This window comes from Pantherophis guttatus, chromosome 2 (assembly GCF_059756535.1).
Source record: "Pantherophis guttatus breed Tessera chromosome 2, ASM5975653v1, whole genome shotgun sequence".
NCBI classification, from domain to species: Eukaryota; Metazoa; Chordata; class Lepidosauria; order Squamata; family Colubridae; genus Pantherophis; species Pantherophis guttatus.
Window position 1 is genome coordinate 150,541,059 of NC_142064.1, and position 144,179 is coordinate 150,685,237.

General features: G+C 40.9%; 1 protein-coding gene across 2 annotated transcripts; it reads left to right on the plus strand.

Annotated features, from left to right (window-relative positions):
• The first annotated feature begins 326 nt into the window (after positions 1 to 326).
• MAP2K6 (mitogen-activated protein kinase kinase 6) lies at positions 327 to 104,663 on the plus strand. Of its 2 annotated transcripts, none has more exons than XM_034412708.3 (12): positions 327 to 566; positions 63,608 to 63,674; positions 70,067 to 70,115; positions 71,799 to 71,912; positions 75,233 to 75,352; positions 76,764 to 76,880; positions 78,781 to 78,832; positions 81,838 to 81,965; positions 88,275 to 88,352; positions 90,534 to 90,673; positions 102,370 to 102,415; positions 103,839 to 104,663. In XM_034412708.3, the coding sequence occupies exons 1-12, from the start codon at positions 554 to 556 to the stop codon at positions 103,914 to 103,916; spliced, it is 1,002 nt and encodes a 333-aa protein (XP_034268599.1). In that variant the 5' UTR covers positions 327 to 553; the 3' UTR covers positions 103,917 to 104,663. The 2 variants fall into 2 exon arrangements, with proteins under 2 accessions (XP_034268599.1, XP_034268598.1); XM_034412707.3 differs by lacking the exon at positions 327 to 566 and adding an exon at positions 789 to 1,282.
• The last annotated feature ends 39,516 nt before the right edge of the window (positions 104,664 to 144,179 follow it).

Consider the following 144,179-nt stretch of genomic DNA (forward strand, 5'->3'; position numbering starts at 1 on the left):
GTCTGCTCTCCATGCCGCCTCTTTAGCCGCCGATGGATTAGAGAACAGAAGACAGTGAGCCGCCGTTTCCCTTTTGCAATGATAGTGAAGATCAAAGCATTCAACCGAATCTATCGATTGCCTCCAGGTAGATGCCTCCTCTTGCACACCTCGTCGACTATGAAGCCGATAGTCTTTTTAAGGGACACCCTCGCGTGAATATTCGGAAGAACTACATTACCCAGAAATCAACGCGCTAGTCGTGCAAAGGACGACTGCGCACTAAGACACTCGGATCCAAGTTTGGAGCTTTTAGCTGCCAGTCCTGGCCCATCATGTAGGTGCAGCACAGCTTTCCTTCCCATTGCAATAGCGGGAGAAACCCCACTTTGCAATCTGTTTTGCAAGGCGTGCAATTGCAGCTCCTTCCTCTGCAAGGAAATCTGCTGTGAGAAGTCAGAAAAACTCCAGTTGCATGAAGATTGAGCGCTTGCAGTTTGCATCTTTGTTGCAAAACTAGCTACAGAAGGCAAAGTCTTTTGTGTTCCCCTCCCCCATCAAAGCAGAGGGGAAAATGTCTCAGAGAGGTAAGGCTCGGACTTGCGTTATTTGCAGATATGCAAAAAGTCGTTCATGCATTTTGGAATTGCATGCATGCAATTTGCGGGATACCATTGCATTTTGAAGTTTGAGGCGCTGAATAGCTCTCAGTTGCATTTCCTGTTTAGTATCTGTGTGCTTTTTGCAGGCACACAAGCACACACACACACGCGCGCACATACTCGGGCGCGCGGCGTGCACGCACACACAGAGTTCCTGTAAGGCAGGCTTGCAGTTTAGTTGTGCATTGACGTTATTTGCATTCTTTTGCTGGGATTCCTGAGCTTGTGCTCCCCCCCCCTCCGCCTTTTGCAGTCTAGATTGATAAAGGGTTTTGTAAAGCTTATGCATGAGCAGCTGTACCAATTCCCCCCGCCCCCCCTTAAGGCCAATGCAGATAAATCTGCAGACAGTTTTCAATGCAGATTTAAATCCTTGCGTGCGTTTTAAATCTCCGGAGGAAGTGGAAGGTGAAACTTGAGTGGAGTTAACCAAGAATTAAATATAAGTCTCGGTTTCTATGGGAAAGTATTGTTCTGATGCCCAGTGTTGAGCTCATTTTCCATAGACTTGGCTCCCTTCCCCTCGTCGCAAGTAGTATGCGTATTGCAAAGACTAGATTTGAGAAAGTTACGCAGGGGGCTCGCCTGATCTTACTTCGGAACGCGGTTTTTGAAGATGAAGACAGAGCAGAGAGGCTTCTGCGAGTCTTACGTGAGACTACGGTTAAAGGTTGGGAGAAATGGAAAGCTTGCATTTGAGACGAATGCGGGAAGAAGTGCGACTTGCCGTGGCTCATTCAAACTTTAGGGAGAATTCGCTGAACGTAGGAGGAGCAGTTCTTTGAATCGGGGGCCCCTCTCGTTTCGGGGGTGGTATGTTCTTGGAGTTTTCTTGGCTGCATCTTGGGGGAAGAGTGGATCCGGGACAGAGGCTGCGGGATGAGCTCCGAAAGGCCACTTGTAAGAGTTGCTCGGTGAGTAAACAGCGCCTAAACAAGACAAGGACAGAGACAGGCGTCGCGGTTGGTGTTTGGAAAGGAAAAAGCTGGTGGCCAGCCCTCTATTTTCCCTCTCTCACGCGCACACACACACGGCAGGCACACAAACGTTGCTGCTTTTCGGGGCGGCCGAATTGCATAATTGATTCCCCGTTTGCTGCAGTGATCTCTCCCAGCCAAATGGAGGTTTTGGTCCTATAAAAGCTCTCGGGTCAAGTCCTTATGGCCAGGCTGTCTACACAGGCTTTTTCATCCAACGGGCTAATTTATTGAATAGTGAGAAAGGAATCCGTCCTTTGATACGTGGAGGAAGGAAAAGTGGTGTAACTTTTTTTTTAACGCCTCTCTCCAAAGCCTTGGAAAAACCGATGGAGGGCTGAAGTAAAGATAAGGTGATTTCTCACATTTTATCCCTCCCCCCGTCTTCATTTACCGCCAAGCACAAAGCTAGTCTTTTGCCTGCCTCTAGATTTCTGGGAAAAAAAGATTGCTTTGGCCACTCTGGTCTTTCTTTGACTGCTTTCCAGCACCATCCAATCTCAGCTTCCTCATATATTTAAATGTACAATATAGCATTTTCAAAGAGAGAGAATGGCAGCTATTTGGACATTGTAATATGGAAATGGACATCCTTACCTATGATCTCCTCCCCCCTTTTGAAGAAATGTGCAACTTTAGTAGTAGGTACTGAGAACCGGAAATATGTCACTATAAAAGTATCTCACTGTTTTCTGGGCCTTGATTGAGTGTGGTATCTGGTCTTAACAGTTTAATATTTGTTATATTCCGTATTTGAGAACTAGTGTTAAGCAGTTTTGAGGATGTTCCAGATCTTATTGGCATCTGAACTGCCCCCCCCCCCCTTTCTCTGGCTATATTGGCATCTATGATGATGACATTTTTCCTTGACTGCCATATTTAGTTACTTTTCTATTGTGTAGTAATTGTTTTTAATTGCTTTATGATTGCTCACAGCCCAAAGTCACTTGTTTGAGATGCGTAGTTATAGGAATTGAATAAATAATTTAAATAAATAAATAAATAAAAACGTGCTTATGAGCTGATTTGCTATGTGGTTTAGTTAGCACATGCATGGAACTTTACAGAATAACATGAGCTACAGACAAATTCCTTTCCCAAAGATCTTACAATCAGCACTTAGCTAGAGAGTGTTGAGGCCTCTTAATAAAGTAAAAAACAATGGAATTTTCTCTGGCCTCACAGTATTTTTCTGAACGGAAAGACTAGGATTTTGTAAAAATGCAAACTGTTGATTGTCCTGAGGAATATATTTTAAAAAAGAAGCTTGGTAAGCTGAACTGTAAGTTTCTAACAGTGGTTGATTAAAAACATAAAAAAGAAAATAAACCTTGCTACCCAAAAATAATATATAGTCAGACTTGCATAAAATGCAGTGGGTGTCACACTTCCCAAGAATATCTACGATATTAGTGAAGTTGTGGTTATATTTTGAGGTCAGTATTGTGGAATTTACTTTAGTCCACAACTCTATTTTCATCTGCAGAAATGGTTTGCCTAGATCTATATGGGAAAAAATTAATTACAGTACTAGTAACTCTAATTGTGGCTTGATCTTTGTTTATTCCATGTCCTGTCATCATTCCAGTGCTTAATTACCTGATGTTCCAATACCTCTGTTCTGAGAGTCATTTTTGCTCTCATAATGCAGAGTTGTTTTAGAAAATCTATGGCTTGTTTCATTTAATAAATACTTAAGGTATGCCAGCTGGACATCCAGCTTGGCTCCTTCCTTATAATGGATTTCTGTGCCATCTTGTTCTCATTTCAAGAAGATTTGGCAGGAGGTTGGAGACAGATTACAGAATGAGAATTTATCCATGTGGCATGCCATGTGTGGACTTGGCATGACAAAGCAGTTCTGGGTGGCCTCCAACTACCAGTATTGACTTCAGTGGTACTATTTTCCATCAATCATTTGAATAGTTTTCAATTGTGTCAATGATTGATTGATTGGTTGCCTAAGTGTCATTGTTGAATGTTAGTAATCACATTCTGTGGACCTCATCAACCCCTTCATGAAATTTCAGATTGTTCGTTGATCCCCCAAACATTATTATATGAAAACAATTTACTAAACACTACTTAGAGTAATAATATTTTTGTTAATAGGTTCCTTGGGTGCAATACCAAAATCATTGGAGTGCCACTTGAACACTATTGGCATTGACAAATTCATCATCAGTCAATTGCAGAAGGTAATTGGAACAATTTAGATTCTGCAATAATATCTTGTAACATCATCAGACTTCCACATCTGCCTAACCCTTGGGAAGGACTCAATAGGCAGATAAAAATGTCAAATCCAGTCTGAATATATGGATGACTGTGTGACAAACCATAATAAGATTGACCCCTTGGATATTCTCATTGACCCTTGAGTGTCAATATTGACTCCTTTGGAGAATGCTGACATAGACAGATTTTCTCCAGGTGGATCTGATCTGCCTCCAACCTGATTCTTCAGGTTTTCTAATGGTGCATCCATCATTGCAATTATTTATTTAAAACATTTTTGTAGCCGCCTATTTTATATTGAACTCTGGGTAGCTCCCAATTAACAATTAAACCTCCATCAATAAAACAACATAATACATATACCTATTAAAACTATAAACTTAAAAAAAAAAACTTCGGCACTGAAACTAAACTTTAGTGCTGTCCCTCATTAAATTCTTTCATCCACCTCACTCTATCCCAAGTGCTCAGGGAAAAGATTTAAGTGCTTTTTGGAAGGCAAGGAGAGCAGAGACCTACCATACCTCAAGGAAAAGGGTATTCCACAGGAGAGGGACTGCCATGGAAAAAGCAGGCTTCCTAGATTCCATAATATAGCAAAGGGAAGGGACTAGGAATGTGCCCAATGCATCTGATCTGAGAGGACAGGTAGATGTCCTTTGGAAGAGATGATCCTGCAGATAACCTAGCTTTGTGCTATATAATAAAAGTAATAACCAGCATCTTGAACTGCACCTGGAAGGAGACTGGGAGCCAGTGTTTTGAAGGGTTCTGAAGACCTGTTCAAATTACTGCAATGTGCTCTACATGAGGCTGTTCTAGAAGATCACCCAGAAGCTACAACTGGTTCAGAATGTGGTGACGTGTACAGTGATGGCTACTCCTAGGTTTACCTATGTAATGTGATTTCATATTCATCCTTAACAACATTATTTAAATTCCACAGTTCCTCTCGTTCCAGAACAATAAGGTTCAAGCAAAGTGATTCCTGATGTTCTTCATGAAGATGGTGGGAATAAGCTCAACTTCACATTGTGACAACTGGTTGGCTTTCTGCTTTCACTTAACGATAGCTTAACTTGAAAGTTTGTGATTTGTTCCTCAATCAGCAGCTGACCGTGTATTTGCTGTTACAATAAAACTGAGCCTTTCTACTTCTTTCTACTAGTAATACAGTTAATTTGATTTGGTGATATTCATCTGTATGCGTATGTAGACACAATTCTTTTAGTTATTTGAAGATTGTGTTGGCAGTGAAGAAATCATTGGATTCCCAAAAGTTTGTAAGAGAGTTCTGAACAGAATATGAATTCACTGCCTTACAGCAGTTGCGTCTTCTGATAGACTTGCATACCTGCTTTGCAGTTTGTGCTTTATTTTGCCTGTGACCTCAGTAGTAATGCTGTCTGCATGTAGATGTCTGTGTAGAAAACCAAAGACAACTTTGAAGCAACAGAGCTTTATGAGTGCAGATGTTTTAATGTTTCAAAAATAGAAGTTTTGTTTCAATTGATGTGCTTCCATAACTCTCATTCGTTCATTGTTGGACATTGGAAAACTTGATGTTATTTCAGGATTCTGGGAACTGCAGTGTAATGCATCTGGGAGGTGCTTGATTGCGACAGGTTGCTATAGATACAACTTTCATGTCTTTTCAGGATCAGCTCAAGTAATTTTCTCCGTGATGCAGGTTCAATGAAGAGTGATGTAGATAAATATTTGAACTAATATTAGGTGTGTTTTGAATTAGTTGACACTTGTTTAAACTGTGTGTATGCATCTGTAATTGTGAACTGCTATGATTCTTGACTGAGCCTGAATACAGCATTGCATGGGGAAGAATGTTAAATAATTGGGTTATACTAATAACTAGAATATATTCTATGTATCCCATCTGGAGGCTTTGCAATCCCTTAAATCACAAGGAAATTAATTTATGAGGTATCACTTTACTCAATAGCTGAGGAACATATAAACTATTAAGTTTACTAAGGTCTATTGGTAAACCACATTTGCTGCTTTTCCTCTACATACTAAGCTGTATAAATCATGATTTTACACATTGCAGTGGCTAGGTTTACCCCAAATCAACCAACCTACTTTATGTCTTATTATGTTGTGAACCCAGTTAGTATTTATCTTACTGTTATTTTGACCTTTGGATAGCCTCTATGCTATCTGCAGCTATCTGAATGTGAGAATTTACCTGTACTCTTTCGTTCTGTTTAAAAAGGCTTATTTGAAATAATCTCCATGGTGTTAATTCCAAAGAAAACCTCATGAGAAATAGCATGCATGACTTCTGCTAAGTGACTGTGCAAGTCCTGTGCCCTATCTTGCAACTAAGGTATTAGTTGAATGCCACTCAAGAATTAAAGTGAATATTTGAGCTTGTATTTTGTGAGCGGGTGAATTCAATCTTTTTAATGAACAGTCCTTTTAAGTATATCACTGTAGAGCAATTTACAAAAATCTCACTTTTTTTTGAAAGCTTATTGAATATGGACCTCTTCAGAATGGAATTCCACAGGTATTTGATCACTTCTGTACCACAGGGCCTGGGAATGAAACAACACTTAATAAAATTTCTACCCAAAGATGTCAGGCAGTAACCATATTTGCTCTGCTTTTTGTGTTATCTCAGTCATGTTCCTGGTGTAATGCAAGGCAAATGACTTTTTACAGACCCGTTAAAAAGGATATATACTGAAATAACACCAATTCTGTTTTTCACCAAAGGATAATTAGTTCTGAGTGCTTGCAAATTAGTACTTGGTTGAAATAAGTCACTGATAGTTATATTCAGTTAATGAGCATAACCAAGGCCAAGAACTGGAATTCTCTCTGCTGCAGTGGAAAATGTAACAGCACTTTGATGTTCAAGTGAAGAGTTCTTTTCCAATTCTGGTTTACGTAGAGCAGGGGTGTCAAACTGGCGGCCTGCAGGCTGGATGTGTCACATGCAGGCCATGCCTACTCCAGCTCTGCGAATGGGAAAAAAGTCATGAAACTTCACTTGATAGCAATGTAATGCTGCAAGTTTGACACCATGATTTAAAGTCTCTTCCCAGAGCATCCACTTGTTTTCACAAATAGCATTTTATTTATTTGTTTGCTTGTTTGTTTGTTAAATTTATTTGCTGCCCATCTCAATATGGGTCTACTGTGGGCTACCTGCAACAATCAAATGTGGTGGTGGTGGGGAAATGATTAAAAATGTAAACAATAACAAAGGAATAAAACAGTAAAAATAAACAGTGGAACATGAAATTAAACATTTAGAGACAGTGGAGCTTGGGCGATTAAAAGTTTTCCCTGTGCATACCAGGTAGATAAAAAGTCTTGACTTAACCTACACGGTAAATAAAGTTTTTTGACTAACTAAAAAAAGTATTTCTTCTCCTTTGACAACCCTAAATACACAGAAGGGCCTGCCTCTTTGATTATGGCTGTGACTTCATTCTGGAAACTGACTTTCAGATTTCCAAAGCAAAGCAGAAATCTATAAGCTTAAATATAGAGGCTATATAAATCCTTCCACTTGTCCAATGAACATAGACTTTTTGTACATTGCTGAACTGTATGTTGCCTCCATGGTAAGCGATACTTTCTTAGTATCATGGCTAGTTGTCTTCATGCTGCTGTATATTTTGATTATATGGCCACCTGATTGTGATGGAAGATTTTCAGTTTGTGTGATGTGGTCAAGAAATTTTGTGGCCATATTTCAGCTAATTGTATACTTCATCTCTGTCCTTTTTTGGTAGATTAAGTCTTAGTTGAATGGGTGAGGAAAGTCTCTTAAAGGAACACATGGCAGCCATAGTAAATTACCTACTAAAAACACTATTGGAATTAAACTGTGAGATCTAGCTTTTCATTTCCCATTTTATAGAATAAACTACAACTGTATGTATTTTACTACATTTTCTTTCTTGTCTTTCCCTTTAGATGTTGTTGGTATGTCAGTCGTTCCATTCTCCAGTTTTTATATAGCTGCCATATGCTTTGCCTGCTGCTGACTTTGAAGGCCACTCAGCCTGTAGTTGGTGCAGAACATAGTCCCTAACTCCTTACAGCTGAGAGCCAAATATTCTGTACAAGTAGTCCTTGAGATATGACCATAATAGAGCTTGCCCATTACAGTTGCAGTTGTGGCAGTTATTAGGTGAAACGTGTCACCTAATGCCACACCCCATCCTCCCTGCTATCTCCAGTGAAACATAAAATGAATGTATGGGTCATTAAGCAGAGTATGGGTGCCTCCTGGGTGGGAGAGATTGTTGGAGGCCTAACACAAGCCCAGGCCCACTTGCCCTGGGATTCACAAGATCTCCTCCACCCCCGAGAGACGACATGCTCCACTTCCCATGCCTTGGGACCCCTGTAGGCCTTTTTCCACTCCCACCAAATTCCCCAGTCCTTAGGCCTGATTCCTACCAGGGGTGAAATGCTCCTGGTTCAAACCGGATCGGGCAATCTGGTAGCGATTGTGGCAGGTGGTTTGGAGAACCGGTACCCTCTGTGCATGCACAGGTTTTGCACATGTGCAGAGGGTCTGTGTGTGTGGGGTGTGTGCACTTCTGAGCCTGTTACAATTGAAAATACCTAACCTGCTCTCTGTAAATATGTGTGCTTGTATATATGTCATTGTGTGATGTCATCGTGTCCCTTGCCATTGGTTACTACTTACCATTCGCCCCGCCTCCTTTGTATATAAGCCTTTACTCCTCTCAGATTGCTAGCTGTCTAAAAGTGTTCCTGATGAACAAGAGAAATAAACATTATTAATACAAGAAAGTCTACAGTCTCTTATATTGGGCCTAACCAGAATAATCAAACTAGCAACAGAGCCGGTAAGTGGAATGTAAGTGGATTTCATCCCTGATTCCTACCCCAAACTCCCTCCTCCTCCCTTATCTTTTAAAGAGCTCTGAGACCTTCCAGGGCACTGGAATGATTTCCTTCTGTGTACAACCTCTTGGCACAGTTCTGAAAGCGGCCATCATTTTGTCCCACTGCAAAATGGCGGTTGCATTTGGGTCGCCCCTACACAGTTCGGGACAAACTGCTTTATTTTTCTGTCTTTCCAAGATCTGCAGTGTTGGAAAACCTTTCTGCAGTGTATAGAAGCTTCCTATATGTGCAGACCACTTTAAGGCAGCAAATTGATGCAGTTTTGCTGGCGGCCACCATTTTGGCCCACCCACAAATGAGCAGGACAAAATGATAGCCACATTTAGACTGTGCAGCCTGGGTACATACGGCCTTCCCTTCTTCCACAATATGATGTCCAGAGAGCTTCAAAAGGTAAGTGTGGGGCATGATGGGCATTTGGAGAGGAGGCCCAAGTCCTCCAGAGTTCCAGTGGGATGGAATGGGAGAGAGGCAGGAGAGTGCTGTAGCGACCCTGTGGTGAGTCAGAAGAGTGAATAGTTGCAGGACCACTGCAGATATTGTAACCTTGAAATGGGGTTATATTTAGCTTTGGGGGGGGGGGGTTGTATCTCGACGATTACGTGTAATAGATGTTTCATTAGCTCCTAGTAGGCCTCTTGATCTTTTAAAAGGTCAGAAGGGGGGGGGGATTTTACTTCCTTCAGGCAGAACCAATAAATCCATTGGGATTGATGCATTATTTGAACTTGTCTTGAGGAAGTCAGTGGTGTCTAGGACAGGGGTCAGCAACCTGCGGCTCTGGAACCGCATGTGGCTCTTTCATCTCTCTCCTGCGATTCCCTGTCACTCAAAATATGCATCATAACTGCCAATGTGCGACACCCGCCGGCACGCTATTAATTGAGCTTTTCAACCCCCGGTAGGCCAACCATGGATAAATCCAAGAAAAGAAAAGTTTCAGAAGAAAACAGAACATTTCATTCAACTACATATGCTAGTTTTGTGGCTGCTCAAGAAATAGTCAGGCACGATGTGGCTCCCTGAACCACGATGTGGTTCTCCCATGGAGAACCCATGCCTTAAATACATCACTTTTGGCTTACGGTACCAGAGTGCATTTTCATGGGATTATGAATGTAGCAATAAGATTGTAGTTCAGAATGCAGTAGTTCAGGTTAAGATTTTAGTTTTTCAAATGTAAAACGGCTTGGATATCTGAGAATTATCTCCTTCCTCGCATCCTCCCTTTCTTCTGGGATTCTTGTTTTTTACTTCCTAATTTAGCCCATTGGCTTGGAGGTCTCCCATCAAAGTATTAACCAGACCCAGGTCTGCTTTTTTTTTTTCTCTAACTGGGACAAGGCTAGCCAGAGGTTTACTGCCTGTCACTGAACATTGATGTGCCTTCTCAGATTTTCTTCTGGCAGGTTTTGGTTGGTTTAGTCTGATTGATCTGTGATCTCTGTTTTGATTGGAGTTTTATTACTGTGTTTTACCTGCAGTTTATTCTTGTAAGCTCTCCCGATTAGTCATAGACCCTGCAAAGCCTACTTGATAAAACACTTAATACAGTATAAATAAACAGATGCCATGGTGAGGAAGATATGTCCCTAGATACACACACAAATCCCAGTGTATTTATTAGCATGATCCTTTAGAATCCCTAATTTTCCTGCCGTTTTGAAAGGGAGGGGTGTAAGGGACAAGGAAAAGATAGCTTAAAATTAAATCGCCTCCCTTTTTCTCTTTCCAGCCTAATACAGTATTGTGTGTCTTCTAAGGTAGTACTCTTTCAGATCTCGATATCTGAATCATATGTTTCCAATGTGGAATTAACCTGAGAATTGGAATGCTATGAAATCTAGTACAAAATATCCACTCAACCCTAGTTGGGCATTTGTTGCACTGAAGAAGGTATAATGATTTATATCTATTGCATGGGTTTTATCTGGTTGGGAACAAGAACCTCCCTTTTGTTCAGTATCTGGGAGAAGTGGTAATATGACAAAGGGGGCTAGTGGTTTTTATTGTTATTTGGGCCATGAAGATAGTATATTTACGTTAGAGATACGAACAATCTATTCACAAAATAGGTATGTAAAGGTGGAGGGGAAAAAAAACCTAATATAATTTCCGTATTGCTGATATTGTGTACAAGAGTTATGTAGACTGCCATTTAGGTTTTTGATTGCTGTATTGCTAGGACTGCTCTTTCCTATGGCTCAGGTTGCTGCTGATTCAGGTGATGTTTAGCAGACCGCGATGTCAAAAGTACATCCAGTTAAGATTTCTGCATTCTTTATCATTAGAATGAACAAATGTTACATTTCTATTTTATCTTCTGTTTCATAAATACAGAATTTGTTAAAAGTCCACAATGTTAGTCATATTTTAAATAGTATATCATGTACAGGTAGTCCTCAACTTACAGCCATTCATATAGCAATTGTTTGAAGTTATAACAGCACTAAAAAAAAAAGTAAACTTGCAATTACGGCCATTGCAGCATCCCCATAATCACATGATCAGAATTTGGGGGCTTGGCAACTGGCATGTGTTCATGATGGTTGCAATATCCTATTTGCAACCTTCCCAGCTGGTTTCTGACAGGCAAAGTCAATGAGAGAAGCCAGATTTAGTTAAGGACAACTTACTTAACAACTGCAAAGGAAATTCTGGTCCCAATTGAGATCGTAAGTCAAGGACTATCTATGTAGCTTCTGTCTTCAGTGTTTTTAGTTAGCAACTTAAGCTAATACTACAGTCAGCAGAACTTGACCTACATGATATTACGATATGTACACCATTACACAGAATAACACTTGATTTATTATAGGCATTCCAACAAGACAAGATATTATAACTATTCAGGGCTTTAACCCTATGGTTTTACATTTAGCTGTGCTTTCATTAGTTTGAGGATTTCTAAAATACATAAAGTGGGATTGTATACTATTTATCCAATATCTTTTTAGTTGAAAAAGTTCTGATGGCTTACAAAAATTTGAATAATAATAATAACAACCTTAAATTTATAATCTGAAACACAACACGCATGAGGAAAAGACATGTGGGAGGGATGAGGAAAACCACCCAACAAATGTAAAAAACTGTTTCTATGATACAAGTAATCCTTGATTAATGACTACAGGTAGTCCTCGACTAACAACCACAATTGAGCCCAAAATTTATGTTGCTAAGTGAGTTTTGTCCTATTGTATGACCCTTCTTGCCACAGTTGTTAAGTGAATCACTGCAGTTGTTAAGTAACAAACACAGTTGTTAAGTGAATCTGACTACCCCATTGACTTTGTTGTCAGAAGATTGCGAAAAGTAATCACATGACCCCAGGACACAGCAACCGTCATAAATATGAGCCAGTTGCCAAGTGTCTGGATTTTGTATTACCTCACTCCTTTTGCAGATCCTGATTTGATAATAGACGATTTTTGTCCAAAACTGTGCTCAATACATTACAGGCTACTTCCCATAAGTCCCCTAATATCGGATGTTAATAATCCTTGCAGTATGCTGTGGTGACTGATCAGTTGTAATTGAATTAATATAGATGTTCACTAAAAGGGTAGGTTTGGCTCAAGGATGTGTGAGCTGCTGAACTTTTGTTTCTTTTTGTGACATTAATATTAATATAATATAGTAGGTAGAACAATCCTGTGGGGGTGACTCTTTGTGCCAGCTTGCTGTGGGCTGTAGATGGTAGAACAAGCAGAAGGGACCAATTCAACTCCATTGGGCATGAAGGATGGTTGGCTGTCATTGCCAACACTTCGGTTTGGGGCAGGAGACCAATTAACAAAGCCACTCAGACTTCATCCCAGACAAATATTGCCCTCCAAGAGGATATAGTTAATTTACAGATTTTTAAAACGGCAATATTACATCTCTTATCAACAGTAGAGAGACATCTTGTCCAGGAGTTCAAAACTAAATCTAAATCTGAACATTAAGGACTTTTCCCTTCCGTTAGCTATTTATTACTTTTTCTGGGCTGCCTAGACTCTTCTAAGCCTTTTAACTTCTCTGTGATGTTTTCCATGGATCAAGTTGTGGATGTGTATTGTTATCTATTGTTGGGATCACAATTCTGTAAGTGGAATCATTAATTAAAAAAAGAGTTCTTTTGTTTCCCCTCACCCCAAAATGCATTATGCATATATGATCCCTCATGTGCATAGTATTTATGTGCATAGTATTTATGTGCATAGCTTTTGTATCTAACAAGTCTTTTTTTAAATAGCCATCATACAAATAGTTTTCACAGCTTGTTATCCCTTAAATTTTATTTTCCGCTAATGTCTCCTTTTACTATTCTTTCCTTTTTTTATCTTCTCCTTCAACAGTTGATGGATATATAATACGTGTCCTGGAAGAATTCATCTCCATGCATCTGATGAAGCTGATTATTGCCACAGAAATCAAAGTAATTTTTTTTTAGACTAAAGAGCCAAAAGACACCTTATTTAAATAACAAAAGAAGTGCATCTGTTCTCTTGTTATTTTTTTAGTGAAAAGTGCTGAAATTTCTATAGGCAATGCTTTTGTTTTTTTAATATGGATAGGCTCTCTATGCTAGAAATGTTGAACATACTGCATTTTATATTGCAGCCTACAATTTGCTTTTTATCTCTCAATGATGTTACTCAAAGATTACCACTTAGGTGTTCAAAGAGATTTGAAAATATCGGTTGTTCATTTTAGACCATCCCAATACTAGCCTTCTCCAACTGGGCATTGGAGTTTCCCCAAAAGTGTTCAAATTGAAAGAATAAATGTATGGGAGTGTGGGTGAAATCAATAGAAAATGCACTTAGTGAATAAATCTTACAGTTCTTTGTTCTAATCTTTCTCCTTGATAGACTGAGAGATATTTGTTTTGGTCTTCTTAGAAACTCATGCTCCTTCACATTTGTGGAGGTTGAAATGAGGGCAGATTGGATGGGCTTTAAATTCAAAGCTTCCAGACTTTTCACAGTCTTCAGTCACATTGCCGATCCAGAGGAAAACGTATGTCACCAGCATAAATGTCTTTATTTGTTCTATTGGAAGAGGGGTTTTTTTGTTTTTTTTTTAAAGTCAGAAGGTAAATTTGTCTTTGTAAGTAAGCCCCTGCAGGGGCTAAGATAGCAGAAGTGGCTTTCTCTAGCTGTTTAAGAAAATTGCTTTGCATAGTTGCAAGAACTGTCAAGAGTTAGAAAGTGGTGGAGAATCTGCAGTTTCTTTAACAGCCATTTAACCAGGGGTGAAATGCTCCCAGTTCGAGCCAGATCGCCTGATCCGGTAGCGGTGATGGTGAGTGGTTTGGAGAACTGGTAGCAAAAATCTCTGCCCACCTCCCATGCCCAGCTGAGCCGCGCGATCATCAGAGGCTTTTTTTTTCTTTTAAAAGCAATTTTCTTCGGCTGAAAAAATGCTTTTAAAAGTAAAAAAAAAAAAAAGCCTCTGATGATCGTGCGGCTCAGCTGGGATCGTCAGAGCCTTTTAAAAGCATTTTTTTACAACTTCGGCCAAAGAGGTTGTAGGAAAAATGCTTTTAAAAGTAAAAAAAAAAAAAGCCTCTGATGATCGTGCGGTTCAGCTGGGATGGTCAGAGCCTTTTAAAAGCATTTTTTCTACAACCTCTTCGGCTTAATCGTCAGAGCCTTTTAAAAGCATTTTTTTACAACTTCGGCCGAAGAGGTTGTAGAAAAAATGCTTTTAAAAGTTTTTTAAAAAAAAGTTGGCCACGCCCACCCAGTCACATAACCCTCCCCCCACCAAGCCACGCCCACAGAACCGGTAGTAACAAATTTTACATTTCACCACTGCATTTAACTATTCAGAATAAATCAAATGCATAACTTGGAAATCATTTAAGACTACACACACACACACCAGTCATGATGGTTGTAAAGTGGTTCACCATATGGCTGGATCCAGTTTTATTACCTTTATTGTGGTGCTAGTAAAGCATACACTGGTGATTAAGCAAAGGCTGCTGTTGTTAAGTGAACCCAATATTTGCTATGGGTATTTTTTTTTTTTTTTGCTGGAAACAAGATGTAAATGCCTATTTCTGGCAAAACAGTCGTAAAAGATGGTCATGTAATTGTAGATGAGTTGCTTAGTGCCCAAATATGGTCACATCAGGCCCGACATCTGAACTTTGAAATTGAGTCATAAGTAGCTTTTTGTGGGTCCGTCCTAACTTCGAATGGTCACTAAGCCACTGGTTATAAATCAAGGATTAGCTGTATACATACACATAAACAGCAACCTAGGGAAAGTATTTGGGAACTCAGAAAGACATTTTTGAATCAGGCCTATTTTACTATATATAATATAACATAACTGAGGAAAGTTCACTATTTTTCCCCCCCAGGTAGCCTAGAGTTAACTAGCTTAACGTCAGTTCCTTATGTGAAAGAGAACTATTTTCTCTACCGGCTTGCTGTAACTGACAACACCATGCTCCAAACGTAATATTCTTATGACAGAGCTGTCTTTTACTTTTCCCTTAATAGCTCTTGCATATCTTTATCAAAAGGGGCTCAGTGGCTAAGATGCTGAGCTTGTCGATCAGAAGGTTGGCAGTTCAGCGGTTTGAATCCCTAGCGCTGTGTGACAGAGTGAGCTCCCGTTATTTGTCCCAGCTTCTGCCAACCTAGCAGTTTGAAAGCACGTAAAAATGCAAGTAGAAAAATAGGGACCATCTTTGGTGGGAAGGTAACAGCGTTCCGTGCGCCTTTGGCGTTTAGTCATGCCGGCCACATGACCATGGAGATGTCTTTGGACAGCGCTGGAGATTAGCACCATCCCGTAGAGCCGAAAACGACTAGCACGCATGTGCAGGGGAACTTTTACCTTTATCGTTATCAAGGTTATTATCTCCATATTATTCTACAGCAGTTTATGTACATTCCTTTTTAGAATAAAAGGGTTAAGATGCAAAAATATATACAGGTAGTTCTTGACCTACATCCACAAATTTCTGTTGCTAAGCAAGATCGTTGTTAAGTAAGTTTTGTCCAATTTTAAAACCTTTTTTTGCCACAGTTGTTAAGTGAATTACTGCATTTGGTAAATTAGCAACATGGTTGTTAAGCAAATCAGGCTTCCCCATTGACTTTGCTTGTCAGAAGGTCACAAAAGGTCATCACATGACCCTGGGACATTGCAACCATCATAAATTTGAGTCAATTGCCAAGCAGCTGAATTAAGATCACAAGACCAAGGGGATGTTGCAATAGTTGTAAGTGTGAAAAATGGTCATAAGTCACTTTTTTCAGTGCTCTTGTAACTTTGAATGGTCACTAAATGAACTGTTGTAAGTCGAGAACTACCTGTACCGCATTCTAACCACTGAGCTTCCACAGTCATCTACGTTTTGACTCCCTGGTCTCTGTGATACATTAAATCTTTTTGTAAAAAGTGACTGCTATGGAGGATACAGGGATTATGATAAAGACAAGAAAAATAGATTTGGTTTACTCAGCCTTAGCACCTTTAAGATGTGTGGATTTCAACTCCTAGAATTCCCCAGCCAACAATGCTGGCTGGGGAATTCTGGGAATTGAAGTCCACACTTTTTAAAGTTGCTAAGATTGAGATACACTGGGTCAGGGCTTCTGTAATTGACTATTTTGGCACACCTTTGCATGTATAATGTTTCTGGTACAGCCACTTCCTTTTATACTCCAGCTTTTATGGTTGAGATGGGGTGAGGCGTTATAGATTGTCATGTGTATTACTTTAGCTGTAAAGCAAACAACTCATTTAGAATTGGGAATTGGCACTGTTCTGTTCCAGGAAAGGATAATTTGTTCTTACAGAAAAATAAGAAAAAAAAAATCAGCTTGTGGAACTAGGCAATAAAACATTATGAAAAAGAAAGAAGAAAGGATGTTACAGCAGCGAGTGCAACCCTAGTCCAGGTGTTGATGCAAAAGGTTCTTGCAGGACCACTATTGTCTTTTAGCTTTTTGGAGCTTTTTAGGTTGATGGATTCTGAATCTCCTCCATGGGTGCCCTATTATTTGCAGGAATACAATTTTCAACAAGGTAATTCATTGCAATACTGTTCATCCTTATTAGAGGATCAGGCAAACACACAGCATGGATCCTGGGTCTTGCTAAATTTCTGGCATTTCTTTTAGAACAAAAATCAGTTACCTGCTTCGTCCAGTTCCAAGTGGCTCTCAGTAAGCAAGCAGTTCAGACTTCAGGGAAGGTAACCTGCTGGCTGTGTTGGGGAAGAAAGATTAGTGGAGGGAGATACAGGTAATATTTGAGTGGAGCCTTCCCACCATGATCACTGTGGTCATAAAATGGGTCGGCCACATGACCAACCCAATTTTACAACTTCTTTGTGGTGTTCATGTGAATCCATAGTTGTTAAGCGAAGATCATGGTTGTTAAGGTTACCTTACAAGTGCAGTTTTGCTAAAAATGAGAAGTAAATGCCAAGTTTTGGCAAAACTTGTGAAATATAGTTACGTCACCATGGGAACAGTTAATTTAGTGACCATTCAAAGCCCTGAAAAAAGTGACTTATGACCATTTTTTACACTTATGACCATTGCAGCATCCCCATGGTCACGTGCAGTGGTGAAATCCTCTGAAGTCTGCTACCAGTTCTGTGAGTCTGCTACCGAGCGTGCGCTTTGTACACGCATGTGCGCCTGAGGCGCGCACAGCGCTAAAAAAGGAACATTTTGAAGCCTTCCGAGTCTGCAAAGGTAAGTAGAACAGTGAGGGGGAGAATCCGCTGTGCCATTAGATTTAGATTAGCTAGAAAGCAGGAAATCTGACGATTCTAGCTAATATAAATCACGCGTCACAGCTGATCGTTGCCCAGCTGATAGTTGGAAATATAGGTTCGCCTGAATCGGTAGCATTTTTTACTACCGATTCGGGAGAACTGGTCCGAACTAGTAGCATTTCACCCCTAGTCATGTGGTTTACATTCACATACTTGACAACTGACTCATATTGATGACTGTTGCAGGATCCTGGAGTCATGTGATCCCCTTTTGTGATCTTCTGACAAGCAAAGTCAATGGGGAAGCCAGATTCACTTAACAACTGTGTTACTAATTTAAGAACTGCAGTGATTCACTTAACAAATGTGAGAAAAGTCATAAAATGGGGCAAAACTCACTTAACACATTTCTCACTTAACAACATAGATTTTGGGCTCAATTGTGTTTGTAAGTGGAGGACTACCTGTATATATATAAAAAAGTGTCAGAAAAGAAGGTTGCCAGAAAATGAGCAGGGAGCTGCATTCATTTATATCTCATAAATCCTTAACCCTGATTCCCCAACAGATAAATATTCCAAAGAGTATGTAGACCCTTAATGAAAAATGTTTCCCTAATTCTGTGTTAGGCTGAAGTGATACTTCCTACTCCAGCCATTCTCCAGCGCGCTGCCTGGAGAATCCAAATAATGGGTAGTTCCTCAGCTTCATTGCTGGACTGGGTGACTGTTTCTTTAAGAAACATCCTTGGCCACTCCTCCTTTGCCTGGCTAATCCCCAGTTCATTCACTCAGTCAAGCGAGAGACTGGGTTTTTGCCTTGGCTCTAGCAATTTGGCTGGTGAAATACTTCATTATTTGGAATTTCCATCAAAATTCTTTGGATAACTTCTTCAGAGCGGTGTGGATTCAATATCACATTCAACGGCCCTCTTGTTACTGCGGCGGGTGAGTTAGCCTGGGGTTCTATCCAGGGGACTCCTCTCCGCTAATTTCCTAAGTGTAACAGACTCCTCGGAGCTCTACCTGAGGGCAACTCCGAGTGATTGGCCTGCCGCCGGGGCGCTGCGTGGGGGTCTGGATAGCCGGATTCCCCCCCCCCCTTCTGCCTTCCATACCGCTCCAACGATCTGTGGCGGCCGGGGGTCCCTACATCGCCCCGCAAACCCCCTTGATCAATCCCTTGAGGTCTGTAGCGGTCGCGATTTTAAAGAGCAAGCCGATCCCCTAATTTGTCTGCTGGCAGCGCTCGGCGGCTAAACGGAGCTGAGCGCGCCGTTTGGCTTTCATTGACGGCTTCGGCTCTCGACCGTTATGGCGTTGGCGGCAAAAATTCTAGCCGCGCGCCATTTTTAAACTGCCTCAGCGCTCCTCAGGCTCATGGTGATCTCGGCAACGGATTCCCTTGCAAACCGTGCGCGCCTGTTTGTTTGGGGGGAGCCTAGCAGCTTCCCTTTCCTGTCCTTTCTTCGGCGCTTGGCAGCGGAGGCGCTTGAGGGCTGATTTCAGCCTAGCGCCCGCCTTTTGTCAGCCCTGCAGTTTCCCGCCATTACTGTTGCTGGGCGGGTCGACTTTGCCACAGACTGAGATCTAGATGGGCTGGTCCAATGTGGTTTCCCATTTAGAGCTGAAGCCACTCCAGCCTCCCTTCTCCTAGGCAACCCTGGCTTTACCTTTGGGGCCAATGGTCTTTGGGTTTGTCACAACTAATTACCCTGATTAATTGGTTCCTTTTTTCCGGAGTTTGCTCTTCCCTCCTGACTGGTTTAAAAAAAAAAAAAAAAAAAAAAAAGAAAAGAAAATTAGGGTGAACTAAAAATATTAAATAATAGGAGAAGGGGAGCGCTCTAATAATAATACCTAAAAAAATAAATAAATAAATAAATAAATAAATAAATAAATAAATAAATAAAAATGGAGGATTAATTATTTTGCATCTTTGACTTGTTTCAGCTACTTACCTGGTCTGTGTCGTCGTTATGGCAGATTCGGACATGTCTTCCGACATTGAACAGGCCTACAGCCCCCCTGAGGCCAGGAAGAGAGCTAAAACCTCCTCCAGGGGCTCTAAAAGTCGTGAGGTCAGGGCTAGGTCTGCTAGCCCTCATACTTCCAAACGCTCCTCTGCTGCTGACAGAGCTGAGGAAAGGAAGCGTAAGGCCTTTGAAAGACAATATCTTCTTGCCCAACAAAGGGCTCAACCTTGTCATCGCCAACTTTCTCCAGCCGGGTCACTCCCTGTGCCTCAAGCTGCATCTGGGTCGGCGCAAGGCTCTTCTGATGTTCAACTTCTGAGAGCTGCGGCCTTCCCGCCTGTGGACCCAGGACCTAGTGCTCCTGCTGCCCGACCTCTGGAAAAGGCCCCTCCTGAGGCTACTTTTACACCAACTGCAGCCGGTCTTCGTACCTCTGAGGGCCTACAGCCAGCGCTTTCTAGGGATATCCAGGATCTTGTGTCTCAGACCGTGTCTTGCATCCTGTCTTCTGATCCCCACCAAGTGCCTCACGCCCCGGCCAGGGCTCAGCCTCCCTTGGTTCATGTCTGTGATGATCCTCGGCTTGCCTATTCTTATCAGCCGGATTCCCTTATCATGGAGGACTCTCCTTGGGAGGAAGAGGAGCGCGAGGAGGGAGAATTATCCGAGGATGAGGATCTAACTCCGGAAAGGCCTGCTTTTACGGGACTTTTCCGACCTTCCATGTTTAAGTCCTTGCTCCACAAGGCCAAGGTTACAACTAACATGGGGATTTCTCCATCTCAATCATCTCAGACCTCGGATCCCAATCCCCATGGTGACCTTTTTCTCCTGCACAAACCGGACCAGGATTTTATCCCTTGTCCGGAATTATTCACGGATGTGGTTCAAAGGTCCTGGTCTCAGCCGGCCTATATCTCGGCTCCCACCGGTCTTGACAAACGATTGTATTGCTCTGATCCTTCCTTCCAGGACCTAATCCAGTTGCCGGCTGTGGACCCCCCTGTGGCCCACCTTACGTCTTCCTCGGTGATATCTAACGACGTCCTTGATGGGCTTAAGGCCGAGGACAGGAAGTCTGAGCTGTCTCTCCGTAAGACACACCAAGCCGCTGCTTGGGCCATCAGGTCTTCTACTGCGACTTCCTTCTTTGCCCGCGCATCACTCATCTGGATGCGCCAATTACAGGAGAGGCTCCCACCCGAGGACAGCAGGCTGCATCACGACATTAATAAAATCATTGCAGCCACTGAGTACTGTGCGGACGCCTCTTTAAATTCTGCGAAATTTTCGTCCCGGGCCCTTGTCTCCAATGTCACCACCCGGCGTCTTCTTTGGCTCCGCCATTGGAAGGCGGACCTCAAATCAAAGTGGAAGCTGGCATCTGCTCCCTACAAGGGTTCCCTCCTCTTTGGTGACGCTTTAGACCCTATCCTTGTGGAGGACAAGGATAAGCGTAAAATCATGCCATCCTCCTACAGGCGCCATGATAGGCGGTTTCCCACTTATGGTCAGCGTCAGCCCTTTCGGACTGATTCCGGGCCCAGGGGGTCCTACTTTCCGAGACAACATTACTCCTACGGAGCAGATCGGGCCTTTGATCGGCCTGCCTACCGCGATCGAGGCAGAGGCCAACCCTCCTCCAGACGTCAGTACCGCGGAGCATCCAACCGACCTTTCAGGAGGGGCAAGTGACTATTCCGCAGAGCTTCCTATCGGTGGTCGTCTTCTCCATTTTTTGCCCCAATGGCTCTCTTCCACAACGGATGCTTGGGTCCTTCAGACTGTGCGCTTCGGTCTCACCTTGGACTTCCTCTCCAGCCCTCCGGGCCGCTTCCTGCGGTGCCCTCTTCCGAGCAATCCAGCAAGGAGGGCGTTAATGGATGCAGAGGTTCGGCACCTACTCGACATCTGCGCTATCGAACCAGTGCCAGTAGAACAACGGGGCTCCGGGTTCTACTCACGCCTGTTTCTCGTCCCCAAGTCCTCCGGGGACTGGAGAGGGATCTTGGACCTGAAAGCATTGAACAAGTTCGTCAAATACCACTATTTCAAGATGCACTCGCTCAAATCGATCCTGCAGGGTGTCCGACGAGGCGACTTTATGACATCAATCGATCTCAAAGAGGCTTATTTACATGTCCCGATCCGTCCCTGTCATCGACGGTTTCTTCGTTTTGCCTATGCCAACAGGCACTTCCAGTATCGGGCCATGCCGTTCGGCCTCTCGTCCGCCCCTCGGACCTTCACCAAACTGCTAGCTACATTAGCTGCATCTCTGCGGCAAGTCCCCATCAGGATCATGTGCTATCTAGACGACATCATTATCCTTTCTACCTCTCGTCATCAGGCTGTCCTCGATCTGGAGGTCGTTTCTTGCGTCTTGCGACAACACGGGTTCTCCCTGAACCTCAACAAAAGTCAACTCTCACCTACCACTCGCATCCTCCATCTGGGTGCTCTCATAGACTCTATCAGCTGCCGGGTTTTCCTGTCCCCCGACAGGATTATCAGCATTCAGTCATCCGTGACCAAGGTTCTTTCCCGCAAGTCGGTGCCCCTGCTCACCCTGTCCCAATTGCTCGGCAAGCTAATTTCGTGCATCTCCATTGTCCCGTGGGCTCGTCTACACACTCGCCCCCTCCAATGGTTCCTCCTGCCCTATCAGAGATCTCACCGGGCCTGCTCCAACATCACCGTTGTCCTTCCAGTTACGGTGCGGCTGTCTCTAAGGTGGTGGATCTCCCCGTCAATACGGAAGGGCTCCTTCTTTCTGGAACCCAGTCGCTTAACCCTGACGACGGATGCGAGTCAATTCGGCTGGGGCGCCCATCTGCAGTCTTCAGTTGTCCAGGGCCGCTGGTCCAATCGGGACCTACGGCACGACATAAATTGGCTAGAACTGCGAGCTGTCCACCTCGCTCTCCGTCATTTCAAAACATCTGTGAAAGGACATCATGTTCTAGTCCTAACGGACAATACAACAACGAAAGCCCACATCAACAGAGAGGGGGGAACTCGTTCCAGACAACTGATGGAGGAGGCGAGGGGGATGCTTCTTTGGGCCGAGAAAAACATTCTCTCATTAACAGCGGAACACATCTCCGGGGTCGAAAACATCACGGCGGATTGGCTCAGCCGGACTCCCATAGATCAGGTGGAGTGGCGTCTAGCTCCGGCTCTGTTCGGGGAGCTGGCAAAGCGGTTCGGCCTTCCAACGGTCGACTTGTTCGCAACCCAGCTGAACACTCATCTCCCCCGGTTCTTCTCCAGGTTCCCCTGTCCAGGAGCAGAAGGGTGCGACGCTCTTCGGAGCAGATGGCCTCAAGGCCTTCTCTACGCTTTCCCCCCGCTGCCTCTCATTCCCCGAGTGATTCGCAAGTTGTTGGAGGAGAAAGCGGAAATCATCCTGGTCGCCCCCAATTGGCCGCGTCGCCCTTGGTACGCGGACCTTCGGAACCTCTCGGTGGAACGTCCTTGGCACATTCCCAACGACCGGATATCCCTCAGCCAGGGGGTCGTACTGCACCCAGATCCTCAGTGGTTGCAGTTGACCGTCTGGCGTTTGAGAGGATCAGATTGAGGAAGGACAACATCCCGGCCTGTGTGATCCACACCATGCAATCTGCCAGACGTGCATCCACTAACCGTATATACGACGCCACCTGGCGTGCCTTTTGCACTTGGTGCTCCAAGTCTCATCAGGACCCTACTAATGCTTCTCCTTCCGACGTGCTTGTCTTTCTACAGGACGGCTTGGACCGCGGCCTTGCTCCTAACACCCTGAGGCGACAGGTGGCCGCCCTTAGCACGGTTCTCTCATCTGGGACCGATCGTCCTTTGACCCAGAATTCCAGTATACGGACATTTTTACGGGGCGCATCCAATCTCCGTCCTCCTACTATTCATAGATACCCGACTTGGGACTTGCCACTGGTTCTATCAGCTCTCATGTCACCTTCCTTTGAGCCTTTGGCTTCCATATCTCTACGATATCTCACTCTCAAGGTTGCCTTCTTAGTGGCGATTACTTCGGCAAGGCGAGTGTCTGAGTTGGCGGCGCTTTCGGTACGACCGGACCTCTGCGTGTTCCATCCCAACAAGGTGGTTCTTTGTACAGATCCTTCCTTCCTGCCGAAAATTAATTCTCTATACCACCGTGCCCAGGAGTTAATTCTACCGGACTTTTGTCCGGCTCCTAACCATCATCTTGAACAACAATGGCATACCCTGGACGTCAAACGGGCTCTCCGCCGCTATATCAAACGGACTGCGGCTTTCCGTAAATCTGAAGCCTTGTTCCTGTCTTTCAACCCTGCTACCTTAGGCATGAAGGTTTCTTCATCCACGATAGGCCGTTGGATCAGGGCCTGCATCGTCATGGCGTATCGCTCCAAACGGACTCCTTTGCCAGGGAAGATACTTCCACACTCCACTAGGAGCGCAGCCACCTCAGCGGCTTGGGCTACCCAGGCTTCCGTCCTTGATGTCTGTAGGGCTGCCACGTGGACTACCTTGACTCCCTTTGTTAGACATTACAAAATTGACTCCTTTGCCTCGGCTGAAGCTTCCTTTGGACGTCGAGTACTGCAGTCTGTCCTGGCTGTTCCTCCTCGGGGTGACGCAGCCTCCCACCCTTCTTCTAACTAGCTTGGGTATATCCCATTATTTGGATTCTCCAGGCAGCGCGCTGGAGAACGAACGTTGTCTTACCTGAACGTTCCTTCTCTGCGCGCTGATGGAGAATCCAACCCATCCCTGGGCTGCTTCGGGCCAGGACTGCCTTGTTTCTCTTTCCTTCTGTTGTTTCAGGACTATACCATCCTCTGTTGACTTCGCGAATGAACTGGGGATTAGCCAGGCAAAGGAGGAGTGGCCAAGGATGTTTCTTAAAGAAACAGTCACCCAGTCCAGCAATGAAGCTGAGGAACTACCCATTATTTGGATTCTCCATCAGCGCGCAGAGAAGGAACGTTCAGGTAAGACAACGTTCGTTTTTTTCAGTTGTTGCTTTGCATATTCTGAACTTCAGATACGTTGCTCATAAATTAAGTACTTTGTTGGAATTGCTTGAACATAGTAGAATTTGTTTCCTAGCCCTCTGTCCAAATATACACTACTCAAAAAAATAAAAGGAACACAAGCAGACATCCGAGATCTGAATGAATGAAATAGCCTTATTAAATACTTTGTTCATTACATACAGTAGTTTTGTGTTTCCTTTAGTTGTTTGAGCAGTGTATAAACTACTGTATGTAAAGAACAAAGTATTTAATAAGGCTATTTCATTCATTCAGATCTCAGATGTCTTCTGCTTGTGTTCCCTTTATTTTTTTGAGCAGTATATTTATTAATGGAGGGTGGGGCAGGGAATGGGGTTTTATCTTATGCAAGGAAGAAGCAAGCTTTTTTTCTTAAACTAAATAGGGAAAAGGCAGTCTAGGGTGCTTTTCCTTCTAGCGAGGGCCTAAATTGAATTTTCGGTGCAAACCATGTGAATATGATTATAGAGTTTTTCTTACATAAATGGAAGTTGTAAGAGGACTTGAGTGACTTTTGAATGGTGTACGGGGAAATAATATTTTCGTTTCATGGAATTTTCAAGAAAAGGCAGAAGAAGGAGAAATGAAACCCATTTTCACTTCATTGATTTTTCACTGTCTTCTTTTCTCTTTTTGGGGGGCTTTTCTGCATTGCCAGCAGAGGGAGCAAATAATAGAAGAATAGAATAACAAGAGTTGGAAGGGACTTCTAGTCCATCTTGTTTTTTGTTGATGACCCTGATTGATCATAGCTAACACTGAAGAACAACAATATCAAAGAGTTTTACGAGAAAGGCGTAATGGTGACCAGCATCTGGCATGATTTACATCCCACCTCTATTTTGCTTAACTACCTATGCTGGAGTTCAGTCCTGCAAATATTGTACGGTCACTGGATATTCTTATGGTTTTTATCCGGGTTAGTCCAACTCCTTTAGTATCCAAATGGAACTTTTTCTATCCTCAGAAAATTTCCACTTCCATTAGATCCTTTCAGTTCACACATCTTAAAGTGGCCGAGGCTGAGATTGTAGAAGGAGAGGTAAACAGACCAAAAGATGAGTTCAAGTCCTGCCTTAGGAACATAAAAGCAAACTGGCCAACTTTGGGCCACTCTCTCAGCCCAACCCACCTCATAGGGTTGCTTTTGTGGGAAAAATAGGAGGAAGACAGTGTGTTGGATATGATATGTTCGCCTCCTTGAGTTATTTGTAAAAATGATAAAGGTGGGATAGAAATCTATAAAAATAAAAATGTAAATGTCCGTTTGTACATAACCGGACATCTCCGAAAGTTCTTAACTGATTGCTTTCAAATTTTGACACAATGTTCCATTTGACTACGGGCGTGTTTTTATATACCTATATTATATATATGTCGCACCTGTGACAGGTAAAAACATGAAAAACATTGGAAAACATTGAAAGACATTGACAAACACTGAAAAACATTGAAAAACTGCGCCACCTGCTGGACGTAAAACCAACACACCAACATTTTACCACATGAGTTTTGAAAATTAAATCACAAATTTTTCACTAGATATAATTCCAAAACATATCAACAAAAAATATCAGCAGTCCAGATACAGAAGATTCAGGTAGCACATACATTTACATGTTTAAAAATGCTATAAAAATTGTTGCTCTGTTCTCTGAGGAAACATACTACACCACAGCTGCAGTTGTGTTTTTACTGAATGAAATGTCTAAAAATGGGCATTTGCACATATTTACCTGAATACTTATAGGAAGCATAAATGAAGGGAATTTTGGGGAAAAGCAGACTGGTTATGAAATGTCACTCCATCAATAATTTCCAGGATAGATAAATCACTTAGTAACAAATCTTGGCAATGCCATGAAAAAAAATGAACATTTTACCACATGAATTTTGAAAATTAAATCACAAATTTTTCACTAGATATAATTCCAAAATATATCAACAAAAAAATATCAGCGGTCCAGATACAGAAGACTCAGGTAGTCCTCGACTTGCAACAATTCACTTACTGACCATTCGAAGTTACAACAGTACTGAAAAAAGTGACTTATTACAATTTTTCATGCTTATGACCATTGCAGCATCCCCATGGTTATGTGATTTACATTCAGCTGCTTGACAGCTGACTTACATTTATGACGGTTGCCCTGTTCCTGGGTCGTGTGATCACTTTTTGCAACCTTCTGACAAGCAAAGTCAATGGAGAAACCAGATTCACTTAACAACAGGGTTACTAATTTAACAACTGCTGTGATTCACTTAACAAATGTGGCAACAAAAAAAAGTGGTAAAATGGGGCAAAACTCACTTAAGAAATTTCTCACTTAGCAACGTAGATTTTGGTTTCAGTTGTGGTTGTAAATTAAGGACTACCTGTATTAAAGATTGATTGGATTCGATTGGAAAGATTTAAAGAGCTCAAAACCAGATAAGAAAAATATAGTGCTACAAACATAGCAGTAGAAACTTAGATATAGAAATTCATAATTCTATAAAATATAAATAGTTGTAAATTAAAATAATGGAGAGAGACACATACAGAGATACAGAGAGAGAGGGTGGGAGAGAGAGAGAGAGATACAGAGAGGGGGAAGAGAGACAGATACAGAGAGGGGGAGAGAGACGGGGGAGAGACATAGAGAGATACAGAGGGGGGGAGAGAGACATAGATACAGAGGGGGGGAGAGAGACAGATACAGAGGGGGCGAGAGAAATAGATACGGGGAGAGATAGATACGGGGGGGAGAGAGTTACAGAGGGGGGAAGAGAGACAGATACAGAGAGGGGGAGAGAGAGATACAGAGGGGGGAGAGAGAGACATAGGATACAGATGGAGAGAGAGAGACAGAGAGATACAAAGAGAGGGGGAGACGGAGGATTTTGTGGTTCCCATTGTTTTTTAGCAACCGGTTCTCTGCCCTAATCACCAGCTGCGTAGGCGTGGCTCAGGGGCTGTCATATGACCGATGAAAGTGAGTGACGTCGAGTTGGCCACGCCCACCAAATGTTCGTGGAGAGTTTGGAACTTCAGCCTCGCTCTTTTAGCCCAGCGGAAGCACCAGACTGGGCCACAGCAATGCGTGGCCGGGTACAGCTAGTACATAATAAAATAAATAAAAGCTCTGGAGATCTTTCCCTTCTTTCCTGCCCTTCAAATGAAAAGTGTCCCCACAAGGCAGGTTCGTGAAAAACTGCCTTCCTAAATTGTTATTACAAAATATGTGAAGTGGAAATAGCTGGCGTTTCTTTAAAGAGAATCCTTTTGAACTGGAAAACTGAGTCTCCAACTTCTTACTCACTTACTTGGAAGAAGCCGCCTTAAATACAGCAATTCAGGCTAGATGTGGGCAGGATTACATCAGTATTTATTTTCTACTTATCCACAGAACCCTTAAGATTATAGTTTGACATTTTAATGCATTGACATCTTCAATGGATTTTGGTGAGGCTGGAGATACTCTGGTGAAATGAATTGGCCGACCTGGGCTCAGGCTACCTCGTTCTCCCTTTAGGGGAGAATTATAATTTTTTTTACTCCCGTTCATGTCAAAAAATAATAAAGATAATTTGTGTAAAATTAAATGTCAGTTCATTTTTAGTGTAATAAAAAATATATATAAAAAATAGTTGAATAGACTATAAGCAGCTTCCAAACACTTTAGGTATTTATTCTTTGTTGGTCTTCCTGTTTTGTCCTGGCAAACAATACTCCAAAATAGCCATAATTTGATGACAGTGTTTGCAAAATGTTTGCATAATATATTAAGTGTGGTTTTAGGTTGACCACAGTTAAGACCAATAAATGCATACCACACAACCCAGCTTACCATCGGCAGTGATGCAATAGCACTTCTCCATCTTTGTTCTGACTATCACTTCCTGGTTTATTTATAGGCAGTCCTTGACTTAAAAACATTCATTTTAATGACTATTCAAAGCTACAATGGCACTAAAAAAAAGTGATTTACAACTAGTCCTTGCACTTAACGCTTGTCCCAGCATCTCCAGTCATGTGATCAAAATTCAGGTATTTGACAACTGGTATGTATTTATGACAGTTGCAGTATCCTGGGGTCTTGTGATCGCCATTTGCAAGTTTCCCAGGGGCTTCTGACAAGCAAAGTCAATGAGAGAAGCCCTGAGCACTGGTGGCGCAGTAGTTAGAATGCAGTATTGCAAGCTAATTCTGCCAATTGTCTTCAATTCGATTCTCACTAGCTCAAGGTTGACTCAGCCTTCCATCCCTCTGACGTTGGTAAAATGAGGACCCGGATTGTTGGGGGCAAAACACTGACTCTGTAAACAACTTAAGAAAAAGGGCTGTAAAGCACTGAGAAATGGTATATAAGTCTAAGTGCCATTGCTATTCACTTAACTGTGCAATTCATTAATAACTGCAGTGATTCACATAAAAGCCACTGCAAAAAGGGACATGAAATTGTGTGCAACTCACGTAACAACCCTTTGCTTAATAGTGGAAGTTCTGGTCTAAATTGTGGTAGTAAGTTGAGGACTAGATTTCCTGCAGAATTGGAACATTGAAGCTGTAGTGGTTTCATTCTTGACAAAGCCAACATGTGTAGGACAGAGAAAGCTTAATTTCCCCAACCTCCTTGTTTCAAAAGAAAGTTCTCATGAACCCACAGGGGATGAAGAACAAAGCAGGAGAAGTTTTATTTTATGGTGGCTTCATTTTGTAAATATTTCTGCACTGTGAACTGTTTTCATGGAATTCCAATAAATTGCTGGTTAACCATTAATAAAACTAGTCATTAATCTGAGTTTGGACAACACTAAATTAGTATTTGGGTAAGTAACCTATAACAAGGTTTGGTTACAGATTGTAGCTAAGGAGAAAGGCTTCATTGACAATGTGGCTTCATTTGGATAATGCATAGTATATTGCTTTAGGTTTTGTAGATGGCATCTGTTCACTTGAATGAAAAAAATGATAGACAACTAGTTTAACAACTAGGACCGAATGCTACATTTACAAGAAGTAGCCAGGACTGTCTGTTTAATTCATTTGTACTCCAGAAAGATGAGCTGCTAACAGCATGAGAGAAACTCAAGGCTTTTACATATTTGTTTTTGATATTTGTGGCTCAGGGTTGAAATGAGAGGTTTTTGATGCTCTCTGAACTTGGTTGTATTTTTGCAGACATCTCATTATCCAAACTAGGTAACCTCATCAGTGCTAGTAGGAATGGAATTTATATTTTAGTAACTCAGTTTGTATTCTAGTGGCTTGCCTTATCAGTCGTGGTGGGCTGAAAGGTTCTTTGGTTGGGCTGTTTAAGTGGAGCAAGATCACTCTGGGTTACCAAGAGCCCGAATCACCATGTGACCATGGGGATTTATTTATTTATTGATTGATTGATTGATTGATTGGATTTGTATGCCGCCCTTCTCCCAAAGGACTCAGGGCGGCTCACAACAATAAGAAACAGAAAATACAAAAGTTAAAAGACAAATTAAAGCAGAATATCCAATAAATAAGATTAAATGTGGGAATGCAAATTCAAATTTAAGATTTAAGAATTTAAAAAGCTACAAAATCAGAGTCAACCCAGGCCTGCCCGTTGGAAGAGCCAGGTCTTCAAGGCTCGGTGGAAGGTTTGTAGGTCGGGGATTATCCGGAGCTCCAGGGGTAACATATTCCAGAGGGTAGGAGCTCCCACAGAGAAGGCTCTCCCCCTAGGCGTCACCAATCGACGTTGTCTAGCCGAAGGTACCCTGAGGAGGCCAATTCTGTGGGAGTGAACTGGGCGATGGAAGGCTACCGGTGGCAGGAGGTGGTCTCGCAAGTACTCTAGTCCTAGGCCACGTAGGGCTTTAAATGTGATCACCAGCACCTTGAATTGCACTCAGAAGACAACCGGGAGCCAATGCAGACTGCGAAGGAGTGGTGTGACATGGGAGTACCGAGGTACCCCCATGACAACCCGCGCGGCCGCATTCTGCACCAGTTGAAGTCTCCAAGTGCTCCTCAAGGGCAGCCCCATGTAAAGTGCATTGCAGTAGTCCAAACAAGAGGTGATGAATGCATGAGCAACTGTGAGTAAGGCATCTTGGTCCAGAAAGGGGCGCAATTGGCGAACCAGATGCACCTGGACAAAGGTCCCCCTGGCTACGGCAGTCAAATGATCTTGCAAGCTAAGCTGTGGGTCTAGGAGGACTCCCAAATTGCGTACCTTCTCTGAGGGGGTCAACACCTCCCCGCCTAGGTATAGCAATGGAACATAGTGGACAAAACGGGGTGCCGGTAACCACAGCCACTCGGTCTTGTCGTGGTTGAGTCTAAGTCTGTTTGTCCCCATCCAGACCCATACGGCCTCCAAGCACCGGGACATTACATCAAGGGCATCGTTGGGATGTGCGGGGTGAAGATGAAAAGTTGGGTATCATCAGCATATTGATGATACCGCACCCCGAATCCCCGGATGATCTCACCCAGTGGCTTCATGTATACGTTGAACAGGAGAGGTGAGGGATGCTGCAACAGTCATAAGAACTACTCATAATTCAGTTTTTTCAGTGCCATTGTGATTTTGATTAGTCATAAATCAAAGATTACCTGTATTTTACTCTTATCTTTTGTAAACTATTCAAAGTTTTAAGTAAGTAAGTAAATATAGCTGCCTTTTTGCATAAAAAAACCCTAAAGATAACTGCATCAGCCACCTAGTCTATTAATAAACTAAAATATTAGTAATTTTGGCAGTATTTATTAATTTTATTTATTAATTAAATTTGTACTGTCTAAATGGTTCTGAGCGGTTTACTAGAAAAAGAAAACAACAACCATAAAATTGTTACAAAATTAAGAAGACAGAGAGAGAGAGAGAGAGAGGGAAGGGGGGTGGGAGGGAGGGAGGGAGAGAGAGATTGAGAGGGATTGAGATTGAGATTCTTGGATCTCTCATGCCAGTTGACACATTCTGGTCTTAATGCTTTTCCAAAATGCCATCAGAATGGGCCAACGTTACCTTGGGGCAAAATGTTCTACTACAGGGTGGGGCAATGGCAGAGAAGGCTCTCCTAGACACCACCAGTTGACATTCTTTAACCGACAGGGTCTATAACAGTGGTGAAATGTAAAATTTGTTACTACCAGTTCTGTGGGCGTGGCTTGGTGTGGGGGGTAATATGACTGAGTGGGCGTGGCCAACTTTTTTTTTTTTTTACTTTTAAAACCATTTTTTCTACAACCTCTTTGGCTGAAGAGGTTGTAAAAAAAATGCTTTTAAAGCCTCTGACGATCCCAGCTGACTTGCCTGATCGGCAGAGACTTTTTTTCCTTTTAAAAACATTTTTTCTATAACCTCTTCAGCCGAAGAGGTTGTAGAAAAAAATGCTTTTAAAAGCCTCTGATGATCCCAGCTGAGTCGCACTATCATCAGAGGCTTTTTTTTTTTTTTTAACTTTTAAAAGTCATTTTTTTGGCCAAAGAGGTTGTAGAAAAAAAATGCTTTTAAAAATAAAAAAAAGCCTCTGATGTTTGCGCGGCTCAACTGGGCAATCGGGGGTGGGCAGGGATTTTTGCTACCGGTTCTCCGAACCACCCGCCTCTATCGCTACCAGATCGAGCGATCCAGTCCGAACCGGGAGCATTTCACCCCTGGTCTATAACATGTCCTTCCTGCTTGACTGGGTGGGATGGCTCAATAGAACTGGGATGAGACGGTCCCTCAGGTCTTGCCAATAAACATAATTGCAGTATATTGGCAAAATTACTAATATGGTCCTTTTGAAATCTAAAGCCCTTATCACTGATAATTGTAAGGACCAGCAGCTCTGATTGGAGAATTGCAGAATGCTTTACTATTTGCATTTTTTTCTAAGGCGACTTTTTGTCCTGGAAATAGAATTTGGGATGGAGGCCTTGTGAATGGAGACCAGAGGAAATGTACTGATGCTTGCTTGCTGGGGTGCAAAGCCAGGGGTCATTTTCCTAACTAACCAGATTACTAATGTAAAGTCACCAATGTCACAGACAACAAGAGATCTGTTTCGTAGAACTTCAAAGACAGTTTTGGGGGAAACATAGCTTCTTCTTTTTCATCCGTGCCCAGGCCGCTGCCCTAACCCTGAAAGCATACCAGATGGCATTGCATTTCTTTCTAAAATTAGACAGCTTTGTGACTTAGTAATTATTGGAATGCTTAAAAAGTGCACTCATTTTTAGAAATCAGCATTAAAACATCAACTAAAAAGTAATCAAGAGTGTAATTAAAACTACTACCAAATACTGCAAGCCACTTTTCATTTCATCTTCAACTTCTTTCTATTTTTTTTTTCTCCAAGCCTGCAGATGTTTGTGGAAATGAAATTTGTAGTCAAGTCCTGCACTTATTTATGGTAATCATAAAATTTCCTTTAAGTTTCTGCTGAGGTAAACACTCAGATATGTTTATTTTATACTTTAGAAAAAAGGAAGGGATGAGGATTTGTGTGTGTGTGTGACAGTGCACGAATATAAATTATTTTTAACATGAATATATGTTTGTGTAGCTAAAAGCCTTGTATAGAAACATTTTAGAAATGTAATGCAGTATCAGAATACCAAATTATAAAAGAAATATATGTTATTGGTAATTTTTCCTCCAGATAAAAGTTTAATCAGCCGAGGTCTAGTTAGATCCTTTATTCTTGCAAGTAATGAAATACTATTCCCATTATATTCAAGTGAAAATTTTTCTCAGTGTAATCAAGGCAAGCCAGGATATAGAAATTGGGTTCTAAAGCAGTGGTCAAGTTTGCTTGGAAGCTATTAATATTGTTATTCTTGTGTGCGTGTGCATGTGTGTTTGTAGAAGATTAAGTTGTTGGAGTAAAATTAGGAAAAATTAGGTTTGAACCTCCACTCAATTCTGAAGTTGACTGATTGATTGGAGGCCAGTTGCTATTTACCCTTCAACCCATCACACAGATTTACTGCTATGAGGACAAAATGAGTGGAGATCCATGTGTGTTACTCTGAGCTCCGAAGGCAATAAACAATACAGTTGATAAAGCTGTGCTTAATTATACTTTATTGCAAGAAGTGATTGCTGGATCTTTGTTTACTAAACTGAGTTTTGATAGCAACAGCCAGAATGTGTTCTGAGTCTGCAAATTCTCTTTAACTTCTGTAGATTAAGCATTGCTGTAGGCAAAAGGAGGGCTGGGCTGAATCCATCAACCACAGCTGTATAAGTTGTTCTTCGTAGAACACTGTGGTAGAAACTGTGTAGGCAGTAGCAATCAAATGAGGTAGAGGTATAGTGCAATGCTGCAATTGCTTGGTGATTAGGGCATTCAGAACTCATTCAGAGTCCAACAGTGGAATTTGGGGGACATTTACCTCCTAGAACAATGTTTCTCAACCATGGCAACTTTTAGATTCAGAAGGCTCCTGATAGAATTCAGCTTTGGGCTGTATCCAACAAGATTCAGTTCTGTGATGAGAAAAGTAAAGTACTGCACTTAGGCAAGAGAAAACAAATGTGCAGGTATAGAATAGAAACAGTACCTGGCTCAGTAGTGCCTGGGAGAGGGATTTAGGTGTTCTGGTGAACCACCGCTTAAATATGAGCCAGGAGTATGCTGCAGCTTTGGAAAAAGCCAATGCAGTCCTAGGCTACGTCAACAGAAGCAAAGCATTAAGATCAAGGGAAGTGATAGTTCTGCTTATACTCACTAGTGAGGCCAGATTTGGAAGACTGCAACCAGTTCTGATCGTGATACAAAAAAGATGCCACAGCCCTAGAAAGAATGCAGAGAAGAGCAACAAACATAATAAAGAATCTGGAGGCTAAATTGCATGATGAATGACTAAGGGAACTAGATATGTCTAGTCTGACAAAGAGAAGTCCTAGGTGAGACCTGATAGCAATCTTCCAGTACTTGAAAGGATATCATAGAAAAGAGGGTGTCAATTTATTTTCCAAAGCACCCAAAGGCAGGACAATATACAATTGGGAGAAGCTCATCAGAGGGAGATCCAGTTGGAAATGAGGACTTGCCTGACAGTGAGAACAATTATCAGTGAAACAGTTTGCCTCCTGGAGTTGTGGGTGCTCCATCACTGCATGTTTCCAAGAAAAGATTGGACAATCATTTGGTCCGGGATGATCTAAGGCTGTGATGACGAACCTATGGCAGGTATGCCACAGGTGGCACGTGGAGCCATACCTGTGGGCACGCGAGCATTGCCCTAGCTCAGCTCCAGCCTGCATGTGCGCGCTGACCAGCTGATTTTCAGGCCTTCCAGTCCCACCGGAAGTTGGGAAGCAGGCCGTTTCCGGCCTCTGGAAGGCCCTCCCCAGGCTCCTAGAAAGCCTCTGGAAACTGGGGAGGGCAAAAAATGGGCCTACTGGGCCCACTGTGCCATCGCGTGCCAAAAGCGGGGGTCATGCACGGGGGCCATACACGCATGTGCGGGAGGGCAGGGCACATTGAATTATGGGTGTGGGCATGCACGCACGCGATCCCCCCACACTCCCCTCCCCCCTTTTAGCACGTGATGGCAAAAAGGTTAGCCATCACTGATCTAAGGTCTCTAAGGGAATTCTGGGATTTGAACTTCTCATCATAAAGTTTCTGAGAATCAAATCTAGACTTGATTTACAATCACGTAACTATGAATTGGACTTCAGCCTAGTCCTGATTTATATTGTATCAGAGCACATGTCCATCTGGGTCCTAAAAGGAAACATAATATGCAAACAGCAAAAATGTTCACAGCTATAGAGGTAGTCCTCGACTTATGAGCACAATTGGGACCAGAATTTCCATTTCTAAGCAAGGCAGGTGGTAAGTGAGTTACTTTGCTAAAATGTCCAGCTAGAGTGGGGAAGGAGTAAAGGAATTGGCGAATTTAGAGTCCCTGCAGAACAGGAAGTGATACAGACAGTCCTCGAAGCCCATATCTAGCTGTTCCCAAGAGAATGTAGTCAGTATGGCAAGATTCTTGTAAATCGGTTTGCAGTGATAAAGATGCAATTCTGATCAGCTCATCCAGGTTTTATTCTGGTTTCTTGCATCTGACAGTTATCCCCTGATTTTGTTATCTTTTTTTTTTTTGCCATAGTTGTTAAGCAGTAGGTAAGGAAATACAGCTTTTCCCATTGACTTTGCTTGTTGGAAGCCAGCTGGGAAGTTCGCAAATGGTGATCACATGATCCCAGGACCCTGCAACCATTTTAAATACATGCTAGTTGCCAAGGCCAGGATTTTGATCATGCGACTTTTAGGATACTGTAGAGGTCATGTGAGAATTGATTGTAAGTCACTTTTTCGGTGGTGTTGTAACCTCAGATAGTTGTTAAACAAATGGTTGTAAGTTGAGGACCACGTGTAAAGCATAGTATATAATAGAAACGAAATTGCCTGGACTTCTTTTGGTATACAAGCAGCAGATAATTTTATCCCTTGCTTATTTAAGGAGTGAAATTGGTGATAATTTCTTTCTAACTGAAATAGGTATTAAACTGAAGTTGATTATTTACTTGATTTATATGCTTCTATTCTGCTCAAAATGAGCATTAAAGGTGGCTTTCAGTTAAAATAATGAAAAGATGGAATAAGTGAAATAGAAGGATTGAAATTAAAACATGAATAATGAAATAAACTAAAAATAGAATTGAGTTTCAGAATTTCATGCCGAACTTAATTCTTGACCTCTCCATGTTCATGAAAGAAACATTGCTAAATATGATTAAAATACAAGGTAGCAATCAGTAATTGAAATCAAAAGTGTAATTGTTACCATTCAGAGGAATCCCTGGGACTGGAAGTTTTTAGCAAAAGACAAAATGAGCAAGTTCCACCAATGATCTTTGTAGTTGCAATGTCACAACATGCTTACAAAAGGGACACAACACTTTTTTGTCATTTGCCTTCCTGCATTTCTTGTTCCCCACCTACCCACAACACTTGTGGCAGAATTCATGGGTTCACTTGCCTACAGTTTATATTTGGCACCTTTCTGATGCATTTTTTTTTTAAAAATAAAGTTTGCCTGCATGCAATTAACTTCTATCAACATTATTCAGTTTTTAAAAACATGTAATTTTATGTAATAAAATTGTATGTAATAATATGTAGGCAGAAATTTGAAAACGAGAGAATGCTCGGTTGTAAATTAAAAATAATATATATTTTTTCTGTTTGATTTTGTTTTCGAGAAAAACATGGATCTATGGGAAAAATGAAATATATGCAGTAATCATTTCTATACATCCTTTATTATCTCATTGTGATACCTTACGTATGATTAATTTACTCTACAATCCTCAATTTTTTTAATTATATGCAAAAGTACACTTAAGTGAGACAACAGCAACATTTTCTAATTAAATTCATTTCAATTTATTTAAAATGTTTTAAATTCTTTCTTCTGCTGTTTCTTCGGGCCTCTTCTCCCCTTTGAGACCTATTGAAGAATAGAGCCCTAATCTCTAAATTAAAAAAAAATCCACAATAGGCAGACTTACAAGTGTGAAATTGAATCTTCCTTCTTTTGATGAACATGTCAGTGCCCCAGGGTGTGTATATGTGTGTACATGTGTGACAGAAATGCATATTGATCTTGCATTGGGCAGTTTTTCTATACTATTTGCCCTCTGTATATAAGAATTGCAGTGCTTCGATGCAGTAGAAAATATGTGGGATAGCAATTTATGAACCTTGCATGTTGTGTCACCCATTAGGTTAAAAGGAAATCTACTGTTGGGATTTATTATTTTTCAAATGTTTTTCAGTTTCTTCAATTTCTTGGGGGGAAAATGGAAGGGAAAACGGTATTTCCTCTCATTATTCTCTCTCTGTCCCTCCACCCCCCCCTTTATATCTAACCACAAAGGTTAAAAAATGTAAACAACCACTAAATTAGACAAGATGATTTCCAGTGAAACTGAAAGTTTCAGAAAGTTTCCCATAAATTTTACAGTGGAATTCTTGTGGGTTTCCTTGTTCCAGATAAGCAGTTAGGGAAACCATATTTGTGGGATGAGAAATAATTGTTTGCCTTTGGGCTGCGCTGGAAGGGAAATGCAAGTGTGATTTATGCTCCACTGGGGAATACTCTTGAGTCCTGTCCCAGCTTACTCTTACGGCTGATTTTTATAGGCATTGATGCAAGAGACGACCCATGGCAGAGGTTATTGTACATGCTTTGTGATGCCCAGAAGACCCTGGATGTTGTCTTTAGATATAGAGGGGAAAAATGTGTGGGTATGTTTTGGGAGTAGAATAGTAGTAGTAGTTGATGAAAAAAACTTGATATAGTCTTTGATTGATGGCCACAATTGAGCCCAATTTTTTTGTTGTTAAGCTAGACAGTTGTTAAAGGAATTTTTGCTCATTTCATGACTTTTCCTGCCACAGTTGTTAAAAAAATTGCTGTAATTATTAAATTAGTAACAAGCTTGTTAAGTGAATCTGGCTTTCCCATTAAATTTGCTTGTCAGAAGGTTGCAAAAGGTGAATACCGGAATACCATCCTAAATACATGTCAGTTGCCAAGTGTCTCAATTTTGGTTACGTGACCACGGGGAAGATGGAAGGGTTATAAGTAAGAAAAACTGTCAAAAAGTCACTGTTTTCAGAGCTCTTTGTAACTTCAAACAGTCACTAAATAAATGGTTGTATGTCAAGAACTACCTGTATTCCAAACCAATTGTGTTTCCACCTGATAGCGTGCCTGTTGACTGCTAGTCACTTGCTGAGTGCCTCTGTTGCTGAAGCAAAACTGCTTGCCGGCAGCCATACCATTCTGCGTGATTATATCTTTACAGGTAGTCCTTGATTTATGACCACAATATGACAGTTTTGGTCATAAGGTGTTGCGGTTGTAAGTCAAGTCATGGCAGATTTGATTTTTATGACAGTTTTTATGATGGACGTAAAGCGAGCCATCATGGTCCTTAAATGAATCACATGGTTGTTAATTGAATCACGAGGTCATAGGTCCAAATCCAATTTACCTGGAAAATGTCAAAAAAAAATGTTGGAAAACATGACCACATGACTGCAAAACACTGCAGCAGGTCATTAATATGAATGGGTTGCCAAGTATCTGAAATGTGATCATGTGACTATAGGGATGAAGCAACAATCATAATTACGAGGACAGGTGGTAACTTTGTTTCTGATCCCATTATAACTTTGAACTATAGTTGTAAGTCAAGAACGACCCATATGCCCTTTCTGTGCTCATCCCTCCTGTAATGGCCAGTAGCATGTTAAGATCAGAAGAAGTAGCAGCTGCACTGTGTTGTTGATGTTATACTAATTAACCCATCCGTGACCCAAGTCCCTGGTCTGAACATATACTGTACGCTAATTTTCACAGTCGTCGTCAACATCATCATCATCATCTGAAGGGGAAGAAAGTTTTGTGATATTTTGTTTGGAGATACTGTTTCAATGTAACATTTGAAATGAGTGAAAAGATTTGCTTTTGCCCTATGTGTTGACTTAGTGCATCTGCTACTTTTCTATGATGCCTTTGGTGTTCATCTAGATCAGTGGCCTCCAACCTTTTGGGCACCAGGGACCGGTTCCATAGAGAGAGGCTTTTCTGTGGACCAGAGGGGGTGTGATTTTGCATGCTGCTTGCATCCCGTGGATGGGCTTGTTGTCGCAGACGGTTGCTGGCATGCCACAGAATGGTGCTGGTCCATAGACCGGGGGTTGGAACCCCTGATCTAGATGATGATTCTTTTTGCAAAACTGAGTACCGTAAGTAGAAATATCCGATAACACGACATGTGGTGATGGAGCTTCTTATGCAATTATGTCACCCTCATACTACTTACAGCAAATATAAGCGTAGTTTTCCAGTGCGCTGCTCCCACAATCCATGGCTGGGTTTATTCTCCAAACTTCTGACTATCCCTCCTTACCTGGGCAAAGGTAAAGGTTTCCCCTGTCCAGTCATGTCCGACTCTAAGGGGTGGTGCTCATCTCCGTTTTTTAGCTGAGGGAGACAACATTGTCTGAAGATGCTTCCATGGTCATGTGATTTTACACCAAGGCATATGGAATGCTGATTTCCTACCGAAATGGTTTCTATTTATTTACTTGCATTTGTATGCTTTCAAACTGCTAGGTAGGCAGGAGCTGGGCAAGAACAGGAGCTCACCCCATCATGCGGTACTTGGGTCTTAAACTGCCAACCTTCCGGTCAACAGCCTAGCATTTTAACCGCTAGGCCACCATGCCACCTTACCTGCTTTAAAATTTTAAGCTTTAAAAATTTAAAGTTCTTGAAGTGCGATGAATTTTGATATTTAAGGATTCCCTAGTTTTCTAAAAACATTTGGTAGTAGAGATTCTGTGAGTATCCTTATGAAATGGCTATTGTTTAAATAACTCTAGGATAAATAAGCTTTCAATTCCTAGAGAGTACATAACTTACCTGCCTCTGTATTTTGAATGATATGGCTATGATTCAGGAGTTTAGGGAGCTGCAGTTGAAAACATTTGGAGGGCACCAGATTGTCTATGGTTTCAGGACAATAAAGTTTATTGTCTCTTGTTTGACATCATGAACACCGCTGAGTAGATATATTTAGTGCCTTCTCGTTCTTCCAAACAATTTCAATCTGAATCATAATATATTCCCCAACCCCCATTTAATTAAAGTTTGTTTCTGATTGAAACAGTCTGCAAGGTTTATCTTCTGTAAAGATGTCCCTGCACCACGTCTGTGAGTAACACCTCATTCTTGGCACGGGAAGAGGGTTGTGTGTGGAAGCTGCCTGTCTACAGTCCTCTGTTTGGCCATTAGGTTGTTTTCCCATTTATTCCTTACTGTCCAGGGACTGATGGGACCAGGCTTGTACTCCACCATTCAGATAACTTTTTCTGGAGGAGGAGACATTTTTTATCAGAACAATCAGTCTTGTTTTTGCAGTTCCACACAGCCCCAACTCTATGCAACAATTTGGAAGCTCATAATGTGGTGACAGTTTCTTTTTCTCACAGTACTCAATTTTTTTTCAGAGGCACCAGGGTGAGAAGTCAAGCACTGCATAATTTGTCAGTGGAATATATAGAAGAAATGTCTGGAAATGTCAAGACTGGTTTTGTAACACCCAGGGATTTCTAGAACCAATTAATTTGAATTTCTGATGCTACTGATAGTTGTTCTGTGATTTTCCGAGTATGAAACTCACTGAACTGTATTACTGACAATTGGCTCTGAGACAAGCATTTAAAATGTTGAGTTCTTTTCAGTCTCAGGTCTGTCTGTCTGTCTGTCTGTCTGTCTATTTATTCTATCTATCCTATCTATCTATCTATCTATCTATCTATCTATCTATCTATCTATCTATCTATCTCATACTTAACAGCCCCTCTGAGAGGTGGTGTACAATTTAATTGGGAAAGAGGGACCCTGGCTTAGTGGCAGAAGAGATGACTTCAGGTTCCACCTTGCCTCTCCTTAAAATAAAACAGAGAATCTAGATGCTTCTGTGAAACTCATAGAGGGAATCTAGAAGAACTTTCTCCTTAGACCTCACTAGAAAAACATATCTGAAAATTGATAGGCATGGAAATGTTTCTTTGGTTTAGTCAGTAAAGGCAATAAGAAAAATGGAATTTTCTGCAACAGGGCTAGGAAAGGAAGTAGATAATTTCATCTTCCTCTCTACTTCTCAAGAGGTTCTGGGCAGCCAACTCAGATGCCCCTGTGCGGTTACAGCACCATTGTAATTTTGGAAGATCCTTGCCTATAGCTTTCTCCGTTCAAAGCATCTGCTTTTCCCTCCGTGTGATCATCCATTGGCATTTGCCAGCTTCTGTAGTTGAATGGAGTGTGTTCATTTATTTGAAGGATGTACTTAAAGAAACTTCTGAGCAACTTCTCTGTTGTACAGTATAGTACCTGATGAATCAGTATGTATTGCTTTCTTGCTGTTTGAAGATTATTATTATTTTTGTGAACTTTGCCTATTCCATGAAATGCATGCCATTTCTTTCTCTCTCTCTCTTTTTTACAAATGCACTCCTTTCTTTATGCCAAAGAAATGAAAGGTCCTCCCACGTTCTCTTGACTGCATATGTAAGTGGTGGGTGTGGAAATGCGTCCAGTATTTAGTCATTCATGCCTCTGGCAGTTTCTTCAAGGCCCGATTTTCATTCAAAGGTGAAGTGAAAATATTAAATGCAACCGTGTTTGCAGAGTGACTTAAGACAAACCAGAAGAGCTAAGCCTTCCCTAGTAACACGGGTATTATGTTTTAGTAGAATTTGGGACTGTTGTCAGACATGCTGTTAGAATTAAACATAGCCACTGTTCAACATGACAGGAAGAACAACTATTTTGGAAATGCTTCAGTCATTTCGCTTGGCGCTGTTGACCCCACCGTGCTTTAGAGGTAATACAACTCATTTGCTTCTCTGGAATCTGGACGGCTCTGAAAATGGTGAGACAAACAGGCAAGTCATGACACACAATGGAAATTATGTTTGGAAGGAAGTCTCTAAATAAGTACATTTAGATCCATTTGTTGGATTGGATCCATTCACTGAACTCTGGGGAAGAGATCACAAAGCCAATTGATTTCAGTGGAACTTAAAAATCATGCTGTGTTGAAGCAGATATTTTACTGTTGGAAAGTTTTTTTTTTTTTTTAATAAACCATTCATTTATATACAGGTTGTCTCCAGCTTACAACTATTTGTTTAGCAACTGTTTGAAATTACCACAGCACTGAAAAAAGTGACTTACTACAGTCTTTGCACTTATAACCATAGGCATCTCCATAGCCATATGATCAAAAATCTGGGTGCTTGGCAACTGGCATGTAAATACACTGTTGTTACAACATCCTGGAATCACTTCTCAGTCAGCTTCTGGCAAATTGGGGGGGGGGGGGAGAGCCAGATTTGCTTAACAACCGTATGATTCACTTAACAGCTGCAGTGATTCACTTAACAACAATGGCAAAAATGGATTTGCACAGTACTGGAAAAATACGGAAACACCTACAGAGGATGATGTAATAAAATAATTTTTAGATTACGCAGAAATAGATAAATTGACATTCAAAATAAAAGAAAAAAAAATACAGAGTATTTTCAAACATGGGACTTGTTTTATAAATGGTTGGACAGTAGAGGTAGAAATTGGGAGTGGGAAAAGTATTATTGTATATAAATAAATTGATCCAGATAATAGGCAGTTCACTAAGCACTTATGTATGTAATGTGAAAATATATAAATAAACTGTTAAAAAAAATGACAAAAAGCCATAACATTGGGTACGATTCACTTAATAACTGCCTTGCTTACCCTGTGGAAATTCGGGTCCCAATCGCAGTCGTAAGTCAAGAACTACTTGTACGTGTACCTGTCACTTGTTCATCTATAAGCGTCTATCACACTCTGTGCTTCTTTTCAGTATTATTTTTTGAGCTGATCTTTTGATTTTGCCAAAAGGGATTTAAAAGTTCTGATGCTCAGCTTCACACAGAAAGAAAAGATAATAGGAGGAAAAAAGCCAGGAAGGGCTAAACGAATGAGGTACCCCAGCCATGGTTTGTTTAGCTTTATTTGTTTAACCCTGATTAGCTCCCTTCCTAGGTACTCTCATAAACTCAAACTGAATCATGCTTCCTTATTTGTTTATCAGCATCGTCCAGTGAAGAAAAAAAACAAGCGTTTTTTATCAGCATTTATTTATTTATTAAGCAAATTTATATGGCCACCCAACTCCCACACGGTTGATTCTGCATGGCTTAGTAGCATACTTGTTGCCAAACAATGTTGCTCAGGAATGAGATTTCTTCCTAAGGATATTTGCTGATCCTTTCAACATCTTCAGCCACTTCTGTTTGACAGCCAGATAGCCTTGAGCAAACCGCTCTCTGCTGTAGATGCAAAACTACACTTGTTGCTAACTCTGTGCCAGAAATACTAGGGGGAAGGTTTCCTTCCACTGTCAAGGCAGTGATAAACACGTCTTCAAGTTGGACTTGCCTCTTGATCATTACATTGCAGCTTTTTTGATATTAATATAGAAATGACTCACTGCTGCCTTCTTTTTTTCTTTTGACTTCCCAGTATAACCTACAGCTCTAGTGCTGTTTCCTAATGTTTTTTTATTCACATATTGTCCTAACCAGAACCGACACTTCTTAGCTTCTGCGTCGTGAGGCATTTGTCTGGGCAGATAAGAAAGCTAAATGGGGCCCAATAATTAAGGCCACCATAGACATATCTAATGAGAACCAGTTTAGTGTAGTGAGTAAAGGCAGTGGGCTAGAAACAAGACCATGAACTCTAGTCCTCCCTTAGGCATGAAGCCAGCTGGGAATCAAGAATGGTTTGAAGGGAAACACCCTCACCTTCCCCCAAAAGGCCACCTTTGTTTAATGTCATTATGTGTATTCAATAGATACACCACCCTGTGCCATCTTCATTCCAGGTATGAATATGCCTTTATCCGTAGCATTTCCCAGACAAAGAAAGTTTTGAGAAATTAGTTTCTCCCCTTCACCCCTTAAATTTTGGGTTCTCTCTTAGTTTCTCACTGTGCGTGGCAGTGGGAATTGCTTTAAAGGTATTTGGTTCTTCATTTTCCTCATTGCAAATCGCATGATTTGCTTTGAGATGTGTGTGTGTGTGTAAGGAGACTTGCTGCTGTGGTTTAGAAAGCACTGATTAAATGCAGGAATCATTGAGTCAATGGGCACACCAATGTGTTCCCAAGTGCCTCTCTTTGTGTCTACTAGCCCCTCTGACTCATTTGACATTTTAAAAACATTGTTTTAATAAAAAGAAATTAGTGGAACAGCAAACCAAAGCAAGAGCGCAACATTTGGTATCTCTCTCTCTCTCTCTCTCTCTCTTTTTTTTTTTTTTTTGCAATAATGTCTCTTATTCCCATAGTGGATCCACTGAGGGGCTGAAGCATCCTGGAAGCTAGTTCACCTTCTGACTAATACGAATTTTATGACTAGTTGTGTCTACCATGGCAGATCCTTTGGGAATACGTCCACCATAAGCTCTCAAAATTTCAGATATGTCTCTCCTCTTACACTTCTGACTCTGGCTGTTTTCTAGAGAAGAGCCATATAACTTCATTGGAGAAGTTGAATATTCATATTCAGGGGCAATAAAATAAGTTTCTCTCTTTCCTAATCTGACATTAATTAAAAAAAAAAACAGTCTAACTTCAACTGATTTGATGATGGCGAAGTTCCTACTTCCAACGGACCGATGTATAAGCACGCTATCATGCTTGTCTTTTTACACTATACAAAACATAGTGTTTTCTTTTACTTTGAATCTGCTTACATTTCTATTTTTCCCATAGTTGTCGATTACTAAGATTATATATTTAAGTTTAAATATTAGATATTTTAACATTTAAAATTTAAATATTTAGATATTAAAGTCTTTGGATGTGTCTTGCTGTGCCTGGTTACTGTCTAGAAAATTGTGGGCTTTATTAGACCAACACTGACCTGAGCCAGTATTAAAAACTTTCTTTTTAACACATTAAGAAAAAGGGAAGGAATTCAAACAAGGTGAAATAAGTGACTTAGGATGGTAGGCAAAGTAACGAGCTTACCTTAAACAGTTAAGCACTTCTACATTTTCTCCCAGACACATTCACACATCCTTGTATATTTTTTCTCTCTTCGAGGAAATAGGAAAAGAAAGGTCACATTTTATGTTTTTCATGTGAGCTTAAAAGATCTCATTCAGGTATGTGGAGCATCAGATGACTGAACCTGGGCTAGTAAGAATGGTGCAGCCACCCGAAAAATAGCCTATTTGAATCAGGAAATGGAATTCTTGATTGGAATTACCACAATATGACATCTGTTGAAGTGGGAGGAAAATGTGCAGTAGTAATTACACTATTTGGTGATAGCCATTCCCTTCTGGGACTGAATGATTAATGGAACAAGTCACCTCTGCAGGATTTCCTGGCTTGCATTGAAGGAGTGGAGTTTTTGTATAGCTGGTTTACGCTTGTGGATTTTTAAAAGACACTGGAGGCTATTCTGCAACATATGTTGGGGTGAGATTAGTTGAATGTCAGGAAGTAGCAATTGTGACTTGCAACCGGTGCTCAGGTGAAGGGGATGGATTAGGGGAAACATCCATTGACCTCTTTCTTGACATACACATTCTTTGGCATTAGAACAGTTTTGTGATTGGACTTTCAGCAAATCAGAACATTGATTAAAATGATAGCAGAGGATAGAAAATGTTCTTTCTCTTAGAGCTGATGAATGGGCAAGTGGATGGAAAGAAGACCAAATTCCTTAACGATAGTACCGCTAGTTGCAAATGAATCACAATAACAATATTTACACCAAGAGTGGGCAAAGTTAACTTTTCAGATACTACACTCAAGTCCCAGTATCATTAGCAGAATAATAGTTGTGAAGAAAAATAGAAACTTGAGACCAGCCTCTTCTCCATCTCTACCTCACATAGTAAAATGGGATAAAGGGGTGGTAGAATCAGGGAGTAATTCCAGTTGAATGCCATTGATTGCTAATTTTCCTTGCTATGTGATACTGTTGGTTCAACAATGCAACCTGTGTCAAATCCCTGGTCTGTATATTGTAAAACAGAAAGCCACCATAACCCATTTGTTCTACTAGCTGAATATGATCTGCGCTGGCTAGATGCCATGTTCCAGACTTTGAGAGAGCTGCTCCCCTGCCTACATAAACACACATGTCAAGGATTTAATCTGGAACTCAAGCCATCTGCTTTTTGCTGAGCTATTCTTCTGTTTAAACCATTTCTGTCCAAGAGCCTAAGGGCATCACCTTGTGGTATAAATTTCTCCAAAGAAGAGAAGGGTACCTTCCCATGTCTCATAGTACCTGGAGCAGTCTATGAAGATAATGTTCAGTCCCAAAGAACATGATTATGAGTTTTATCTTACTTGGTTAGGAATTATTTAGCAAGGTAAATTAGGTGATTTCACACATAACTCTTACATTTTTACTGTGGCATTTTCAAGCACGTCGAATATCAAACAGTGGATTTTACCTAAGTGGTCATTTTTTCACAGCACACAGTAAGAACAACTCAGGAGATTGAAGGTTAATATGGATAATGTAAGAAAACAGATGGTTCTCCATTGCAAATTTAGATTATTATTAAAGCAGTGGATGGAGATTTGTGATTGCTACTAAAATTACAATTTCTCCAGCGCGCTGCTTGGAGAATCCAAATTACGGGTAGTTTCTCAGTCTGATTGCTTGACTGGGTGAATGTTTCTTTAAGAAACGTCCTTGGCCACTCCTCCCCTGCTTGGCTAAGCTCCAGTTCATTCACTCAGTCAATGCAAGCGGCTGGGTTTTTCCTTGGTCCTAGCGATTAGCTGAAGAACTTCCTATATTTTGGATTTTCCAATTACTCTACTTGATTCTGAGCGGTGTGGATTAGTTGACCTGCAGTTTGCCGGACTGTCTGCTATTTGTATTGAGGCGGAGGGTGAGTTGCACCTGGGTCTCCTTCCAGGGGGCTCCCCTCCGTTTTCTTGCTAGACTTGCCTTATTCCTCGGAGCACTACCAGCCAGGCAACTCCGAGTGATTGAAATCGCCGCCGGCACTGCGTTGGGCTCCGGATTGCTGGTTTTTTCCCACCTCCGCCTCCACACCGCTCCAGCTTTGAAGTGGCAGCACAGGGGTCCCTACATTGCTTCCGCAAACCCCTAGGGCATTGCCTCGCCCCCTTTCTCGGCAAAATCAACAGACTGGGAGGCTGGTTTGGGCGATCAGACTCCTCGCCTTCAGTTCTGTCATCGGCCTCTAGTGAACGGCGCTCGGCGGCTAATCCGAGCCGCGCGCCTTTTTGCCTTGAATGACAGCTCCCTTCAGTTGTAATTTCAACGGCGCTCGGCGGTTGCATTCGGGCCGCGCGCCATTTTGAATTGACGATTGATTCCCGCCATTAAGCGCTCCGGAGGTCTCGGCTTTAGCGGCGATCCTGTCGGCCCTTGTCAGAGTGATTGATCCTCAAGGACTGTGATCGTTTAGAAGGCTAACTTAAAAAACACGCCATTTGCCCTTGAGGCACTGCCCGTACTTTTCATCTAGGGCAACGTTTCTGCATAACTACAGCAGCCCTCCCTTTCTGAGCTAATCTGAGGCGGCATTGGGTGTTTTGACACCTTCTAGGCCAGTCGTATTACTGATCCCATTCTTGCTTGTTGTCGTTGTTCCTGTTTAAAAAAAAAAATAAATTTCAAATTATTCATTCAACTTCATCAAAGTTACTTCATAAAATTTTTTCAATCACTTACCTGGCTGCATCTTCGAGATGGCTGACTCTGACATTTCATCAGAAGTAGATCAGGCCTACAGCCCACCTGAGGCCAGAAAGAGGTCAAAAGCTCCAGCCAAAACTACCAAGCACCGTGATGTCAGGGCTAGATCCGCCAGTCCTCGCCCCGCCACCCGTTCTTCTGCAGCTGATAAGGCAGAGGAATGCAAACGTAAGGCCTTTGAAAAATAATACCTTTTCGCACAGCAAAGGGCCCGGTCTACTCATAGACAGATGTCTCCTGACAGGTCTGTTCCGTTGACTCAGGACCATCCTCTGGTCGTGCAAGGGGCTGCTGATGTCCATCATCTCAGGGAAGCCGCCTTTCCTCCTGTGGTTCCAGGCCCACGCGCTCAAGTCAACAAGCCTCCGAGCCGGCCTGCACCTGAGGCTACATATACACCTACGGCTGCTGGCCTTCGCCCTTCAGAATCTCTCCAGCCTGCTCTGTCTCGTGACATCCAGGACCTCGTATCCCAAACCATGTCTCGTATTCTGGCTTCGGCTCCTATCCAGGGGTCTCAAGCCTCTACCTTTGCTCCTCATGCCGGGGATCCACTGTATGGTGACCTTCATCGTTCCCATGTCCACTGTCCTGAATCCTTTCTGACTGAGGATTCTCCATGGGAGGAAGAGGAGCTTGAAGAGGGGGAGTTATCTGAGGACGAGGAACCGTTACCGGAAAAACCTTCCTTCACAGGACTTTTCCGCCCCTCCATGTTTAAGTCCTTGCTCCACAAGGCTAAGATTACCACCAACATGGGATTATCTTCTTCTCAGCCTTCTCAACAGTCTGACCATAATCCTCACAGTGATCTCTTCCAATCGCAAAAGCCGGATGAGGATTTCATACCGTGTCCGGAGTTATTCTCGGACGTGGTACAGAGATCATGGTCCCAACCAGCTTACATTGCTGCTCCTACTGGACTTGACAAGAGACTGTACTGCTCTGATCCCGCCTTGCAAAATCTTATTCAACTGCCATCTGTGGATGCACCTGTGGCCCAGTTGACGTCTTCGTCCCTGATCTCCAATGATGTCCTGGATGGCCTCAAGGCTGAGGATAGAAAATCTGAGCTTTCTCTCCAGAAAACACATCAGGCTGCTGCCTGGTCCATCAGGTCAGCGACTTCAACTTCCTTCTTTGCTCGCGCGGCCATTATATGGCTGCGCCAATTACAGGAGCGGCTACCACCAGACGACAGCAGACTCCACCACGATATTAATAAAATCGTGGCTGCTACCGAGTACTGTGCAGACGCATCTTTGAATGCCGCTAAGTTCTCTTCACGAGCCCTCGTCTCTAACGTCACCTCTCGGCGCCTCCTTTGGCTCCGCCACTGGAGGGCTGACCTCAACTCAAAATGGAAGCTGGCATCTGCTCCATACAAGGGTTCCCTCGTCTTCGGGGAAGCCTTAGACCCCATCCTGGTAGAGGATAAGGACAAACGTAAAATTATGCCATCCTCTCATAGGCGTCATGACAGGAGGTTTGCTCCTTATTCCCACAGGCAGCCCTTTCGGACTGACTCCGGGCCCAGTGGGTCCTATTTCCCCAGACAATATTCCCATGGAGGTGATCGAACATCTGACAGGCCTTCCTACCGTGATAGGGGCAGAGGTCAGGCCAATACCAGACGCCAGTATCGTGGGGCTTCCAACCGCCCCTTCAGACGAGGCAAGTGACTATATCACAGACCTTCCCATTGGAGGTCGTCTTCTTCACTTCTTACCCCAATGGGTTTCTTCCACTACAGACGCTTGGGTTCTTCAGACGGTGAGGTTCGGTCTCACTTTGGACTTCCTCTCCAGCCCTCCGAGCCGCTTCCTTCGGTGCCCTCTTCCGAGCAACCCGGAGAAGAGGGCGTTAATGGACGCAGAGATACAACATCTACTGGACATCTGCGCTATCGAACCAGTGCCGATAGAACAACGGGGATCCGGGTTCTACTCGCGCCTTTTTCTCGTTCCCAAGTCCTCCGGGGACTGGAGAGGGATCTTAGACCTGAAAGCATTGAACAAGTTCGTCAAATGCCAACATTTCAAAATGCAGTCGCTCAAATCGATCCTGCAAGGCATCGACGGGGCGACTTTATGACATCCATCGATCTCAAGGAGGCTTACCTGCATGTCCCGATCCGTCCTTCCCATCGACGATTTCTTCGATTTGCCTATGCCAACAGGCACTTCCAGTATCGGGCCATGCCGTTTGGCCTCTCGTCCGCCCCTCGGACCTTCATGAAGCTACTGGCGACCTTGGCGGCATCTCTGCGACAGATTCCCATTCGGCTCATGTGCTATCTGGACGACATCATCATTCTATCTGCCTCCCACCATCATGCTATCGTCGATCTGAGAGCTGTTTCTCGTGTACTTCAGCAGCACGGGTTCTCCCTGAACCCCGTCAAAAGTCAGCTCTCGCCTACCACTCGCATCCTCCATCTTGGTGCTATCATAGACTCTGTCAGTTGTCGGGTGTTCCTCTCCCCCGACAGGATTCTCAGCATTCGATCATTGGTGACCAAGGTTCTTTCTCTCAGATCCGTGCCTCTGATCACCTTGTCACAACTACTCGGCAAACTAATTTCGTGCATCTCGATTGTCCCGTGGGCCCGTCTTCACAGCCATCCTCTGCAATGGTTCCTCCTGCCCTATCAGAGATCCCACTGGGCGTGCTCGAACATCACCGTCGTCCTGCCACCTACGGTACGGATATCTCTCAAATGGTGGACCTCCCAGTCCATAAGGAAGGGCTCCTTCTTTCTGGAACCCAGTCGACTGCTCCTGACGACGGACGCGAGTCAGTTTGGCTGGGGCGCCCATCTGCAGTCATCGGTTGCTCAGGGCCGCTGGTCCAGTCGGGACTTAAGACACGACATCAATTGGCTAGAACTACGAGCAGTCCATCTCGCTCTCCGTCACTTCAGAACATCTGTGAAAGGGCGTCATGTTCTAGTCCTAACGGACAATACATCTGCAAAAGCCCACATCAACAGGGAGGGGGGCACTCGCTCCAGACAGCTGATGGAGGAGGCGACAAGAATGCTCCTTTGGGCAGAGGGGACCGTTCTCTCCCTAACAGCCGAACACATATCCGGAGTCGAAAACATCACGGCAGATTGGCTCAGCCGGACTCAAATAGATCAGGCGGAGTGGCGCCTAGATCCGGCTTTGTTCAGAGATCTATCGAGCCGATTCGGCCTTCCAACAGTCGACCTATTTGCGACTCACCTGAACGCCCACCTTCCCCGGTTCTTCTCCCGGTTTCCCTGCCCCGGAGCGGAGGGTTGCGACGCACTCCGCAGCAAATGGCCTCTCGGCCTGCTCTACGCCTTTCCCCCTCTCCCTCTCATTCCTCGTGTAATTCGCAAGCTGTTGGAGGAGAAGGCGGATCTCATCCTGGTCGCTCCCAATTGGCCTCGTCGATCCTGGTACGCAGACCTCCAGAGCCTCTCGGTGGACCGTCCTTGGCACATCCCCAACGACCGGATATCTCTGAGCCAGGGGGTCATACTGCACCCAGACCCTCAGTGGTTGCAGTTGACCGTCTGGCGTTTGAGAGGATCCGTCTGACGAAGGACAATATCCCGGCTTGCGTGATCCACACTATGCAGTCGGCCAGGCGCGCATCAACGAATCGTATTTACGACGCCACATGGCGTGCCTTCTGCACCTGGTGTGCCAAGTCTCATCTGGACCCTACCACGGCATCTCCTTCTGATGTCCTTGTATTTCTACAGGCGGGTTTGGACCGGGGTCTTGCTCCTACTACCCTGAGGCGTCAGGTGGCGGCTCTCAGCACGGTTCTCTCTTCTGTGGACGATCGGCCCTTAACCCAAAATCCTCGTATACGGACATTCTTACGGGGGGCATCAAATCTCCGTCCTCCGACTATCCATCGGTATCCAACTTGGGACTTGCCATTGGTTCTGTCGGCCCTCATGTCACCACCCTTTGAGCCGCTGGCTTCTATTTCTCTTCGGTTTCTAACTATGAAGGTTGCCTTCTTAGTGGCGATCACTTCAGCGAGACGAGTTTCCGAACTGGCGGCGCTGTCGGTACGACCTGACCTTTGTGTTTTCCATCCCAACAAGGTGGTGCTTCGTACAGACCCTTCCTTCCTGCCCAAGGTAAACTCTCCATTCCACCGTGCCCAAGAGCTGATTCTACCGGACTTTTGTCCAGCTCCCAGCCATCATCTTGAACAACAATGGCATACCTTGGACGTGAAGAGGGCCCTCCGTCGGTACATAAAAAAGACTGCTTCTTTCCGTAAGTCCGAAGCCTTGTTCCTGTCCTTCAATCCGTCCTCCTTGGGCATGAAAGTTTCACCATCCACGATTGGCCGTTGGATCAAGGCCTGCATCGTCACGGCGTACCGTTCCAGGAGGGCTCCTCTGCCAGGAAGGATCCTCCCTCACTCTACCCGTAGCGCAGCCACCTCAGCGGCTTGGGCTACTCAAGCATCCATCCTTGACATTTGTAGGGCCGCAACTTGGACTACCTTGACGCCCTTTGTTAGGCATTACAAAATTGACTCCTTTGCTTCGGCTGAAGCTTCATTTGGTCGTCGAGTGCTACAGTCTGTTCTGGACGCTCCGTCCCGGGATGAAGCAGCCTCCCTCCCTATTTCGGACTAGCTTGGGTATATCCCATAATTTGGATTCTCCAAGCAGCGCGCTGGAGAACGAACGTTGTCTTACCTGAACGTTCCTTCTCGGCGCGCTGATGGAGAATCCAACCCATCCCTTCGGCTGCTTATAGCCAGGACTGTTTTACCTTTGTGTCTATCATAGTTTGTTTCATAACAGCACCGTCTTCTGTTGACCTTGTGAATGAACTGGAGCTTAGCCAAGCAGGGGAGGAGTGGCCAAGGACGTTTCTTAAAGAAACATTCACCCAGTCAAGCAATCAGACTGAGAAACTACCCGTAATTTGGATTCTCCATCAGCGCGCCGAGAAGGAACGTTCAGGTAAGACAACGTTCGATTTTTAAAATTGTGTCTTACTACATTTAGATGTTATGATCTACTTTTGTATAGATTGCCACAAGGGGCATTCATGCTTGAAAAGACAGGGAAATTCAGTTCTCTGTCTTTAGAGCAGGGGTGGGCAACTACAGCCCCTTTACGACATATGGACTTCAACCCCCAGCATGGTCAGGAATTCTGGAAGATGAAATCCAGAAGTCGTAAAGAGACCATAGTTGCCCACTCCTGTTTTAGAGGATAATTTAATTAGAGCATTTAGTTTCATTTTCCCATAAAATATTTTCCTTTACCATTTCACTCTTTGCACTGTCGCACATTTATTACATATAGATTTTCCATGTGTGTTAGTATTTTTAGATATAAAATAACAGTAGCATTTCTAGAGTGTGAAACTCTTGTTAGATCCAAACTGCAGAAATATAGATGTATAGAAGCAGAAAGATACAGAAAAATCTAATTGTTCACTGCCATCTGGTCGTTATGAGGATTTTTGCAGCTCTATACAAAATAGAATGTAATGATAAAATATGAAGCTACAATCTGAACAGAATATAAAAATCTGGTCGTTATGAGGATTTTTGCAGCTCTATACAAAACAGAATGTAATGATAAAATATGAACCTACAATCTGAAGAGTATATAAAAATCTTTCATTTTCCTTACAGAATCTATACTATTTCAATTCTTAACACTTGCCTATGATTTTAGTTTTGCTTGCCTTCCAAGCACTTATCCACCAATATATTATTACTTTTGTTTTCAATGGCTAATACAGCAACAGCTTTGTAGGCAATCTTTTGATTTAATAAACTAGATTCTGTTGTCTTTGGAGACAGAAATAAATGTTATTTGATTGTTTCTTGACATGGTATCTGACAGTTAGAACAATCAACCAGTGGAACAGCTTGCCTTCAGAAGTGGGTGCTCCATCACTGGAGGTTTTTAAGAAGAGATTGGATTGCAGCTTGTCTGAAATGGTAAAGGGTCTCCTGTTTGAGCAAGGGGTTGGACTAGAAGACCTCCAAAGTCCCTTTCAACTCTGTTATTCTTCTCCCCCCCCCCCCAAAATCTGATGTCTTTCAGAAGAAATTTTGCAACAATGTCCTGACAGAATTTTTGCTTAAAACCAGGAAACGCTATGTACTTGGCCTTGTTTCATTAGGGCAAGGAACTTCACATGCCCAGGGGGAATGCACACCTGTAATTTGTCTACAACTGTACTTTAGACTTTAGTGTTTGCTAAGCAGAAAATTGTAAAGTCTGACTCCATTGTCTGGACTGAAGTGAAAGAGAAAATTGAAATTAGATTGCTGATTTTTTTCCCGTCTGCTCTTTAAGAAGCATGGGTCATTATTGTAACGTTTGTTTTAAACATCCAAACTACATCTTCCAAAACTCGGGTGTGGCATTGTCCTTTTTGGCTGTAGTTGCATACTCCACATCTAGCGAATTGCATGTTTGAATACACCTGATTTGAACTAATCTCCCCGACAAGCTCATTTTTCATGGTGCCGTTTTGCTTATCGGTTTCTATGTTTTATATCATGGTGTGGTTGGATGGAAGAGCCATCAGTTGGCCAAGAGAGACGTTCTTGAGGCTCAAACATTGACTGTTCAAAGGCAGCCCTTTAAAACCTAACTGTAAGAATTACATGGATGATTCTTGGTAGCAGCATTCTACTCTGTTCTGCCCAGCAGACTGCGATAACAAAGAGTATGAATGAATCGTGTAACTAACCAACGTCCTCCAGAACAACAGCATCAGTGCTATGTTCTGGAAGTTGCTAGGAGCTGTAATGCAAGCCTGTATGGGTTGCAGAGTTCAGAAGGAGGAGATTAGTATTGAAAACAGAACTGATTCTAGCAGAGTACTATGTAAACATCTGGGATGAGAAAAAGTGATCCTAGCGATTGCAGGCAGCAACACCCCTTAGTAACACAGTGAAGCAGCAATGTCTTTTTAATGTTGTAAACTCTTCCCTTTTGCTTTTCTTCGTTAGCCAAATGCTGGTCCTGCAAACCAAGGCCACTACCCACTCTTAAGTAACACCCCCCCCAGGCACCCTCCCCATATTATTTCTTTGAACTTGGCATGAGAAAGGTTATTTGTTTTGTGGTTTGAAATGCTATAATTCACCTGAGATCAATTTAATGTTCCTGTACCCTAACAGTAAGCTTTATAAGAATTCATTTGGCCTTATACTTCCAAGAGCTTTTGACAATCTGTTGATTTTTATAACATCTTGGAATGCATGTGGGATCAAGTGAAAAGCTAGATGCTTTTACAATAATTCCAAGGGTCACCATGCATTTCAGCTTCACCTTCATCATAAAACATTGTGCTAGCTTAGCCTTTTTCTATATCATTCCATGAATCCTCCTCTTTTTTTTTGTCATTCTCTGCCTCTGTAATCCTCTTTCTATGTTAATAACAATAGCACTTAAGACTTATATACTGCTTCATAGTGCTTTTACAGCCCCCTCTAAGCTGTTTACAGAGTCAGCTTATTGCCCCCAACAATTTGGGTCCTCATTTTACCGAACTCGGAAGGATGGAAGGCTGAATCAACTTCTCCAATGCTTTAGGTGCCCAGCTGAGAGTGATCATTTGCTTGTCAGCGAGGATTGTGTCTGGCAGTCTGAGTGAATGGGGAAAATCTTTGAGGCCAGCTCCCTGGATAACAGAATAACAGACTAATGGAATTGGAAGGGACCTTGGAGGTCATCTGTCCAACCCCTGCTCAAACATAAGATACCTGAATAGCTGAATTGGTCTGTGCACAGAGAATTGGGTGTATGGACAAAATGAAGAGGAGGAGGAAAAAGTAAAAGGAGAAAATATTTTGTTGCTTTCTCAACAAGCATTAGAATGAGAGGCTGTTTAAGGAAGTGCAAATTACATTTGCACAGAGCATAATTAATCTGGCATTAATTACCATGAGAGATGGTGATGTCCCTAACTTGGATGGCTTTAAAAGGGAATTATCTTAAGCCCAGGGCTATTAATGTGGAAGACTTCTTATTTACTTTCAAGTTGGTGGCAACACATCATTTGCAGGGGAACAACCATGAGTGGACTCTGCTTGCAAATACCTGATGGACTGAGGAAGGTGATATACAACACAAAATACTGGATAAAATGGCCTTGACCTGGTGTAACAAGTTTTTTCTTATGTTCCCCCTCCGGTGGGGCTTAGCAGTCTTGCCTTTGCTCACCTTTCCTGCAAATGTACTTCATATTGTGCAAGATTGAGAACTAAAGGAGTAGCTGCATTTAAATCATGCCAGTCACAAATGAGGTGCTTCAGCTTAGAGCCAACTGGGTTCCATTATCTTTATGGATCCCAGTGTGGCTTGCAAGCCTCTGTCACAGCTATAGCCTTTCTCCTTTTCAATTTCCAGGCTCCCTGATGCTCTTGACTGTCAATCATACATAACGAAAAGCTATTATGCTGCAAAACAACATCCAGCATCCTCTGTCTTTAGCACCAAGCAGACCATAAGACCCCCTACGAAAGAAAATGAGGGACGGTTGCAGCCAAGTGTCTGTCTGCCTTAAAAAGAAAAAGAAAGAAATGTCCTGTCTGAGCAGAATGGTTCCAGAGGGATGACGACATGATAAATTGGTGCTTTGTAATTGGTTATTCCCCACAGCAGCCATTCAGGACACCTCAAAATTCTGGATACGTTCATCAGTTCTAAATGGTTGGACACCCTGGGCAGCCTTGTAACTTTTGAGTTGTGGTTTTTTTCCTGGGGAAGGGGGAGCGGTGAAGTCAGCATTGATTCTTGACCAGTGATGGCGAACGTTTTGCGCTCAGTGTGTCGAAAATTCAGACAATGCCTAACTTGACTCTGGGCATATCACATTCCCAAACAAAAAAGAAACAGTTCTCTACTGTCACTCCCATCTAGGCCCTCATGAATTACTGCTGTCACTCAAAAAGGTTACCTCAAACTGTTCTCTAAGGTATGTTCTCCTTGCAGCCTATCCAAGGCTGCTCTGGGTCATCAAGGTCTTTGTTCTTGAAATGGCTTGGGAGAACGCTCTTCCATGGCTTTTGCAGCCTCCAAAAACCATGCAAAAGCATGCCCTGTTCTCATGGGCCTCTCAATATTCAGAGGTTCCGGAGGCCACATGAGAGAGTGACCCTCAGGTGCAACTTCCTGAGGCTGCACAGAGCACATTTTATTTTATTTTATTCACATTTTATTTCAGGGCCCCATTCCCACATGGACCCTGAAAATTGCACAAGAATGGGTTGTAGTTTTGAGAATAGTTGTTGGATGTTGTTGAATGCTGGCATGTCATCTGAAATGCCGTGTGACACCCTTGACACATGTGTCGTATTTCTCAATCACTGTCTTAGACCTTACCGTTTTCTTAGCAAGATTTTAAAAGTAGTTTGCCTTCCCTTTAGGGCCAAAAGAGGATGGCTGGCTGAAGAGCACCCAGCTTAATCACTCGACAGAGGTAGTTTGTTTAAACGGGTCTCAGCATTGGGGCCTAATAAAGAATGGTTTCATGAAGGAGTTTAACTTGAAGAAGCAACTCAATACATGAAAATAATGTAATTCAGTAGCATGAGAAGACTGGATTACCTAAAAACCCTGCATATGTCATTCACTTCAGGTGTCAGAAGATGATATGCCAGAAGTACTATAAATGAGATTGACTAGGCTAATATTTGCTTTATTTCAGAAGAATTAAAGCTCCATTTGGGTCCTTAGAGATCTGAGAGGGAAAATACATTTGTGAGGCCCAAACCTCCAGTCATCCTGTGCCAGATTCCTCTGAAAGACAAATGGCTGTTTTGTTTCTCAGTTTATTTTATGTGAGTGGGGATCTGAAGATTTGGCCAGAAAACACCTTTCCTCAGAGGCTCTTGTTTAGTCTAAGGGTGTAAATGTTTGAAATGAAAACTGAAGGAATGCAATAAGTCTTGCAGATTTAGCTAATGGGTGTATAAGGGGCTCACTGGATCAGACTAGCATCCTATTACAGACATTGGAAAGCAGCTTATTTAGACAGCAATCCTTCCTTATCATCTACTCAGGAGAGATATTGTCAGCCTTTCAAGGTACATCAGAGTAGGAAGCCAAAGTCATGTAGACCAGAGTTCCCCAATCCCCGGTCTGTGGACTGGCACTGGATCCGCGGTATGCCAACAACCGGTCTATGCAAAGAAGTGAAGCCCCAACCATGGGATGCAGGAAGCATGGAAAACCACGCCCCCTCCGGTCCATGGAAAAACCTTTCTCCATGGAACCAGGGTGAAGCCCAAATCCGTTTTGTTTTGTTTTCATTTTCTTCTCCTTCCTGTGCATGTTTTTAACAGTTTATTATTTTTCTGGTGCATTTTATGTATTCTAAACGGCTTGAGATACTGTAAAATTGGAAGCAATATACCTTATTTTTCGGAGTATAAGACACACTTTTTTTCTCTCCTAAAAGACGGTAGAAATGTTGGTGCATCTTATAAACCAAATGCAGCCATTTTTGGCCTCCCGAAGCCCTGCCCCGTGTGGGCCGTTTTTGCGAAAAACGGACCTGTTTTTCGCAAAAACGGTGCACAGAGGATTTGGGAGGCCTGCAGAGTGCTCCTGGGGGCTGGGGAGGGCAAAAGCCTTTTTCCCCCCCTTACTTATCTCTTCGAAATTTTGGTGCATCTTATACACTGGTGGGTCTTATAGTCCGAAAAATACGGTAGTAAACTGAGTATTAAGAAGAAATAGCCCTGACAATCATTGTTGACATTTTAAATATGTTCCCCAAAGCTGTTGGAAGAGAGAGTGACCTAGTTGCATAGATCACACTTCTCCAAATCGCTCTTATTATTTCCCCCTTAAAAGCCACAGTCATTATAACCATGATTACAGATCTTCTAACATAGTTACCCTGTTGGTCTAGGACACCCAAGTTAATTTTCTAATCATTTAGTTTTGTGTAACTCTTTGCTGCCAATTACTGGATGTCTGCTAGCTGCTACCCAGAACAATAGTAATAGAAAACAGATTTGTATATATATATATATTGCAGCATCCCCACAATCAAGTGATCAAAATTCAGTTGCTTGGCAACTGGCATCATTTATGACAGTTTATTTATTTATTTATTTATTTATTCATTCATTCATTCATTCATTCATTCATTCATTCAATTTATATACCGCCCTTCTCCTAGTGGACTCAGGACGGTGCACAGCCAAAACTAAAATACATAACAATACAAAATTTAAAATTAATTAAAATTATATACTTTGGCCCGAATTAAAACAGTGCGAATTAAAACCCATTAACAAACTAAAACTAAACAATTAATAACCATTAAAAACTAAAAAAGGGGGCGGGGTTCACGCCAGCCCTGCTTGCTGGAAAAGAAGAGTTTTCAGGGCACGGCGAAAGACCCAGAGATCCGATATCCTTCTTATCTCCGGGGGCAAATCGTTCCAGATGGCGGGGGCTGCCACAGAGAAGGCCCTCCCCCTGGAGGTCGCCAGCCGACATTGCCTGGCCGACGGCACTCTGAGGAGTCCCTCTCTGTGGGAGCGTACTGGTCGGTGGGAGGCTATCGGCGGCAGAAGGCGGTCCCGCAAATACCCAGGTCCTATGCCATGGAGCGCTTTAAAGGTGGTAACCAACACCTTGAAGCGCACCCGGAAGACCACTGGAAGCCAATGCAGCTCACGCAGGAGAGGTGTCACATGGGAACGACCCCTCGCTCCCATAATCCCCCGCGCAGCCGCATTCTGCACCAGTTGGAGTCTCCGGGTACTCCTCAAGGGGAGCCCCATGTAGAGAGCATTGTAGTAGTCCAGGCGGGAAGTGACGAGTGCCTGAGTGACTGTGCGTAAGGAATCCCGATCCAGAAAGGGACGCAACTGGCGAATCAGGCGGACCTGATAAAAAGCCCCCCTGGCCACGGCCGTCATATGCTCTTCTAAAGACAGCCGTGCATCCAGGAGGACGCCCAAGTTGCGAGCCCCATCGTGGGGGCCAATAACTCGCCCCCAATAGCCAGCGATGGTACCAGCTGGCTATATCGGGACGCCGGAAGCCACAGCCACTCGGTCTTGGAAGGGTTGAGTCGGAGCCTGTTACTCCCCATCCAGATCCGCATGGCCTCCAGGCACTGGGACATCACTTCAAGGGCATCGTTGGGATGGCCTGGGGTGGAGATGTACAGCTGCGTATCATCAGCGTACTGATGGAACTCCACCCCAAAGCCACGGATGATCTCACCCAGCGGCTTCACATAAATGTTGAACAGGAGAGGCGAGAGGACCGACCCCTGAGGCACCCCACAAACAAGGCGCCTCGGGGTCGACCTCTGCCCCCCTGCCAACACTGACTGCGACCGGTCAGAGAGATAGGAGAACCACCGCAAAACAGTGCCCCCCACTCCCAACCCCTCCAACCGGCGCAGCAGGATACCATGGTCGATGGTATCAAAAGCCGCTGAGAGATCTAATAGGACCAGGACAGAGGAACAACCCCTATCCCGAGCCCTCCAGAGATCATCCACCAACACGACCAATGCCGTTTCCGTGCTGTGTCCAGGCCTGAAGCCGGACTGGAGCGCATCCAGATAGACAGCTTCATCCAGGTACCAAGGAAGCTGTTGCACCACCACACTCTCAACAACCTTCGCCAAAAAGGGAAGGTTGGAGACCGGACAATAGTTAGCCAAAACAGCCGGATCCAGAGCAGGCTTCTTGAGGAGGGGCCTCACCACCGCCTCTTTCAAGGCGGATGGCAAGACACCCTCGCTCAAAGAAGCGTTGATAATACCCTGGAGCCAGCCTCGCGTAACCTCCCGGGAGGCCAGCACCAACCAGGAGGGACACGGGTCCAATAAACATGTGGTCGTGTTCAGCCGCCCCAGTATCCTGTCCATGTCCTCGGGAGCAACAATAAATAAAATAAATAAATAAAGGGTCGAACTCCTCCCAAATGGCAGTCTCAAGACCGACACCAATCATCCCATCTGTACCTACCCAGTCAGAGACCAAGCCTTCCCGAATCTGAGTGATTTTATCATGCAGATACTGGACAAAATCCTCGGCACGACCCTGCAAGGGATCCTCCCGCGCTCCCAGATGAAGGAGGGAACGGGTCACCCTAAACAGGGCGGCCGGGCGATTATCTGCCGATGCGATAAGAGCGGAAAAATAGCTACATTTTGCCGCTTTTATCGCCACTAGGTAAGTCTTAATATGAGATCTTACCAGTGTTCGGTCGGATTCGGAGCGACTAGATCTCCAACTGCTCTCTAGGCGTCTTTTCTGGTGCTTCATCCCCCTCAGCTCCTCGGAGAACCAAGGAGCCAGGTAGACTCGGCGACAGGTCAGAGGCCGCACAGGCACGACTCGGTCCAAAGCATCAGCGGCTGCCCTATCCCAGGCGGCCACCAGATCCTCAGCCGAGCCATGAGTTGTAGTATCCTGGGGTCATGTGATCAATTTTTGTGATCTTCTGACAAGCAAAGTCAATGGTTCCCCAGAAGATCACAAAAGTTGATCACATGATCCAGAGTCACTTAATCACTGTGTTACTATTTAAGAACTGCAATGATTCACTTAACAACTGTGGCAAAAAGGGTTTTAAAATTGGACAAAACCTCCTTTTTTTTTTTTTATTTGATTTATATGCCGCCCTTCTCCGGAGACTCAGGGCGGCTTACAATGCGTTAAGTAATAGCCTTCATACTTTTGTATATTTATACAAAGTCAGCTTATTGCCCCCACAAAGTGGGTCCTCAATTTACCTACCTTAGAAAGGATGGAAGGCTGAGTCAACCTTGAGCCTGGCAAGATTCGAACTTACTAATTGCAGACAGCTGGAGTTAAATTACAATGCATTAGTCTGCTGAGCTATCCAGGCTCCTGTCTTAACAACTGTCTTGCTTAGCAACAGAAATTTGGGGTCGTAAGTCAAGAACTACCTGTATATATTTTTGCATTGACTTCCCTTCCTGAACGAGAACGGACGTATCCGGTAAGACCAACGTCCATTCTAAAAAGGAATGTATATAAGCTCCAGCGGCTTATGTAGAATAATATGGAGATAACCTTGATAAAGATATGCAAGAGCTATTAAGGGAAAAGTAAAAAAAACAGCTCTATCCTGGGAAAGGGGAAGACTTGAGAAATCCCTCTTAAAGTGTATTCATTTAATCAAATTTAGACGCTGCCTCACTATCCAAGTGGGTGGCTTACAAGTAAAGATCATCATGATGGTGATGATGTTATCCATTCAAAATGGATAAAAAGGTACAGACCATAAAACCATGTAAAGAGAGACAATTAAAATAGACTTAAAAGAAAGACAAGGAACAAGGAAAAACAAACATTAAAAAGATAAGTGAAAACGCTGAGGGAGTGCCTTCAAGGTACCAATCACTTCCAAGGATACATGGTGCTGTTTGATCCCCATATGAGTTGTCAGTTGTCAGAGCCAGGTCTTCATGCTCTTTGGGAAGACCAAGGGAGTGGGAGGGTCAACATCCAGCAGAGTAAGAACCTCTTCTTAGACTTCACCAAGAAACTAAGTTGTTTAACCGATAGGGTCAGATATTGATCCTGCCATTGCCTATTGGATTACTCATCAGAATTTGCATTCTGTGCCTTTAATATTGTTCTTACTGTCATAGAAGGAAGCCTGTCACTATATATAAAATGATGAAGGCCCAGGTGTCCAAACTGCGGCCACAGGTTTTTCAGTGATAAACCAAATAAACTGTCCTTCTTCCTACCTGTAGAATCACAGCAAGATTTAAAATGATTTAATTTCGTTGTACGAGGTGCAATTACAATAAAGTAAATTTAAGAGATTTTGGTAGTTTGCTTGCTGAAATTGCCTTGTTTATTTTTTTTTTGGCTTCTGGGCTATCTTGTGTTCAAATTTAAAGTAATTGGGAGTCACCTAGTAGCTTTTTTTTTACGCTATTTGAGTAAAATAGACTTACGCAGTGGTGGGCTGCAACCGGTTCTGTGAGCGTGTGCATTTGCGCGACTAATGCGCTTGCGCGCAGTGTTCAAAATACAGCAATTTGAAGCTCAGTTGCTTACCTTCTAAGGCAGCCCAGGTAAGTAGAACAGTGGAGGCGTGAAAATCAGCTGTGCCGCGCGAATCAGCTGAGCCAGAAAGAAGGAAATATAGGACAGGATAGGGCGGGGCCGGGGCCAGCTGATAATCGGAACTACCAGTTTGCTCAAACTGGCAGCAGCCCACCACTGGACTTACGGAAGCATTCACATGGATACTATTAGAGCCTCACACTTTTGTGCAAGCCAATGAATCTTGACTAATAAAGCTTTCAATTTTTATGCTTGGAATAAATTCCATTCTGTGTAATTTGGTTCCTTTGTGGTATCCTAGATGTTAAAATACATTAGGGTCAAGAAGGGTCAGGGTGAGAGATTCCAAGCTATTAAAAGGCTCTTCACAAAAGCTCTTTTCTTTGAAGACTTGCTAAGGCAACCATATGGCTTTTCAGATTTACCATTTGCAGGGTTCTCTCCAGATCATTTTAAGGCTTGGATTTCTAAGAAATGATGGGTTATGGTGGATCATTCTGCCATCCTGAATACAGTATTGAGAATATGCAGATAGATTCCTAAATGTATTAGGACTTATTGAGGCAGAAAGTAAGTTTCAGCAACAGACTTTATATGCTGAACCTTGCACTCTGAAGTATTCCTCAAGAAAAGTGATTGATGTCTGTGGCAGACTTTGCAAGATGAAGCTTAATAAAAAATAAATGCATTTTTTAAAAATTTTTCAGGCAAGAAGAAAAATCCAGGTTTGAAAATTCCTAAAGAAGCATTTGAACAACCACAGACAAGCTCAACGTATGTATATCTTAATATTGTTATGGTGGGTGGGTGGGGGACACGGAGAGGGGGCTGGAGCAGTTCAACCTCAATCCCCTCTTAATTCCATGAGTTTCAGCAGATTTTAACAGATCTGAAGGGTGACTGCTAGAGTGGCTTAGCAGCTCTCCTTTGTTGCAAGTGCCAGGTTTGATTAAAAGTGAGAGCAAAGAGGACCTTTGACGAGAACTAAGGTTGTATGTGCTAATTCAGTGGGCTTATATTGCACAGAATTAATAACCAGCCAGATGGTGTTGCCTGCAAAACCTGGACTGTGATACTGAGATCTGGAAAATATGTTAATAAGTCTTTAACTCCTATGAGCCTGTCCTTACATCTTTAGGACAGGCTCATAGGAGTTAAGGGCCAGTGGTGAAATCCAGTTTTTTTTTACTACCAGTTCTGTGGGCGTGGCTTGGTGGGCATGGCAGTGGAAGGATATTGCAAAATCCCCATTCCCTCCCCACTCTGGTGCCAGCCAGAAGTGGCATTTGCCAGTTCGCCAAACTACTCAAAATTTCCACTACTGGTTCTCCAGAACCTGTCAGAACCTGCTGGATTTCACCCCTGTTAAGGGCTTATTATACTGTAGGTTACTGGATGTTTGTGGAAGTGACAGAGGTTTGATAACTGGCTGGAAGTTTTTCAGGTCTGTTCAGAGTTTCAGGAATCAGCGGATTAAGAATTGTTTGGAGCGAACCTCTGGATGATTCAGTAGGTCATGGTTGTCAAACTCGTGGCGTCATGTTGTCGACTTTTCCCCACTTTGCTAAAATGGGGGTGGGTGTAGCCAGCGCGTGACGCATCTGGCCCATGGGGCCGCACGTTTGACACCCCTGCAGTAGGTAAAGTTGCCTGTCTCCTGTACTTGATCAAGGGCCAGCTGGAGCTGTATAGTCAGGTGTTGCCATGCTCTATCTGCCCCAGTGCTTGTCCATCAGACCTAATTGCCCTAGTTTCCAGCTGTTGGTCCTGAATACATGCTTGGCTTGAAATAAAGTTTCCCTCATCTACAATCTAGCAATAGCACTTAGCAATAGCACCTAGATTTATATACCAGTTCACAGTGCTTTACAGCCCTCTCTAAGCGGTTTACAGAGTCAGCCTAATGCCTCCAACAATCTGGGTCCTCCTTTTACGAATCTCGGAAGGATGGAAGGCTGAGTCAACCTTGAGCCAGGAAGAATCAAATTGCTGAACTGCAGACAGCCAGCAGTCAGCAGAAGAAGCCTGCAGAACTGCATTCTAACCACTGCGCCACCACGGCTCTAGTTGTGCATGAGAGAGTCAACCTTGCATGTATTAAGTGAACCTGGCAGGACATGGGGCAGAGGTGGGGTGCCCCTCTTGGAAATGTGGCCATCAATGTTTTGTTTGGCAGGCAACACGGGGGTAGGAGCAGTGGTGTTGCGATTGTCATTTGAAGGGGCTCCAGTGGCTTCTGGGGCTACTGCTCTGTAGAAACCGGATATGAGATATTTCTCATGAAGTTAAACTCTAGAGATCAGCTAGATCATTATTTTTAAAATAATGACAGAGTAACTCTCAAAAATATATATGTATATGTATATGTATATATGTATATGTATATATGTATATGTATATGTATATAAATAAATATATATTGTCAAAGAAAAGAAAAAATACATGAAAAGTGTTTTTCAAAGGTATAATACATCATTTTAGCTGTAAATAGTTTACAATACATGAAAAGTGTTTTTAAAAGATATAATACATCATTTTAGCTGTAAATAGTTTACAAATCTATATATAATTATATATCTACCGTAGTACATATATACTTTTGAAGAGTCCTTGGTGTTCTCCCCTCATTTTAACCCTGAGCTACAAATATTTTGTTGATTTTTTTTTGATAAGCAAACTGGTAGATTAAAAAGCAGCACGAATTATGCACAGAGTGATATCCTTTCATTGTGTATGTGGGAAATCACAGCACAGTTGGTGAGTGCTAGCTTTTGCATCGCATTTTAGGATATTGGGATCATTAAACTGTCATATACAAGAAGCAGTTCTTGGATTACTTTTACTGTACATTGCATTTTCTTGCTTGATCTGCAACGATCATCAGGAGGAAAACCAAGTTTCTCTTTGCTGTCTTGTCTCTTGTTTTCTGGGTTTGTGTGATGTCTTCCGTAACCATTAGCTTCAAAGTCTGATGGGGCCTGGAAAGCCTTTAAAGTCCTTTCCACAGCTTCCAGGAAAAAGATAATGTTTGCCTAGTGTGCAGGGTCATGGAGAGTGTCTTGGAGCCTTGACATTTGCTGGATTAATGATTACTTGAGGATACCTTGGCAAATTTGTTAGATAACACAGAGACTTACTTTACTGAATTGTGTCAAGCTGTCCTTTCTTTCTAATTTGGCAATCAGCTAGGATAACAACCTTTTTTTCCACTTGCTCCTGACTGTGTCTGCTGTATTTCCTTTCAAAAAGGAGGTCTGTTTTAGCTTATAACTTCCTTTGGATGCAGTTTCCAAGACTTCATACAGTATCTGCTTTTTTCCCGGGCTTCCCTCTTCTTTCAATTGATAACAAGGCATCCAAAACACGCAACAAAAGTACAGTCTCCACCAAGAACCTGATATGGCTCTAGCAATCAATAGAAGGACTTCTTAAGGCTGAATGTTCTCTTGTGACCAATTTCCTAGAGCAGAACTATTTCTCTTCTCCTTTCTTTAGCTTTCAGTTGGCCATACCTACATCATTGACAAATGTCTGGAAATTAATAGCAACTCAGGTGTGACTGTCTCACCAGCAGACATTAAATAAGCCCACGGTAGGGAAGAAGTTACCAGTTTGGGAATGGGGAAGGTTTAAAGCTAATGTAGAACGATCAACGGATAAATTGAGGTGGACAAGATTATTTATGAAGACTATGTAAAAATAACGCTTCGATAAAGATACAGATTTACAGGGGCTTCCACTGTAAATAAGGTGTCATATGTATAGTTGCATTGTTCCGGTGTTCACATGTTACATTTCTGGTTATTTGATGTGACCCATCACAAGAGTCTACTGCTGTTTCTATCGTCTTGTCCTAGTGCCTCTTAGCGTTATGATAGCCCCTAACAGACTATTTTTTTTTTCAAAGTGTGTTTCTTCAAGATTCAGTGACTGTCCTCTTTGACCAGAAACTAACACTCACTGCCCTAGTTTTCTGCACTATAATCAATATGTCTTGCAGATATAGGGCACTAAATAAAATCAACATCAACAACATTAATAAGTCAGGAAAGTGGGAGAGGGTCTTTAACCTTCCCTGCTTATTAATCCTAACCTATTATCCTATATATAAATGTATGCATGTGTGTGCAGGCTGTCATTTATTACTCCCACATATAATGTGACCGGTAATGTCTTAAAACTGGTCCATTCCAGTTCTGTGGAATATCTGCTGGAATTCACCTCACGTTGTGATGACACAATATTTTCCCACTTCACATTATTAACTGCTGCTGATTGGGAACTGGATAGGGAGTAATGATGATCGATAGCTGTTCCATATTTACCCCAGTATCAAAATTTAGCTCTGAAATATTCATGGAAGTTCTAAAAATTATTCTAATGTTATATGAGGCAAACCATTTAAAACAGACAGCGAATATATTTTCAGAACTGTATTGCTATTTAGGAGTTCTGAGTTATTTAAGCAACCTTTTTTTTTTTAAATGAACAATTTAAGAAAAGGAAATACCTATTTGAAATTTGAAATACAGTAAGCAAGTTTCCGTTGATATCAGAAGTTGAAAATTCAGGAGAAGGGAAGGGGAAGTAGAGAAGAGAAGAAGAAGGTGGGGAAAGAAAGTTGGAAGGAGAAGAGGGAAAGGCTAGTTTGAGGAGAAAGATTGCTATACAATAAAAAAAAATGAAGTGAAAGAAAGGCAGCTCTGAACAAATAAATATAAATATATTAAGAAAAAGAATGAATTGTTTAAGAATGGATAAATATGTACAAATAGTAAAGTTAGAATTTAGGGAAAAATGAAGAAGGTGTTTATGTATGCAAATATAGAAATACTGAGGTATATTCAAAAAAAGGAAAGGGGGGAAGACGATGTTGACAAAAATTGTAATTGAGTAAAAAGTATTTGAATTTGACTAATTGTATAAGATAAGAAACAACCAACACTGTTCAAAAAAAAAAAGGAAAGATATGGGTGAAGGTGGGAGAGGAGAAAAGAAAAAAGCCCAATAAAACTTTTTTTTTTTTTTTTTTTTAAAGTTGAAAATTCATGGGCACATGGATTTTGGATTACGTTGAGGAATTCAGTTTAACATCTTCTGCAGGATCCAATCTGGGTCGGATTCATGCTAGAACCCATCTTCAGGGAACTTCTCTCTAGCAGAGTGTGTGCTGTTCTGTGTGTGGTATTTATAGTTGTAAGTGGCTTTTTAGATGTTGATCTGGGTGTGTTGATGGCTGGCTTTTAAGTCATTAGCTTTTGTTTGCTTGTGCTGCTCAGCCCTTGCCTCCAGTACTTGATAGGCTGGTGATAAATCAGGACTCCTGTTGACAGACAAGGGACCTGTTTCCCAGGCTTCGATCACTTCCCTGGCTGTTTTTGTGCCTGCTTGTCCAACAATCTTGGTCGCTGCAAAGTTGAATGTGTGTCCTTGTTCATTGCAGTGTGAGGCTACCAACAAGTTCGGGTCTCCTTGTTTGACCGCTTGCAGTCTGGTCTGAAAGACAATGGTCCCGGTGACTGACCCAGGTTGGATCCTGCCTTATTATACTGGGACACATATATTCCCTTCATTTGTTAACATCTTCTGATTTTTCTGTGTTAAGTTGTAGTTGACTTAAGCAGGAGTTCTTTTAAAAAGAAACATTGCTGGTCTTTTATAAAAGAAGGGATTTATGACAAAGTTCATCAGTGTTCAGGTTAGTTGGAGCTATTTCTGTCATGGATAATGCAAGATAAATAAGGTATTTTCCAGGTAAGCCTACTTCTCTGTGTAATTCATCAGATCAGATTAAATGAGCAAACTTGAAGATTTACAGTATATCTCTCTAGGCAATTAAAATAAAACTGAGTGTTAGGAGAAAGAAGTCATAATGAACCCTAACTTCAGCAGTAGGTAAGAAATGAAGGCCAAACATAATATGTGGATCTTTTGTGGTGAGTAAAAGTTATTTTGAGGAATTCATAATTTAGAGGAATTATTTATTCTTTCTTTATTTTTCAGACTATAAGACGCTCCAGACTATAAGATGCCTAGCTTTTGGAGAAAAAAAACAAGAAAAAAAAATCTGCCTCTGCTTCCCAGCAGTTTGCCTCCTTGCAGCAAACAGCAAACAGCCTAGTCAGCTTCAGCACAGCCTGATTTAGCACTAGCAGCTAATTGGCAGTTGGATCTGCCGCCTGGAATACCGTCTATCAGCTGTTCCAGGCTGTGGAGATTGCCACCACCCATCGCCACTGCCTCTATCTGCATGCCCCATTTTTGGCCTCCGTGCGTCCCATTTTCGGCCCGTTCCAGGAGGTGGGGATAGGCGGTGGGGGCAGTGATCCCCGCTGCCTGGAATGGGCCAAAAATGGGGTGCGCGGAGGAGGCGATAGGCGGCAGCAGTGATGGATGGCAATGGCGGTGAGGGGCGGTAGCAATCCCCGCAGCCTGGAATAGCTGATAGGCGGTATTCCGGGAGGCAGATCCAACTGCCAATCAGCTGCTCGTGCTAAATCTGGCTGTGCTGAAGCTGACCAGACTATTTGCTGGTTGCTGCAAGGAGGCAAATTGCTGGGATGCAGAGGCCAAAGGGTGGGGGCCGGTGGGTGGGTGGGGCTTCGGCAACATGCACTGTATAAGATGCACAGATATTTCCATCCACTTTGGCGTTGTTGGGGGGGGGGGGGAGTGCAACTTATACACCGGAAAATACTGTAAACTATACTTTGGGAGTCCTTTGAATAATGCAATTATTGCCTTTTTATAGTTGCTGCTGCTGCTGTTTTTTTTTTTTTAGTTCTTAACATTAAAAAATGTTCAGTGTTTTATTGACCATTATACATATATTAATTAAAAATATTTTTAAAACCTTAAATAGAGATAAAATTTATTGTGATAACTAATTACTGGCAACCCCTAGCCTTAGATTCATATTTTAAAAATTACTAGATAGGAAATTTACATACACAAGTAATAGTTTCTTTAAAGAGCAATATTTTCCAAGTGTACAATTTAAAAATTTATTAATTTCCAAACTCTCTTAATACTTTTTTTAAAAAATCAGTCCAAATCAGCATTTCTTCTCTGAGTAGATTAATGCATTTTTCTATACAGGTATTTGTAGGTGTGAATTTAAGTACAAATCAGATTATTTTCTGATTTTACTTTTCTTAATTTCACAGGCCGCCTAGAGATTTGGATTCCAAAGCTTGCATTAATATTGGAGACAAGGTATGGTCAAGATAAATTATGGTGGGCAGGTCTGTGTGTTTGTTGGGAGGACTAAGATGGAAATTAATGAGTAAGTGAATAGGGATGAATACAGTAGTCCTATAAATGTGTGTGTGTCTCTCTGTATGTATGTAATTTTATTTCTCTGTCTTGTTATTTACATTTTTATTTATAATATCCTTTATCCAGTGGTGAAATCTAAAATTTGTTACTACCGGTTCTGTGGACATGGCTGGGGTGGTGGTGGTAATATGACTAGGTGGACGTGGCCAATTTTTTTTTTAACTTTTAAAACCATTTTTTCTACAACCTCTTCAGTGAAGAGGTTGGAAAAAAATGCTTTCAAAAGGCTCTGACGATCCTAGCTGAATTGCCTGATCGGCAGAGGCTTTTTTTTTTTTAAATGCCTCTGACGATCAGGCAAATCAGCTTGGATTGTCAGAGGCATTTAAAAGAAAAAAAGGCTATTTTTTTCCAAGCTGAGTTGCCTGATCGTCAGAGGCATTTAAAAGAAAAAAAGCCTCTGCTGATCAGGCAACTCAGCTGGGATCGTCAGAGCCTTTTGAAAGCATTTTTTTCTACAATCTCTGAAGAGGTTGTAAAAAAAATGCTTTTAAAAACCTTTGATGATCCCAGCTGAGGCGCGCGATCATCAGACTTTTTTTTTAACTTTTAAAAGCATTTTTTCGGCCGAAGAGGTTGTAGAAAAAATGCTTTTAAAAGTAAAAAAAAAAAGCCTCTGATGATTGTGCGGCTCAGCTGGCGGGGGCAGGGATTTTTGCTACCGGTTCTCCAAACCACTCGCCTCCATCGCTACCGGATTGGGCGATCCAGTCTGAACCGGGAGCATTTCATCCCTGCCTTTATCTGCTTAATCCAGTATTCAAAAAGCTTTAACATTTTAACATGATGTGGGGTGCTTTTACAGGCATTGAATTAACTTTCTTTTAAGAGCATCAATATAGGTAGACACTCATTGAGCAACCATTCATAGTTACAATGCTGATGTTTATGGGGGACTTAAAAATGGTCCTCAGAGCTCTAGCTTTGCCAGTGTCACCACGGCAACATGATGGCGAGTGCCCACCTTGCAATTATGACATTACAGTAAGCCATGATCAAATGATTGTGTTTTCCAACGTTTTCTGATGGCTTCCTATAAGCAAAATCAATGGGAAAGCCATTGGGAAATCAAAAGTTCTTCCTGTTCCTGCTGCTTTTTCACCCACCTGTATTCTGCAGTGCCTGCCTGGACCTTGGCTGTGATACCTCCCCCCACAGCATCCACACACTTGCCCATAATCCAGAGTGCTTGTCCATAACCCCCCTCCACCTGCATCTCTCACCTGTGGTGAAATCTGGTGCTGAATTACATCTGAAGTGATCTGGAGAATTGAAGAGGGATAAAAATGAACTATTCTTTTGGGTTCCAAAGAGAGAATATCTCTTGTGCAAACCACTTGTCTAATCTAGTGAAAGGAGGGAAAAAAAACCTATGCAAGAGATCAGGCACACAAAAGCAAAATTATTTAATGTGTGAAAATCAAGTGTTTAATTATTTCCCTTTAGGGAAACAACGTCCAAGAAAATGGAGAGTTAAATAGCTCACCTGTTTTGGCTGAATTGGAATGAAGATCTGCCTTTTAACTTCTGTTTTGTTTTCTTGATTTTATTTCTTCACAGAACTTTGAAGTTAAAGCCGATGACCTGGAGCCAATATCAGAATTAGGACGTGGTGCATATGGGGTGGTAGAGATGATGCGACATATGCCCAGCGGGCAAATAATGGCAGTGAAGGTAGAGTAAGATTCTCTCCTGGTGTACATTAACCGTCCAAATTCACCCCTGCTGTTCTTCAGGATTTTGAAACAGCAAGGTGGATGAGATCAGGCCAAAGTGCAATGGTCAAAATTTAATTCAGTTTTGAAAGCTCCAAATGGCTCATTTGTATATTGGTGAATCGTAGGTTGTGTAGTTCTACGCATATGCAGTCATTCATAAAATTTGATCCAGTATCCGCATTATAAGTCCTGCTTCCATATTTAAAAATCAAATGTTCCTTTATATTTTTTCTCCCTTTTGTGATAGATTGGCACACGGGAATAGGCTTTAGAAATTATTTGTGGTTCTTTTCCTTACCAATTGATATATAACTGTTATCGTGTTGGCTTTTTTCTAAGCCTTTGGCTGCTTATATTGGAAACAGTTTTTTCTTACCATGACTCAAAAGAGTTCTGTAATTTATTTATTTATTTTTTGTTAGAATGAGTGGAATTATATCAAGTACTAGCAAACTACATTTCATAAAAGCTCATAAAATATATGACTTTTTGTAACTGTTTCCTTTGTTAATAAAGTCATCAATGGATGATCCAAATTGACATTTTGGGATCAATTGTCATCTGAATAAAGATAAACAATATTTTAAATATGAAAATTTAAAACAGAGAAAGAGAAAGAAACATTGTGTCCCCTTTCCACTTAATTAAAACACTTGAAAAAGAATTTGCTGCATATATTGATGCCAGATTCTACTGAAACTGATTAGCATACAAAATATAATTGATTATGACTAAAACTTCCTTTCTAAAAGCTGTGAGAATGGGAAGGTATGCCTTCGGGGAACAGACTAGGTCTTGTTTTTAAGCAATTACAATAACATGAAATATAAATTTTCTATGGAGTGCCAAACTGCCTATCAGTTATATTAGTCACAGATTCCAGCTGATTTGACAACTACTAGCCTGATACAAATATATTACTGAATCCAAGTTACTGCTAAACCATAGTTTAATTCCTTAATATTTTGGTAATATCCAGCTATAGAGTCAAATCATGGTTTAGCTTGTTGAGATAACCAATGCCTAATGGAAGATACTGAGGTCAACAAAGACCTGCTTATCCCTAGTGAGCACAGAGACTGGAGAAGTATGAGAGCCCACTCAATTGAATCATGGATAGCAAGAATTCAGCAGCTAACCCTAGATACACACACACACACACACACACACACACACACACACACTCCTTTCCCATGAAAACAAATGGCAGAATCCTGGCAGAGTGCATCAAAGCTGCCATGCAAGCAAAGAGCTGTGTTGGATTGGGGCAGGTGAAGAATGCCTTCCTAAACTGGTGCTCTTTCTGTGGTCCCTCTTCACCCAGTGCTCTGCCATTGTTGCTTTGTTAAGGATAAAAGTCCCAAGAAAGCAAAAATAAATAAACAGAGGGGAAAAAGACAGAAAAGCACTTCTGTAATAACGATCATCCTTTGCCCTTCTATAGCACCTCACATCCGAGGATCTCACAGTTCACCCCAGACATAAATTACGCCTGTGAGGTAGGTAAGTGTTAGCATCCCTATTTCACAAAGGCACAAAGAGGCTTTTAAAAAAGCTTCATATTGGAGTGTCTGTTATGGGGCACTTGTAGCCTAAGCTTATGTTTATGCACTCAGTAGTAAGTTATACTGGATTTCAAAGAAGTTACTCTCCACCACCACCGGGTAAATGTGCCGAGGACTGCAGCCTTCTTATTTAAGGCCATAAAAAAACTGAGTTTTGTCAAAGGATGCTGGGATTCGGGGGATTAAAGACTCCTCTAAGCCACAATGTTGGCTGGCTTGAATTTTTGTTGCTGCCATCTTTAAACTAACCTAATTTGAAGGCTTCCTGCTTCTGAGGGTGGGCCAGCAGGTATTTATTTCTTATTGTCCTGCAATAAAAAAGATGAGCTACTAGAAAAATAACTGGTTAAATTTGCTTGATAAAATAAGCCAAACTGCTAAGTCTACCAATGTAATGCTACTGCTGTGAAAACAGCATTGGCTGCCCGTTAATTTTGCGGTGTGATCCAAAAGGTAGTTATTTTCTTTAAGCACCTACAGGGCTAATGGCCTGGGCATGTCTGAATCTCTCTCTTTGGTTGATTCTATTCATCCAGTAAGATCAGGAAAGAGATTAGATATAAGCAAAATGCCCAGATAGTCAGAAATTTTAGATAAACAGGGAAAGCTTAAAAACAATCAGGTACTAAAGGAACAGGGAATATCTGTCGACTGGTGGCCATATTTACAACTGCAATCTAGAGAGAAGAAAAACATGGAAGAATACAGAATTGACATAGAACCAAAACAACTAGATAAATTGTTGATAGGCCCCGAAGGAAAATTAATAGCCAAAATATACAATTATCTATTAGAATTTGATAGTGTAGAGGAGGTGGTGAAAGAACCGATGATTGCATGGGATAAAAACATAGGGCATAATATAGATTTAGAAGATTGGGAAAGAATTTGGAACAAAAATTACACTATAACAAAATCTGCTGCTTATAAGGAAAATCAGTACAAAATGCTTTACCATTGGCACATAGCTTCAGCAAGGCTGGCTAAAATGTATTTGAATCTAAGCCCAAATTGTTGGAAATGTAACCAAAGTCAGGGTACCTTCTTTCATGCTTGGTGGCTATGTCCTGAAGCGAAAAAGTACTGGACTAAAATACAAGGATGGCTACAAGAGCTAATAAAATGTCAAATAGAACTAAAACCGGAAACATTTCTCCTGGGAATACTTAAAATAAAATTTGATAGAAAGATAAGATATTTGATTCTACACATATTAACAGCGACAAGAATTGTGTTCGTGCAATACTGGAAGGAACGCAATACACCACCAAAGGGATTGATCATTCAAAAGATATATGAATGTGACAAAATGGATAAACTAACCCTAGAACTAAAAGAAAAAGATGATTCAGAATTTTACGCGGTTTGGGAAAAATGGTATACCTGGATAGACAATAGAAATAAAAATTGGAAATATACATAAGGGTATTGAGGTTTAGATATTGAATGTATATAATGTATATATTGTATGGAATGTTGATCTGAAGTATATAAAAATGACACAGTCTGTTGATTATATACTAGAGTTGTGTAAAGGGAAATTGTAATAAAAATCATTTTTTTTAAAAAAAAAAAAAGGAAAGAGAAGGTTTGCATCTGGTAAGATCACTTTGAGGGAATGTCATCATTTTGACAGCCAGGTTGTTGTCTGATAAAGCATCCATGATTAAGAATAGGAAGAATGAACATGTAAACTGACTCTCTTTTCCAGCGAATCCGAGCAACAGTGAATAGCCAGGAACAGAAGAGGCTATTGATGGACTTGGACATTTCTATGAGAACCGTAGACTGTCATTTCACTGTCACGTTCTATGGTGCGCTATTTCGAGAGGTAGGACTTATGACCTTCTCACACTTTTATCCAGGACATAGAAAATTATACTAGATTGACTGGATGGTCATTTAGCCTGGGAGTGGGCAACCTGCTGGGCTATTTCTAGTTTTGTCCTTCATTTGACAACTGGTTGGATCTAAAACCAAATAATGCATGGATTTCAGTTACTCAAACTCCATCCCATCCTATTATTTAATATGCCTTACAACAAACCAAAATACTTCAGTCTGTAATTGCTAAAGATTATTCAGAAGGGGGGCTTGTACCTTGTGAAAAAAGCTTTAATAACCGTCAGAGAGCTTGCTGTGGTCAAATAAAGCCCAAAGCTCTTCTTTAAATCATTTGCAAACAGCACACAACCAGTTGTTACAGTAAGACCCCAGGAGACAATTCAGTTAATACAAAATATCTTCAGTATATACAAAAAACAAAACAAAGCCAGGCACGGACAGAAGGTTCTGAACAACAAAATTTCATTTGACCTAGAAGATGAAAAGCTCAGTGGAGAATAGTATGTGTTTTCATCCAACAATGAAAAATAGCAAAAGAGGTATTGGAAGGATGTGTAATCCCTAAAGAAGAGTTATGCTGTTGGCAGATCTGGATGACATTTGTTGGGCTGCATTAACTATGGCTGTCTTAATGTACCAGACTATGATGCTAGACCAGTGGTTCACGCCCCACAGGAGGACAATTTGATTTTTAATGGGGGCAATTTGAACCTTGTTTAAACCAAGTTAATGGCCTTTTAGGCTTCCTCCGTGTGAGTAGAGTTCACTTTTTAAGTAAAGTAAGAATTATATGTCAACGGGGAGGTTGGGGGGGGGGCATCGGGATTTTAGAGATGCTTAGGTGGGGCATGGCCAAAAAAAAAGGTTGGGAACCACTGTGCTAGACTTTTAAAATAGCCAAATCCTAACAACAATAACAAAAATGGCCAGCAGAACTTTCTTTCTGTATCCTTTCATCCTTTTCAGAAACAATCAAATTAAGCAGTGGTTTAAAAGGTAGACCTCTCTCTGGTTGAATTTTATTGATTAGACAGAGTTTTTAATCTGACAAGCAGCTTGTAAATGATTTATTTTCTCTTTGTACTATTATCTAATTTCTGGTGCCTTTCCCCCACACTTCTATTGCTCATTGCTTCCATCAATCAATCAGTCAATCTAAACAATTCACATTCCACACAGCAGGAAAGGAACCTTTAACACATTCCAGCTCCCCACAGGTCACTCTAAAGACTACTGTGTGTGGTAGGAGGCCTTACTAAAAATCTAACCTAAGTCGACAATACATTTTTGGAGGCAATGCATATGTGTTTTGGTAAGGATGTGTTTTGGTGGTAGAAACTGGTCAAAGCTCAAAATCACTTATGTGTTCTCCCTTTCACCAATTCCCATTTGTCTAGGGCGATGTGTGGATTTGTATGGAATTGATGGATACCTCACTGGACAAATTCTACAAGCAAGTGATTGACAGGGGCTTAACGATTCCTGAGGATATCCTAGGAAAAATAGCTGTCTCTGTAAGTGCTCTACTTTTTAAAAATTCTCTTCCAAAAATAATTTCACATCGCTGTGGTTGTAAGTCAGGGAAAAACAAAACGAACAATGTGGCCACACTGCTTAGCAACAGCAGTTCTGGCAGTCCCAGTTGCTGTTGTTATTAAATGGGGATCATGCGTACAGTGCTTTTTATGGGATTGTTTCTTTTAATTAGTAGATCAGATATTGAAGATAAAATTTGATTTGGGCCTTAACTTTGCCTGCTTCAGGCATGAACCACTTCAGTTCAAATCCACGGCAGAGTCCTTATACAGAAAATTGCCTGCCAGGTGTTAGATAAATGATACAAGAGTTTCTGCGTTAAATACCTTGATATTCTGAGACTTTAAAAAAAATGTTTGTAATTTGTATATTTTGGGCCAGAGTTCTATGAAATATGAAGGCATTTCTATTTGTTTTGTAAAAGTAAAAACCCCAAACTAATAAAAAAGTCTAAAAAAAAGGATTGTATTTATGTTTTGCTTAGCTGACTCCAATTGAGGTTGTTATACCTTTTCCAAAACACTGGGGCTGAAAGTGAAAAAAAGAAAAGAAAAGCTGTAGGTTGGAAGCCAGAGCTGTCAATCACAGAGCTAGATTTCCTCCCTCTCTTTCTTCATACCTCTAAGGAGCATGGAGGGAAATGTAATTATTTGGTTTTACTAGTCTATCTTGTCTGCAATCTGCAGTCTGCAGCTTCTTAAACCCTTGAGGCAGGAGAAAGGTTCTGGGTGCAGCCTGATCTGCTTTGAGTCAGTTTGCAGACAGTCTGCCTCAATAAAAAACAAACAAACACATTTGAAAATGGACTATAGTAAAAGCACAGAATTATTATATAGCTATATTTCCTTAAAAGTTTCCTGGAATACATTGATGGAAGTGGTGGCAGTATTTTTGCTAATGGGGAAGAAACCATTCTCATGAAGGTCAGGACCAACTTAGGTACAACAACAACAACAAAAATATCTGTTTGACCTTTTGACCTTTTTTGTGTTTATACAGGTAGTCCTTAATTTACAACCACAGTTGAGCCCAAAATTTATGTTGCTAAGTGAGGAATTTGTTAAGTGTGTTTTTTGTCCCATTTTACAACTTTTCTTCCCACATTTGCTAAGAGAGTCTCTGCAGTTGTTAAAATAGCAGTTGTTAAGTGAATCTGGTTTCCCTATTGACTTTGCTTGTCCTGGGACACTGTGACCGTCATAAATATGAGTCAGTTGCCAAGCGGCTGAATTTTGATCAGGTGACCATGGGGATGCTGCATTGGTCGTAAGTGTGAAAAACGGTCATAAGTCACTTTTTTTCAGTGCTGTTGTAACTTCGAACCGTCACTAAGCAGACTGTTGTAAGTCGAGGACTACCTGTACAGCAAGGTAACTGACAATGGGAGGCGCATATTATTTTATTGCAATCTTTGCTCATGAGATAGGGGGATTTTTAAGCTTATCCTGCTTGGTAAGCAGCGCGCTCTTCATCCCCCAGCTCTTTCTCTTCTGCAGGGGAAAAATAATCAGATGGATCCTTGCTGTAAAAAATATTTGATTCATTGGGAGACAGCTGGAATTCTAATCAAAAAAATCTCCCCCCATAAAGGTGCAGAAAGGATGGGTAGAATCTGACCCTTGGAAAAAGGACTCATTATATCAACCTTTAGCTTGGCCACGCTGCTAAGGGTGTTTGGCATGAATCATGTTTTATTATGTTGGTATTAGACTGCAGGCTCAGCATTCTTCTGCTGGTTAATTACCAAGATGCCCAACCCCAGACTGTCTCTACCTGAGGTTAAGTGTTGAAACTGGGGGGGATGTGTGAAGTTGTGCGCTGAAAATAACTATTTCTGCTTCAGCAGCTGCAGCTCATTCTCTCTCTTGTGTGTTTCAGATTGTAAAAGCATTAGAACACCTACATAGTAAACTCTCTGTAATTCACCGAGGTAAGTAAGCACGGACTTGGTGCTTCAATTCTCTTGCTTATTTCTCAGCTGTGAAAGAGGGGGCAGGGCTTTTTGATCTGTGTCATTTAACCCAGAACCCACAGCTATTTGTCTCTGCCTCCCCCTCCCCCCCTCTCTTTTTTTCTTCTTTGCCTTCCAATGCTTCTTGGATCTTGCCATTGACATTCAGCTCTGAAAAGCCATGATTTCTGTTTGTTTTAAAGAAGCAGAATCATTCATTTAACTACTCTGGGTCCAAAGTGAACGATAAAGAAAACCCCCAGCCAAATATTTTGATTCGGCCCCCTTCCCTATGGGGATGTCACTGCAGCCCTAGGGCACTGGGCAGTAGTGCTTTTGCATAATAGTGGCTTCCTGTTTTCCCAGGTGTTTTTTTTTTCACCTAAAGCCTTTGGACAGACAGTGGAATGCCATGCTATTATTCTAAGGCGACTACTTTGTATTACATGGTTTAGAATAAGGGATTTTATTTTATTTTATTTTATTTTATTTTATTTTATTTTATTTTATTTTATTTTATTTTATTTATTTTATTTATTTTATTTATTTTATTTTATTTTATTTTATTTTATTATTTTATTTTATTTTATTATTTTATTTTATTTATTTTATTTTATTTTATTTTATTTTATATTTATTTTTATTATTTTATTTATTTTATTTTATTTTATTTTATTATTTAATTTTTAATTTTATTATTTTATTATTTTATTTTATTATTTTATTTTATTTTTTTATTTTATTTTATTTTATTTTATTTTATTTTATTTTATTTTATTTTATTTTATTTTATTTTATTTTATTTTATTTTATTTTATTTTATTTTATTTTATTTTATTTTATTTTATTTTATTTTATTTTATTTTATTTTATTTTATTTTATTTTAAAAATTATATTGCCGCTTACTCAGTGGTGGTGCAGTGGTTAGAATGCAGTGCTTCAGGCTAACTCACTGCTCACCCCCAGGAGTTTGATTCTGAAGGTGAACTCAGCCTTCCATCCTTCCAAGGTGAGTATAATGAGGACCCAGATCGTTGTGGGCAATATGCTGACTCTGTAAACTGCTTAGAGAGGGCTGTAAAGAACTGTGAAGCAGTATATAAGTCTTAAGTGCTAGTGCTACTCACAGTGACTCAAGGCATCTTACAGGAGATTAAAAACACAATATAAAAGAAATACCTCCCCCCCACCCCCCATCCCAGTTTGCAGACATCCAGGACGGAAAGATTTTCATTGTAGTAGCTTGATGATAAGATAGTTACCAAATTAAGAGCCAGTTTTGACCTCAAAGCTCTGTGAAATGCTTCCTTGCCTTAGTGCTAATCAGAGGTCTTGTTTGTCTATTTTCACAATAAGGCAGTGGTGGACGTTAAACTATAGGAAACAAACTTACTTGCTCCTGCCATCTTTTCTGTCTGAATGCTGTAATAGATGGTGAATCCAAAATAGATAGATTAAGCTTTGTGACTGCCATGATCTCAAATCAGTGCTTATGTCATGTTACGCAAATCAGTGTTGCAGAGAAGGAGGCCTCAAGCATGTTCATGATGATTATATACCACTAATATACCACTTATATACTACTTCACAGTGCTTTACAGCCCTCTCTAAGCAGTTTACAGAGTTAGCATATTGCCCCCAACAATCTGGATCCTCATTTTACCAACCTTGGAAGGATGGAAGTCAACCTTGAGCCGGTCAGGATCGAACTCCTGGCAGCGAGCTGAAGTAGCTGAATTAGCCAGCAGTAGTACGCCATCACAATTTTATCGGTAGCCCTGACTTACCAATTGCCTTGTTTAGCTCTAAGTTATAATAGTGTAAAAAAAAAAAAAAAAAAAGCACTGCAACCAATCCTTGCATTTTATTTATCTATTAAACAAATTTACATAGCCTCCCAACTCACACGTGGTGACTCCAGGCGGCATTTAAAAAATTTTAAATTCACAATTTAACCCACCCCCCCCAGTTGACTTCAGAATCAAACAAGCCACTTGATTGGCTCTGAATGGAGTCTCCAGGGCCATTAATGACCCTTGCAGTGTCATGCGATCATGTGATTATCCTTTGGAGGCTTCACAACTGGTTCGTGACAAGCAGAGTTAATGAAGGAGGTGGAAACAAAATAGTACATCGCAATCACATGGGATTTTTTTGCTTAGTGACTGTGGCACTTAATGACCAAAGGGGAAGTGAATTTATAAGCCCGTCATGGGATATGCTTAGTGACACAGCACTTAGTGACTGAGTTGCTGGCCTCAATTGTGGTTGCTAAGCAAGGACTACTTGTATTACTATGAACTGTAGTTTAGTATGACGTGACATTTGCTAGTGGATATTAGAGGGCCACTTTTAAAGTTAACTGCTGTAGTGTTTAAGAAGTTGGCTTAGGAGAGGGAGGAGACCCACGTTCTCATCCTTCCTCAGCCACTGAAACTCCCTGGCTGACTTTGGGCTGATCTCTTAGCCCAATCTGCTTCACAGGGTTCTTGTGGGGAAAAAAGTATAAGCGAGTGTTATGCGTGCCATCTTGAGCTCTTGAATGCAAGGCAAGGTATAAATCGATTGGCCAAATAAGTAAGTATCAACAATTAACCATGTTTCATTTTGCTCCATGGAGAGAAGAAATTTTAAAGAAAGTGCGTCTTCTCAGTGCCAGTTTCTAGGTTTTTCATCCTGATTTAACACAGCTAAAAGCGTTTGCCCTTCTGTTTCAACTCTTATTAGCTGTTTCCTCAGTGTAAATTAATAACAGAATTATTGGTTGGAATAAATGCCAGACTACAGTCTATGGAAAAATACATTTGTGTATTGTGTATTTTATTTTAAGCCAACAAATAAACCGTGTATTATTTTGGGTGCCCTCTGCTGGTAACAACCCATGTTAGCCTGCTTCCCTTTTCACCGTAATCTGCAACAAGGGAGGAAAAAACAAAAAGGAGTGCTTGCAAGCAATGACTTTCCGATGTAATTTATTTTGCAGATGTCAAGCCTTCCAATGTACTCATTAATACGCAAGGACAGGTGAAAATGTGTGACTTTGGAATTAGTGGGTACCTCGTTGATTCTGTGGCTAAGACAATGGATGCTGGCTGCAAACCGTATATGGCAGTAAGTGCAGTGAATCGTGAAACCTTCAGGGCAAACTGTGTCACATCACTTTTTATGCACACAGTGACAGATATTTGCTTTGTTTTATTAAATTTAAGATATATGTGTGTGCGTTCGTGTGTGCGTGCGTGCATTTGTATGTGCATACACATATGGTATATACGTACACACATACTCTGGGTATCTGTGTATTGTTCAGTCACTAAGTCATGTCCAACTCTTTGCGACCCGTGTGTGTGTATGAGTGTGTGAGCTGCTTGGTAGTCTAGTGAAGATACTTGCCTCCCACTTAAAATTCAATCCTAGATAGTGACAGATGTTTTTCAGGGTGCAAAGAAAAGATTACAGAGTCGTAAAAAGGGAGTTTTTATGTATGTGCATATGTATTCTATATTTCTAATGTATTCAAGGTTGCTTTGCAGCTGAGCACCAGGAAACACCATAGAAAAAGCAGAAATATCAGAAAAGCAGTAGAAGAATAAAGGTCTAAAGATTTGGCTTGATGAAAACATGTTAGAATGACTTTGGGCTTATCTTGTAAAATGAAGCAACGTTTTAGAGTAGCTGTTTTGCTCTAAGGTGCCAGGACTGAAAAGATTGTGTCTCAGCTCAGAAGCTACCACATTCTGTCAACGGGAGGGTCTGAAATAGAGACTCACAAGATGACTTTAGAGAATGTGACTTCCTGATGACCATTTCCAGCCAGTGATGTTGACCAAGTTCATAAATGACCTGTTTCAGAATACGGTTTTCTACAGCTTGTAATGTTAAGATACTTTACAACTACGGTAGTTATGATTACCTCTAATTCTTCTACAATGAACTTGTAAATGTATACTGCAAAAAACCAAGGTACCACCACCAATCTTCGGTCCCATGCCCTCCTAACCAATTTTCATGCTAGCACTGAAATTGGAGACATGGGAAGGGATTACTTGGACCTGTCAATTCCCAGTCTTCAAAACTAGGAAGAGGTCTAGTTATTATTCGGAACCCTCATAGAGTTTGCAAAACATGTTAAACTGTTGTGGCTGGCTGGTGTGCTGCTTTCCTGCCATACATTCAGTCATAGGACTCTTCATTGGTTTCACATTCAAGTAAGTGTTCTAAGTACCTCTCTAGGATTAGATGATAGACCCAGATAGAAGCTGCTGCAGTAAGAACACTGGAGATAAGAAGCCACATACACATGTTCACTTTAAGCAGAAAAAATAATTTGATGTATTTTTCCAGTGGTGGCGAACCTTTTACTTACTGAGTCCTGAACAGGAACGCGCTTTGCGGGCTTTGCGCACCGCGCACCCTTCTGTACCATCTGCGATAATGCGCGGCTCCTCCACATGTGCTGCATGCGCAACCGCACTATCTGTGCATGCGCACAGCTTTCACGCATGCACACTAGTGCGTGCTTGTGCAATATCACTATATGTGCATGCGCACAGATTTTGTGCATGCAATGCATTCACGCAAACCCTGTCTGTGCATGTGCACACTGCGCACCAGTCATCTCACGCGGATGCACAAATGCGCATGCACAGGAGAGCTCCGAAGACCAGTTGGGTCCCCTGAATTGCGCGCATGCACACCAGAGGCCTGAACACCAGCTGGCGTGCGCGCGCATACACAGTTTCAGGTGAGCTTGGCGACGGCTCGCGTGCCCAGAACAATGGCTCTGCGTGCCACTTCCGGCACGCGTGCCATAGGTTCGCCAACATGGTATTATTCAAACCAGAATGAGAACTTTGACTGTATGCAGACAAGGTGACATATCCCCCAGCCTTTCCTTTTCAGAGGCAGTGAAACAGCTGGATTGGGACTCTTGACCTTTCCTTTGGAGACCCTTGAACACAGGGACAGTAATCGCTGTGCTCCATCATATCATAGTGCTCCATGCACCTTTAAAACCCCGAAGAGCATTTAAGATTTACAGTATGTCCCCCAACCCAACTTTTCATCAAGTAAGACTGGCTCAGATGAAGCATGTTAGATTCTGTCGCAGTACAATGCAATAGGTGCCTTTGAGCAGTGCTGTAGCACTTTCTCAGCCTTCCTGAAGGGAATGTCTGGAGTTAGATACATACATTAACAGTTCACACATGGTCTGGTAATTACAACTTCTATTCTGGCAATTAAAGTCAGCCAAAAATGGTTGAAACCTGAATGAAATGGAAGTGAGATACAGAATGTGTGCAATCTGCAATGCATATTTTATTGGAAGTAAACTGCCTTCAACATCTTAGTAAAAATCTTATCTGAGAGTGTCATGAGACTCGGACATTAAGTATAGTTCAAAGTTGAACAAGTATATGCAAATAATGTTGATTTTTTTTGAACTTAAGAACAAACTTGGAGATTCTCATATTCCTTGGGAACAAGGAAGCAATCTAATCCACTAATTTGTCTGAGGAAACAGGGAAGCGGTCTGATCTGACTAAACTATAGTTTAGATGAAAGTAATTAAATATTGTTTTGTAAGTCTTCTAGTTTCCCTTTTCTTGATTTTTTTTCCTATGTTCTTAAGAACTTCCCTCTAAATACCTTAATAATAATAATTAATTAATATTAAACGCATTCTGACACGTAACTACTAGAACTATAGTGCCGTATAAGCTTCTAGTTCATATCTTACAGAAATACATACACTTTCCTACATTTGCCTATAGATTCCTGTGCCTTTGGCTGGAACTCTTTCAGCTTGCATACACTGAGCCAATTGAGAATTAAGCAGAAATGAATTTGTCAATGTCTCGGCTGCCTTCTATAGGTCGTGCATGGGTGGTCATGCCATCTTAATACTATAATAAACTTACCAGGATTACAGGCAAATCTGCAAGGATCTTCTCCCATCACAATTAAGCAAAATGCATAAACCTGTCAGGGAGGATGCTCTGCTGAGAAATTTACCAAGCCTTCAGGGCTTTGGAATATTAACACTGTTGTTTTGGCTGCCATCTGTGATTTCTTCCCCTTTGAGGAGTCTCTGCAAGCTGCTGCTTTTTTCTACTAACAAGATGTGATTATTGGCTTCGGAAAGCCTGCATGCTATCCCATTAAGGAAGACAACAGCATTTTTGGTTGCATTTTTTGGGGAAATACCCTCAAACTGGAGAATGTATAGGATGGGAGTTGTGCTACGGGTTTTGTTAAGATTGGCACCAGCTTCTCAAACCAAAAGCAAGATTCTCACACAGCTTTGTTAACAAGATTTGTTGAACTGAAACTAATTCGTACAAGAATTTCAAGAACTGATCATGCAGAACTTTTTTTTATCTCCTGGAATATCTTAAGAGTGGAGACTTACTCTACTTTCCCTTAATGACCTTCCCATAAAGTGGTGAAGAGGCAGACATCTGTGCAGAAGATGGAAGACCTTCTATCTGTCTTTATCAAACAATCTCCTGAATCTTTATTAGCTTGTGATGATCTTTACCTCAGGCTTTCTTCACAAAATACTTTACCCAGTCATTCTGGCAGCACACTTTCACCTTAACTGTTAAAAAAATCATGAGTTGGAGGAACGCAAGATCTTGCCCACTTCTTCCTGGTATCTGATAGCAGTGGCACTTAGACTTATATACCGCTCCACAGTGCTTTATGGCACTCTGTTCTGACCCAACCTTCACGAGCCCCACTCAACAGCCTACTCCCACTCAGCAGCCTACTTGTGAGGAGAAACCCCCCTTTTTTTTGAAAGGCAGGAATACACGGCATTCACTGACAGAACTCCAGGTCGCACATCTGTAGGTGATTCACAAGCTATAGTGGTCTCTGAGATCCCGGGAGGGAGCCTCAATTAGCACTTCAGTCCCAACAAAAAGAGACCTGACCAACCTGGTTAGTGGCAAGGAATCCTGGCAAGAAATCCACTGGAGGGAACTCTTCTGGAGCATGAACGAATGTCTCTGACAACCATGCCTCCCACACCCCTCCTCCTTATATCCCAGGCAGGGAGAGCCTTGTTAACATCTCCTCCTTTTCCTGGATAGCTGGCCCTCAGTCCTGCGTTGATCTCCTCTCTGCACTTCTCTGTGCATATGTGCATCTGGGACAGGACCCAGCTGTTCCTCCCCCTCGCTCAGCTCAGGCCCCGGCCGCAAAAACATCTCTCTCTCTCTCCTGAGCGTGAGTAGATGGGCCCTGCTCTGCATCTGACTCTGAGACCTCCTGCTCCTCAGAGCCGCCTGCCGGTTCCGATGGTAACCCAGGCACTCTCTCCATCTCCTCTGATTCGACTGTCATCTCCTCTGGCAGTCGAACCACGGCACACTCTCTGAGCAGCTTAAAAATGTCAGCCTCCAACAATCTGGGTCCTCATTTTACCAACCTCAGAGGGATGGAAGGCTGAGTCAACCGATCAGGATTGAACTCCTGGCGGTGGGCAGAGTTAGTCTGCAATACAGCATTCTAACCACTGTGCCACCACAGCTTCCTTCCACCAAGAATCATGTAACAAGCTTCATTACATTGTCAAGTCAAACATGGGTCCTTTTGACCAATCAGCGCCAAGTATGCACGTTCTCTGATTGCCAGGATTCCCTCAATGAATACTATCATGGAGACCTTATTATGCCATTCTTTAAAGTGCACTTTCCCATTGGCCCATTGCCAGTATGGGCCAATCACAACTTCCCAAGCCTAGGAACAAACGTACTCCCGTTGCCAGCCAATTACAAATGCACTTCATGCCTATTTCTTCTGGTTGCAATTCAAAACGACTGTTTTTTTTTTAACCATCCCTAACTTAGGCTGTTGAGAGATGATGATCTCCATGCTTTATTCCATTTCAGTTAGCAGCCCCAGTTCTACAGCAGCTGGCATGCCCACTACCTTTCCAGCACTCGATCACTGTCCTGGACAACCATCTTCTGTTTTGGTTGGCAGGTGCTGGTGTCTTGCTTTTTCTTTAATCATTTTTCAGTTGATTCAATAATGGCCTGCACCTCAATTAATCATCCTTTCAGATTTTGCCTTAACTGGGTGAAGTATGCACCTCTTGCTTTCTTAATCCCGCGCGCAGTCCTGCAGAGTTTCCCTTTGCGTTATTTTAAAAACAACTTTAAGTTGCAAAGGTACATTGTTAATTTTATTTCTGTGACGCTCAATTACTCTTTGCTGTAAGATTTTTGCAGACTGAAAGAACAACCTTCTCCCTATTACCTTGATTATTGTAGCATAAGGGAAAAAAGAGAAAAAATAATGCCTTTGTTGATGTCAAAAGTAATATGGGGAGGGATGAATCTGTCCATTTGTGCAAACTTTGGGGCTCCAATGGCAGGCATTTGTAGATCAGTCCACACTGAACCCAGCTAAGCAAGGTATACTTTTCCTGCATAGATGGGATGGGCAAGAAGCAGAAGAATGACCAGTCAATTCTAGTGGTGCCACAGTCTAAGCCGAACAGTAGGCCATCCATGTTACCAATTTACTGCAATCCAGATTGAAGTTGGTTTAAGAAACAGAACAGTATGGGGAAGTAGCCCGCAGTGCAAAATTGCACTTTATCTTCAGCTTCTTTTTGAAAACTGATTAATCAGGATTTTAGAAGTGCCCTATTTTTGACTGGCTTTGTTACACTGACCAGCCAGACATCTGTGGGCATGGTTTGTGTTCTTATATCCTAGAAAGTGATACAAATTGCTGTTGTAACTAACCTGGCTGTTGTAAAGCAAACTCTCTCCTGTGCTGTTGCCTAGTAGGTTATAATACAATTTGGCTACTTTGCCTTTGACTCAAAGCATATTGTATAGACTCAGACCAGAGGGGGTTTCAGCAAGTTCTGACCAGTTCTGGAGAACCGGTAGTGGAAATTTTGAGTAGTTCGGAGAACCGGTAGTAAAAATTCTGACTGGCCCCGCCCCCATCTATTCTCTGCCTCCCAAGTCCCAGCTGATCGGGAGGAAGTAAGGAATTTTGCAGTATCCTTCCCCTGGAGTGGGGAGGGAATGGAGATTTTGCAGCATCCTTCCCGTGGGGTGGGAATGGAGATTTTATAGTATTCTTCCCCTGCCACGCCCACCAAGCCATGCCATGCCCATCAAGCCACACCCACAGAACCGATAGTAAAAAATTTTGAAACCCACCACTGACTCAGACCATTTTAAGTTGATCTAATAACAGTTTGGGCTGCGTATATGTTACTTTTCTCATAGCAGATGTAGAACATTCTTCCATTCCCCGAGTGAACACTTAAAACTAACTATATATCAGTTTAATTTTATCTCTCTCCTTCTCTCTCTCTCTCTCTCTCTCTCTCTCTCTCTCTCTCTCTCTCTCTCTCTCTCTCTCTCTCTCTTTTACTCCCCATTCAAGCCTGAAAGAATCAACCCGGAACTAAACCAAAAGGGCTACAGTGTAAAATCTGATATTTGGAGTCTGGGGATTACAATGGTAAGAATACATTACTGAGGAATGATGCTGGGATTAATTTTATTATTTATTCTATTCTGCTGACTTTTGCAACTCAAAATCCTTGTAATCTGAAATGGGTTTAACTGCATTTAAATTAAGGAGGCCTGTAACCTAAACATATGGGTTCAAAAAAGGGGGAAATTGCATGGAAGATTCTTGAGTGAATTGATTGTGTTCTATTGGCAAGTCATTGTAAGAGAATTTAGAGCTGATCTTGGAAAAGGGATGAGAGAGAGACACTAAGGGGAGAAGGAGAGTGAGCTTTTCAAGGGGGACCTGACCTAAGAGTTTACACAGTCCCACGTAGAATCTTGAAAACTGTTTTCTGAATCCCATTTTATATGAAACCAAATCAAGGTGGGGATATTTTGAGTTTCTTTCACATACTTTCTTCTATCTCTGGACTGTATAAACTCTTGTCCAGGTTTCTCCGCCTCTCATGATTTTCCCCAAAGTCCGCTCTAAATTCCTTTAGGGTCATAGTCATGAATCCCTATAGTTTTTTACGCCCTTCCAAAGAAACAGTTTTCAAGATTCTATGGTACCATTCAACAATAAAGCAGCATTCCTTGAACCCCTACTGCACGGGTGTCAAACTCGATCGTGTCATGTGAGGTATCGCGACTTTTTTGCCTTTGCGGAGCCGTGGTGGATGTGGCCTATGCATGACTCATTCAGCCCGTGGGCCGCCAGTTTGACAGGCCTGCTACTTCTTGAAAAGAAGCTGAGCTGAGTCTTGAAAACCTCTTCAAGTTTCTCTCTGTCTCATTTTATACTCCACAAAGTCAAGGCAAGGTTTACCTTGAGTTTCTCTCTCACACTTTTTTGGGACTGTGTAGGGTAGGTAAGCATCCTTTTAGAAAGCATCCTGACTGGCTCTTATTGATTGATTGATAAACGAGTATGCAGTTAGTTCCTGACCCATTCCTCCCTCTTCCCATAACTGTTTGAATTCAGCTGCATATAGAAAGAAAATGTTTAGCTTGTTTTCATTTTGCTTGTCTTGTTTGTATTTTGGGCACCTGCCTGAGTTGTACCCTTTAATTGATTTCACGACATGGTCCCCCCCCCTCCCTCCCTCCCTCTCTTTTCCCCCCCTCTCCCCCTCCCTCCCTCCTCCCCCCTTATTGATTTTATTTTTTGCTGCAAAATGATTTGATTTTCTGGCCAAAAGCCAGATTTTATTTTCAATCACCCTCATGAAATAGGAATGAAAGAATAAACAGTTCAGGGAAGCCTGGTCAGAAAAAAGAAAAAGAAAACCAAACCAAACCCTTTCAGAATCAGAATTTACTCAGCACTATGTTATCTATAACAACATAATTTATAAACTAGTCCCCAATTGGTCCATGTGGTTGGCAAAGAGTTTATCCATTTAAATTTAGAATGAGCTTTTTATAATTTCTTCAGAAATGGAAGAATCTTAGCAGGTCCAGCTGTCGTCCTCAGCCATGGTTCTGCATTGCTTGTGATGAATATTGAAAAACCAGGTAGCAACATACGTGGGTTGCGTGTCTGCAAACAGAAAAAAAAAAAAAAAAGACCTATAGCAACCATCCATCACAAAGCTTGTTCCATTGGCACCATGCCTGCAGGAGGAAAATACGCATTCGGGATGAACATTAAGGTTTCTGCTAGCAAGTCAGAATCATTCTCTTGGGAATGATTAGTCCCCTTTTGTTGCAACAGCTCTCTTAGGCTGGGCAAAGAGAGGAAAGCAGACTCTCCCCTGGCACCCTGTGTCTTCTGGAGAAGCTGTGGGTACGTGGCACAAACCAGAAGAACTCGCCTCACATATTTAAAAGCTGCAGCTTTGAAATATTCCCAGAGACATGCTGTCTCCAGAGACTTGCACAGGCTGTGCCTCAGAGGCACCAAATGAGCCCAGTGTTTCTAAGGAAAAATGGAAGAGGGAGGGGGGAGAAAAGCACAGCCTCCAGTGCAGAAATCATTAAAAAAATAAAATAAAAAATGAAGGTGTAATTTCAGCTCTCAACCTGCAGGTGGCAGCATGCAACAACATTGGATTGAGTTTGTGTTTCTTTATGGCAGTAGCCTTTTCATATTTTTCTTTGGGGAGAAGGGGGTGGGGGAGAGGAGGGAGAGAAGAGTCACAGGAAGATGCCTTGATGTCTCCCTGTCTTTTGTTTTTGGGCCTAGATTGAATTAGCAATCTTGCGGTTTCCATATGACTCCTGGGGGACGCCGTTCCAGCAGCTCAAACAGGTAGTGGAAGAACCATCACCACAGCTCCCTGCAGACAAGTTTTCAGCTGAATTTGTTGATTTTACCTCACAGTGGTAAGAACATTCTCCCTGAATCATGGAGAAGTCAGATATCGCTTCATTAACCTTTGAATTTGCTCACATATTACTGGGGGCATACAGGTGTATGCTGACATGCTGACCAGAGATAAACGCAGCTTAAAATCACGCAGTTGCTTCCAAAATGCACTGCAATCCCAAATGGGAGAGGATGCCTAGATTGTCTGTAAAATGAGTTATTTCTCACAAAAGGAGAAATTGGCAAGGGGAAAAAAAAAACCCAGTTGCTTATGAATTGCTTTCTAACTGCAACCCAATCAGTCTTTTAATACAAATATTGGAATAGGAGTGCAGTCGTTGTTCAGGAAGGTAGTAAACACGTAATAAAATGTGTAATCTCAGTTACACATGGTCTTGTTTTTAAGTCCTACAACACTTATCCTTTAAAAATGAAACATGGATGAAAATGGGCACAACACCAATGGTGTCTGCTACTCAAACTAATATTTATTGCACACAACTAGTCCTAACAACCACGCTAAAATTTCTTGTTGTGTCCCATTCCTCTTTCTCTGTGCTTTACATGTCTCGAGCTGCAAACTGTAATGTTCTTAGGGCTGGGAACAGATCTGTTAACTTGTGTTTTTAAAGCATTGGTTTTACATTATGTGATGGGTTGAATATTACTTTTGAATGAGAACAATTGGGCACCCACATATCTGTCTCTGGTCTTCACAGTTTTCTCTTTTAAAAACAGCAGAAAGGTGGGTGGGCTAATTGCTTTTGCAGTTCTGCTCAGATCTCCAGATGTATTGGCGCTTAACTCACAATGCTGCAGACCTGGCCATCCCATTGCACTGAGTTTCTCCCAGGAGCATGAAGGAGAAGGGAAGGGCTTTGCTTTCTTCCAGATGTCCGGCTGCAGCTGTATCATTATTATGTCTTGTAAAAGCTCTTTCCACAAAAGTGTCTTGCTCTTTTTATTCTTTCCAACCCAGAAATCAAATATGCTGAAGGCTCTGCCTGTCCATCAACAGAATAACTCTCTGAAAACAGAACAAATGCAACCAGATTTGCAGGGGGAAGCCAACAAAAGAAAGGTTTTGTTTGAAATTGGCTGGACTTGTCCAGGGGATGTGAAAAACAATTCCCAGTAGAGTTATGTAGCATTTTGGAATTCTGCTGACTGCTTATTTCTGTCCCCACTTTTTAGGTGACACAGTGTCACATTTGCAACCCATCAGACCCAACCCAAGGAAAGAGTAAAAACCTAGGAGCTACACATACACACCTGTCCTCAAAACACACAGAGAGAAAAAACACAGGTGGTTCTCAACTTACAACCATAACTGAGCCCCAAATTTCCATTGCTATGCAAGACAGTTGTTAAGTGAATTTTGCGCCATCTTGCAACCTTTCTTGATACAGTTGTGAAGTGAATCTGGCTTCCTCATTGACTTTGCTTAATCAGAAGGTTGCAGAAGGCAACAGTCATAAATCCATGCCAGTTGCCAAGCATCCAGTTTTTTGATCATGTGACCATGGTATGCTCTAATGGTTGTAAAGGGCCTGGTGGCTCAGCAGACTTGATAGCATTGTGATTAACACCAGCTGTCTGCAATTACTGTAAGTTCGAATCTCACCAAGCTCAAGGTTGACTCAGCCTTCCATCCTTTCTAAGGTAGGTAAATTGAGGACCCAGTTTGTGGGGGCAATAAGCTGACTTTGTATAAATATACAAAAGTATGAAGGCTATTGCTTAACGCATTGTAAGCCGCCCTGAGTCTCCAGAGAAGGGCGGCATAGAAATCAAATTTTTTAAAAAAATGGGAAAAACAGTCATAAGTCACTTTTTTCAGAAATGTAACTTTGAACCGTCACTAAGCAGTTTTAGGTTGGGGACTACCTGTACTTTATTATGCTGAAGAAATACTGTTAGAATATTCATGACTGGGAGGACATGGTTACAAGGTCAGCCAATGAATAGGCATAGCAACTAAGTCAGGCAATGGGAGCGGAGACAGACTGGAGCCAGGGCGTGTCTTAGTCTGCAGCTTCTGAGTCTGTGCAGAGAAACGAAACTGAAACCAGTGTGTGTGTGTGAACTCATCTGCTGATCTGAGCTGAAATGAAATTGTGAATCTGCTGTTGGTATTGTAAACTTACTTCATGTATTATTGTGGATATAAAGAAGTTAATGAATCCAGCTGAATCAGTTATCTGTGTGTGCTTCTGGATTTGATTTTTGCAAGAAACACTGACAAATACAGACACCTCCTATGAATGCCGCTACTAAAGATGTTGGAAAGAATTCCAGCCTCTTCATCTTTCCCTCCATTGATATCTTTATTAAATATGTTCATTGGAAATATAGCTGACAGATATTTCTAATGAATTTATCATTTTCTATGCTAACCTTGAGGGAGATGAGCAGTCTAGAAACATGAAATATAAATAAATGAAATAAAATAAATGTTGATACTTACTTATAAACTAGAAATCCCAATATATAAAACAAAGCTTTCAAGGGGCAATAATCCATGTTACATTAAAAAAAAAAACTAAAGTATTGAATACTGAGTATTCATTCTGAATTACTCCTAACCTTGTAATAAACATTGCCAAACAAAATAAACAAAGGAAAAACAGATGAATGTTGTGAAATACAAAATCTCAAACCTCTTAGTGTTTCAAAACTGTTTTTAGCACAGCAGGTTTCCGTATCCTTTAAGCTTGGGTGTCATACAAAGTCTTCTGTTCATTTTCTTGTTTGCCAAGGATAAAGTGGTCCCAGCAAGAATCAGTAGTTGAGAGTTCAGATTGGATCAGCCTGGAATTAATGGGAAAAATGTAACTAAACAGAACATGAGAATCCTAATCTGTGTGGCCTGTGATCATTGCCTGTTAATAGTGACTGTTAAGTTTAGTGGATCTGAATTTAGGAAAAAGGAAATGTTACCCAAAAAACTTTTGAGGTGGAGAACACAAAAAACAGAGAAAGGTCTACAAATGTTAAGATGGAGTGAAAATGAAGTTAAAACAATAGAGAAAGAACAACAAAGGGAAGTAGAAGCTATGCAAAGAGAGAGAAGGAAATAGAAGTTGGTATCTTACATCAAAAGTAGTTACGTATGTTTTTAATTTCCCACATAGAAGGCAAAGAATTGGCAAAAGAGAAAGTAGGGTTAAACTATTGTGCTAAAATTATGAGCTGGCCTCTCTAACTTGGGCTTCTTCTGAAATCCTGATAAACCTATTGTTCTCTAGAGTTGTGGGTTGATTTGTTACTATTGTTACTATTTGTTACTATTGTTATGTCTGCTGGTTTCTGTAGGCCTGTTGGGTGTGTTGTAATTATTTTCTGCATAGACTTTTACTCTCATAAAGTTATTTTGTATTTTTTAAATCTATATTCTCTGAGCCTAGACAAAATATATCCTTTGCCTAGAATAAAATTACTTTCTGAGATCTCTAAATAGTGAGGTGGCCACAATAAGATTGCAACGATAGTAGGTCTTACTTATGTTATCCTGTCAGTCTTGGAAGGTGACACATTATACCCAATCTTTGCAAATTTAGCTTCCTGAGTTCTGATTGCTTAAGGAATTTGTGTATAAATAAATACAAATAATTCTAAAAAAAGAAAAACAAGGAAGACATTTTTTCCGGTCTGGTTATTATATATATATATATTTTGTGGGTTTTGGAAGTAGGTTTTTTAGTGGACATTCATTCATGACTATTAAAGAACCATCCTGAAGCTTTCTATAAAAGCTTCATTGTTTTGAAAACAGGCAGAAGCCCTCAAAGGAAATGGTCAAGGTACAGTAAGATTGTCCTTTACGCAAACTGGCTTTACTTCCACTGCTTTCTTCCTGAGCTAAGCCATGTGCGTCTCAGTGAACTTTTTCTAAAAGACTATTCAGGAAATGTCACGTTGACCTCCCAGAAGTTTATGGAGAAACTACGATTGGTTTCTCAGAATTTTAAGCCATTTTTGGGGGTGGGCAAGATACCCTCAGAAATAAAATTGTGGTAAGAAATAGGGTCAGGGAATTAAAATTAGTGTGGAGAAAGCAATGTAGTTCTTTCATTTTTTAAGTTTGTCCATAAGAGTGACATTAAATGGAATTCTGCTCTTTTGTCAAACGATGCTTGGCAATATTCCTCGTATTGCTTTGGAGGCATTTATATCTATTTGGGAGCATTCATCTGGAACTGCAGAGCAGCCCTTTCACTGAGAATGGAAAAATAAAAAGCTTGATGGCTAGCTTTTCTATAATATAGCTCAAATCTGTTCAAAGTAGTTAGTAATATGGTGGTAGTTGCCTGAATCCTGTGTCTCACAGTATGCAAAACAATAATGTATCCAACTTCATTTTGTTGTATTTCTTTTTCTTTGTTTATCTTTGAACAGTTGTTTCCAGACTATATCCAGGAGCCTATTAAAAGTCTGTGAGATTGCTGCAGTACGAACACCAAAATAAAACGTCTAGAGAGTAGAGCTCACAAAGTGTTGCCAGTATCATTTGAAATGTCATGAGATTTAAGACAAGAACATCAAAGTGTCACAAGATTTGGTGATTTTACAAAATTTTCAACCTTTTAATAATAAAAAAAGGCTCCCATAGACACTATCAGGAAGGTGGCATTTCCCCTGAAGCCCACTAATATGTGTTGCCAACACTTGCTTAAAAAGAAGTAACTTTTTATCTGTTTAATTTTAGCAGCTAAAATAGTTGTCTAACATAGGTAAATTAGATAATGTAACAGTTGAGATAGGGACTAACAAGGCTTCTTAAATTGCCACACTAAAAAGAATCATGTAAAGTTAAAAATATCAAGATATCAGAAGCAGGAACAACTACTATTAAATTTGGAAGGGCTTTATGGTTTACCTCGATGGCAATAGATCATAATACTGTATACATATGGTAAATTTGTATAAGTACAGTACTTTGTCTTTACTGATTTTTTTTAGATTTTTTTTTGCATTTTATATGGTTTTTTGTTCTGTATGCATCCTGAATTTTAAATTAGGTACTTGGTAATGCATAAACTTAAAGATACCAAATCCTACAAAAACATTATCCATATAGCATAAACCAGGGGTCCTCAACTCCCAGTCCATGGACTGGCAATGGGCCGCGGCATGCCAGAAACCGGGCTGTGCAAACAAACAAAGCCCTGTCTATGGGAAGCAGGCACCACACAATACCACACTCTCTCCGATCCATGGAAAAACACTCTCCATGGAACCGGTCCCTGGTGCCCGAAAGATTGGGTTCTACTGGCATAAACGGTCTTTGGAAAGCAACTGTTGTGACTCCGATCCCCAAGCCCGTCTTATCGGAGGGAGAAGACTCTGAAAGTGAAGGAGAGGAGTTGGCAAGGCCTCCCTCTCCAGGACCCTCAGGTGTCTTCCGCAGGAGAAGAGATAGGCCAGGAGCCAGGCATTTCCGAGCAGCTGCAGTTAGACAGCGACGGAGATAAGTCTTGGCTGGATCCCCGACAGTGTCGGAAGGACAAGCGCATGCAGCAGAGAAGGAGGCGTGCCAGAGATTAAGCTGAGTCACTGGACCACACCCCACAGGGGATAAAAGAGGGTGTGGCCATTCAGGCTTTGTGACGGACAAAACTGAAAGCTAGCAAGTCATTCTGTATTTCTGGAACTTTGTTATATGCTCTGCTTAGACTGATTTTTTGGACTGGATTTGACTATTCTTTGGCTTTTGTGGACTTCGATGTTTTCGGTTGGAGGAGATAAACCTTCCTTTGTAAGTAAAAACTATTGGCAAGCAGCCACTGGGTTGCTGCCAATTCTGTTATCAAAGGAAATTCTTGTCTGTTGGTTTCTTTTAACTCTTGGTTGACTGCTGGTGTGCGTGTGTGAGACAGGGACAGAACAGCAACAAACCATCAAGCATTGGTCTACATTTCAGGGTGAACTTGGATAGGATTCAATGCAGGTTTTAAAAATAATCCATTTTGTCCATGCATGGTCTCTCCTGTCAGTTTTGATAAGCCGAGGCAGCGTGTGCATGTGTGACTATGTGACTCATCGGCTTTTGTTATTACACAGCAGAAGCGCTTCCGTACACCTGAGCTCTGTGATGAAGCAGCAAGAGATTATCAGGAAGTACCCATTCAGCAAGCATCCTTCATTTCTTCCGGGCCTGATAAATCCCAGCAGAGAGGGTGTGTGTTTGCTGGAGCTGATGAACATGCGTTGCTTTCTCATAATGTGACGCTTTATGCCTCCTTCCCCCTCCAAGAACGCACACGTATGTGTCAGGATCTTTTTCAAGTTGCTCCAAGCATCTTCCCCATAAATACCCTGCCAGGAAGAGAGTGGCTATTACATCCTGTCTTCAAAGTTTTTTTTTTTTCCCTTTGGTGGAAAGAGACTGAAATAAACAGTCTTATACCTCTTCATCTCACAGCCCCGTAGCTGTCAAATGTTCCCAGCCAGCCATTGTAGTAAAGCTATTTTCAGAAAAGAGGATCTTCACAAGCATCAATAATAACAAACTCCATATTTAGTCAGTAGGTTACACAAATTGAATGTGGAAGGCAAGCCTGCACTGTATTTTAGAGTCGGCAATGAAATGTTAGATGCATCAGCTCAGTGCATAATCAAATATTTAAAGACAAGCAATATTGTGTCAGATTTGTACCTGTTTCTGCAAGGCATCTTTGGAACTGCAATTTTCAAAGAGAGATCTATTAGTTCTTTTACAGAATGTAGGTCATAAAGCTTGTCTTTACTTTCCATCCTAAGCATAGCCTGCAGTCCCAACTTCTTTTTATCCATTATACACATGAAAGTGTAATTGTAAACTCACCGGCGAGCTAAAGTTCTGAAGGCTTTTCTTGCTGTCTACCCTGATATCCTTAATTGCTGGGCATGAATACCTGTTATAAGGAGGCTTGCTTATATAATCTGCCCTGGAAGTTAGAACTTTGCGCAATCAGGATTCCATCTCGGGGTGTTGGGTGGGGGGGACACATATACCTAAGTTTCTGCAGCAGATATATGGGCCACACTTCAGCCATGGTTATCAATGATAGGAGAAGCTGCATGACTTAAGTGATGCCACTTTGCTCCCTGGTAATGATGGCAAACGTGTCATGGTTCTAATAGGTAGGTCAAAGGGTTTTAATTTGAACAGCATTGACTTTATGAGTGAATATAGGATGGGGACTGGAAGTCATCGTCTAGGACAGGGGTGTCGAACTTGATTTCATTGAGGGCCACATCAGGGTTGTGTTTGACCTTGGGGGTAGGTGGGGTGTGGCCATGCTGAGCGTGGCCAGCTCGACATCATTTGTGTCGGGGGCACCTGTGGCGGCCAAAACACTGTTTTCGCTGGCAGAGTGTTGCTGGAGGCTGTCACAGCCAAAAATGGAGCTCTTGGGGGGGAGGGGGCTATATGTATGGCTCTCCCAAGCTCCATTTTTGGTGGTGGTGGCAGAGGCATCACAGGCTGGTCCTTCATTGTTCCCAGGGCAGCCCCGCAGGCTAAGCACCCCATGGGATCTGGCCAGTGAGCCTTGAGTTTGACACCCCTGCTCTAGGAACTCAAGTAAACATTGTTCCATATCACCTGCATCAGTTGTGAAAGACATGCAGGGAAAAGAAGAGACTAGGCGAGCTTTCCATTTAGTATTGCTAGATGTCTTTGGTCTCAATCGACTGCAACTCCAAAATCAGAGCATACATTAGTAGTATGCCAATCAAGTGATTTTGCAAGGATCTACTCCTTGATTTCATGAAGAAGTAATCCTCGATTTACAACAGTTCATTTACTGACCGTTTGAAGTTACAACGGCACTGAAAAGAGTGACATGATCGTTTTTCACACGATCATTGCACAGGTTCGCTGTGATCATGCAATCAAAATTTAGATGCTTGTCAACTGATTTATGTTTGTGACGGTTGCAGTATCCTATGGTTACATGATCAACTGACAAGCAAAGTCAATGGGAACGGCAGATTCACTTAACAACCACGTTAGTAATTTAGCAACTGCAGTGATTCACTTAACAATTGTGGCAATAAAGGTCATAAAATGGGGCAAAATTCACTTAACAAATGTCTCGCTTTGCAACATAAATTTTGGGCTTAATTGTGGTTGTAAGTCGAGAACTACTTGTAAAATCTTTTCTTAAAATTTGGTCAATGTAACAAATTACCTTTCATGCCAGATCCTCAATCCAACTAAAATTTGCAACAAAGAATATTACCAGGGAGCAAAAGAAATAAAATTTGATGCAGTTCAATATAATTTTGTTTTCTCTCCCACCCCCTTAGCCCTGGCATTAAATTTATTTGAAAGGTATGGTGATGTTAAGTAATTAAGCATATGAATATCAATATTCATAAAAATGGTACAAATACTTTTTTAAAATTTTGGTTCTGTGTTTATAATTTATGGATATTGTGATGAATATTACAAGTAGATAGGTTGAGGGCTTCATACAGGGAGCTGAAAGGTGATAGCAAGGAATAATGTCGCCCTTTCCTGAATTTGTTGAAGCTGAATTTGTTGTGAGGTGTAAGAGATTAACAGATCAATTTTTCCATTAAAATCAATTGTAGCTCTTTAAGACCACAGCAACATGTTTTTTTTTATTTCAATGGATAAGATAATTGTAAACTGCCAAGAACCAGTGATCGTAGATACTTTTTTTGAAAGGATTGAACAAGCAGTGGTAATCTAGTCACAAGGATTACTCTGATTTAAAGGCAGAGTGGTCAGTTGTTAGATCCAAATGAGTTTTACTTTTGAGCATATAACGGTACTCTCAAGCTCTGGATTAAGGGGTAGAATGTAATTAAAAATTGTGAACTGAGGCCAAGGTTAATTAGAGCAATCCATCCTGTTGCAGTTTATCTGAAATTGAAATTTTCTCAGTCTATTCTAGGTTTTGGGTTTGCATGGAGTCAAATGTAGCTCTTGTTCTCATTTTTAAAATTTGGGAGTAGTGTCTCTCTTGGAGTAAGTAGGATACCTCAGTTATCTTGCATCTTTTATCAGTAATGGTAAAGTAACTCATATCTATAGATGTTTTACCCAAAATCTATTCTGTTCATTTTGTGTAACATGTAAAGCAATTTGATACCAGTTTCTCAGTTCTTGGCACTATTTATATTAACTTCGCAGATATACTATTAAGCACACAGAAGATACTAAAATTGCTGATTTTCTTTCACCTTCACAAATATTAGCAGATAATAAGAGCACTTGAATTATTGTTTTTACCTAGGATTTGAATGTTAGTTCTTCAGATACTTAATCCCTTATTCAGGATTTGGCTTCTTCTAAGAAGCCTTATAGGCACAGTTTCAGAAGTTAATAGTCTTGTTATTGCAAGACAGAGTGCAGCTGTATATTGGAGTCACAAAAGTCAAAGCCTTAATATATGTCTGTTATAGAGTTCAGATTCTAGACCAGTGATGGCTAACCTTTTCCGGACCGAATGCCCAAAGCGCACATGTGCACACCCGAACCCCCCAAATGCAATGCACGTACAGGCAATGCTGTGCATGTGCCCCCGTGCATGTGTGTGCACCCCCGGCACACGCTCCACCCCCCGCATGTGCTCCACCCCCGCGCATGTGCGGCAGAGATCCAAAGACCAGCTGGCTGGTGGAGGGCATGCGCGCATGTGCAGCGGAGTTGAACTAGGGTGACTGCTCGCGTGCCATCGGAGAGGGTGCTGCTTGCCACCTCTGGCACACATGCCATAGGTTCCCCATCACGGTTCTAGACCTTGTCAGAATTAAACTCAAGGCTGTGGGCAGAATTAGCCTGTAATACTGCACTTTACCACTGTGCCACCAGGACTCATTGGATATGTGGCTACAATGATGGCCTTGGGAGGTATTCAACCTATTTTAGCATAACATTTCTTTCTAGCCTGGGAACTGCTAGTTCCTCCTTCTTCAGCTCATTTCTTACAGAATTTCCCTTTTGATTTAGTAAAACTGGTCATAGCTGTTATTGGCTGGGGATTGCGGGGGAAGTAAGCAAATTCACTTTATATAAGTCATACACCATATACATGTATCATTTTTTTAATTATGAAGAGTCTTGGTATGGAAAGTATCAAGCAAGGTAAGGGTATCCATTTAAAGCCAGAATGTATGACATAAAATATAAGGGTTTCCTTATTTTCTGAATTACATTTTTGGAGGTAAAAAAAATACCCAACTCTAAAAATATTTAGCCAGTAAATTAAGAAAATGAGATTCTGGTTGCCATATTGAAAATTTTAAACAAGCCAGAAATTTTTTCAGCAGTAGTTGTCTACACGTAGCTGACTGAATAGCAGCATTTTTGGCTTTTTAAAAATGTTTGACATTTGTTTGTTAAAGCACCAAATAATTGGCATAATTTCTCTTTTACATTTAAAGCTATTTTTGGTTAAACTTGAAAACCCATAAAACTACACAGTAAAACATTCACCAAGTACATAAAGCAGAAGCCAAGCTTTATTAGAAATTTCCACATTATATTATTTATAGCATAAAAACATAAGGATGATATTACCATGAAAGCAGCCATTTAAAAAAAAATGAATAGAAACCACTTTTTAAAAATTTTGCCATGTTGTGGATTATATTGACCTCTATTGAAATGCCAGTTTTGTAAGCAGAATTGAATTCCTATTTTAAAATCAATTTAATTTTCAGAAGTTTCAAAGCAGTTGCCCCTGTGAATTCAGAAGGAACCTTTAAAAAGTTTTCTTTTTTTCCTTTCCCCTAACCCAGTAAACAAAATTAAAATTTATGAGTAGCTTGTATAATGTTACCTGGGAACTACATTCTAACTCATATTTTGTTTAAAAGGAACAAAAATGAGCAAAAGGTCTTCCTTTAAAACTTGATATAAAATCAAATGAATATGGTAAATCACATTTAATTTGTATGGATATGATGTGCTATCAGTGGATACTTTTAAAGTTCACTTTAACCTCTTTTATATGAGATTATAAATTTATATTAATGTTATTCTGTCTTACTCTTGAATTTGTAAACTCAAAGGTACAGACCATTTCTGCTTAAAGAAGCTACATTTATTCCATTTACTTGTACTTCAGCCAGACACAAATTAGATTTTACATGTGGAATTTAATTTCAGTCATATAATTCTGCCTTACCCCTGTGCTTGTGAGATGTGTTACTGCATATATGCTGCTGATGCTCCAGAACTGCGGTTAGAGGGGGTATGCATCAGAACGTATATTTGTTGTGCTATTAAATTTCTGCAAAATAGTACGATTGCTTTTTTAAAATGTTCATAGCACAACATTCTATATCAGGGGTCCCCAGCCCCTGGTCCATGGACCAGCACTGGTCCACACCATGCCAGAAACCAGGCCATGCAAACAAGCGAAGCCCCATCGATGGAATGCAGGCAGTACACAAAACCACGCCCCCTCCAGTCCACCGGAAAACCTCTTTCCACAGCAACAGTTCCTGGTGCCCAAAAGGTTGGGGGCCACTGTTCTATATTAAAATAGTGAAGCCTTTTAATCCCCCTACTTTATTTGAAGATTTTTGGAAGAATTTATTTATATTGTTAATGACTCATTAGTTTGGTTTTGAACATAATCTCTATCCATCCGCCTTTAGAGAGATCTGTCTGTAGCTTTTGTTGGGTTGGATTGGCATTTGCTTATATACTGAACATAAAATAATATGTATCTTTCTTTTTCTTTCAAAGCTTGAAGAAAAATTCCACAGAAAGACCTACATATCCCGAGCTAATGGTGAGTTTATCTTGTTCAGTTCAAGTGTAACATAGATTTCACTCAGGCTTTTGAATAAACATGAGGCAAGAAGAATAGTGCCATCCCAATATTTCTGTTCTCTGCCTTCAGCCTTTACATAGCCAAAAGAAATGTCAGTTATAGAGCTGGTGCCTGTGGGACCATCTCATAGCTTGCACCTAGCTCTCCCTTGTTGGTTGCCCACGTATATTCATCTGAATGCAGAACACCCAGGCACAATTTTGAAATCACTGAATGAGGAAGGAATGGAGGGGAGGGGAAGGAAGGAAGGAAGGAAGGAAGGATTCCCCTTCAAATGCTAGAGTTGTTTGATGCAATGTTTTATGAATTAGCATCAGGGATGGATGAATCAGTAGGTTTCTAATCCAAGTGATTTTTTGCTTCTGCTTGTCTATAAATTGAAATACATAAACGCACATATGTGCTCTCTCTCTCTCTCTCTCTCTCTCTCTCTCTCTCTCTCTCTCTCTCTCTCTCTCTCTCTCACACACACACACACACACACACACACACACACAATCAAATGGAAAATATGAGCTCTGTTTTTCATTATTGCCACAGTTTTCAGTATACATATTGAGGTATCTTTTTTTGGGGGAGGGGGGGTAGTTTATCAAGACTTTCCAGTGACTTCATTATGAGTTCAGTATTCTTTAAAAGAGAGATATGAGGTTGTATTTTAAAAAACAAACAAACAGCACAGCCTTTCTCTATTTTGCCAATGAACCTGTTTGAGTCGTTGCTGTATTAATGCCAGTGTTTCATTGGAAAACACAAAAAAATACCTATAAGGGCAAGCAATAAGAGTGGTCAGCAGCCTATAATGAAATGAAGCATAGGAGGCCTGAGCCAGCAGAAGTCAGGAAATGCTACTTTTGATGCGGAGCAGGAAACAGTAGATGGAGGTTGTAATCTCAGTAGGCTAAGGGCAGTAGAGAAGCAGTTATGTGTTTGTGCTCTCAAGAAACAATAGCCCATACTTGCATTGGGGCAACCAATGCCGACTAAGCACTCAGTCACTATGCTGAAAAGTAAAAAAAAAATAGTCTGTGGGAAGGCTGCAAACTGATCATGAGGGGAATAAGGTTCTGTCATGGCACTCAGGAAGTGTCTCCCTAGCCATTTAAGCCAGTTTGGTGTGATGCTTACGGCTCCAGTCTAGAAAGTGAGAGACTGAGTTCAAATCCTGCCTTAGCCATGAAAGCCAGCTGGGTGACTTTGGGCCAGTCACTTTCTCTCAGCCCAACATAGGAGGAGGAAGGTGTGTTGTATATGTTCGCTGCTTTGAGTTATTTGTAAAAATAATAAAGGCAGGAAACAAACAAACAAATTAAAAATACGGATTTTTATTGGGAACTTTTGTCGCCTTTCACTCACTGCTTTCTTTTCTTTTCTTTTTTAGCAACACCCCTTCTTTACCTTTCATGAATCCAAAGAAACAGATGTGGCTTCTTTTGTCAAACTCATCCTGGAAAACTGAAAAAAAAAATGGACTTGTACATTATTTTATTCTTTGATGGACTGGTGGGATTAAGGAGGAGGGGGTCATGGTAGGACAGCCTTCATTACAGGAAAGCCAGAGGAGAATTTAACTGGTGGCCATTTTCCTTTTATTTTATTTTTTTGTAAGATCCTAATCTCCTTCCCTTGAAGGCTTTTTTAAAGGGTTCTTTGGTATTCATAGTGATATAGAATGAACTGATTAGTGAAATGAATTTTAATAAGATTGTCAACCATAAACAAAGAATACACAAAACAACGAGTGATTTAAATGATGATATTTTAGGGCTCTCTAACCAACCTCTCGACTAGCCATACTTAATTTTCTGTCAAATCAGATTTCTTTTGTTTATGGTAATAGGTGCTACGGTAGTTATGAAGTTCGATATAGAGTTATATTTTGTCCTTACTATTATTTTAATATTTATGTTAAGCGCTTGATTTTTAATAGAATTCTTGTTTTTGTTCTTATGTGAGACAGTGGATAATAATGACAGCTAAAACAGTGAAGTTACAGAAAAGAGTATTTATAGTGCTTTGTAGGAAAAGGAAGAGGAGAAGGCATGGTCCATTTATGACATGGATGACTAATTTACATTGAAATAAGAGTTTGGTTTGTATGTTACTCCAGCAATGTATGAGGAAGTCTACATCATTCCCTAGGATATGTCTGAAGATTGTTTTGGCGAGAACATCAGCAGGATGCAAAAAGAAAAGAAAAAGAAAATGATTTATTGGATGAGATTATTATTCCAGTGGTTTGGTTTAAAACTGCAGTTTCTATAAACAATTATATCCTTAAGATTAAGATTCTATCTCAGTATCAGGATCTGTGGGATTAACAGTGGGAGTGATGTATTTAAAAGTTAGTGGAAAATCAAAAGCAGCTTTAGACATTTGATTGTTGCTTAAATAATGATGTTTCTCTAGATCACGGGTGTCAAATTTGATCGCGTTACATAACGTACCATGTCATATCACGATGTTTTTTGCCTTTGCAGAACCCGGCTGGGTGTGACGCATCCAGCCCGCAGGCTGCCAGTTTGACACCCCTGCTCTAAATCATGGCCAATCAAGGAAGAATTCTGTCCCTATTGGCTTAGTAGAGAGTTTTGTGCCTTTGAATGGAAAAAAAGGCTTCACAAAGGAAAGTGGAACTGAGGAGGCATAGAGATGTGGGTTTTGCAAAAGGGGGGGGGAGAAATGAGCAAAGTTTTACTAGTGTTACATTCGCTTGAGAACCCTTGAGTTTGCTTTGGACTCTCAGGTGTCCCATAGTGGTCTTCTTTTTCACCTACATGAATCTTTTTTTCCTTACTCCTTCCTATATCTTTGGCGGGTCTATGACAATTCTCCACAGCCAGCTTGCCATGACTAACCTGCCACAGCCAACTCATCATGGCCAACTTATCATGGCCAACTCGCCACAGCCATCTCGCCACAGAACAGCTCGCTGCGGGACAAGAGTTACACTAATATCAAAGAAATGGTGGAATAGAATCATTAAAGAAAGGATGCAAAAGAAGGTACAGAATGAAATGTGAATGGAAAAAATTAAAATAATTTTTATTTATTTTAAATAATTAAATAGAATTGTTAAAATTGTTCTGCAATGAGCTGTCTTGCAGCGAGTTGGCCTTGGCGAGTTCGCCCCACTGCAAGTTGGCTGTGGCGAGTTGGCTGCAGTGAGTTTGCCAGAGCAGGTTGGCTCTGTCTGAAAACAAAAGATAGAACAGAAATGACTTAATAAGCATTATTTCCCTCATCTAACATGAGCAACAGCAAAAAAAACACTGGTAGGGCTAAAACTACTTGATTTTTCATTCAGAGATGGTTGTCATAGATTTTGTTTTAACATATGGAAACGGCAATTTGTGTGTCTCTCTTGCTTCAAGATACACTATTTTTTATTGGGGTTGTTTCAGAAATAAGACCCGATCTTATTTGATGAAAATAACTGCAGTTCTCCCATGATTTCCAAAGCTGCTTTTTGTTCAAGAAGCATTTCTGTTTCCTTCTGACAATATTAATTCTTCCCAGTGGTTCAAGCAGTGATGTTTGTTCATTCCAAATCAGAGATGGTATTCAGCCGGTTCAGACCAGTTCAGGCGAACCAGTAGCAGAAATCACGGGTAGGCCTGCCCCGGCTCTATACTGTCCTATTTAGGCACATTTTTGAGGCCGGGTGCATGTGCAGAAGGCGCGCATGGCGGGCGAACCAGTGATAACAAAATGTGAAACCCACCGCTGCTCCAAATGGAGGTTGTGGGTATAGTAGGAATGTATCCAGGGTCTTCAAGGTGTGCTGGCCAATATTTAGTAGACACCATACACATCTGGAGAGCATCAAATTGGGGAAGACCAGTATATTAGTCAATACTAATATACTGGTCTTCCCCAATAAGGTGGCTTTTTGTCAGACATTTTGATCTTGCTTTCCAGCAGTCCATATTTTACAGTGTAGCTGGCCTTTTTTGCAGAAGTCCACTGGAAGTGATTTAGAAGATGTTTAATTGCAGATAAAACACTTAAGATCCTTCCCTTTCATTGTATTTTTTCAAAAGCAAAGAATGGTTTGTAACTATTTTACATGTCTGGTTACCTTCCCTCTCCCCCCTAGTTGAGTCTTAGCTGCTGTGATTGATTGTCTTCAGCTGCAGCTAAAGCTCAGCCAGCCAGGTTTTAGAACTAATTCCAGCATCTATTCTCACTTTGGAAAAACATGTCATTTAAAACCCACTTTTGCGGTTTCCTATAAATGGATCTGACACTTGCCGTAGAGATTGTTTTACTGCCTTTTTTTTCCTTCTTGGAATAGTGAAGCCCCATTGGATATTACATCCTCTTGACCTCAGAACACCTTTATCAGAGTGCTATGGTAACAGGCAGGCTGGATTCAGGATATCAAACTGGGCTTAATAGGCAATATTAATATTCCCATTGGTTTCCAATATCTGGAGCATGCCAGTGATGTCTGCAGTTAAGTTTGACTGGAAAGAATAACACTACACGCCTCATGCTTTGTTTTAGGAATTAGAATGTGGTGTTTGTGAGCTCTTTTGTCAGGTCTGTCCAAATATAATTCATCTCTTGGCAGGTACACGAACCCTACCACAGTTATAGAATAAAACGTGCCTAACATCTGTATTTTCTATTCCAGATTTAAAGCTTTGCTTGTCTTTGTTATTTAAAAGTTCTCTCATATCATGTTAGTGAGCATAATTCCCCTACAATGTTCACGGCCCTTGCAATGCAGTCTGAATTCATGTCCATTTTCTAAAGGATGACAGGTAAAAATGGAAAAGAAATAACTGATCAGATTGTCTCCTGAAAATAGGGTAAGAAATAACGGGCTTAAATTACAGAAAAGAAGACATCGCCCATTCACATGTATGATATTTATGGAGAAAACCAAATCCTTCATCTGATGTTTTCCAAGTCTTTCAATATTTGAAAATGTTTCTGGGTTCGGCAAGGCTCTATTAGTACAATTCATCTGTTCTAGTAAATGTTAACAGAGCAGGAATCCATGGCTGCTGTGACTGATCTTTAATTTCAGCATTCTCTCTCCCTTTTTTTAAAGTTTTTTTATTAGTAATACAAATTTCAGCATTCTCAGCTGTCTTAGGTTTGTTAAATTACTTTGGAATAATTATTTTTAATGGTATGTGGATTTGGGGCACGACTATATGCACACTGATGATATCCTAGGTTTTGTTTTTTTTCCCCCTCCTCTATAAAACAGTGCTGAAAAATTTGCCACAATGGCATACATTCTAGAAATGAATATAGAAGACTGTTGAAACCATTTCTAAGCAAGAAGTAGCTGGCAGAGACTGATGCATGAAGCAAAATCCTTTTATTAACACCAGAACATTTTGCCATGCATGATAGCAAGCTAATAAAACACTGCATTGGATATTTGCAATAAAGTTGTGTGTCCAACTTTGGATTGTGTATCCTAGAAGCTTATGAAGCAGGAATGCCCATTTTCAGTATTGCTTGGAACAGAGAAGGAAAAGGGGTGGCTTTGAGGCATGCATGGATGCGCGCGGACACACACTGTGTTGCCCTCTTGTTTGAACTGAAAGGTAATTGTTGAATTCTTCTCTACAGGGTATTGCTTTTGTCATCTCATGCCACACTCTACTTGATGATTTCCTACTTTCAGATGTAGACCATGATAGCATAACTCATTCCTCCATTAAAAACAAAAGAATCTTAAGTTTTTTTTTTCCAGCCTCTTAATTACTTTGGGGTTCCTTTATTCTAAATGCTATGAATTCTTCCACTGAGGTTCCTCATCACACACAACTTGTTCGGGAAAGCAACCAATGAATTAAAGACAGCCTGGTGTGCATTTATTTAGGGAATGAAGGAAATATTTTCATGGATTCTGATTTTCATACAGTCTCCAGGCAAACCTCAGAAAAGGCCTTAGAAATTATGTTTGTGTGATTTCCCCCCCCCCCCCTCTTATAATGTGGAAAGTCTTTTGTTTTCTTTTGTTTTAAAGGAACATTTCTTTAACTAGAAAATCTATCTTTCCACTGAAGGAAATGATGCAGGGATGAGTTGCCGCATTTTATGTTTTAAACGTTGACTAATATTTATCGGTCGATGTTTTCTTTTCAAAATAGGAAAATTAAATGCCCATTCTTATGTCACAAAACTATTTTTCTATGTCATAAAACACAGCCTAATTAACTCCAGACCCTGGAGTTAATGGTCTAAAATAAAATAAGAGATAGAATAAATCCATTGAACTGTGAAGCTTCATATAATTATGAGTAACTTAATCCATGATTCCATGGGACTAAAACGGATTCTTTTAATTCCATTTAATATCTTCCTGAAATTAAAATTTTGATTCCCGAATAATGTAATATTTTCTGAACCATAACATTTGCTGTTTGTCAATGTACAAATATATCTAGTCGTTGTTATGTGTGTGTATGTTCTGGCCCACCTATTCTGCACCTCAGTTTGAGTCAGTTGTTGATGATATTCAACCATAACGTTAAGGCCTTTTAATGTTAGTATGGACAACAGCAGATCTTGGCTAGTCTGCTGTTCACTCTTTGTGGGATTTGGAGCCTGTAAATTTGCCATCTTTGCATTTTCCCAAACAGTGGTTTCATAATGGACTTGACAGATTAGCTGAAATAGTGCATCTGATACAATTGACTGATCTACTGGTTTCTCTTATTTTTCTTTCCTAATTGTGCGTGAATTGAAAATACACCCTACATAAATTTGTACAATTGGTATTCAGAGCTTCTCAACTCTGACCCAAACCAGGGCATCTGTGTGTGAGAGACTGCAAATTGACACAGGAAATGGAAAGTTTTATACAGAACTCCTAAGCAGAGTTTTTAGTTACCTCTATGCAGTATGTAATGGAGTGAAAGCCCACAATCTGTTCCTTATGGCTTTCTATTGTATGTAGTAAGGCATTGCTGAGTGATATGGGATAATTTCCTCCATAGCATTGTGAAAAGAAAAAGCCAGTCTCCACTCAGTAGCATAGCATTAGCAGATAGTGGCATGATATTATATTACATGATAGCAGTGTTCCAGTATTTGAGGGGCTGCCACAAAGAAGAGGGGGTCAACTTACTTTTCAGAGCATCAGAGGGCAGGACAAGAAACAATGGATGGAAACTAATCAAGGAGAGAAGCAACCTGGAATTAAGGAGAAACTTCCTAACAATGAGGACAATTAACCAGTGGAACAGCTTGCCTTCAGAAGTTGTGGGTGCTTCATCACTGGAGGTTTTAAAAGACCGGGCAGCCACTTGTCTGAAATGGTATAGGGTCTCTTGATTGAGCAGGGGGTTGGACTAGAAGACCTCCAAGGTCCTTTCCAGCTCTATTCTGATTGATTGATACAACAATTTTTTCATAAACATCTGGCTTTGTTTCAAGGATGTGTTGAGAAGGCCAACACAACCATCATCACCATCCTTGAGTTTTTGCTAGTCAATATATAGTGGCTATATTTAGTTACAGAAAGACGAGGATTTGATGTATCCTGGTTTAATCAGAAAGTAATAGTTGACTGTCACAATTCCTAGTTTCTGACTCTGCCATACTAGAAGAGCACCCATAACTAGATTTCTGACATGATAGACAGTGACAGAGCTAATACTGGGAGAAGGAATTTACCAAGAAACATCAATCTGCGTCCACCATTTGTTAATTAGATAATTGGAAATCTGAAAATTGTCTAGGAATTGTTTTTTGAGGAATGTATCAATTTTGTTTTTTATTGCATGGGAGGAAGATCGTTTCCAATTTGTAGGAAAATGGTTGAATGCAATACCTATTCTGGGTTAATATCAGTAATACTTCAATATCAATATCTTTTAAATTGAGCATGATAATTCATCTAAATAACAGGCAATTTAGTATAGGGGTTAAGGCACCAGATTTCAAATTTTCAAATCTTTATTGTCAGTGCACAACGTATGTACAATGAGATTGGTTGAGCTTCCTCAGTGCACCCCCCCAACACAAAACAACTCACAGTGAAGACAGAAAATCCCTAACCCAATAAATCATATTAACAACCCCCAGTCCTATTGCACCAGTGTGAACATGTTACACGTTGCGCCGGCCCTGCAAGTCCATTGTACTACGTAGTTACGTTATTTTGCATTCAGGAGTCTGACAGACCAGATTAGAAACCTTGAGTTCAAGTCTCATTTTAGGTACAAAGCCAATTCGTTAATGGACAGTCACTCTTTCTCAGTCACGAAGTAAGAAGGCAATGGCAAAGCACTTTGGAAAAACCTTTCCAAAAAGACTGCAGAGGACTAGTCCGGGCCATCTCCACATGTCAACACATTACTTGAAGACACACACATATACAAAGACAATTTACGTGTCTGTAAAGCACTTTTCCCAAGGCTGTCATAACTTCTAATATTTATTAAGCAACCGGTTGTAAGTCAAGGACTCTGTTGTGGTCCGCCAGCAGCCTGCGGAGCTGGCAGCGGAGTCAGTGAGGAGGCTGGGGAGGAACATGGGCCAGTCCTGGAGTCTGGAGAAGGCTCGGATGAGGGCTCTGCGTCGGAGGTAGAGATGGGGCCAGGGCCATCTGGGAGTTATACGCAGACTCCGGAGCCTCCAGAGTCGGACATCAGAGAGGCAGAGGAACAGGAGGAGCCTGTTCCTAGTGCGCGCATGCGCAGAACTGCCAGAAGGCAAGAACAATTAAAACAGGCCTGGAGATGATTGGCCCCTCCCATAAGGCTTAAAAGAGGAACCCTTTGGGCCCTTTGCAGGAAAGCAACATAGTTAATTCTGTTCCCAGTCGGCATCTCTGTTTGATTCTGGAATTCGTGTGGCTTTGCCAAGTAGGTCTTTGGCAGAATGTCAAGGGAGATAAAGGTTGGTGATTATCCTGAAGGACTTCTCCCAAAGGACTTTTTGCGATTAATTGGGACTCAGCTGTGAATGAACGTAATTCACAGCTCTTGCAATAAAAGAGGTTTTTGGGACTACTTGTGTGTTTTAATGACTCAGGAAGCCTAGATCACAACAGACTATCTGTTTCTCAACCTCAGCTACTTTAAGATGTGTGGTTTTCAACTCCCAGAATTCTCCAGCTACCAAGCTCCTTGGGGAATCCTGGAAATTAAGTTCACACAACTTGGTGAGGTTGAGAAATACTGCTATATTCAGTTCTGTGGGGAATACCTTCCCATTGAGAGAAAATCAACAATTTTACGACCCACTCTTTATACACACATACACATGTATATGTTTATGTATTATATTTTAGTCTCTTAATAATTGTTTTCATATTGTACAGTTTTCACATTTCCCCCCTCCATTATCCCATTTTTGGATGGAGTTAAACCAGGTTCAGTCAGTTTTAATTTTGCTTCCCCGTTCTTTGAGTAAGACAACCATTGAATCAGCATGCAGCCTGAAACAGAAAATAAAGGCTTAGCATAGTTTGTGGATAGGCAATAAAATTTTATTAGCCAGGAAAAAACCTCTTTGACTAGACTTTTATACTACTTTAAAGACCAACACCAGCTGATAAATGTTAGTCCATGATGGAAACACATAAATTAGTGCAATTCATCACCATATTATTTCCTACAGTGGAAAGACGGGTTTTCTGGTTAATGAAATGTTCCTTAAAAAAGAAAAGATTCCACACTATAATGAAAATATTGTGCAAATTTCAGAATACATTTACAGAGACTCACGAAGTTCCACGAATTACAATTCACCCAATTTGCATTTCTTCACTGCATAATTGCAATGACCATAGTAGAGCTGAAAATGGAGAAAGATCATGTGATGATGGCCCACGTCCAGCAGTTCAAAACCCAGTAGAAATGTAAGAAGGTCAAAAAGGTAAATAATAAAATAGAAAAGTTGAGCCAACCAAATATTATGTACAGCTGTTCTGTGTACAGTTGAGCCAACCAAATATTACATACAGCTGTGGATGCCCTTATGGCTCCGGAGCCATAAAACCATGAGGAAATGTTAAGTCTGAAAGAAGATTGGGCACTTCCAAAATGCCAAAATATACAGGTAGTCCTTGACTTACAACAGTTCATTTAGTGACCATTCAAAGTTAACTTTAAAAGGTGACTTATGGCCATTTTTCACACTTAGCAACCATTGTAGCATTCCCCATGATCAGAATTCAGTCACTGGGCAACTGGCTCATATTTATGACGGTTGCAGCGACCTGGGATCATGTGATCAGCTTTTGCGACCTTCTGATAAGCAAAGTCAATGGGGAAGCCAGACTCCCCTAACAACCATGTTACTAACCTAACAAATGCAATGATTCAGTTAACAACGGTGGCAAAAAAAGTCGTAAATGGGGCAAACTTTATTAACAAATGTTTCACTTAGCAACAGAAATTTTGGACTCAATCATGGTCGTAACTCAAGGACTACCTGTATTGCTAGCTGCAGATTCAATCTCTAGGGTTTAACATCATTACAGATTAGAATTTTGCCATTCAGCCTTGTGGACTGAATGATCAACTTGATCATCGCCTGGAGATAGCATAAGACAAAAGTTAGCAGTTTATCCACCCAGTTCTTTTACCAAACAGAATAAACTGCATTAATATATATTAGTGGAGCTAGACTCACTGAGCAGAAGTTAAGTTTCAAACGGAGATTACTAGACAAGAACAACATTTTGGACAAACCTGTCTTAAGCTACAATATAGCTTCGAGATGAACTTGGGCTTTGATGGTTCTGTCTGAACTCAGAATAAAAGTTGAGCCAGGAACAGCCTTGCATTGTAGCAAGCACATCTTTTTAGGAAAAACAATTTCTGTATAATACTTGTACTTTTCTAAATGGTCTGCCCCATGCTTCAAATCTGCAGTCTCTTCATAAGGCATAGAGTACAGCCCCCAGACATTCATTTTACCTGCTCATTGATATTGGTTTGGATGTTCCAGTTACTAATTTTGTGGGGCTTTTGGCAAAGAGCAAAATCTGTCATCTGGTAATTAAACGAGGTGATTGTCAGTACTTCTAAAGACAGTACTGACAATCACCTCTTGTTTAATTACCAGATGACAGATTTTGCTCTTTGCCAAAAGAGCCCCCAAAATCCTGAGGCAATCTGGGATTTTTGATAAAATCACCACGACATGCGTATAAAGCAGAGGTGGGATTCACTTACTTTCCCTACTGGTTCTCAAATGTGAGCTCGCTTTGCTTGCATGCGACACTTCTGCACATGCGCGGTAGTCCCGCATTACATCCGGACGGGTGGGCGGAGCCTCCCGCAGTCGCCACTACTGGTTCATGCGATCCGGAGAGAACCAGCTGAATTCCACCACTGGTATAAAGTAATTTTGGGTACCTTTGTCCAACTAAGTTTTGCGAGCTGCTGATTAATACAGAATTGCAAAGGATCAGGAAACAGCTATGCATGACCCTGACCGAGTTAGAATACAATTTGTAAAACTCACCCTTCTCAATGTGGCACTAAATATGGAGTTACAAATGGAACAGAAGTACTATGTTGTGGGCAGTCACTGACAAATTTGCATTCATGCGCAACCTATAAATGCAGTATGAAGGAAGCCTTAAATTTGTCCTGGAAGATTCTGCTTGAAATAAAGAGTCCAAGGTATATTTAAAATCAACAAATGCTGCATATAGAGATATATAGAACATTGGCGCCTGCTCATTAGAAAAAAAAAAATCATCTGGAGCTATTCTCATTGACTTCCTAATGTAAATGGGATATTTTTTTTAAAAAACCCACTTTTCTAAGTGTTGGAACTTTGGTAATATGTGCACTTAACTAACAAAATGAGTGGCTTGCCTATATTTGTTTGCCTATTTTTGTTTGTTATGTTGTATATCATTCTGCAAACACAATGGGAAGTTTTCTTTCAATCTATGTATAACTTTTCATCCCGAACAGTTATTTTTTTATTTTATCTCTTAATTTTATTTTTCCTTCTGTTTTCTTTCAACTTGTGCTTGTTTCTCTTTTAAGTTATCAACAGTACCTTGTTCAAATTTTGTTCCTCAATCTCAGTTCCTTTGGGAGTATTTTTTTTTCTTTTTTTCCCTTTCTTTTTTCTTTTTTTCTTTTTTTGGAAAACTCCTATTTTCTTCTAGTATCTTTAGTTTTGCTCCTGAGTTTGAATATTTTCAGAACACTCTCTGAAGGCTATGTATCAGTACTTGCCATCTGGATTTGCTGAAATTGTTATCTCACCTGGATTTCTGGGTGCAATTCACTGCTGAAGCCTAACGGGGAAAGAAAAAAGAAAAAGATATCAGTGACACTCAAACATCGTACTTTCAGTTTATATTTATGATGTTAGCAATCTGAAAATCATTGTCAGAGCAATTTATTTATTTATTTTTTAAAAAACTCCATGTAATTGAAATATATTCACTACAAACAGAAAGCCTTTAAAAACTACAGACAACCAAATATCATTAGTATCTTGGTGGCATACCCATTAAGTCCCAGTTATTTGTCTCACAAAGGATGATTGCATTTCATTCATATTTCATCTGAAAATGGCTTGGAGGTCATTGAAACAGATCTAAGTGTACCTTCTGGTGGAACGCAGCCTGTCACACCTGCAGTCACAAACCTGAGGTTAGAAAAAAAAAAAAAAACCACTTCTTTTGCCGTTGGCAGAATGGCAAACAGATGGTCTTCTTGATGAAGCAAACATCAGGGTCCTAAATGCTTTCCCATTTTTGTCTTAGTTGTAGATTAATTCCTTCCATTTTTCCTTCCGGAAAAGCCAAGATTATTTAAATTATTAAATTGTGGTGATCACAAAAAGTTTATGAGTTTACACAGCCAGATTTGAGGTCTCTGAATAAAGCAAGTTGTAAAAGTCAGTACTGGCAGACTGAAAAGATTGGTTCATACACAAACTCATGAATCTTGCACATGGAATTGATTTTCAGTGAGGCGGCCCATTTCACACTGTTCTTGTATAGATGTTCATTGTTGAATGAGTGCACATTTATCTTAAATGTCACAAAGGTGCTTTTGTTTCTCATCCAAGAAGCAGCGAAACGTCTTCAAAGAAAAACCAGAAAGTCCAGTTGCCTCTTGAAAAAAGCACCTTCGAGACAACCATGACCTGGATGATTGAGAAACTCCATAGATATTTATCTTAAATGTGTGCAGAAATCATCACAAGTGACATGTATATCTCCTATCATAATTTCAAGTGAAAAACTTTGGTGGTAATATTCATCTTTATATGCTGATCAGCCCCACAATAGTTACTTTTGGAAGATCTTGGCTTATTAAACTGGGACAGAGCTCATTTGCTGACCTTATATTCCCCTCTTTGTACAAGCAATAGAAGAAGTCAGGAAACTGGAATTAATCCCAGTTTTCATTTATAGGTCAACTGGGAACTGTAGCTATGGGCTCCAGAAAAGCAGAACTCCTAGGATAACTTTCCTAAGATAACATCTAAGACAATGTTCATTATCCAACTCTTGGTTTATTTGCAAGTCCATCTTTGGCTTATAAATTCAAACTGGAATAATAAATACTGTTTCAACTACAGAAAATTCAGTTCTAGGAATGAACAATAGTTCTAAAGAAGCAGCTTCATTCTAGTAGAGAAAAGCTTCCCTGAAGGTCCCGACAAATAAATAATTCCAAAGTATCATCTTTTCTTTTTTCTTTTTTAATGATCCAGACTTCTTCAAAAGCTATGTTTCTACAAAGGTTTGCTTTCAGTGTCTTTGGGGACTTTGGACAATGAGAACTGTACTCCAAATACTTAGTAATTTTGTGGCTCCTATACAATTACTTTAAATCTAGCCGTTATTGAATTATGCAACAACTGTTGACGCTTTAGTTTATACAAATTACATAACTGCGTTAACTGGAATGTCCAAATAATAAATATGTGATGTAAAATGATATGGCTGTTTGAATTTCAGTAGAATCCATAGGAATTATACCAAATAGGGATTCAGCCTTTTCTCTAATACGTATGCACTATGGCAGCTAATATATATATGTGAATATGTGTGGGTATTAAAAGAACACAAAAGTGCCACTCCTAAAAGACAAATGACTAAACAAAAACCAATAGCACAGAAAAGAAACTTTTTTCTAATACATGATTTTTGAACCTGTATACTGAATTTTGAACTAGCCTACCTGTTTTGTAAATTAAAAAAAAAAAACATAAAAGAAGCACCAAATTTTAGAGAAACACGTTCTCAATGACTGACTATATTTTAAGAGAACAACAGAACAAAATGAACAGTTGGAAGGAACCTCAGAGGTCTTCTAGTCCAACCCCCTGCTCAAGAGGGGACCCTATACCATTTTAGCATGGTTATCCAATCTCTTCTTTAAAATCTCCGGGGTTAGAGAACCTACAACTTCTGAAGGCAGGCTGTTCCACTAATTAATTGTTCTCACTGTCAGGAAATTTCTCCTTAGTTCTAAGTTGATGCTCTCCTTTCCATGCGTTACTTCAGGTTCTGCCTTCAGGTGCTTTGGAGAATAGGTTGACTCTCTCTTCTATATGGAGGCCCTTAGCTATTGAAACTGCAATCATGTCACTGCTTGTTTTTCTTTCAGATTAGTTATGTGTAGCCGTTACTTGGTCTTAATGATCATGTTCTCTCTCTTCTACCTCTATTTCTAATAGAAAATGTTGTTCCAGATTTAAGTATGCAAAGAATCTACCTTTTTAATTAATAGCCCTTTGCATCATCTCATTTGAGCAATCCAATTGGAGGAGATGCCTTGTTTCAAGAAAATAAGGTTTTGTGACTGAAGCCCTCTGATTGAGACCAAGCTGTGCTGAATCTGCAGTAATAGGCAATCAATCAATCCATCATTTTTTATTATGGTCACAGACCAGCATTCTGAATCTCCAGTAATAGACACTAATAGGTCTCTCAACAATCAGAGCTCACTTTTTGACTTCTGATGCCCATGAGTTGACCTGAATAGGTCCATCACTCAAAATAAATTAATCAGTTATAAGGTTTACATCAGGAAAGTGTTACGTGCATACTTCCAAAATACCGAGGTCGCAGCATAGAAATGTAATATTTAAATGACCAAATTCTGATACAAAAAAAAAAAAAATCAGTTTCTTCTCAATGATTGGGAATAATAAAAGTACAAATAGGAGTGGCTTCCCTCTGTGAGACTTGCTTCCATCCCCATACCAAACCCCACAAACTACTCAAACATATGGGGAGTCCTTGGCAGATCCAACAGGGTAATAAATAGTATGTTTTCATTTGTATTCCTTCTTGTGATGTCATTGCTTCATCAGAGGGCTTCCTGCAGCCCCAGACCCCTGAAAAGTTGCCCATCACTGTATAAATAGTATCCAATATCTCAGAATTACTGTATATAGTCAGGGACCTCTGTGGGTTTTTTTCTATAAATGAGACAGTATAGCATTGTGAAGGTCTTGGAGTATTTCTTACAAAGTTTGGCTGGAGTTTCCAAACATAGTTTTACACAATCATAACGTAGATCAGGTTCTGAACCCTGCATGCTCAAAACAAGTGGAAATCTACTTCATAAAAAGATTTAGATTTTTTTTTTCAATAGAAAAACCACAATCAAACATGAGGGCTTGCAAAGTTCCACAAGGGTTTGGAAACGTTTCTCAACTTTAAAGCATCTCTGGAAATATCAAACAAGATCAGGCATCAATTGGAGATTTCCAGTTTTTTGTGGCTTTGGCTAGGCTGGGAGTAGAAAGAATTATGTTTTTTAAAACTTTTTTTTTTTTTTTTTTGCTTCTGTTTGGGTTTTTGGGTGTGTGCACACACTCACACAAGCACTCTCTGGAACTTTACTTGGCTGAAGATTTCTTTTGAGTTAACAGTTACTGAAGTCTGATCATCTTCCAATATCTATTGTTACTGTTTCTCTTCAGCTTTCTTTTCATGTAAAAGAGAGTCTGGTATGAAATGGCGTACTTGGCCAAATTCTATAGTTCTGAAAGGTCTTTAGTGATGTACTACTCTGCCTCATAATATTGGCTGTTTTTACAGTTTCACCCCTCTCCATCTACTAAATCCACCAAATATCAAATAGCCAACAATTGCCTGAAGGTTACATAAAGCAGAATGAAGAGCAATTTATATCTGTGTGTCTCTTTGTGATCTATTGGGGAAGGCCTCAAGATCTTCTGGATTCCTCTTATTTAAAGATAACTGATGGGGAAATGTCTATAAGGGAGTCTCAGTCATCCAGGTCATGGTGCTTTTTCAAGAGGCAACTGGACTTTCTGTTTTTTCTTTGAAGATATTTTGCTTCTCATTGAAGAAGCTTCTTCGATTCTGACTGGATGGTGGGGAATGGAAGGATTGATACTCCTTGCAGACAGCTGCATTCTCTTAGCGAGTAGTTGAGGCCGCCCGGAGGTTTATCTGTGTCATCAGGGTCACCTGAGTAGTGCAATTGGGTGTGGAGCCTTCGGACTGGATGATGTTGCATCCCCTCCCCCTCTGTTGAGAGAGGGCTGTTCAATTTTCACATAGATGGCAGTGAACCATGTGCAGATCTGTACATTGGGGAAACAAAACAACCACTTCATAAACACATGGCACAACATAGGAAAACAAACCCATCAGGACAAGATTCAGCAGTCCACCTGCATTTAAAAGACAATGGCCACTCACAGCAAAGTCCACATTTTGGACAGAGAAAAACCAGAAAGTCAAAGAAAAAACAGGAAGCCCAGTTGCCTCTTGAAAAACTTACTTAACTGTAAGTACAGATAAATCCTCAACTTTAAGAGCCTTGGTGGCGCAGCAGACTAAAGTGCTGTTAAATAGCACCAGCTGCCTGCAATTACTGCAAGTTCAGATCTCACCAGGCTCAAGGTTGACTCAGCCTTCCATCCTTTCAAGGTAGGTAAAATGAGGACCCGGTTTGTGGGGACAATAAGCTGACTTTGTATAAAAAAGAACACCATTTAGGGGGGGCCAAAAGCGCTACTAAGCAGGTATATACAAAAGTATGAAGGCTAGTGCTTAACGCATTGTAAGCCACCCTGAGTCTCCGGAGAAGGGCGGCGTATAAATCAAACCAGTAAGTAAGTAAGTAAGTAAGTAAGTAAGTAAGTAAGTAAGTAAGTAAGTAAATAAACTTGCGATTGTAAATACAGGTAGTCCTCAACTTGCAGCCACAACTAAGCCCCAAACTTTGTTGTTAAGCGAGACAGTTGATAAATGAGTTTTGCCCTATTTTATGAATTTTTGTTCCATAGTTGTTAAGCGAATCACTGCACTTGTTACTAATACAGTTGTTAAGTCAATCTGGCTTCTCCATTGATTTTGTTGATCAGAAGGTCACAAAAAGTGATCACATGACCCCAGGACACTTCAACTACCATAAATACAAGCCAGGGGTGAAATTCACTTACCTTCCCTACTGGTTGGCAAATTTGCATGCACCGTAAAACCGTTGTCCCTGCATGCACAAAGCCTTCTGCTTTGCGCATGCTTAAGCCTGCTTAAGAGGCTTAAAATCATCACAGGAAAGCGATGTCATGATGTTCGTGTGAGTAGGCTGCCACTACCGGTTCGCCCAAGCTGGATAGAACCAGCTGAATTTCAGCCCTGATACAAGCCAGTTACCAAGCATCCAAATTTTGATCACATGACCATGGGGATGCTGCAACAGTTGTAAACAGTCATAACACACTGTTTTCAGTGCTGTTGTAACTTCGAACAGTCAATAAATGAAGGGTTGTAAGTTGAAGACTACCTGTATCTCTGGCTGCCACACAACCTTTAGTGAACATACCCAATGCCTGCTGCATTTAAGTGCTCAGTTGGATTGCCTAGCAGGAAATGAAGCTTGAGCTTCCGCTCTGATAGTCAGTATAAAGTATAAATCTGACAGTATACATTTTCAAAAACATTTTAGATGCAACCCTCTAATTATCAGGGTTGATAGAATTCTCTCCCCATCTCCACAACATTTGATCTAAGGACACACAAACTGCCTCTTGGATCAGAACAAGGGACTATGTAGAGCAATATCCTGGTGAGCCAAATAGCCTTGGCAAGCTGGAAGAAGAATAACAACGGATAGTCAGATGAATATAATGGAACAACTGTGAGCCAAGCAATCAGCGTGTGTGAGAGAAATCCAAAAGGATATTTAAAAACAAAAAACAAAAACCCTGCTGCTTGAAATGATTTCTTCTAAAGTAGTTCAGTTGAAAGGAACCTTTGGTCCAGAGGTGGGTTTCAGCAGGTTCTGACCAGTTCTGGAGAACCGGTAGCGGAAATTTTGAGTAGTTCGGAGAACCGGTAGTAAAAATTCTGACTGGCCCCGCCCCCATCTATTCTCTGCCTCCCAAGTCCCAGCTGATTGGGAGGAAATGGGGATTTTGCAGTATCCTTCCCCTAGAGTGGGGAGGGAATGGAGATTTTACAGTATCCTTCCCCTGCCACACCCACCAAGCCACACCCATCAAGCCATGCCATGCCCACCATGCCACACCCACAGAACCGGTAGTAAAAAAATTTGAAACCCACCACTGCTCTGGTCAGATGCTTGAACATATGGAGAAGCCTGCACGATCAGCAAAATGTGAGGCAGACAGTAGGACCGGATCGACGGACCCACTGTCTTCCTCCATCTTGCTCTCTACATTAAAGGATGAGTATCTGAAAGGAAAGGCTGCTTTGTCGTTTTCCAGCCCAGCTTATATTGCAATGATGCTTCTCGCAGGATGGAACTTCCTACTGCAAAAATTACTTCTGTATTATGTGGAGCAGACATGGCTGAGCAAGAGGAATAGAGCAGGAGGTTTGGCCAGTAGGGGACGATCCAGCCTCCCCTCATTCAGTTCTCGTAGTTTGGAGAGTAGACACCCAAGCAGAGTTGGTGTTAGAAACTTACCTGCTTGTGGACTTGAAGCAAGTATGAACAAAAGGGAAACTTGGGAATAATACAAGCAGTCCTTGACTTATGACCATAATTGAGCCTCACATTTTTGTTGCTAAGCAAGGCAGTTGTTAAGTGAGTTGTGTCCCATTTTACACCCTTTGTTGTTAAGTGAATCATACGTTCATTAAGCGAATCTGACTTCCCCCATTGACTGTGCTTGGCAGAAGCTGGCTGGGAAGGTTCCAAAATGGTGATCATATGACACCCCGCCCCCAACACAGGGCAACCGTCAACATACATGCCAGTTGCCAAGCAACTAAATTTGGATCACATGACCGTGGGGATGTAAGTAGAAGAATTGGTCCTAAATCACTTTTTTGAATGCCACTGTCATTTTGAACAGTCACTAAATGAATGGTTGTAAATTGAGGACTACTTGTATTATGTATCCGCTTTGATTTTTTTTGTCTCCAATGGATGAGCCTTCTTCTTTTGTATTGTGGGGGGGGGGGGGCTTTAAGGGGCAATAGGGGAAGCCATGCCTATGCTTAAGGCACTCATTTGAAGGTACTCACCCTGAAAGTGCCTTCAAAATGGACCCTGTCTCCTTCACTTTCAGATTATGAGCCTCAACCTGCCACCAAAGTGTGCTGGCACCATCCAATCGACAAAAATTGTCCATCCCTGATTCACAAGATCACTGTCTATTACCGGAAGGGAAAGTTTGTTCCTCTTCTGTGTCATCTTGGAGGACTGGGAGACCTCCAAGGTTCCTTCCCATTCTGTTATCTTCCATTCTCTTCTGAGAATTCTTTCCACCCCTCTAAAGTCCCGTTGGGTGGTTTTTAATCTGGAAGTGAGGTAAAAGCTTTTCTCTTTGCCTGATTTCACGTTCCTAGAGCATCATGGGAGAATTCTGCTTCTACAACAGAAGGCAAGATACATTTAGAAGTCTCATCTGATGAGACATGTTTCAAAGTGCGGTTTGTTTGTTTTTCCATAGCTGTAAGTAATAGAGCAAATGTTCGCATCAACTCTGCCACAATGCCAGAAGTAATAAAATCTGAATATCTTGATGCCTGTACTTTATTTCACATTAGATTATTTTTAAAAACCTAATGAATCGTTTTATGGCAAAAGAAAACCTGATTAAAGAATGAGGTTAAGCCACGGGCCTAAAAGAGCACAAATCCAAATACTTATATTCCTTGAAAAACTTCATAGAAAAGAGGAGGAAAGTATGGCTTTCCTGGAAGTCATTTTCCATTGTTGAACTATTCTTAAAATTTATGCTTGCCCAAGGTTTAACCCAATTCTTCCATTTTATAATGTTAACATTTTTAAAAATCTGGTACAGCTCCTTTCAACCTGATGCCCTCCAGATGTGTTGATTTAGAAATCAAGACTGGGGAGCCTAAAAGTTGTAGATACAGGGACAAAGTTGAGGAATGAGTGAGACCAATTGAGATAGATAGATAGATAGATAGACAGACAGACAGACAGACAGACAGACAGACAGACAGACAGACACATAACAGCCACAGTAAATAGATAGATAAATAGATAGAGATAGATAGAGATAGATAGATAGAGATAGATAGATAGAGACAGACAGAAAGATATAGACAGTAAATAGATGATAGATAGATAGATAGATAGATAGATAGATGATAGATAGATAGATAGATAGATAGATAGATAGATAGATAGATAGATAGATAGAGATAGATAGATAGATAGATAGAGATAGATAGATATTTGTTTTCTCAGGTTTTCGCGGGTGTTTGTATGTAGATCTTTGGTTATTCGGGTCTTCTCCCACGTAAAATTGGAAGTGTCTTGGCCAAGACACTTCCAATTTTACGTGGGAGAAGACCCGAATAACCAAAGACCTACATAGATAGATATATAGATAGATAGAGATGATAGATAGATAGATAGATAGATAGATAGATAGATAGATAGATAGATAGAGATAGATAGATACAAACAGACAGACAGTAGATGATAAGATAAGATAAGATAAGATAAGATAAGATAAGATAAGATAAGATAAGATAAGATAAGATGATGAGATAAGATAAGATATTATTTGGATTCTTGGAAAACTGAATATACTGCAGAAATCTTTTTACAGAACAATATGTGGAAGGGAAATAGAATTTTGTTTTTGGTTCTCTGAAGTGGGATATGAAGGGACAAAGTCAGCTGTTCCCCTAGGCATCTACAAAGCAAACTGGTAAGCAAGGAATTGTTTAAATATGAACAATGACATTGTGCCAACACCGGAACTTAATTGCACCAGATGTCAGACACAGGTCCCAAATGGCAACATTTATGAGATGGTACTGCATATGCTTATTGGCATTTTGGCATCTTAGTTTGATATAGATGTTATTAGTTAATGACTAAATTTTATTATTTTTGCTAGACAGAGGGATGTTTTATGAATCATGAAAGCTCTCAGTAGCATAGGTATGCTGCTGGCATTTTGAGATACTGTTGAAAGTCCGAGGCATCTTAATGCTTCTCTTTATATGCAGACATTATAGATGGAATCCATAGTCATGAGCACAAAGAATTTGGAAGATGGTATGCCTGAAATCAGAGGGTTGATGGAGGTGTTCTATGCTATAAAGTGATGTTTTCTTCCATTCCCATTAGTGAGAAAAATTGTTGTCTCATAAAACTGAGATAGCCAAAGTAGAGAACATTGAAGACTATACACTATAAAGACAAACAATATAAACACACTATAAAAAAGATTTGAGAGTCTAGAAAGAGTGCAGTGAAGAGCAACCAAGACGATTAGGGGACTGGAGGCTAAAACATATGAAGAACGGTTGGAGGAATTGGGCATGGCTAGTCTAGTGAAGAGAAGGACCAGGGGAGACATAATAGCAGTATTATTTGAGGGGCTGCCACAGAGAGGAGGGGGTCAAGCTATTCTCCAATGCACCTGAAGGCCAGGGTGGAAATTGATCAAGGAGAGATTCAACCTGGAAATAAGGAGAAATTTTCTGACAGTGAGAGCAATCACCCAATGGAACAGCTTGCCTTCAGAAGTTGTGGGAGCTTCATCACTGGAAGCTTTCAAGAAAAGACCGGACTGCCATCTGTCAATGCTTGGGTGGGTGTGGGTGGGGGTTGGACTAGATGACCTACAAGGTCCCTTCCAACTCTGTTAATCTGTATCTATATCTGAAGAAAAAGAGCAATATGCTGTTTTGCTCATCTCCCTTCATCTTCCCTTTTGAGAATGCACATAGTGTGTCTTCTTCTCTACCACCCAACAATGCTTCTCGGTCTCCAGAAATTAATGTGCCACAGCCATCTCCCAATTTTACCTCTCTTCTCACTTTGCAGCATAAGATAAGGAGAGGATGTACCAGTTTGATCTCAATTTACTGGGGAGGTTGAAGACCACACATGGCTTTTGAGTGACTTGTTGGAGGCTGAACTCTAAAATAAATCGGAGCAGGTTAAAGTCTAAATAGATGTGTGATATAAAGATGTGTGAAATGTGATAAGTCATAGATCATAAATCATACATCTATTTATGATTTATCATCTATGACTTAGCACTTTGTTGTTTGTATGTACACTGAGAGCTTATGCACCAGAGACAAATTCCTTCTGTGTCCACTTCCCCAATAAAGAATTCTATTCTATGCCATTTGATTTGATTGACATTGAAGATGGATTAAAATTCAATTACAGATAATTAATTGAATGACTGCATACTTCATATATTCCCAACATGAAAAATTGTAATTTTGATGTTGCTTTTCCAAAATTGCATTCAAGACCCTGATGTGGGATGCAGCTCATGCTTTGGACTTTGGCTGTTATTGACAAGTATTGTCAATTTCTTTCAATATTCTGTCAATATTTACAATTTCTTTCTTTTCTGCCCCCCTCGCACCCACCCATTATATATTAAGCTGTAAAATCATTTGAAACAATCTCAAAACCAATAAGAAATCTTCTGATACTGAGCAGTTTCTTCAGCAATCTGCAGTGATGCCAATTATAGGAACAGATGTTTGTAAGATTTATTGTCTTCGCTAAAACAGAATAACAAGGTTTCTTGACATGGATCTGCCTTCTCTCCTATCAAACTTGGTAGGGAATTCTGGAAGAATTCTGGAAGTTGAAATCCACAGTTACTATATGGAGGGCACCTGAGCCAAGAAAAGCTTTTTCTGGATAGTACCTGTCCTACTTTTATACAATAGTTGTAGTCATTTTCCCCCATATTCAATTTATACTGTTTCTAAATTATAGCTGCAAACCACAGTGCAATTTCTATTTCTGTGATCAAAGAATAGATGGAAAAGTGATGTGTCAGATTAATTTTTTTCCATCAGAGATGCAATAGATAGAGCATGACTGTGTACATTTTTTCATTTTTAACAACAAGAAGCATCAAAACTCTCCATAAACCCAAAGATTGTGTGAAAAACAGCAGCATTCTTGAACCTTTAAAATCTCTGCCAGGTCAAAAAGTTTGGCAACGTCAAAAAGTACAATAAGAATTTACTCTGTAGTGTTATGCCCAGGGTGGGTTCTAAATTTTTTTACTACCGGTTCTGTGGGTGTGGCTTACTTTGTGGGCGTGGCTTGGTGGGGGTAATGTGACTGGGTGGGCATGGCCAATTTTTTTTTTTACTTTTAAAAGCATTTTTTCTACAACCTTAAGAGGTTGCAGAAAAAAATGCTTTTAGAAGCCTCTGATGATCAGGCAAATTAGCTGGGATCGCCAGAAGCTTTTAAAGGCATTTTTTTTCTACAACCTCTTCGGCTGAAGAGATTGTAGAAAAAATACTTTTAAAAGCCTCTGATGATTAGCTGAGCTGCGCGATCATCAGAGGCTTTTTTTTTTACTTTTAAAAGCATTTTTTTGGCTGAAGAGGTTGTAGAAAAAATGCTTTTAAAAGTTTTTTAAAAAAGCCTCTGATGTGGTTGGCGGGGTAAGCGAGCGGTGACTGGGCTGGGGACCGGTACAGGAGCATGGCCAGCCAATGTTATTACCAGTTCTCCGAACTACTACAAATTTTTACTACCGGTTCTTGCGAACCGGTGCGAACCAGGAGCAACCCATCTTCTCTTAGGAATGCCCACAGATTAGTAAAATATATTTCTATCAAACAAAATTCATTTTGCTTTTTCAATAACTTTATTCACAAGCACAAAAGAAGATATTTAAGGAATAGGAGCAATATTCTTTGCATTTTGATGTGAATTTAAACTTTGTATTTCCCATTTGTACATCCCAGATGTATGTGTGAAATAAGACATTCCCATCTCTTTATTTCCAGATGTTATGATGTGTGTGTGTGTGTGTGTGTATGTGTGTGTGCAAATATTCAAGGAGCAGGTGGCCAAATAAAGGAGAAAAAAAGAATGAAAAACTCAATGCTGTTATTCTAAAATGGGACAATATAAAGGCAAGAAAACGAGATATTGAGTGAAATTAAACTTGCTATTTTATACGGAAGAGTAATGTATATATGAATTGTGGCTGTAACTGTATGAGCTGTCAGTGAATTGAACAGACTGTCATATGAAGTGATATGTTCTCCTTGCAATAGAAGAGAATATTTGTACCTCAGGGTTGAATTGTGGTGTCCTTAGTACTTTCTAAGCCTCATTGTTCACTGGCAGATGTTTCATTACCTAACTAGGTAACATAATCAGTACTAGTCATTGTGGGGTTTGCTCCCTCTTTATAGCAGCTTACTTTGCCAGTGTTGATGGGGGTGTGATTTTCTCCTTGATAGTTCCTTGATTAGAGTATTATTTTCTCATTGATTGATTGTTTGTCTGGCGTTAATCCCTGCTTATCTAGGCATTGGCTCTGGTCTTTTTATTTCCTTCTTAGCTTTTTTATTCTCTTTTAAAGATATTTTGGAGGGATCACTCTACTCAGCCACTTGGCTCCACAGAGCACCACTGGGAAACCAATCATCTTGGGAGTTCCTTCACTCAGTACTACTCTTAGACAAAGAATGATTCATTCTACTTGGCTCAAGCCAATCTATTTGGGAGGGAGCATCACTGGCAAAAGGCAGTCTGCCAACATTTTTTGAGAAGGCGTGGCCATGGGGGTGTGTGACAAATATATTTGGAACCAACCATCAGGGTATTCAGACCTGATTCCCCAAACCAGATCTCATTTGTGTTTCTTCCCACCCTGCATCAGATCAGAGAGACCAAAGTTTCTCAGGCGGCTGAATTTGAAGCAAACCAAATCTCTTCTTGAAACAAAATAAGGATTCACAACTCAACCTTCTCATAAGAATACCATGCAGTTATAGTCATCAGACACTGTTATCTGAATGGTTGTGGAAATTGTTGAAACCTGGTTCAATTTGACAATAGTTCAAATGATTCATTAAGATGTACTGTTTCTGATTATATGAGACGTTTGGTTAATCTTTTAAAGGATATAATTTCATCTTTAAAATAAATTATTTCATTGAACTTCAAATACTTTGAGCTATGTGTGATTTTTGGTTGCTCAATTTTCATGAGTGTCTTCATCTGGGCCAACATCATCTCTAGTGTTGAATACAATTTGGTTAAAAGCAAATTCAAACCAACTGGAAGGATAGCATTCACAGATTTTGTTTTGTTCTATTCCAGAAACTGGACCATACTTTTCCAAAACTTTTTTTTTGCTTTGTTTTAATCATCTAATTTTCCATAAAAGGGTCAATTCAGAAAGTTCTGGCCTTGCTTTACTCACGAAATGGTACACACTTGCTCCAAATTTATCTTACCCTTCCAAACTTTTTTAAGTATGCCAAAATGGTACAGTTTGTTCATAGGTATTTATCTAGGAATGGACAGTACAATTATGTCCTTCATTTTAATATGCTATCCTTCCATGAATGCTAAGGAAGGCAGTGGTTAACCTTCACACATGAACATCCCATAAAAACAGGAAGACTATATAGTAGATGAAAGAATATTGTAATATAAGTTGATCTTGCATTCTTTCAAATGGGACTATAGACAGGAAGACCATCTTAAGTATCAAACCAACGGTTACCTTTGTGTGTGCTTATTTATCATATATGTCAGGCAAGAAACCAGGAGCCAGGATAGAGTTCAAAAATACTAAGCTTTATTTCATGCTACCTATGCACAAGAATCTGACCTACCAACAGTCAACGCAAAGTGGTGTTAGAATGGACTTCAAGGAGGGCTGGGCTTAGGCCTCTTGTAGAAGTGTAGTGACTCCAAACTGATGACATGTTTGACCTCATCCTTGGTCTCAGCCTGGTCATCTCCTACAACATTTTTCTTAACACAAATGCTCATCAGAATATCACTCACATTAAAATCTGACCTGTATTTTGCCCAACAGAAAGTTGTCTCCTTCCTATTATACTTCTGGCATGCACAGATGAAGTTTTTCAAAGCTTCAACAAAGCCTCAGGAGATGCCATCAAGTCTATGAGACCTCCGACTACAGGCAATCTGCTCATAGGTGGCAAGTGTAATTAGGTTTTCAATCCACTGAGTGAATGGAGATATGCAATTATCTTTCCAATGTTACACTATCAGTCTTTTTGTGTGGACTAGCATAATGAAATATGGAACTCATTTCTGCAAAATACAGAAGGTTAAAAAAGAACAATACTTATATAAATGTATTAGAAATTAATACACACACACAAAAATAATATTTGCAGACATATAGAGAATTGTATCTTTTAATTGCTATAATGATATGCTTTGTTTCTCTTTCTTTCTACTGTATTTTTTCACTTTTTGAAACATCTTTAATGCCTAATGTTGTATGTACAGAAACTGCTTGACTTGCGAACATAATGGAGCCCGGAATTCCTCCTGTAAGTCATGATGGTTGTAAGTTGAGGCACCCACCTGATCCAATTTTATAACTTTTATAACTTTTTTTGCAGAGGTTATTAATTATTTCGGTGGACTTTAAACAAATAAATGCATCCCTATGAGTATATTTCAAGGAAAATGGCTGAAAAGGCCAGAAACCACCAAAAACCATCATAAATTGTGGCCACATGACTGTGTAACACTGTGACTGTCCATAAAGGTGAGCCAGTTGCCAAGTGCCCAAAATGTGGTCATGTGACCGCAACCGTATGTAGCAGGTATTGGAACCCTGGAACCAGATTGTAAGTAACTTTGGATGGGTGGTGGCTATTATAACTTCAAATGGCTATTAAGCAATTGGTCACTAAGCAAGGATTATTAGCTTAATTGTATTATTTGCTTCATTGATTGATGAATGTTGGAAATATAAAAAGTCATCAGATTTGCAAAAACTTGCAATGCAAAACTTGCAATGATTTTGAACTTGGCCTAATATAGCTATTTGTCAGGTGCAAAAGACCAGGTCCACACGTGAAGTTTCAATTAAACTGATTTATTGCTAAAGGCCTATGAGCAGGCATCTTCTTGATTAATCAGCACTTGGCCAGCTTTAGACAAGGGTCAATGGCACTCAAGGGGGGGGGGATTTAGTTTGCTTGTGGTGACATAGGATTTCTAGGCTGATCCCTCTTTTAACTCCACCTCCAGGTCCTGCCATTCCTTCTCCCGTACTACTCAGGTATGGATTTTGTTTGCCCCACTTTCTCTGTGGCTAACCTGGCTGTGTGTATGCCTCGGACTCAGTTTTTGACTCTCTATGACTAACAAGCCCCTGAAATTTTCCTGGCAATATTTTTCAGAAGTAGTTTACTTCTTGTTTGCCCTTGACTCCTGATTCCTAGGCTGACAGAGAGGGACTGATCCAAAGCCACTCTGCTGGTGACTACTGTAATTTAATCTATCATTAATTTCCACTTTGGTGCCAATTCCTTTATGTCTGGGAGAGAGTTTCCAGGGCCAATATGTTGGATATCCCCATTTAAAAGCAAAGAGATAGAAATTTTCAACTTTCATGTTCCAAAGTTTGCAAGTTATAGCAGTGAAGAAAGCTTATCATGGGCATGCCATATCATTCCTAGCACAAGAACTGATGAGGATGAATTTTCTCTAGAAGAAAAGGAAGGAGAAAAAAGGCATAAAGAAAATACGTTTTTGACAAAATTAGAGGTCCAAGTGAAATGCTATGGATATAATTTATTTGGACTTCAGTAAGTCATTTGATAAAGTAGACCACAACCTACTACTTGATAAAATAGAAAAATGTGGGTTGGCAGCATTACCATCAGATGGATTCATAACTGGCTGACCAACTGCACTCAACATATAGTCTTTAATGAAACTGCATCTACATGGAAGAAAGTATCCAGTAGGGTATCCTAAAGTTTAATCTTAGGACCAGTACTCTTCAATATCTTCATCAATGATTTAGATGAGTGGATAGAAGGGGAACTCATCAAATTTGCAGATGACACCAAGCTGGCAGAATAGCCAACACTCCCAAAATAGGCTCAAGATACAGAAGGGTATCAACAGAATTGAACACTGTACCTTACCTAACAAAATAAAATTCAGTGGAGAGAATAGACTAGACTAGACTAGACTAGACTAGACTAGACTAGACTAGACTAGACTAGAATAGAATAGAATAGAATAGAATAGAATAATAGAATTCTTTATTGGCCAAGTGTGATTGGACACACAAGAAATTTGTCTTTGGTGCATGTGTTCTCAGTGTACATAAAAAGACAAGATACATTCATCAAGAAAAGTAAGGTTCTACATTTAGGCAAGAAAAAACAAAACAAATGCATAGGTATACTGTAGAATAGGTAGTACCTGGCTTAATAGTAGTAACTGTGAGAGGGATTCTGGAGTCCTAGTGGACAATCACTTAAATATGAAACAGAAGTATGCTGCAGCACAGTTCTAGACTACATTAACAGAAGAATTGAATCAAGATCATGTGAAGTGTTAGTACCACTTTATAATGCCTTGGTAAGACCGTACTTGGAATACTGCATCCAGTTTTGGTTGCCACGATGTAAAAAAGGTGTTGAGATTCTAGAAAGAGTGCAGAGGACAAAGATGATTAGGGGAATGGAAGCTAAAACATATGAAAAACAGTTGCAGGAATTGTGTATGTCTAGTTTAATGAAAAGTGTGATATGATAGCAGTGTTCCAATATCTAAGGGGTTGCCACAAAAAAGAGGAGTCAACCTACTCTCCAAAGCACCTGAAGGTAGAACAAGAAGCAATGGATGGAAATTGCTAGAACTTAGGAGAACTTTTCTGACAGTTAGAACGATTAATTAGTGGAACGACTTGCCTCCAGAAGTTATGGGTGCTCCAACACTGGAGGTTTTTAAGAAGAGATTGGACAACCATGTGTCTGAAACAGTATACAGGCTCCTGCTTGAGCAAGGGGTTGGACTAGAAGACCTTCAAGGTCCCTTCCGACTCTGTTATTTTTTCTTTCTTTCTTCCTTTCTGCTGGAAAGCCATGATTGCAGATGAGGTATTATATTCCTCAGCTTTGGTAATCTTGAATAGGGCAGATGGCGTTATTGTATTAAAGTTCCAATAGTTTGTTGTAAACCTATTCTAAATCAGAGGGGGCCGGTCTAAATCATTTTAGTGTATGGTGATGAAGAAGCATTTCAATACTGACTTTACTTTCAGAAATAGCAAGTCCACTATATTCTCAGCTAGTCTCTAGGCTTGTGGGTATCATTTCAAATAATATTGAGATGTGTATATTTTGCTGTAGGGTATGGCACACGCAAGTATAAGTTATTTTGTGGGAATTTTGACTACTCCCCACCCCCCTCCCAAAAGGAAGAGCCTGCAGGCTACTTAAGAATGTATGGCTATATGGGTGACCAAAACTAGTGGAGACTAACTTTCCATTTATTCCATCTTGTGGGAGACACCTGATGCAAATGGGAACTGCTAACGTTTTACATTAATCAAGAGGGCAAATTGATGTTAAACATTATTGAAGCTTTGTTTGAACTCGAGTGGGGAGTTTTCCAAAAGCTTTGTAAACTGAGCCTTGCACAGTACTGTTAGGCTACGTTTTTGGCAACCCCAATGGAAATTGCAAAAGCAGATGTTAATATTTTAAGATGGATGTCTCTGCAGCAGCCACTTCATTCTCTGAAGGCAGGGGGAAAGTGTGTGGCTTTACATTGCCTTTAGTTTTTAAGAAAGCTGCGGTATTTTTGACAAAATCAGGAGGCAAAATACACCCATTTCCTGTAGACCTTATCCTCTGACACAGCTCCTAGAGAGGGACTCTCTCAAGTTGATATATTGCTAAAATGAACACAAGCAAGAATTTGCTTAAAGGCAATGGGTACAGTGAGTCTCTTTAGCATTTTAATAAGAAATTTTAATGCTATTCCCTTCGAATACAAAATGTCAGTTTTAACACCCATGATGTGGAAATCAGCATTTATCACCTATTAGTTAAGGGGCTGGGACAAGCAGCAAATGAAGTTAGCTTCTTGGAAATCTTGTTTCTACAGTATTTCCATTCATCTTCCGAGATCATCTGTCCTATTGCCCTCGAAACTTGTGGCACAACCTGCCCATACAGGTAGTCATCGACTTACAACCACAATTGAGCCCAAAATTTCTGTTGCTAAATGAAACATTGTTTGAATTTTGGCCAATGGTGGGCTGCTGCCGGTTTGGACAGGTTCGGGCGAACCAGTAGTTATGACCTGAGGGTGGGCCAGCCCAACCCGCTCACTTACCCCGCCCACCTACCCCTGCGCTATGCCATCCTATTTAGCTGAATTTTTTAAGCTGTGCGCATGCGTGCGTGCTCACATTTTTGGTGCTGGGCAAACTGGTTGTTAATTCATGTGCCGCCCACCTCTGGTTTTGACCCATTTTATGACCTTTCCTGCCACAGTTGTTAAATGAATCATTGCAGTTGTTAGTAACATGGTTGTTAAGTGATTCTGGTTTATCCACCTGACACAAGGTTGCAAAAGGGGATCACATGACCCAGGGACACTGCAGCCGTCATAAATATGAGTCAGTTGCCAAGCATCTGAATTTTGATCATATGACCAAGGGGATGCTGCAAAGTGTGAAAAACGGTCATAAGTCACTTTTTTCAATGCAGTTGTAACTTTGAACCATCACTAAATGAATTGTTGTAAGTTGAAGACTATCTGTATAGACCAGTGTTGGTGAACCTTTTCATCACCGAGTGCCATAACGGGAGCGCATGTGTGTCGGAAACCAGAAGAGCAGCTGCCCGGTGCGCATGCGCACGCCAGGAAGATGATCTTCCAGTTTCTGGTGCGCATGCCTGGTCTTCCGGTTTCTGGCATGCATGCATGCGTGTGCCAGAAACTGGAAGATCATCTTCCTGGAGCATGCATGTGCATTGGACAGCTGCTCTTCCAGTTTCCGGTGTTCCCGCGTGCATGAAGACCAGCTGGCCAGCATGCCGGAACCTGGAAAAGCAACAGGTGATGGCTCATGTACCCGGAGATATGGCTCTGCATGCCACTTCTGGCACGCGTGCCATAGGTTTGCCATCACGGGTATAGACACATATATAAGTTTAATATAACTTTATAAGTTTATGATATGTACTTGGATGAGTGTACCTTTCTATTTTATTCATTTGATTCTAGATATTTTGTTTTATCCGATCTTTATTATTTTTATAAATAATTCCAAGCAGCAAATCCTTCCTCTTCTTATTTTCCCCATAACAACAACTCTGTGAGATAGGTTGGGTTGAGAAAGAGAGAATGACTGCCCAAAGTCACCCAACCGACTTACATCCTTAAGGCAGTGCTAGAACTCAAGGTCTCCCAGTTTCTGTCCTGGTGACTTAACTATCGTCAGGACTTACTCACTTTTCTTCTAGAAAATGCCCTGGTTTAATATATACATTTTGGCACACCCTCACTTTCTAACTGTGATTGCTAAGCATGTGCAAATTAGTACATAAAACTAATGTATGGATTGCTCCAAAGTTTCAAGAAGAATTGCCCAAGTAAGCAACTCTTAGTGCAAATATCAATTCCCCATTCTTCTGTATATGTGTGTAGGTTTAATAACCATGGCGGTTTGCTTCATTTTGCCTTCCAAATCTGACATATATAATTTCTGGTCATGGTTAAAAAGGAACAACTCATCTGTTTCATCACCACAATAACAACAAGAGCAACAACAATTCAGCTAGAGTCCATTGGTGCTACCCATAATCCATTGAGTGGTTGATAAATTTAAATTAATAATAATAACAAAAGAAATCAAAGATAGTACTAATTGTAATAGGTGTCCTGTGTATAATCCCCAAACAATTGAAGCACCACATGAATACCACCAACATTGACAAAATCACCAGTCAATTACAAAAGGAAACGTTACTTGGAGCAGTTTACATCCTGTGGCGATACCTTTAACATCATCAAAGAACAACATCTGTCTATCTCAGGTCTTTGGGAGGGATCAATAGGTGGAAAAAATGCCAAATTTAGTCTAAACATCTGGCAGACTGTATGACTAACAACAACAACAACAACAACAACAACAACATAAAAAAGACAGATCGTCACTTGGAACACAACACGCCAGATATCACAGTTGTCGAAAACCGAAATGTACAATTTATTGACATCGCGGTACCAGGAGATGCCAGAGTCGAAGAAAAAGAACTGGAAAAAATCATGAAATATCGTGACCTGGCCATCGAAACTACACGGCTATGGCTGAAACATGTAACAGTGATACCCATTGTCATCGGGGCACTTGGTACCATGTCCAAGAATTTTATAAGATACATCAACAAATTGCAGCTTCCTGCAATAACACCAGCGGAACTGCAAAAAACTGCGCTACTTGGAACATCGTACATCTTAAGAAGGTACTTGGTTGATACCTAGGATGCTGGCAGCAATCCATATCAACCATTAGCACCAGTCAATGGTATTCATGATGCAGTTTTGAATGTTCAGTTTACTTTATTCATTATTTACTTTAATGAATAAAGTAAAATAATAATAATAATAATAATAATAATAATAATAATAATAATAATAATACAAAACCCAGCATGGTTATCTCATTTGCTGTGTATACTGTCATTTTTGTGTTAATAATAATAATAATAATAATAATAATAATAATAATAATAATAATATATTTAGAAATTCTAAATTTGCCGGACTTGAACATTTTGACTCTACAAAAAACCACCTTACTCGGAACAGCTTACATCCTCCGACGATACCTTAACAGTTCCTAGGTCCTTGGTTAGGATTCGAGCTGCTGAGCTATTAACCAGCCTCAAAGGCTGTGAATCTCACTAAAGATTAACCAATAATAATAACAACAACAACAACAATAATAATTTATTATACACATATTCCATTCAACTCCCAGCGATCTTATCTTATAAGTTAATGCTTATGTTGCTTATGTCACTTTTTTGTTGCATTGATTTCCTTTTTAAAGGTAAATTGGTGCTGTCTTTCTCTCGCTCTCAATCTATAAAATATCTGACACTAAAACACATCTGGAAAATCCATTTTATATTCTGTTTTACCAAAATTGGCTATCTTATTTTAAATTTTCACTGTTATTCCACTCTTCTTGTAAGACTCAAGGAGGTCTGAGACAGAAGTGCTGATGGGGATAGTTGAATGTTACATTATTTTGTAGGACTAAACACAAACACACACATATATACATGCACTGATTATGACCCAAAGGATTGGTTCAATTTCCAGAATGCAAAATATCCCTACATTCTTCCAGTATGGGATGCAAAGCAAGTCAGAATTAAGCAGAGTAGTCCAAAATATGTAAGATGCAGAATACAAGGCTATTCATGCTCATGAAGTTTTCCCAGATGCTACCGAAAGCCATGGAAAAAAGAAGCTACCAGGTTTCCAACAATCAGCTTATTTCATCAACAAACCACATGGAGGCAGCAAAAGATACATTTCCCCATTTCAAAAATGAGTTAAAGAGGCAAAAGGAATTATTTTAGAGCCTGATTCACACAGAGATTTACTGGCAGAGAAAAAGAAAATCACTTGGAACTGGCTGGAAGTCAAACACTTGTCCTCCTGTTAAAAATAAGGGGAAATATGGAAAACGGTGACCCCTTAGGTCTTCTTCCAATCTTCTCCAAGTTAGTCAAAGAACAGACACCAGCCTGTGCTCAGAAAAGAAAGTGGGGGAAGTCAGAGGGTTGTACCTGTTGCTTTGTTGTTAGACAATTGGTCATCTGCCCTTTTGTCCGTGCTTTTGTTTTCCAGCATTCATAACCATACTCCAACCGGTGGCGCCCCAAAATGCAATACTGAAAAGTGAAGGAAGTCTTGGTGGGAAAGATTCACAAATATAAATTATCCCAAATATTGGTTTATCATTACATTTATGTTTCTCCAGCATCATCGTTCAAAGGCCTCAATTCTTTGGCGCTCAGCCTTTCTTATGGTCCAACTTTCACAGCCATGCATTGCAACTGGGAAAACCATAGCCTTGACTATACGGACTTTTGTTGGCAGGGTGATGTCTCTGCTTTTTAGTATGCTGTCTAGATTTGCCATAGTTTTCCTCCCCAGGAGCAAGCGTCTTTTAATTTCTTGGCTGCAGAGATCCTGAAGATGAAACTGAAATACTTTGGCCACCTAATGAGAAGGAAGGACTCACTGGAGAAGAGCCTAATGCTGGGAAAGATTGAGGGCAAAAGAAGAAAGGGGCGACAGAGAATGAGATGGCTGGATGGAATCACTGAAGCAGTCAGCGTGAGCTTAAATGGACTCCAGAGGATGGTAGAGGACAGGAAGGCCTGGAGGAACATTGTTCATGGGATCGTGATGGGTTGGACACGACTTTGCAACTAACAACAACAAGGAACTCTGGGTGGCTATTAACTTCCCCATGAATAACCTCATCAGACAGACCAGGTTAAGAAAGATTATCCCTAACCCAAAGTCACTCAGTGAGGTCCATAATCATGGGACCTGATTACAGGTCTTCCTAGTTCCAGACCAATTACTCTGATATTACTAATTACCAATTACTATGATCCTTCCTCAGCTTGATGTGTTTAGGTGTGCTGGATTTCTATATGTATAATTCTGGACAATTATCTCCCATCTTTTTTTCCAAGAGCTCAAGGTAACTTCCATGGGAATTTCATTTTTTTAGAAGAACCCTACAGCAGACCCCTGGTGATGTGGTTTGAGCTGAGAAGGAGCATCCAGTGAATTATTATGGCTGAAGATAGACTCCAAAATCCTAGTCCAATTCCTGAGCCGGTGTACTTATATAAGTATAATAATACTTATAATGTATTCTGATTGGATGTAAAAAGTCAGAACAAACATTTATTTATTTATTTATCATATTTCTATACTGCCCAACTCCTGGAGGACTCAGGGCGGTGAACAGCCAAGATAAAATACAGACAATACAAACATTAAAAGTCCCTTAAAATTATTAAATATTTTGGCCGAAACACAGATTAAAACACCCAATTTATAAAACAAATCAAACGAATTAACAATTTAAAGGAAGAGTTAGGCCAGGCTAGCCTGCTGAAATAAAAAAGTTTTGAGAGCACGACGAAACGTGCACAGATCCGGGATCCTCCGTATCTCTGGGGGAGCTCGTTCCAGATGGTAGGCGCCCCCACAGAGAAGGCTCTCCCCCTGGGGGCCGCCAGTTGACACTGTTTGGCCGACGGCACCCTGAGAAGCCCCTCTCTATGGGAGCGTACTGGTTGGTGAGAGGCTATTGGTAGCAGAAGGCGGTCTTCTTCAAGTCAAACTCAACTCTTGATTAGATCATGGACACAGCCATGCAGTTTTCTTAGCAGCTGTAAGGAAATGGTTTGCCATTACTTTCTCCAGGATACTTTTGAACTTCCAGTCTAGCCTTTCCTGAAGTTTCCTGATGTCTCCCATTAGAGAAGTAACCAAGCAGAATCCTGCTTAGCTTCCAAGCTTAGCCAAGGTAGTAGTTCCGTACAAATCACCTGTAGTTTCAATTTGCTTACTTTGGGATGCTAGACAGTGAATCTAAAAATTTCTCTGTAGAGGGTTGACTGTTGAAAAACAGTGGGCCCAATGCAGTGGTGGGATTCCACTTTTTTTACTACCAGTTCTGTGGGTGTGGGTTGGTGGGCATGACATGGCATGGCTTGGTGGGCGTGGCAGGGAAAGGATACTGTAAAATCTCCATTCCCACCCCACTTCAGGGGAAGTATACTGTAAAATCTCCATTCCCTCCCCACTCAAGGGAAAGGGTACTGCAAAATCCCCATTTCCTCCTGATCACCTGGGGCTTGGGAGGCAGAGAATAGATAGGGGTGGAGCCAGTCAGAGGTGGGATTTACCCGTTCTCTGAACTACTTAAAATTTCTGCTACCAGTTCTCCAGAACTGTTCAGAACCTGCTGAAACCTACCTCTGGCCCAATGCTCAAACAGAAGTCAGCAAAGGGTTTTTTTTTCAACCAAGTTTTATAATATTTTATATGTATCATCGAGCTAAATCTTTGGAAGAGGAAATAGGAATTAACTATTTCTTTTTTTCTTCAATTTTTTTAAGGCACACAATTTTAGTGGTAAAATCTTGAAAGCATAGAGGTGGGGAAGTGCCTAAAAATTGCTGACTCCTGCTATGTGATTCAAATTAGTGTATGAACCTAGATTTCCCAAAAGGAAAAGCATAGGAACATGGAATGAAATTATTAATGAAATGAAGTGGATTAAAAAATAAATTAGTGGTTATTATAATCTGGATATTGAACTTCAATTTGCCAAAATATTCCAATATTTTGCAAAGAAGAAATATTTACAGAATTCAGAATATATATGGTATATTGAACCTGCTGGGAAGGGAAGGGCCTTTAAAATACTCAGTAATAATTGCTGATATCGTAAATCAAATGAAGCACACTTAGATGACTAAAGAATAAGCTTTACTCCATGCCGTCTCTATGAAATTTTATTCATTGGGTTGGTATAACACAGGGGTGTCAAACTCTATTTCATTGAAGGCTGCATCAGGGTTGTGTTTGACCTTGGGGAGGGGGCAGGGTATGTGTGGTCAGGGTGGGCATTGTCAGCTTGACATCACTCATGTCGGGGGCACCTGTGATGGCCCAAGCGCTCTGCCAGCAAAAACGGGCTCCTGACCTCTGTTTTAGACTGCGACGGCCTCTTGCAACCCTCTGCCAGTGAAAATGGAGCTTGGGACGGCCACACACAGCTTCGTTTTCCCTGGCAGAGGCACAGTTTCCAGGGCCCCTGGGCCTTGAGTTTGACACCCCTGGTATAACAGTTCAGGGCTCTGTAATGCATATTTAGCATGCATAGAAAGTTTGTTCCCGAATTTGGGTATCAAATATAATTAAAACAAAAACAGCAATCTCTGCAGATAATCCAAATTGCATCTACTTACTTTCTGATTTCTGCATTTTTACAGATCGTCTAAGTCTCAAAAGATTTTTTTTTAAAAAATGCTTATTTAATACAGAAAGATACTCTTTGTAATGTCTCTTCCTTGGTTATTAAATGCATACATTGCCTACATTATCCATCTTCTGATCGGCATATCCTTTCCCTTCTGATATTTTGCCAAACACGGTTTATCCAATTTAAGTTTTTGTAGCCTTAAGGATTAGAATCTGTACTTAAACATTTATATTTGAAAAATCTTTCCAGAATATCAAATTCTGCAGCTTAAGCCAAGTGCTGTCTTGAAATTACCTAATGCAATGGGTGTATATAACCTCTCACTGTTCTTGCTATCAGCTGCCCAGGCAACCCAATATTCCAACTGGCTATATAGAAGCTGCCACATTTTTTTTTTTAAATGGAAAATGAATTCCACTATTTATTATTATATTGGTACAATCAAGTGTTTGGAAACCTGTTGTGTTTTGGTTTCTGTTTTTTGAAATGCAAACTCTTTCATCAAATCCTTCAGGAGTAACTCCCTCTTATAAATTAGAATGTCCAGTAAACAATTAAGTTCTCTGATCATAATCTTGGTTTGGAGGTGTTGAAAAGTGACTCAAGAAAAGTGCATTTGGGAGGATGAGGAAACATGAACCCTCTCTCCAGAACGATCAACACCAACATGAGCATGGAGAAAACCAATAACTCTGACCTTCTCCTCTGTTAGTCAACAAGAAGAAACTGTCAGGCACAAAAACCTAACCTTACTTTAGGTTGCAACATAGAAGATTTATTCATGCCTATACACAAGAATCTGGTCAACTAAACTTCAACATTAAATTGGCACCAGATAAGGGACAACGAAATTCAGGAATTGTTTGTGGATTGTTTGTGACAACATAAAGATTCTAAGCTGATGACACATTTAACTCCTTCCTCCCAGCTCTACCTGTTCTTCTCCTGAGAAGAATCTCTTCTTGCATAATCAATATCTATAGTTTTGGCTTCTGGTGAATATTTAGACTTAAAGAAAATGGGGAGAAGTGGTCAACAAAACTATCAAGGCATGGATTACATTGGCACAAAAGAAACTGATGAGTAAATACTGCAGTACAGAAAGTCTTTGTCGATTAACAAATAGTAAGCTACCTTCATATCAACTCAAATTTAGTGCACTTGTGATCTGCTAGACACAAGAACAGTTTTTCCCTGAACGCCATCACTCTACTAAACAAATAATTCCCTCAACACTGTCAAACTAGTTACTAAGTCTGCATTACTATTAATCTTCTCATCATTCCTATCACCCATCTCCTCCCACTTATGACTGTATGACTGTAACCTTGTTATTGGTATCCATAAGATTTATATTGACTGTTTCCCTATGACTATCATTAAGTGTTGTACCTTATGATTCTTGACGAATGTATCTTTTCTTTTATGTACACTGAGAGCATATGCACCAAGACAAATTCCTTGTGTGTCCAATCACACTTGGCCAATAAAGAATTCTATTCTATTCTATTCTATTCTATTCTATTCTATTCTATTCTATTCTATTCTATTCTATTCTATTCTATTCTATTCTATTCTATTCTATTCTATTCTTCTATTCTATTTTTAAATAGGGAAACGTTGAAATGGAGCAAAAGATGCCTGAAAGTACTACATAGGCTCAAACAACCACCGCCTCATAAATCCGAGATTTCTGTGGGCCAGTTTACTGGAAGAATTTTTCTGTTGTTGTGATAGGAGATTAGTGAGTTGGCTCCCTCTGAAAGATGGATAATGTAGGCAATGTATGCATTTAATAGCCAAGGAAGCGACATTGGGAAGAGTGTCTTTTTGAAAGAATATGCACAATGAAATACGCTGAGTAATTTTTCCATTGTCCACGATAATTCAAACTGGCATGAAGGAATTTGTAAAGCAAACATAGGCCGTCTGCTCCCAGCAAACTCACAAGGCCTGGTAGGTGGCAAATCAACAAACTTCAGGATGGCAAAAAAACAAAAACAAAACCACCAATCTTGTCAGCTCGTGCGCTTTGACTTATTAGAAATAACGTAACTTAAAAGAAGTGAAGTTATGGAAAAGAAGACTGGGGGGGAAAAGTCTTGTAATTGATACCCACTTCGCCGCATCGGGATTATCTGGATGTGATTTTGCCAGCTAAATAATTACCAGCGTCTCTCCAGCAAGAAAACAAAATGAGCTTGTGTAACTTGGTATCCCCAGAGGAAGAATTAAAGTTTAAAACATGGGAAAGGAGAAGTCCGGCTGAAATAGCAGGCTTCAGTCATCAGTGCAGATCGTGAAGGCTGGGAAAATATTTGGAGCTGGTTTCAAACAGAGATGCCATAGATGGTAAAAGAGTTGCCAGAGCAATGAGTTCTACAAAGCAGCTAAGATGGTTGGGAAGTAACTGTCAAAAGCTTTCCAGACTTCCAGTTGATAACTTAGATATTACCCGAATAAACAGTTTGCAGATTTTTTTGAAGAGGGCTTTAAACTGTGTCTAGAAATTGGGATTTTAAGGTGGATAAATGACTTCCCTAGAGACCCTGGGAATTGCCCCCTGTCTTCCCCCACCCCGGTCTTCTTAAATGGTGCTGAGTTAGTAACTTTAATTTGCTGAGTTAGTAACTTTAATTTAAACTTGCAACTTTAATTTCCCTTCAGCAGAATAGGAATAATGATGACTTCATGTCATCTTAAGGATAAGAAACCTTGCATGGTAGAAAAACAGTAAAGGTGTGGATCATTGTGATATTGTCAGGAAGAAAATCGACTCGTTCGAGTGGTGGCGCTGGAGGAGGCTCCTCCGTATTCCTTGGACAGCAAAGGTGACTAGCAAGCACGTACTGGAGCACATAATAGCAGACATGTCACTAGAAGGAAAAATCACAAAACTGTGTCTCACTTATTTGGGCCATTTCATATGGGAGAATTCACTGGAGAAAGCAATTAAAGAGTTAGTGGTAAAAAGAAACCAGGCCGTCAAAGGACACAATGGCTGGTTACCATCAAAGCTGACACCAGCCAGAGCATAGAACACCTCAAAGAAATAGTGCAAGGTCAGAAGATGTGGAGAAATCTTGCCAAGAGTCGGACATGACTGAATGAATAACATCATCATCAACTGTGATAATGCCATGGTTGGCATATAGTGTTTGTTACACGCAGTGACAACAGTGTAGAGAAACCTGTCAGGGTTTGGAACTTTTTCTTTCCTCCAACCTTCTGTATCTTCTCTACATGGGGCTCCCCTTGGGGTGCACCCGGAGGCTGCAGTTGGTCCAGAATGCGGCTGTGCGGGGGATTATGGGAGCGACGGGGCGCTCACATATAACACTTCTCCTGCGCGAGCTGCACTGGCTTCCTGTGGTCTTCCGGGTGCGCTTCAAGGTGTTGGTAACCACCTTTAAAGCACTCCATGGCTTAGGGCCGGGGTATTTGCGAGACTGCCTTCTGCCGCCAATAGCCTCCCACCGACTGGTTCGCTCGCACAGAGAGGGCCTCCTCAGGGTGCCATCAACCAGGCAGTGCCGGCTGGCGATCCCCAGGGAGAGAGCCTTCTCTGTGGCAGCACCTGCCCTCTGGAATGACCTGTCTCCTGAGATACGCACGATATCAGACCTCTGGACTTTTCGTCGGGCCCTGAAGACACACTTGTTCCATCTAGCTGGGCTGGCTTGATCCCATCCTCTCAGTTTTTTAATCGAAGTTCAGTTTTAATTGGGTTGTTTTAAATTCGGGCCAAAATTATTTAATTGTTTTTTAAAACGTTTTTAAATTATATATGCTATGTTTTATCCTGGCTGTACACCGCCCTGAGTCCCGCAGGAGAAGGGCGGTATAGAAATATAATAAAATAAATAAATAAAATAATCCTTCTGAATTTTTTTTTAAAATTTGACTTATATGCCGCCCTTCTCCGGAGACTCAGGGCGGCTTACAATGTGCTCAGCACATTCCTTGCAGTTCCTTTGCATTGTGCTAAGGTGGAAATGGCTAAGGGAATGGCTATGAAGGAAAATAGCAAAGACACCTTTTCTTCTTTGGCCCATGCTTACTTGGTAGAGTAGTCCTTATCCGGATTTCAGTGTGTGCTTTGTGAACTTTCTATGTAAAAATCTAGTTTATATTTAGTTACAATATGCAGATAAGAAAAATATTATATACTAGCTGTGCCCGGCCATGCGTTGCCGTGGCTCAGTCTTGTGGGTATACAATATTTTTTGACCGAATGCCAATAATTTCCCTCTGTAGCTCAGGTCACGCCTACTTTGCCTCTGTCCCACCAGTCTTTTCACTCGGTCGATTGGATTCAGGCCTGAGTTGCCTTTCTCTGCGCGTCGTGGGAGTGGTGGAGGGCTCCGGCCGGGCTTTGCGCCGGTTGATATTTCCCGCCATTTTGGTTGTGGGTTTGGTGGCGGTGGCGCTGAGGGGAAAAGACCTGGCTCGCGCTGAAAAG

Bases quoted from the DNA above. Each gene is read 5' to 3' on its own strand.
- MAP2K6 (XM_034412707.3), top strand. From the start codon at position 1,258: ATGAAGACAGAGCAGAGAGGCTTCT. The intron at 63,675-70,066 runs GTATGTATATCT...TTAATTTCACAG, and splicing joins CAACCACAGACAAGCTCAAC to GCCGCCTAGAGATTTGGATT. The intron at 71,913-75,232 runs GTAGAGTAAGAT...TCTCTTTTCCAG, and splicing joins GGCAAATAATGGCAGTGAAG to CGAATCCGAGCAACAGTGAA.